Here is a 107,508-nt window from a genome sequence, read left to right on the forward strand (position 1 = left end):
GCCATATCAGAGTACTGATACCAGCAAAATAAGCGTGTAAAATATCAGAAGACAGCTATCCCCAGATATCTCAGACATACACTGACTTCTTTGCTCATCATAACAACATGTATCTGTTGTTACTGTTGCAGAGCAACCTTTTGCAACGCAGCAGTGCAAATAGCAGACTGCATCTAACGCACAGTCACGGGGAAAATGTAGCATACTCTCTATCAATACTGACAGTGCACTGATAACGTTTTGGTTGGGGTCCTACTCCACGCGGCAGTGCATTTTCACATTGTATTCAGCGTTAAAGAAAGTCTTCAGCTAGACCGGGGGCTGCTGCATGTCTACTGCCATTCCGCTGTTTCTTCATTTCCAAGTCCTATAAACTGATACTCTATAGCGGTCATGCCAGCCAAGGTCACTTTAATATGCTTTAGAAAAAATGGTTCAACAATGGCAAAAGGTGAAGAGACGTCCCAGTGCCTGATACCTGCGCCCCCTCCTGTTGCGGTGATATGAGGCAGGCCATCCAAGAAGGTGATTAGTGTCATCACTGTTCCATTCTCTCTTCCTCTACTACAGCAGGCATTGGCTCCGCACTATCTCCACCGTCCTCTGCGGCCGGTGGAATCACCTCATTATCGCCTGGAGGAGGAGGTGGATGGTGTTCCTCTCCTTCAATGGATGCAAGCTGGTTTGAAGAACAGTTATGGATCATAATCTTACAAATATGTGCTTTACAAATCAACTTAAATGTACTCAGTGATAGTTAGAAGGGGAAAAAATCTAATTTTAGGGACTGAGTGCAACCGCAATATTTACTCGGGTAATTAGCGCACCCATCCCCTGGTACCACAATCATTATCACATCGGGTGAAGTTCTCAACAACAGGGGACTGCTCACGCTTGGCTTATGGAGACTTTTGTTCTACCCAAGCTCCTATTGGAGACAGGGTAGAATAGCTTAGTGACAAATGGTAGAAAAGGTCTCGCCGATAAAGAAGTATTACGCTAACAGCCTAGAGGTATAAATGTAACACAAAACAGTAAGTATACAAATCACAAAAAAAACTTTAGAGCCGAAAGGATACGTATGGCGCAACATCGTCATCATCATAGATGGTGAAGTCCTTGCCCTTGCCAACAATAGCTATGGAAACATTTTTTGTTGAAAGCTCAACTTCGTTTGGAAGGCAGTCACGCAATGCTCTAAGGCCATGCTTCACCAATTCTTCAAGGTTACCTGTAAAGATAGTAGGATCATTGATCGCTTCATGTTTTGTCCATCATACATAAGTGCAGAACCGAAAGAACATTACTGTGAAAATCTAGAGTAGCAATTATATTCACTATGATGTGGTGCCCTGTGGAACATTATAGAAGAACAAAAAGTCATATGACTGTACCATAGAACTTGTTCAATGTGCTTATAAACTGCATGACAGGGTCACTCCATGCTCCACACTATTTCTCATCTGTAGTATGTCACTATCATTGTTCACAGCACGCTCCTGTGTACATCACAGTGCAATGTGATGATGTTTGTCACTGAAGGTCTCTATGTGGCCACAAAGCACTGACAACTTTTATTACTATCTTTACGTTTTCTCATTTTCTGCCATAATATCTCAAGTCATAACGAAGGTGCTGTATTGCTGCCTCTGCCAGAAAACAGTGCACCCCCACACCAGATGAAGAACAGCCCTTTTGCCCTTTTTGAGTCTTTTCTGCACAGCACAGGAAAGTGACAAGTCTTAAGATCAGCACAGACAGGTCTGCCTCTGTGAGACATCAGTGTTGAATTAATAAACATATATGGTTGGCCCTTGACTTTTGCTGGTATGGATTTGGTGAACTCGGTGATTCACAATTTTTGCCATTGCTGGCATTGTTTTGGAAATCCAAATAGGTATGATTGTAGCGCGTCAGGAGACACCCAAACAGGCGCGTGTAAAGCTGTTTCCAGTATCCCTTGTTTCTTGGAACCAAAGCGGCTGGTAATTATGGGTTCAAAGCGTGGTACTACTTCTGCTTTTGGAAGTGCTCCCAAAATGTAAAATAGAAGGCACAATTATTAAATATCCTGCGTACAGAGAAGTCAGCTTCTCACCCGCCATTATGACATCAATGAGTCAACAGTACAGTTGCACGTTACTTGTGCATTTTTACTTTTGCAGTCGTCTTCGCCTTCTCTCGTCATCGTGCTTTCAGGAAGCAGTTTTGTTGCAATTGTTTTGTTTGTATTAAAAGACAATTTCGATGTCACCTTTCCGCGAGCATGTGTCACAATCAGTGGCATAGCCAGACCTCCAACATGGGGGGTGGGGGGAGCTCCATATGAAGACCTAGAAACCCTATTTAGTGACTCTACAAAAATCTGCCCTGCTCTAGCCCCCCCTGCTCACCCTGAGTGTGCCAACACACACACACATATACACCTGTGCATACAGCAAGATGAGAGATGAAAATGTAGGGTATTGGAAGGTTCAAAACGTCGTTACATATCAGTTGCCATGCAAGAAATTTCTCAATCGTCACCCTGCACCTCCCCCCCATATACATCATTTTTTCTCCTCTGACTTGCACACTTTGCATGAGTCGGCCTGTGGCAAATAGAGGGGGCTTGAGCCCACCCTAGACCCACCACTGGTCGCAATAGATCTCTTGGTAGAGAGACCAAAATAGGGTAACCTCATACAGGAACAAAGAGGTTGATTTATTCGGAAGTCATCAAAACTTCAGCATACCTCGAAGCACAATCCTTCTGCATGCGACACTTATGGTACCCTCACATTTCAAATTGCAGAAGAATTACAATCTCTGTAATGAATAAAATGTGCACCTTGACTAAACGAATGATATCTGAGTTCAATATTGCTGCTTAGTAAATAAACCATAATTTCACGTTCACGATTTCACCTCACTCAACACGTACAGTAGCATGACCTTCATACAATTACAAACAGCATAACAAGAACTTACATGTCTTAAACTCATCCAAGTGCTTCTCAAGGTATGTTCGTGCAGATTGTGATCGGGCACCAATAGCCATGGCCTTGCAGTCAAAGTAGTTGGCAGACGGACAGGTCTGGTATACGTGTGCACCCATGTCCTTAAGAATCAAACAAACTTTGCTGTTACAAGTACAAAGGCAATTAAAAAGATCTAATGGAATACATCCAGAAAATGTCCCAAACATATTTCTGAATTCGGGTACCTACATCGTATCCAGCTACCAAAAGTCCTACACCGTAGGGCCTTCTGTCATATCTCTGTGTGCACACCTGCATTTCTAGCTTGCAGTCAAGGGTGTGTCAGTAGGAAGTATAGATGCGAACTAAGCAGTTTTCAGTTTTTTGACATCTCATTATGCCTTTCCTTCTAATACCGATAAAAAAAAGTTTTTACCAAGCAACTCTACCAACTAAAGGCAGTTTTTCCTTGATTTCCAAGCTGAGGATCACACTATGTTTCAATTTATACTGAAGTTATACCTGCATCAACGCTGCAAAATGCAGTATCTACCACCTATGATGTCAACCTGCTGCGCAGAGCAACATTACATTTTCAGCCTTGTGAATGTGTTTGCCACATCACATCGTAACATCATGCGAACGTGTTCATTAGTGACCATCAAGGATACTGTTGCCAAGCTGCGTTACCAATCGGCTGATGGGCAAGGGCGTGTCGTGAGCGTAACGGTTGTTCAGGCACTCCGTACGCATGAACTTGCTGAAAGTACAAGAGATTAAGTCACATTTACACAAGAAATATGACAACATGAAGTGACATGACAGTACCTGCACACACTAAACAAACCTTCTGCCACTCTGTGTTTCTAATTCATTTGCCCCAGTTTTCATTGAGAAAAGTACCCGCAAAAGCAAACTTCCTCACATATCCCATGCTAATTCAACCTTCGACCGGAGCAGTTTTAGCATTTACTTAAGAAGCTGACAGGTGCAACAATCAAACATTAAGCGAATTAGATCATCTTCTTTCTTTCTCGACAATCAAAACAAAAGTGCTCGACAATCTGACATCACAACAGAGCTGGGGATGATAGCTGTCGCTGCGCACGCACTTGTAAACTAATGTAAACCAACTAGTGAGAGTTCCTGAAGATAGTATGTTCATATTACATGCTAAAAAAATATGTTCGAGCTGCCTCCCACGCTCCTTTGAGGGCCAAGGTGCAGAGTACAAAACAAACCTCAGAAGACGAGCATCAGCAGTGAGTCCGGCAATGGCGACACCACAGTGGTTGTCGATTGGGATTATCTTTTTCTGATGAGCTGACAACTCAGACGACGCTCTCTGTGGGAAAAGGATTTCAGTTTACAAGGCGTACATGAGCTAGAGGCTCGTCATTCACGTGTAGTTCACTTTAAGAATGCTGGCCCGATACATCACCTTCAGGGCTAAAAGCACCGCATATTCTTGATTCTTCAAACCTATAGTAGCTGAACCTTGCTTCACAGCTTCCATTGCATACTCCACCTGATGGATCCTCCCTTGAGGGCTCCATACCGTAACGTCGTTGTCGTACTGGTTTCTATACTGCAGAAACAATGAAAGTTGGAGCGAAATTCAGAACACGCTATAGCACTGCACTCTATCTATCGTGTACTTGCAAGTCCGCGAGCTTTGTATTGCATCAGGTGCCGACGGCAAGCATATCAGGTAAGCATGACGTTCACCACTTTGGTTTATTTGGGTATTCGTAGCGTACAGTGGTGCAGTGCTACACCCCAGTGTTAGAATCAAATGACAAATCCAAATTCAGTCAGGTTTGTCAATCCTGTCACGAATGCGGCATTATGCTTATTAATACACGCAGGCGACAGTCAGTACGTTATTCTAGATGTCAGTGCTGATACTCGTTCGATTTTATTCTTTTGTGTGTGTGCATTAATGGAATTATATCAATAAATGTAATATTTAGAATAATGCACACTCACCATTGCCGGAAACTTTTGAGCACCGCAGCGACACCACCGCAGCAAATGAGCGGCTTGCGTTGAATTGGGTAATGAAAATGTGACGAATTAAGGGGAGAATACGTAGATTTTCTTTAGTATCCTACATTTAAAAGTTCCTTCTTCATATTAAAATGTCCATAATATATAAGTTTTGTATATAAACTATACAATGTAATTTCTGTAATAACGTAGGACCGGCGGTGGGTGGGGTTGGTTTTGTTCAGTTTCGATCTCAGCTTGTCTGGCTTTAGCGCGGGTGTTACGCGCGTAGGAAAATTATGTGGACAACAGTTTCACCGCGGTGTGTCACAAGCATTCTGAAGCATATTCGATCTCAGTATGCTGCATTACCTATCTCTCGGCGTACCTTGCATGTTCTGAGACCCACGCGAAAACTGTGCATTAGCGGGCTTGTAGCCTGTGGCGTATGTGCGGGTGCGCTTGCTGGATACTGTACAGTCCCACGTACTTGCTTAGCATCCTCAGTAGCACCCAGCAGCGCGATGTCTTTGGGGAGACCAATTACCACCCCGGACGGTGTTTCTAACAGCACGAACTTCAAGATGGAAGTAATTTCCATAAAGACACAAGCTGAAGTCGTACACGAACTTCAGCGACTTGAAGGGAGTTCGAAAAAATTTGTTGTGAATAGAAGCACGGACTCGGATAACAGTGGCAGTATAACCTGCGTTATCGAGGATGGTGAAGTATTCGAGAAGGCTTGCGTCAATGTCGCAGTTTCGTCGGGCGTTCTGCCTGCTGACGCAGCAAAACGAATGCGTATGTCGACACACAAAGATGGCCCCCTCGAGTACTCGGCCACGATTATCACTTCCACCATTCACCCGCGGAATCCAAACGCACCTTCGATACAGTTTTCTTACAGCTACTTCGAAGCAAGCGACTCCTCAGGAGTTGTTCACTGGTGGTTTGATGGAGGCTGCGAATTGACGCCTTACATATTGCACGAAGAGGACATCCGTCACTTTCATCGCACACTGAAGCAAACATGCGACCGGCACAACGTGTCCTATTACCGTGCTTTTAAGGAGCAGTGTGACAAACATTACTTCATCAAACACAGACAGGAGCACAGGGGTGTTGGGGGTATATATTTTGACCATCTCAATGATGGCTCCCAAATCAAATGCTTGGAATTCGTTTCCGATTGCCTTCGTGCAGTACTACCGAGCTACGTGCCTATTGTAGAGAAAAACAAAGACAAGGGCTACTCGTATTGTGACAGAGATTTGCAACTGGTTCGGCAAGCACGATTCGCAGAATTCACACTGCTATACGACAGCGATGAGTACAGTGACCTAATGTTGCCATTAAATGCTCGATGGCATTACCAGTCGGAGCACAAAGCAAGTTCAGGAGGAAACGATATCTTTGACATACTTAGAAATCCAAAAGATTGGGTTTGAGTGTACAGAACGTACAAAGAGGTGCTTCGAGCCCTCTATTAGAACAGCAAGACAAATATGTAAATACTTGCAGCATTTGTATCTACAGGGTGTTTGCTCTAACGTGTCCAGAAATTTTATTTAAAGCGAGCGATAAAAGAGAAACGAGCGCTACTTTTCAGCTACTTGACTAAGAAACAGGTGCTACTAGTGATGCAGTACCTGTTTCTTACTCAAGTAGCAGAAAAATACCACTTGCTTTTCTTTTATCGCTCGCTTTAAATACAATTTCTGTACACGTCAGAGCAAACACCCTGTATAGGTGTTGAGTGAACGCAGTAGGACATGAACTGAGCTGGAGTGAGGTGTAAGAGAATATAGTAGACAACCTGGGCACAGGTACAGACGTTTAGCGCATGTTGTGCACATCACTGTCTCCCTGTACGTGTCCCACATTCGGAAATATTTATGACTTATAAACCTATCTTCTGAAAGGTGGACAAATGTAAATAAGCTGTTGTGATATTTTGTCCCTCCTTTGCATGTTTTTTTAGTACAAAATACTGCAAATACTGGGATGTGCTATGTATGTTCAGTGTAAATAAAATGTACTATTCCTGGCACAAGATGTTGAAGTTACTGGAAATGAGTAAGGTTGAAAAACATTACATATATTGAAGTACCATTGTTTTGCAGTAGCATATTGCAAGATTCGAACAACAAACCTCATTGCAACCACGTTTCTCAACAAAACTTAACTCGGCCCACACCTAAGGCTCTCAACAACAATAAAGATGATGAATGGGGAGTTTCATCGTCAGGGGCAATACTCTACCCCGTTGCTGATGGTGATGTGGGGAATGAAATAATGAGCCCCTTCGCAATAAGGTTCGATGTCCTATGGTGTCCAAAAATGTCAAGAGAGCTTTGAGGGCACAGCATTGGTGGGCTAGATTTGGCCAGGGACCAAGCAATTTTGAGAGAGAGAAGGCGAGAGTCCAGCTGGTTAAGAGACCCTGAAAGTGTGGTTAGGGAAGGTTGGTAGTGTGGGCAGTAAAGCTTCCAAATAGTCATTCTGTTTGATGCACCTAGACACTTGGATGCTATCTCAAATAACTGTTGAGGATACCTTTATTTTCTGCTTGTGTAGTTTAATCACGTCGCATTGATATAAAAATCAATCAACATTCATATCGAACGCCTGCTTCGTTATGACAGAGTATCGTCGATACATAAGTGCCTTATCAGATGCAGCATGCGGTGTAGGTCGGGTTATCTCTTCCTGCACATTTGGACGGAGTGGCTCCGGTAAGGTGAGGACATCGTAGATGTCGTCGATATCTTGAGGTGTAGAGTGAGAACTCCCTTCGTCAAGTGCTGCCTCATGGTAACGTTTCCCCCGAAATTCTGTGTCCACGTTCTCCAGCTCCTGCCAAACATATACCATCAGCCACATGTCTGCATGGAGAATGTATATTCACAACAAACCTAACCCTTCTTGGACGTAGTATTTACGTCTTTCCGAGACTGTGTGTGGCTGACGCTTACAGAATTTCGTTTAACACTTTGGCGTTATGGTTTCACGTAGGGACACATTCATTAAATTAGTCTAATTTTAGTCGGCTCACTAATTTTACTGATAAAATCGATGCAATTAAATTGTGTCACGAAAGAAAATAAAGCTGATAATTAATGAAGTATTCACTTTATCGAGTTAATAAAATAAAAATAATTAGGCTGTTTCCAAATTAAATTCTGAGATCTCGTGGAGCCAATGAAGAGAACTCCCTCCAATATTTTAAGATTTATGCATGCAATGTAGTCATGTGCCCTTGCTCCAATGTGCACCTTGTTAGTGGGAGATACCATAAGCGTGCAGTTATTGGAAGTGACTTTGTTGAAGAGATGACAATTCAACACCTGTTGGAGCAGTGACACTCAAGTGTTTTGCAATGGCAAGCACGTGAGGTGGTGTAAACTTTTCATTAGAATCGAAAAGCGCACAAAATGACTATGCATCATAGGGAAAATTCAGAACACTGAAAACAGTGTGCACGGTGCATCTCGACAGCGTTGAGGCCTGATTCTACAGAAATACGTCCCGTACACAACAGCAAGCAATAGCTAATGCAGAAAAGGAGCCAATGGTATCGTAGCACCTTTTCTCCTATTTGAAGTGCTAGAGAAATACCTGAAATATGAAAGTAAATCGGCTCACCCTTTTATGCTCTACGTAGAGATTATATGTCAAGAAGCAGAATGAGGTTACAGAGAGCAACAAAAGGCTCATGCCAACAATTATGAATCGCACCGCAGACATTGGCATGACTGGAAAAAGGACAATGTGCTCTACATTTACTTCTACTTCTACTCTAGTTGTACTCCTACGGCAGTATTATGCACATCATATGCTCTTGCATTATTGTTATTGTTTTTATGCAATATGTATAAATAAGATAAAGGCAAAGTATCACACATACAGATTTTATATAAAAACGCTGCGAGAGCAACATAGATGTCGTTTCTGCAGTTGAGTTATACGGCCAGTTGGAGATCGCCTCGAAGAAGGTACGTAACTAGAAGATGACTAATTACCAAAATTCATTATTTAACTATTAACTTAGGGGATTTTTAGCAAAAGCGAGAGAGCAGAAGGGGTGGCGCTCCTCGTGGAAAACCATTCCATGTTTAAAAAATTCTGAAACACGCGTGTGCATTAAAATATCCATGCTGTATTTTGATATGCAAATGAGCCGAAACCGCGGTGACCAGGAGCGCAGGGAGGACAGCGCTGATCTCACGTTAGAGGGCCAAAAACGTGCTTTGGAGCGATGGAGAAGATCGGAGTAGGTGCCGGTCTGCTGGCCAGACCAACCTCCTTCCAGCCCAGATAAGCCTCTGTTGGCGAAGCTGATTCACTTCTGAAGTGCGCTGTTTTGGTTTCGGCTGATTTGCATAGCAAAGTTCAGCGATGGATATTTCACGGCGTGCACCCGTTTCAGGGTTTTTAAAAGGTAGAACGCCTTTCAACGAGGCTTTTCTCCCATTCTGCTATCTTGCTTCTGCATGAAATTCCCCCATTAGAGAGCTAATTAATGAATTTTAGGTAATTAGCCACCTTGTAGTTACATAATCTGTTCGAGAGGATTTCTGCCTGGCCGTATAGCTCAACTGCAAAAACAACATCTATGCTGTACTCCGAGCATTTTTAATAAAAAATGTAACAGATTTTTTAAAAATGTTCTGTATACCTCTAATTATCAAGCATTCATGCAGGATCACAAGTATCAAAACAGCACGCATCACAGTAATAAGTCAAAACCATTCATTTCCATTTTTCATGATGGTACAGACAATCTGGTCTTGGACTAACTAACAGATGTGGCATATAATGAGCACAAAAGTCTTCTTGAATGCACTTGTGCATCAGTACTATACGATACTGTGACTGCGCACAACGCTTACAATGCATCAGCACAGCTAATACAACATGACATCCTGGTCTGGTGCTGGCACCAAACATCTCTTTCTTATACGTATATGCTTTGTGAATTCTCACGTAGGACCTCCCTTTGCATACCCACTCAAACTACTATACTATTTCTGTGAATTATAAGATAAGCAAGCGTGATATGTCAGTAGTGCACATGGAGTAACGCTGCTATGCTCTTCAGGTACTGTGCTGTCGTTTGGACTCTGTGCTGTATTAACTATTATAGAAATGACTCATTCTGGCTCAGTTGTAACAGTTGCTACTTTGCTAATCCAGATATCCAGGACGTAACACGCATTACACATCCAGAATGTACTCATTTTGGAACACCAGTACATTGCACTCGCTTTGATATTTAAAAAAAAGTGCCCTAAATAAATTTTTGTACAAGCGAAAGATTCCTTCACTTCAATCAACTGCATCAAAATGAAACAAGTAGCAACTCCGGTTGCACTCACAGCAGGTACTTCCCTGGAACAGGTGCTCATCATCCCCTTGGGCACAGTTTCGAACACCATCGCAGAGGAAACCCTCCCAGACACACAAATCCATAGTGGCGCAATGAAAGGTGCCATTGGGACAGAGCTTTGATGTATCTGCATGTATGAAGCACGCACAATGTACACTTAGCATATTATGAATTTTTGGTTTACACAAGTTCATCGGGGTAATATTGGGTGTCATTTGTGTCCTTTACTTGGGTTGAAATAGGGCTTCTGGAAAGGCCAACAAAATTTCTGACCTTACTTTAGTTTCACGAAAATATGGAGTTTATATATTGAAGGTCCTCCAAAAGGTATCTCCGAAAATGTCAAAATATTCCAGAAGTTGAAAACTCTGGTGAACACCCCACGACCATTGCCAAATGAAGACACCGAAAAGTCGCAACCCTAATTATGACACTAGTTATCTGTTTTTTGCTTCAGTAGCTCACTTTACAGACAAATATACACAGTTTAGAATCGTTCAAAAATCAGAATTCGAATAAAAATATAAAACTACTCCTGTTTCCACATAAAGGATGAGTGGTATGCTTTTTGTAAGTGGTATGCAATAAATTTGCTTCTATAATTCGAGCATAGAAGTTGTTGTGAACCACTTTAAAACCAGGCACACCATGGCCCTAGTTGTCGACGCACCAATAAAACACGAATCATCACTTTAAAACCAGAGCAAAAGATAGGATCAGAGGCGTCCTTTTAATGCAGCACATATACTTACTCACGCGAAATGCTGCTGTGGCAACTATGGAAACATATTCCCCAGACACATCAAGTGACACCGTAGGATTCAAATGGACTGATATGTTCACGCTAGCCTGTTCAACGAGCAGCAGAGAAGAGTGACCACACACTAGCTGACTGTATCCTTTCATGTCTGTCACCTGCACGAAAAATGCTTAGAGATGCAAAAAGAGGTCATAGACATCTAGATATAAATCTACATAGACATGTAGAGGTGGGTATAAACGAAAGAAAGTGTCAGCCGAGACTTCTATACACATGCAGTGCCCTGTAAAGTTGTGAAGTAAAATGAGCCTTTTAGTGAAAGTTAGACATGCGTATGCCTTCCGGAAATGTGGGCAACGCCATGCAAGGGAGTTATGCAGCAATATTGGTTTACCTTTACATAATCGATGCATATATCTTCGAAAATAGCAGTGCGCAGATTTGTAGACTGAACGTACAATACAAGGCTCTGAATGGATTTGGCAACGTTGATGGTCCAGTGGCAGTCCAGTGGATTGTCCATCTCTACAGTGGACTTGATGATGCGCGATGAGTTGATGCCCATGGCATCCAGAAAAAGTTGTGTTCCGCAAAGTTCAGACGTTCTCGCTAGACCAATAAAATGTACAATTTATGACTATTGAAGAGATCCTAGACAGTAATTTCCAATTTTACACTGCAAAAACAAAAGAAAAACATGACAAGTAATCAGTAGCACTCCTTTGTCCAAAGGGTGGATGCATTTGCATATATTTTAGTTGACAGTATCCACGAAGCAACTTTTACATCAACCTGCATCCTCAACCCAAGATCCACGGCAGAGGGCGACACACTTGTCTAATTGCCATTTGTACCCAGTGAGTATAAAAGATCAGTGAGAGTTACATATGATCAATCTAGTTGTTGATACGTTATCGTGCCACATCGTGACTACCAACAGAAGCCTGCCTACCTACCCACTGTGTAATCATTAGGCTTTGACATAAGCCAGCGACTTTTACGGTCACAGTGAGCAAATGTTGGGCACATGGTTAGCAAAACAAGGACTGTTGGATTTATAACCCCTGAAAAGATCCGACCACACATTACTCTTCAGAGGCACTAGTAGGTTATAGCAGAGGAAGAACACTTCTTCTTCCACCTCAGACACTGGTGCACACTCTCACACAATGCTTCTTCTTCTTCTGCTGCTGCTGCTACTTCCTCATGCTGTGCATGCTTATGCTGTGCTCAGCTGTGCATGTGTAATGCTGGAAATTGCATTGGCCTGCTGCTGGTGACACAATAACACTTTACTACATCAGTATTTAATATATGAAGTCCAGGGATGTGGATAATGTAGCCAATTACTAATTTCACGCTACACAGCATTCAGTAATAAAAATAGATAGCATTTTATTGCATTCTAGGTATTTGTATTCAACAAGGAGGCATATCAGTAAGGGCTGCATAACAGCCAGTAACATGGTGAAATAGCTGTCGCTCGATGTCACCAAGAAGGCCGCTTGCACCAATACGGAACAGGCTAGGATACAGCCAGCTGTCTCCGAGTTCCTCCTTCATAAGAAATTGCCATGAAAGTGCATCTTTTGCTGTTCTGATACCCCCAGCTGGTTTGAATCCAACCTGATGCAAAAATGTGTATTTGTAAGAAAGACAGCCACAATGGTTCATACCCTTGTACCAACAGACAAGAATGTAAGATACAAATGTGTGACTAATGTTGCCATAAAATTATTGCTTTAGGATGGTCAGCTTTGCCACTCCCACATGAGCACATGGATGGAAGGAGAGTGTATATATTAAGGACTCTGATACTGATTTCAAGAAAAGTATGAAAAGCCAGTACTAAATGTCACATTTTGTGTCATTATAGCAAAGTGACATTCAGGTGACATGGTGCAGAAATATGAACCTATTGTGTAGTGCATTGCACACCATTTTTCGTAAATAGCGTGGTGGCACAAAGCTGACTTGCATCACTCGTGTGGACAGCTAGAAAATGACTGAAAACATTAACAATAACAACAAAAAAATAAGGTTTTGGTTTATGACAGCAATTATTTTTACTACTAAGGACACAACATGTTCACAAAAGGAAATATTTATTTCTTGATTTGTTTTTTGCCAGCCGTAATGGCACTGGAAGCGAGGAACACAAGCACACCACTCTACGTTGTGAAAGCTCTATTCTCTAAGCATTGCCCAAGAGGCTGGTGTTTGCATTTCGCATTCCCTATATATGGACCCAAAACCCAAAGTGCAGTTTGCATTTTGGGCATGTTAGTGGTGATGACACATATTTCTTTGCTGCCCCAAAGAGCTTGGGTTCTCTGTTCTAAGACTCACTACTCTATTTTACTCAAACAAATTTCAACAACAATATAGTCTCCATTAAATCACACTAGCAACAGCTATAAAAGGTCCTGAATTTGTCATCAAGCTTACCTTTATGCCGGTATCTGTATAGTAGTCCCATATGGCTCGTGCCATTACAATTCCTACTGGCAGTATAGCATTGACACTTTCTTTCCCTGTAGATGTCTTTATAAAGTCAGCCCCTGTAAAGGAGAACGTGATGTCTCTTTGTTACGACACTTTTGAATTCCTTGCTTCACTGATTCCCACCTGCCATCATGCACACCATGCTCGCCTTGTAGACGTTCCTTAGTGAACCAAGTTCGCCAGTTGCCAAGATGGTCTTGAGATGGGCTCTGCCACATTCTTTTTTCATCTCACAGACCTCATTGTATACAGCTAAATAAACAGAATGTGTACAAAGATGCTGATAAATAGACTTAAAGCAGGCTGATCTATCAGTGTTCTTGCACGGATTATAGACGCAATTAGGATTCACGCAAATGCTACTATCTACATTCAAAGCCATGTGCTGACCTCATGGTACACAGTGCACTTTAATAACAAGACGAAAAACTCTATACTCACTATCCCAGTCTCCGGTGAGTGCTGCTGTCCGGTTTATGACTACATCTATTTCACTTGCACCACTCTCAACGGCGTACTTGATTTCGTCCAGCCTTGTACGTAATGAGTACTGTCCTGTCGGAAAGCCAGTTGCCACAGCAGCAATAGGAACTTTTGAACCCAGTTCGTTAAATGTCTTCACGCAATCTGACACTCTTGCAGGGTAGACACAAACAGCGCCTGTCGTGATCCCTGAAAACAAAAGGAACCATTCAAGGACAAGTGTTCCTTAGAAAGCATTATACCCAGCACCTTCCTCGAGGGAAACACACAGGTACATACGACAAAAAGCAGATCAACAATGCTGTCTCTCTCGTTGATGTGGCGAGTCCAAGAACAAATCGAAGACAACATGTGTTCAGAATACAATGACAGGATGATTTCGGCCCTGCGGTGTGATTAAAAAGGAACTAAAATTGGGACACATACTTAAAGGAGCTCAGAAAGCCATCGAAAAGATTTTCTCTTTCTGGCGAGTTACAAAAGGATGTAACTTGACGTGACAACGAACCAGAGAGTTGGTACAGTATTTATGGTAGTGGTTATGATATTTAAATACTGTATTTATATTTTGTATTTAAATAATCACATTGAAAAGTATTTATGCAGAGCATTTCAATATCTCTTTCAACAAAGTATTTTGTATTTATATTTAAATACTCCAAAAATGCATTTATACACATCCCTGATTATACAGGATATCCACGATAACGGTAGAAATGATTTCTAACACATAGCAATGTTAAAGAAGAACTGACAGCTCTCCTATGACGTTTGTGTTACAGCCCGATCTTAGAATGCAGAACCTGCTTGTAACACAAACGTCATTGGAGAGTAGTCAGTTTTTCTTGGACAGCGCTATGTGTCCGCGATCATTTCTGCAGTTATGGTGGACACCATGTATAGCTCAGGTTGGTTAGTATATTATTATAATGTATGTCACTTCTTGAATGCTACCCAAAACTGTCGTTGATCCCTAATTCTTATATATATTCACGTGCATGTCTTTAGTAGACTTTAGTAGTCGTAACAGTTTTCACTCATAACTCCCCATTCATCATTTCAAAATAATGTTGTTATTTCGCCACTCCAGAAAATCCAGAGCATTCCAGCAGGGCAGGACTTTTTCGGCAAGCAAGAGGAAGGCTACGAAGCGAATAAAAGAAGAAAGAAAGATGAAAAAAGATTTTTATGTTCATGCACAACATGCAATGTTCCGCCCTTAGTTCCGTATGAACCGGTTACAGGTATTTTTTTAACGGTTAAGTTCCGGTTCAGCTCCAAAATGGCGTCGACTGTTTCGGTTCGGTTCAGTTCCGGTTCGGCCAAAAATAAAGGTTAAGAATGATTTTCGGTTCAGGTTCGGGTTCAGTTCGACTGTCTGCAACTAACACAAAAAAATTCTCTGCATGCAGTATTCTTCGTGGAATAAACCCTCCCGAACATAGACACGCGCGTTCCCGCTCGACTCGCTCTGCAGGCCGAAACGAAGAGGAGGAGGAGGATTGTGATGTCATCTGGGTTACAAGAAAGATCGTGCTCCAATCGGGGCCGGCGCTTTTCGCACTTTTTTTTTCTTTTTCGTTGCTACTCCCAGTTCTCTCTCTGTGTAGCAGACGACGCTTCTCCAAACAAGCAAACCAGTTAGCGAGTTGCACCGCAATGTCGGCAAAACGACTCTGGCGGCTAGTTACATACATACATATACATAAACATTTTATTTCCATCAGTAGATGGGAGGAGTCGAGGCTAAAAGCCAAAGGGCTTGAAGTTGCGGGCATTGCCACTGTTGCGTATGGTCGCGATTTTCAAAACTGAATTCCGCGATATGTATGCATCTGTCGAGCGAATCACTTCGCATGGTGCGTTTTAGCAGTCAGGTTAAGGGCTTCGTTTGAAAAAATGGTTGTGACTGAAGCGCTTTCTGCGCTCCTTTAAGGTGTTAAAACTACAGTGCAAATGCAAACCGAAGAAACCCGAGACATGGAGCAAAAAGGAACACAGCGCGACAAGTTTGGAAACGTGTTGTGTTGCGTTCCTTTTTGCTCCCTGTCCCAGGTTTCTTTGTTTTGCAATGTACCAGCTCGCCTGCACCCTAGCACTTTTGCTGTTGTGGTGCAAACCTTCCGCTACAAACACACAGGATGAACAACAGCCAAACAGCACATCAACATACCTTCAAGAAAATGCACAACAGTGCTAACAGCGCAGTGATAGCAATGCTGTACCGTGTGCTCGCCTTTCATCCCACATGTTTTTAGTGTAATGTTTGCTCTGAAGTTTTAAAGCTTTTAGCATGAACTGCTACCAACAAGCCCAAGTTACCACTTGATTCACTCACACTTAAACTGAGAACAAACTGTTCTTGCTTATTGTATCTTGTTGCATGCGCAACCTTAGTTACGTTACATAAAGCGTAAGCGAGTAGCTGTGGCCATGCTATTCCAGCAACATGGCAGTCCAGAGTGTGGCCGCTCAAGTGTCTGTGTCCATGTGCTGAATGCAGCATGTGCAAAGTCGTGATGCAAAACTCTGATGCGTCGTATGTTTTGCCGTACATGTGTCCCACCCATAAATGATGAGCCCCGTAAAATCTGTTACAGCAAGACTACACTGCTACGCTACCTTCGTTTTCAAGGCCAAGACCAGCGAGGATGCTCGGCTTGACAGGGTTGAGAGCTTTAGTGCACAAGCGATGCACATTGCTGTACGTATCATCTCCTGACAGCGTAGTTAGGTCAATGCACGTAATTGCTCGGGCAAGCCATGCAGCCTGTAATAATGATCATAGTTAGCTGCAAACAATCCAAGTACTGCAATTCCTGGTTAACTTATAATTGCCTGATTGATCTGAAGCAATCTAAAGATTCTATCTGTAATCTATTCAAACATCTCCATTTCCCCTTTTGACGTTTCCCCCGAAATTAATGTTAACGTGATGAAAGATCTAAACATCAGAATATCGACTGCACCGTTGTAATGTTATGCTTACGTTAGACAGCTGACTTTGCACTCTGTAAAAAAAAAAAGGAAGAAAAAAGGAAGAAGAAGCACTCATATGGATTTCAAATATGCTTGAGAACTTAGGCCACTATTGACTCCACCTGACAGCTGAAGTGATCTATAGCCCTTTCACGTGTCAATGTGCAGCTCTGCTAAAAAAAAAATCATCCACAAACTATTAAATGGGTACCGATGATGAAAGTGACATAATGGCAAGCTGCTCCATATATGAAACACTGCTGCCTCACTGCTGACAACGACAGCACTTTCACTGGTTATATACCTCACTAACTACACGACATAGAACAGTTCTTGCATTTTGCTCTGGCATGCAGCACAGCATGTATGTGGTGTATTTAACAGTCAATATCAAGGTGTCTCAACCACTTTAAAACTAACTTGTCCTCATATTTTGCAGCTAACTTTCCTAACCTGATAGTTCTTCTTCACTGCCCTCCTTGTTCCAAGTGATGCTGCCCGCTGTTTCACTGCAGGGAGGTTAACTTCTACATCAAGGTACAGCTCAGGATCTGGAAATGTTTGGGAGGCAAGAAAGACTTGCTCATTATCAACTGACGATAGTGGATCTGTAGAAACGTAAACATATCTGAACCTTTTATAACCTTCAGACATAAGTTGTACATGGTTCATAATAGAATATGGAACAGCCTGATCAGTATGCAGAAAAAATAAATTATTATGATGGCTGCAAAAAAGAAGCCTTCACAGTGGAAATATCCTTGCAAATTTTTTTCATGAGGATTTCTGATGGTCATTGTGCAACCTCTCCTGTGTTTAATCCTGTGCATCTTACAGCTGCAAAGTGCTGCTAAAGATGAATTTGTGTGCATAATATTCAGTTTGATTGTTGGACATAATGGTAGTTATCCGTGCCAGGGATTACACAGAGAGGTAATACTGCTGGCTACTCCCAGCAGCAGAACCAGGATTTCCCCTGAGTGGGAGGTCGAGTCTGGAACAGCGTGCTACATGCACCCCTCAAAACGTATCACACCACCTCTGCTGGGTGCGCTGTCCCAGAACTCAAAGAAAGCATTGCCAAACACACAAAAGGGAGATAGTGGTATTCATATTAACATAAAAAGAAAAGGGGGTGCTGCCCACGCACATTGGACCGGGTTTCCATATGGTCCACCGATCTACTGTGCTGACCACTGTGTGCAAAATGCAAAAAAGGCAATTGCAATCTTCACTAACTAATAGAAGGATAGACTAGATAGACCAATAGACTAGATAGACCAATAGACTAGATATAACATGAAGGGACAGTTCGGAGCTGTTGACTGACTTAGGGATTAGAGAAGAATGCAACATAGCAGTCAAGTTGTATTCATTTTTAAGCAGTTACATGCAGAAGACCAATGCAAAGTTTTCATCAAACAGAGTGTGCTAGCTCCTTTTTCTTTTTTACGCAGGAAAACACGAAGTGGAATAATTTACAACAGGTTCATGCAACAATAGCCCTCGCAAGCTACTTTGAAACCCAGCAAAACAGTTTTCAAAGTAGACAGCAAGCGGAAATTGCCTCCTAAACCATTTGATTCCACCTGATAACATTTTTCACCTGGGGTGGAACACCTCGCTTTGCTTTTAGCGCTATGGGTACAGCTTTGCAGCACGTTGATGTGGAAACTCCAAAGCCCGAGTCCCCGCACAACTAGAGTGACAGGACAAACACACGACTCATGTGTTTGTCCTGTCCCTCTAGTTGTGCCCAGGCTCATGCCTTTCACATTATGGAGTTTGTCAACCAGTTGGCCCGCATCTATGCCACACTCTTCATGTAGAAACCCCATTACTGCAGATAAGCAATACGGCGCCAGAAATCTGCATGCAGTTTTTACAGATAATCTTGTTTTCGAAATCGTGAGCAGAGAGTACAAATCACTCGGCTCTCGAGTGCAAAAAGTCAGTCATCACCATGCTTGCGTCCTGGGTTGCTTGAATCCATCTTTCATTTGTCAGTGAGATCAGACAACTGCTAACTGCCCTTGACGGCACAGAGGCACAGATATGAGAGAAACGAAAGATAAGAAAATCAAAAGTTGTCACACAGCCAGAAGCCAGAAGATCGACTATGGCCTATGGCTATGGCTGTGTTGTTGGCTTCTGATCGGCTTTGGCAGCTTCGGTTTAAAATCAAAATCAACAACACGTACACAACACGTGGTTTAAAAGTCGTGTTCTACAAAGACACGTGCCATTTTTGTGTACTGAGAGGTTTTGCATGTGAGTCACGTGTCATTCAGGAATTTCTTTGCTTGGCATAGTGCTTGATTGTCCCAACCCGTAATCTGTAGCCCACATTTTCAGCATCCTTCATGAAATTGACGAAAGCAAACGTCAAAATGTTTCATTTCTTAAATCGCAGCTCAAAGGGGCCGTTGTGGGAACTATGTTCCCGACCATTTTTGGCCAATTTAAGCGTGACAACATGCTCACAAATCGCTATTTCCTTTGCACAGAATGTGTCGATGTCCAGATGTCAGAGATATGCGGTGTATGTTGTGCGGGGCGACTGACTTTGTGTTATAGAACTTCTGTGGAATATCTTATTTATTGTGTATGTGATAAATTTCTGAGGTCAGTTAGCAAGATTAACCTGGTTGGTGTGCGACATATGAAAACTGCTGTGTCGCTAAAAACTTTTAAGAACATCCATTATCCTTCACAGCTTCCTTTGAAACATACCATGATAACCAGTATAACCAGTAATTGACAGTAATCTAAAGTGCAGTCTTCCAAATACATGTCACGCAGCTAAACGTCACATCGTTGTGATGGGTTCTGTTGTTTTTTGTCCTAGCTCGGGCTTCTTTTTCCCTCAGATCTTTATCAAAGGAAGTTGAGTTAGTTCATGTGCTGTAGCTAGTTAGAAAAAAATTATGTAATAACCCAATATGGACACCACCAATAACATTCAACTCCACTGTACACAATAAAACACCCACATGGGCATGTTTGCACCTAATGAAGGCATCAAGCTTTCGAGCTATAGAGGAATTGCAGTGGAAGAGCTGGCACAAGGAGATTTAAGAAAGAAAATGAGATGGGTGACTTGGAGCAGAGAGATCGCGCTGCACCCCAGTATACAGGAGTCATTCGAGGTTGACCTCGACTTTTATTGCTTTAAATATAATGGAAAATTTGGGAAGCACCAAACTACGTCAGTTTTTTAAACATATTCGCCGTGCACATCTAAGCACTGCTGCCATCGCAGTGGCAACTGTTTGATGCATTTGGTGTAGAAAGAAGTGGGCCACTGTCGTAGCCGCTGCAGGACATCTTTCTGGAAGGCTCTGTGGAACGTCTTTCCTCCAAGCTGCTCTTTAAAGAGGCCAAATAAATGGTAATCGCTTAGGGCTAAATCTGGTTGTAAAGGGCACGGGGCAAAACCTCCCAGCGCATTTCGGCCAGGGTTGCTGCTGTCAAATTCGCCACGTGAGACCGGGCGCTGTCACGAAGAAGTATGCCTCTTCCAAAAACGTCCCATGCCTTTTCTTGTGAATTGCATTTCGCACGCCACCCTTTATCAACGTGGAGTAGTGCTGGGCGTTAATCGTGACCCTTTGCTCCAAGAAGTCCACCATGGATGACACGCCGTATGTCCCAGAAGACAGTTCCCATGGACTTCAAAGCAGACTGATGTATCTTGCTTTTCGTTGGCGGGAGGGAAGCCTTATGTCGCCATTTCATGCTGCTGCTTTTTGTCTCTGGGGTGAAATTATGCATCCAGGCCTCACCACGTGTGATTATTGATTGCTAAATTCAGCCCCCTCGGATTAAAACCGGTTCAGCGGCTGCTCAGAGACTGCCACGTGAGCTCCCTTCTGGTCACAAGTGAGCTGTCGGGGAACCTATCTTGCACAGACTTTGTGTAACAGTAAGTGCTCGTTTGCTCGACGCTTACGATGTTCACTGGCGTGACTGCAGTCAGACGAACGTGTCCGTGTGGTTCATTCGTCACCATATGCCATCCTTTGCCAAACTGTCTGCACCATTCGTACACTTTTCCCCTTGACATCATTTGTTCTGCCCACTGTGTCTGTAATCTTTGCAAAATCGCAGATGGTTTGAGTTTGTCTTTCACAAGGAACTTGATTATGCATCGCTGTTCCACAGCTACAGACACACTGCTTGCCACTATGATAGCTGCCGCTGCTCCGTCCTCAGAAAGTTTAATTCAATAAACCTCTACCCGAGAAACGTCATCATGACGTTGGTAGACACACCGAAAACAAATACAGATCGGAAGGGGAGAGCTGGGTTCCACGAGTGGGCAATTGTTTGCTGCCCCCTATTAAAAGAAAAGTAGGACCGAAGGTCGCGTCCTTTTTCAGAGACCATCGTAATCCCCTCAAGACCGTTTCGGGTGCGACCTTGTTCGCCACTAGCATTGAACGTAGCTCAACTCTACCAAACTCGTGGCGCTGTCGAACACTATGACGTCATTTGTTTACAAACAGGTAGAGGTCTATTACGTTTACTCACCGATCTTTCTCGAGCAAAAGTCTCAGTCAACCCTGAACGACCCTCATAAAATGCACAGGTGTAATAATGGGCTCGGACACCATTATGGTCATACATGCGGAATTCATTTTAAAATGAACTCTTGATATCATTGAAAATTTTGTATTGTTGTATTCCAAACCATAGATGTCCTCTGCCCACTATTATTCGACACATATCCCTGCTACAACGAAACAATGTTTGCTTTCAGCATGCAAGATTCTTACGACAATGACGATGACTCCGACTGGGACGAGGCCGACGAAATGGAAGGGGAAGCGTCCACCGTTCTCTGCTTGTTCTGTACTTTGACATTTCCGTCCCCGGAGCACGTCTTCCAGCACTGTGCCTCGGAGCACAACTTCGATATTATATCACTGTCATGGAAATTCAAGTGCGACTGTTTATACTACATTGGGCTCATTAACTACATCAGGGAGCATGTAAGTACAGGATCTTTGTAGGTATACCCATGTGCATTACACCAATCTGTCCTTCAATTTCAGAGACCTGATCCGGAATACATACTTCGCTACGATGACACTGGTTCACCGTGGGATGAGGCACCGTGGAAGGATTCAAAATATCTAAGGCCGTTCTTACAGGATGACATGCTGCTTACATATGGTGAAGCTTACTTTATAAGTTGTGTCTGAATACCAATTTCACCTTTTCACCATAACAGACATAGAAGGCCTGAAGGATTGCAGTGATTTGTCAAACTCGGTCGTTGTGAGCCGGGAAGAATACCAGCAATTACAGAGTCGCCTCTTAAGTGCAGAGGAAACTATTAAAGATATGAGGTAATCGTTTGCACCCTCCTATCAGTGCGAGCTTTTTCGAAGGTTCTCCTCCCACGTGTCCTTCCTACGGTATTGTGCGCACGACAAGGATTTTCGTATGTAGGCATTATTGAAGTTGATAACTGACCTCTGTTGTACAGGAAAACAGCTGCTGTGTTCCTTCAAGACGGTCCTACGTCAACCAGCAGTTTTCCAACAGTTGGGAGTCTTAGAGTTGAAGAAGATGAACCCTACTTTGAATCATACGCTCACTTTGGAATCCATCACGAGATGTTAATGGATGCCCCTCGTACAGAAGCCTACAGAGATGCAATGAAAATGAATGCGAAGTCCTCCATAGAAGGGAAGATAGTTCTTGATGTCGGCTGTGGAACAGGAATACTGTCTATGTTTGCAGCTGAATGCGGAGCCAAGGAAGTGTTTGGCGTTGATCAATCAGAGATTGCTTACAGTGCCCTTGGTATAGTCAGGTATGAATACATACACTTTATTGAAGAATGTGATATTTGGGTAATTTTGACTTGTTTCATACTTATGTTTTCTGTGTATGTGTGATGTGGGGTTAGCTGCCTTTTGGAATAATTCAGTTTGTACAGCCAAATACATGCAGTAAGCAATACAATAAATTTTGTTACTGGAGCAGCAACACCTGTGTTGAACACCATGTGTTTGCGACACCACGGACAATTTTTGAAATACAGAGAGGTTACTTAAATCTGTCACAGTCTGCACGCCTTCAAATGTGTCCCATCTGGGCACTCTCCTGTTGTTGGCAACTTCCTATATCAACTTATATTAATTATGCAATGATAGTGATTTAGTTACTTTGTTGTTGTTGTTGTCTTAGAAACTGGGTTTTTGTGAATGTGACACGTGTGTTCTGTGAAGATTTTCATCTTAATTTAGTAGATATCATAAACGGTGTATGCAATACTATATGAACTGCTGGTTATATTCCAGAGAAAACAACCTGGAGAAAAAAGTGAGCATTTTGAAGGGAAGACTAGAGGATGTGGACCTTCCCCATGATGAAGTGGACATTATCGTCTCGGAATGGATGGGATACTTCCTTCTGTTTGAAGGCATGATGGACACTGTCCTATATGCCAGGGATAAATATCTCAAACCTGGAGGACTAATACTACCAGACATCTGCAACATGTTTCTTGTGGCACTTAATGACACAGGTACGGCTTTAATGAACAGTCTCGCATTTTAAGTCCCACTTCTAGCTTTACATACTAAAGTAAAAAAATGCAGCAAAAGGACGCGGACAAGCGGGTCGAGTCGTTTACTGTCTTAACGCGCTTGACCGCGTCCCTTTGCTGCAGTTGTTACTTTAGTGTGTACCCGCAAACAACTACCCCGCTTCAACCCAGCTCTAGCTTTACCTTCCACTTACAGTGTAGAAAGGAGACAAAATGACCATTTGAAAGCAAACTTCAGTTTTGCATTTTTGTGCTCACTACGTACGTATGCTTAGAGCCTGAAGTTTTCGGAAAATATTTATTTCTAAATTCGGGGGGTAAAAATCGGGTAAATAAACATGTGCTCTAAATTCATGCGAATTCGAGTGGAAAAACTTTCAGTATGCTAAATTCGGGGAGAAATCGGACTCAGTTACTCAAACTAACTGTACTGCTTTGGTGCAAACTGTGATGTAACTGCATTTGCTGACAAACAAGTTAGCGTGCATTCCTACAGACTTCTCAGTGAGGGCAATTTGCCGGGTAAAAATCCGGTTTCACCCTAAGGAGGCAACCTTCAATTCGGTGTGCAATTTCAGGGGAGAATCGGGTTAAATCCTAAAATTTCAGGCTCTATCTATGCTGAGTGGAAGAAATATCATCAATCGATGTGCCATAAGCTTGTACCAAGAATGCTTTTGAGACCGATTGTTTAGGTAACTTTAGCACTCAAGCCTAGTCAGGGAACTGCTGTCTTCATCACTTATAAATGCTCACTGTACTCACTGAAACACCTTACAGAACATTCATGTCAATGTTCCAGCTATACATGGCAAACTTGTCAAGTGCTGGGACAATATGTGGGGGTTCAAAATGAACTGCATGAAGCAGGAGGTGGTCACAGAGGCACAAGTAACATCTGTCCCACCCGAGGGGGTCTGCTCAAAGCCAGTGATAATCAAGGTTTGTGAACAAACATTCTATCCCAAAGAATGTCGTGATGGTGTCACTATAGTCGTGTCCAACTCAAGAAGGAAAAGAAGTCTAGTCCGTCAGCTACATACGTACTGTTGTATTTCCAGACATTGGACCTCAACACATGTAATCCAGCAGACTGCAACTTCTCGGCCGAGTTTGACCTTGAAATCACTGGGGCCGCTACAGAAATCACAGCATTGGCTGGATATTTCGATTGCCATTTCAGTTTGCCCTCACCTGTACGTAGCGTGAATACTGACAGTCAGCCAGATCTGTTGCTTGCCTTCTTGCTTGTGGTTTGGATGGACAAGTCTACCAAAAATTTATTTACTTATGCTTATTATGTTATACTCATACCCAAAATTGATTTTTGCCCAAACTCTGTTGGTCACATTCAGCAATATATGTCTGTTGCTTTTATTCTAGGTCATTCTCAGCACCTCTCCTCATGCAAAGCCAACACATTGGCAGCAGACGGTGTTTCTCTTTGAGAAACCAATAGCTGTCACAGCAGGTGAGTGGAATATTATGTCCTTTTCATATAACAAACCTTACACAATATTTTTTGTCTCAGGTGCTCTGATTCACGGAAGTATAGACTGTAGACGAGACCCCAGACGACGGCGGGAACTATCTGTCACTATATCAGTAAACGATCATCGGTACCCTAGCTATCACCTTCGGTGATTAGTTGTGATTTGCTTTCGGCATTCGGTGTTTGGTTACGCTAATTGGTCATCAAATTGCAGTGATGGCTTAATTTATATGCAAAATTAGTGGTCACGATGTTGCTCATATGATTTGAGATCTGGTATATCGATGCTGGTGATAAGGGCTAATTTCACAGGTGATTCTGTGCACCTAAAATGCCTAAAATTGCACCTACTTTGATGAGCACTAATCAATAGCCACCATTTGGTAGCTCTGGACATTTTCAGGAAAGTAGTCTCCTTATAGAAGGTATGCAGCATGGAGACAGCTGAAAAGAGAATGGACGAGTGCTTGCCTTTTCATAGTTTACCTCATCCTTAGGATGGTTAAGGTATCATACCTTTCTGTCCTTGTGACTTTACAATAAAACAATACATTGCAAACCAAACAATTTGCGTCCCTTGTATGCCTGCAACACAAGTAAATTTTGGTTTGAAGGGCTGCCGTTTGGAGCAATGGTGCCATTCAACCGAAATCCTCTCCAGTCACACAACCGAACTCTCGAATGCATTTTTCTTGCCTTAGGGCAGGTTGGTCAGTTTTGTTGTTTTCGCCAGTACAGTTGCCACTACCTCATGTGCACTGCCACCTCTAGAAAGAGCAGAATATAGCATTAACGCTTGAAGTATTGTATTTTTTCGCAATACCCTTTGCCAGCGTCTGTACAGCGTAGCTGCGTTACGGAAGTGTTACGGAAAAGGAGGCGTGTCTCCGCAACAATAGCAACGTGCGCAGTAAACTGTTCACGTTAGCATGGTGTCATCCCAGTTTCTGAGAACGTGTGTGGTGGCGCATGCGGTGAGACACGTACGCACCATGCGCGCACTTCCAATGCTGCTCGGCTGTCTCCTCTCGTGCCGTTGGCTGGCCGTTGCCAGCTGGCTAGTTTCGTGCTATTACCGAGCTGTCCGCCGACGAACATAAAATCGATCCTACGCCGAATTCGACTGGGTCTAGTTGGACGAGCAACAAAATCTGACTTCACCGTCTTGGCCGCCGCAAGGAGAGAGAAAGAAAAGCCGCTCCAGATCGACCAGTTGAATTCATTCAGTTGAATCAGCAATCAACCAGTTGAATCGACCGGATAAGAAAGGCTCCGTCGCGGAGCGAGTCGATCTCAAACTGCCAGTGGCACATATGAATCGAATCCTGATCAATTAGTGAAACACGCCTTCGCCACCGGAGAGAGAGGAAGAACGAAAAGACTCCAGATCGACCAATCGAATTCTGGATAACAAGGCCTCGTCGCGGAGCGAGTCGCGACGATCTCTAAACGACCAATGAAACATTCGAATCCAATCCGGATCATCCCGTGAAACACGCCTTCGCCGCCGGAGAGAGAGGACGAACGAAAAGCCACTCCAGATCGACCAGTTCAATTCGAGAAGGCTCCGTTGACGAGCGAGTCGAAAGTGAAACCGTGAAACGCCTCCGCAGAAAGCGAAAGCAAAAAGTTTCTCCAGATTGACCAATCGAATCGGCCATGTCAAAAACGATCTCGATCTCAAACGACCAGCGAAACATGTGAATCCATTTCGTATCAGCCAGTGAAGCAAGCCTGCGGCACAGAGAGCGAGAGAAGAAAATGTTGCTCCAGATTGGCTAGTCGAATTCAAAATAAGAATACCCCATCGGGGAGCGAGTCGATCTCAAACGGCTAGTGAAACACGAATCCAATCCTGATCAACCGATGAAACACGCCTTCGCCGCCACAAAGAAAGAAAAGCCGCTTCATATCGACCAGTTGAATCCGGGATCTCCGTCGCGATGCGAGTCGATCTCAAACGGCTAGTGAAACACGAATCCAATCCTGATCAACCGATGAAACACGCCTTCGCCGCCACAAGGAAAGAAAAGCCGTTCCATATCGACCAGTTGAATCCGGGATCTCCGTCGCGGAGCGAGTCGATCTCAAACGGCTAGTGAAACACGAATCCAATCCTGATCAACCAATGAAACACGCCTTCGCCGCCACAAGGAAAGAAAAGCCGTTCCATATCGACCAGTTGAATCCGGGATCTCCGTCGCGGAGCGAGTCCATCTCAAACGGCTAGTGAAACACGAGTCCAATCCTGATCAACCGATGAAACACGCCTTCGCCGCCACAAAGAAAGAAAAGCCGCTTCATATCGACCAGTGGAATCCGGGATCTCCGTCGCGATGCGAGTCGATCTCAAACGGCTAGTGAAACACGAATCCAATCCTGATCAACCGATGAAACACGCCTTCGCCGCCACAAGGAAAGAAAAGCCGTTCCATATCGACCAGTTGAATCCGGGATCTCCGTCGCGGAGCGAGTCGATCTCAAACGGCTAGTGAAACACGAATCCAATCCTGATCAACCAATGAAACACGCCTTCGCCGCCACAAGGAAAGAAAAGCCGTTCCATATCGACCAGTTGAATCCGGGATCTCCGTCGCGGAGCGAGTCCATCTCAAACGGCTAGTGAAACACGAGTCCAATCCTGATCAACCGATGAAACACGCCTTCGCCGCCACAAGGAAAGAAAAGCCGTTCCATATCGACCAGTTGAATCCGGGATCTCCGTCGCGGAGCGAGTCCATCTCAAACGGCTAGTGAAACACGAGTCCAATCCTGATCAACCGATGAAACACGCCTTCGCCGCCACAAGGAAAGAAAAGCCGTTCCATATCGACCAGTTGAATCCGGGATCTCCGTCGCGGAGCGAGTCCATCTCAAACGGCTAGTGAAACACGAATCCAATCCTGATCAACCAATGAAACACGCCTTCGCCGCCACAAGGAAAGAAAAGCCGTTCCATATCGACCAGTTGAATCCGGGATCTCCGTCGCGGAGCGAGTCCATCTCAAACGGCTAGTGAAACACGAGTCCAATCCTGATCAACCGATGAAACATGCCTTCGCCGCCACCCCAGAAAGAACACTATCTCCTGCGTAGATGGGTAGAAATCCAGCGAACCGGTAGAGATGTAGGAAGGGAGTTGCCTCAGGACAGAAGCCGCCGATATTTCGAACAGAGACTGTTCTTCTGTAGCCTGTCTGTAGCCGGTCTGTAGCCTAGATCACTACGTTCACATAATCCCCTCCACACTCTAACAAAGCAGCCATTCACTCCCGCCGTAAAAACCCGTACGGACCTTTCTTCCCTCCGGGCTGTTGACCCACAATTCGCATGAACCTGTAAACACGTCACACCTAACCCTTTAAATACAATGCCAATGATGAGGACGGTGCCCAGAAGAAGAACAGTCTCTGTTCGAAATATCGGCGGCTTCTGTCCTGAGGCAACTCCCTTCCTACTATCTCCTGCGGACGTCCGAAACAGATTCCAACGTCCATGTCCTGAAATGGATGTCAGGTGGATATCTCTGGGAGCTACTTGAATGGACGTCCCTAGGCGTACATCCGCAGGACGTGCCGTAACGGCCGTTTGAAGAATTGTCCGAATAGGGTCCCTGACGGGATGTTACATGGATCATTATCGTAGGAGAGAGAGAAACATGGCGAAGTGTGTCGTGGCGTGAGTTCGACTTTCAATGAACCAACTGAATGCCTCACAACAAAAGTAGTAAGAAACACAGATGTTACGTCATAGTGAGTTAATACACCAAGCAGTTCTTCAGTCCATTGTTATTGGTATACACAATCGCATTGAACTTAAGCACCTCACCCTTTAGTTTGACATGCAGGCAAACTGGACTCTCGAATTTGTGGAAGCTCCTGAGACAAGCAATATACCGTGGGTGATCCCTATAAGCACATGAGGCCCCGAAACGAAACACGGCACAACGGAATGAATGAAAAGCTGATGATCCACTGTCAAAGGTTTGTGAGACGCCAAACACCGTGAACTCCCAGCCAACCGGCCGTCATTTTTGCGCCCCCTCGGCGGACGTCTGGGGGGCCCTGATTCCCCGTAGACGCCGGCCTTGGATGAGGCCAAGCTACATTTGTGTCACCTGGAAAAACGTGGGAGAAAGGGGTAAAAATTCCAGTTATTCTAAGGAGCGGCAATAGTGAGGCATTGACCGGCGACAAACATGCGCGTTTTATTTCGTGACACTGTCGGCCCAGGACGCACATAGCAGATTGTCGTGACGTCGCCCGCCTGAGCGTGGCCGACTACGGCAAGAAGTTCCATCGCCACCACCACGTGACACGGTTTTCGAGTGTTGGAAGGGGGTCGCTATTCCGTATGAGTCGCAGCTCAGGTTGTTGGGGAGTGACGGGTAGGGTGTACGTTAGACGTCCATTTGGTACAGGAACAGCGCCAAGCACCAGGTTGAACAGTCTGAACTCAGGAGCCAGAGATGAGACTGGCCGCTTCATCGTAAGGGCGCGCACAAAACCCACGTTTTGCAACATTCTTCTCTCTCTCTTTTTTTTTTTTTGTGTGTGTGGTCACATTGACGGGGCAACGCCATGGTTTTTCCAAAGCTGTAAAACTTCGAACCCCAGTGACTGTTTTACATAATACTCTGCGGCGGTATTTGGGGGGCCGATCACCAGATAGTTCCCACTGTCGATTTAAAGATACAGAGAGTTCACAGTCACCAAGAGAGCGTTATAGGTCGGCACTTCTCTAGAAATTCATTCAACACCACGTCGTGGTGAGCCTTATTCACTGCCCATAACGCCACTTCAGCATCATTCATACCATAACCTATCATTACACCTCAACTTCAAAATACGTCATTCAACCTCAACATCACATCACATTCCAGTCCATTACTCAGATGTCAGAGAATAACAGGTACACGGTTTGGACATCGTTCAAGTTCGCCAGAAGATATCGTTTCGTCATTCGGCTCGACGGACTATGTGTGATGTTGAATGTTTCCTTTTCCTCTCATAGAACCATGTCAATTTCGTCGCCGTGATTTCTATTCTACTCCATTCCCGTTAATCATTATTTGTTATCATGCAGTAAATAACGCTGTAGGCAGTGGGCGAAACTGCGAGATGACTCTCCATTGGCTATCGGACAGCGTGATGTCACCGAGAGGGTCATGCCACGTGGAGTATCGGGGTGGGGACACGGGGCAGGAGACGCGCGCGAGGAAACCCCGGTCACAGCGCGCCGACACTTGTTGCGACAGCTACGTTCGAAGGACAAATGGCCCAAGTCCACATCCCACACTTAGCCGCTACCAATAGAGCCAAGTTTGCCATTAAGAGCTACAGCGTTGAGGTAAGGAACTCTGAGAATTCTGTCGCGAGAGTGCTATGCGAATGTAATTCACATAAATGTTTTGGCTAGATTGTATTTTGAAGCAATAAAAACTGAGCGAGGAAGCTCTCGGGGCAGAAGGTTTGTAGCTAAAGCTCTTTGGTGGTCTCGTACAACGGCCATAGTCGATGTAGAGGTCGGAATTATGAATTACAAAGCGAGTTTGGTGTCGAAATAACGTTCCCTTCGTCTACTCAGCATCAATGTAGACACAAATCAGTTGAAACGCATCCCCACTCTGGTAACCATTACATTTAAGTGAACTCCTCTCACCCCGCCCTATCGTGATGTGAACAATTTCTAAAAAAAAGTATATGGAACGTAATTTTTTACGTGTAGCTTTCTACAAGGATATTCTGGGTTCCGAATATCTGTAATCTTAAAGACGATCGTCTAGCTAGTCAAGTCTAGTCTAGTCTAGTCTAGTGATCTAGTAGGGCGTAGTCCGTTACGCATTATATTCTTTATTGTGGGGTCCAGTGAACGTTTCTGCTTATACAGGGTGTCCCAGAAAACGGGTCATTGAATTATAACTTTAAAAAAAAACTACGCCACCTAGAATCATGCGGTCAACGGCATTTGTTCTTACTATGTGTTTGCCACCTCCTGATGTGAATGTCAAGTAACGTAAGTTGAATTATCTCAATGTGTGCGGGGTGAACTCGGAACTTTGCCAAGTAAAGCTCATTTTTTTTACCCTTCCACTATGAAGAGCGTGCCGAATTTACTCAAATTCATGATAATTGACAGTGATATTTAGGAGCTATCCCATCGGAAAAATAGCCGAACATCATGCTTTTCTTAGCAGTCCAGCATAACGCGCGACGTCTTTTTGAGCGCAATCCGCCGATGCCGGTGAGTATACGGTGAGGATGCCCGTGTGGGCTGGGTTTCCGACCTCCTTCCGTCGGACTTGACAACGACCGTGCGCTGAAAAATTTGTCGCGCGCTATCCTCTGGGAGTTGCGTAGACGACGATGCTCGACTTTTTTTTTTTTTCTCGCTGGGATAGCTCCTCAATATCCCTGTCAATTATCATTATTTCAGTAAATTCGGCACGATCTTCACATTGGTGGGGTAAAAAAGTGACATTTGCTTGACAAATTTCCGAGTTCAGTTCGCAAAAATTTAAATAATTAAACTTACGTTACATGACATTCACATTCAGGAGGTGGCATAAACCTAGTAAGAACAAATGCCGTTGACCGCATGATTCAAGGAAGTGTAGTTTTTTAAATTATAATTCAATGACACGTTTTCTGGGACACCCTGTAAACCGCCCAAACTCAGCAAGCCCACACCGCAACTTTTGATTTTTATCTGTGTTTGCACCCTTTCCATCAACCTGTTACCCTCTCATGCCAGAACTCCCCCTTCAACTGTATATATGTGCCTGTACCATGTTCATATTTTTGTAACCTGAAGAAGTGCAGTCTCGTGCACGAAAGTCTTGTTTACCATGTGTAAATAAATAAGTTGTTCCTACCATTTAATACAACTCTTTGATTTACTCACCACCGGCAACTTGACATCGCCTATTTTTTCTGCCTTCGTAACACCCTGTATACATGACCTTCTTGGGTAAGCCCTCGCCACAACTTCCGGTGCCATGAAGACTTCCGGTCCTTCCGCGACTAAGGACGCTCGGAACCAGCCGCCATGCAGAATTATCTTTCGATTTCCTGATTTGTTAAAACGGGAGGCGTACGCCTTTCTGTGGCGATTCTGTGGACAAAAAGGCGTATACGACCCTCTCTCTCCCCAAATCAGTAGCGATAAGTGTATCAATCGGCACAGTGGGTGGCGCAGAGTGTGTTTGCTGTGAAACCGGATGTCGTTTTGACCAAACCGCAGCGGTGAAAACGACATGTACACTCTAAAAACAGAACTTCCCCGCATAGCACTCTGTGCGCCAACCATTGCCGCGGATGATAGGGTTATCGCTTTTGATTCGAGGAGAGAGGGAGGCGTACGCCTTTTTGTGGCAATTACCATATATCCAAATTGCCACAAAAAGGCGTACGCCCCCCTCTCTCCTCGAATCAGAAGCGATAACCCTATCATTCGTGGCAATGGCTGGCGCACAGCGTGCTATGCGGTGAAGTTCAGTTTTTAGAGTGTATAGGATGAAGCGCCTTTATATTTTTTTCTTTACAAGAGCACTTTTGAAATGCTTGTTATATTGTATAGAATCGGTTGCTACTTTTTGTTTTCTTAACTACGATAGTTAACTCTGCCGTCACTACAGCGTTACTGCACTGTTTTGTTTTAATTTGTGAATTTGTGGTTTTAGTAGTGGTTTTCCTGTTTCTCTCTTTTCCGCCCCAAAATACATACTACATTTACGTGCAGTCAGTATTCCGCAGAGCCAGATAACAAGAACGACCAGTAGTAGCAGACAATGGCGACCGATATACAATTTTAATTATTATTACGTATAGGAAGACATTCGGAAACCTCAACTTCGCCATATACCATTTCTTATAATGGTTCAATTGTTCTGGTGCAGCCGGTACCACGTTAGAGGGCGCTAAAGTGCAAAAAAATTTCTCGTCGAGGAATAAAAGATGCCGGTACCTTGACCGTTACCTTGAGAGTAATACAAAAGGAACGGGATTCATTCGTTGCATCGTTCGTGATTTATACACGAAGGAAAATCGAAGTTTCCACCTTCCCTCTTCCTCTCCTTCTCAACAAGAGCGACAATGCGGAGCGGTCTCCTATTGGTTTCCTCAAACGAACTCCCGCTATGATTGGACAAATTGGACGTTTGCGGAGACCACTAGGACGCCGCTCCGCATTGTCGGACTTCTTAAGAAGGAGAGGAAGAGAGAAAGCGTCATTTGCGTTTTTTTTTTCTTTCTTTCTATCGATCATAAATTACAAACGACGCAACGGATGAATCCCGTTCCTTTTGTATTGTTCTCAAGGTAACTGCATGTTTTATCCCCCGATTAGACTGTTCCCGTTAACATCGTTGTCATCATCACAATTTCACCTCCCACACTTGTTTTCTCTCCCTTTCTTCAAAGCCTCCAACTACGTAATGCAAAAAAACGTGTGATGGTGACGTCAACCTCACCTTATCAACCATAATGTTTATAACTCGACCGCGTTCACCTCAAGCTGACGCATAAATATAGTTGAATAAAACGTGTCGCATGACCTCGTTCGTTGAACCTGCATAGTCCTTAAACTTATAGCTTTTTTAAAAGAATATATGCGTGCAGCGCAACGTACGACAGCAGACACCGCCCTCCGGAGAAACTTTGTGATGGGAATGCTGTGTTTTGGTAAAAGCTTCCGTCGTATACCCTCTGGTGTTCTTTCATCTTTTGTCGCCGTTTTGCGACGCCAAGAGCGAGCGTGCTGTGGACGTGAACGACACTCACAGCATATACAAGCATACTGCCGTGGTCACTGATTCTGTACGGGATGCTCCTACAGAAGTTACGTACTGTAAAAGTAGTTACTTTCGCGGGACTTTAATTTCGCGAGGCACGTTCTATGCGGTTGTACCGTGGAGTTTATCTATTTTTTTCAGAATGTTGGACGTCTGAGGCTTCACAAAGAATTGTACTTGCGATGAAGCAATAAAGTCGCTGTTTCGGCTCGGTGTGCAATTGTGAAAACGTCGGTGTGCTCGGTGAACGTTGACGATCAAGCATACATGAGGGAGTTTTAGAGAGTCGTAAGAGTCCTCCTATTCCCGACTCCGTATCGCTGTCAACCAGTCAGAGCGCAGCCCGCTGGGTCAGAGGCTGATATGTTTTACGGGCCTACGACTTCCTAAGCTTAAAAGGGAACCCCCTTTCTGAATCCGTCACGCAAAATCAGTTGTGAACGAGGGTACATGGAATGACGAACTTATGTTGGTCACTGAGTGTGGAATTAATGTCCAGCAGTGTATGTTTTATTGTTGTTCGTATTATTTTCAAGGCACTAGTGGTTTCTCTTTCGAAGCCAAAGTAGGACTGTAGGAGTGTATACTTACAAGTATATCGCGTATGGAAGTGTTCTGGTACAAGAGAGCATAACCTTCGTGTTAAAAAAAACAAACAAACAAGAAATCAAAAAAAAAAACACAGAATAAGTTTATCAAACTGTTAATAAACTCATTACAGGTAGGAGCCCGCATCACTTCCTCTGGCAAATTGTTCCATCCTTGAATGATTCTGAAGAAAAAGGAATACTTCAAACAAAGCTTCTTGCTAGAACGTAGACTGTCGACTGTTCCTAAACCGGGTATCTCTATAATAGTGAAAGGGTGCAGACTAGCTGGTTCATACTGACGACGTGAAGACCCGAGACATGGAGAAATTCTTCAGGGAGAAAAACTTATGAGAAATTGTTGTCCGGTATTTCCTCCCTGCCTCGGGTCTTCACGTCGTCAAGTATCTCTAGCTGTGATATAGGTGTTACGTGGGATCCGGAAAAATCGTCCCTGGAAAAATCGTCCCCGGAGAAAACGTCCCCGGTGGGAACCTAGGTTAGCACCGGGTCTTTGGTTAGTTTTCAGAGGTTAGGTTAGTTTAGTTTTGTTTTTGACAGTTCACCATGCGGTTGGCTCCCCGCTGGGCTGGGCTGGGCTGGGCGCGCAACGCTACGCTATAGCGCCGTTTGACAAAAACTACTTTTCTTGCGGGGACGATTTCTCCGGGGGACATTTTTTCCGGGGACAATTTTTCCTACACCCGTGTTACGTAATTGTCGTCCTTATTTTCAAGTAATTGTTTACTTTAAAAAATACAGGACGGTTACGACTCGTGTAACGCGAAATTCAGCGTCAGCTTTGCGTGTGGTGAAATGAGGCCGGATGAAAGTGTGTAGACAAATTTATTTAAGCGTGATGAGTAGTGATTTGTGGTCGCTGAAATCGTTGGCGAGGTGAGTGGTGTTCTGAACGAGGGGGCTGTTCTGGAACACCAAGTCTATGCATGAGCTTTGTCTATAGCTGTGGGTTGGCGGATGTCGGTTCACAGCGTAAGGTTCAGTTGTTCGGACATATCACTTAGGAAAGTGGTGTTCTTGGCCAGTGAAACGTTCACGTTGAAGTCTCCGACGACGAGAAGCTTGTGCGTGCGGTAAGGCGTGAGTACATACTCGATAAAGTCGCGGATGCGTTCCGGCGCGGCGCCAGGCGAGAAGTAGCACACAGCCACCACGAGCCCTGTGGGAAGCTGCACAGCACAGCTGACGCTGTAAAACCGACGTACTATGGTTTTTATATCACTTTTTATCTAATTTTCCATCGATAGCGGTTGTAAACTGGCGGTATTCTCCTCCTTACTCCCAGCGCAAAGCGCACATGCGATAAATGGCGAAACGCATTGGACGTTTTCTCAGCGTCAAAACGTCGCGCGTACGCCATGACCTTGCACACGCGGCGAAGAAACGCCAGCGAGGCGACCACCCGAAACGCATGGGACACGTACGGAGCGAGTGGCGCACGCCACTTTTGCTATATTCGTCGACCACAAATATCTGTTAGAACGTACAGCTGCTCTTCTTTCCTGTGGTTCCTGCGTTCCTTCATTCCAGATACCATTAAAATGTTCACGTAAATTTAGTGTGATGGATAATGTCCCAAAAATTTATGCGAGCTCCTCATACGCCACCTTGTCTGCCGCATGACGGCCATGGTTCTGTCTACTTCTCAGAAAACGCGCCCAGACGCGCGCGAATATCTGTAGTCGACGGATTCCGGCGTACGCCCTCCGCGCGCGTTGAAAAACTGGTTTTTAAGAGGTCACACGCACGCCGAGCGCGCGCGCGTCCTGAAAACGTCGGAAAAACGCTCCATGCGTTTAGCCCTTTAATTTTTTTGCGGATACGCGAATGCCGACGACGCCAACGCGATCTCGGGAAAGTCTCCAATATGCAGCTGACGCTGTAAAAACAATCTGAGACGGTCTATTTTATGCCAACTACGGTACGACGAAATGTTTCCAAACGTGCAGTACTTGCGTACTAAAACAGTGTTACCATAATGTGCGCTCAGTGGATCAGTTCGACTTAAACTCATTCGTCGCAAGTTACGATTTTTCTATAGCATTCTGTCATCGTTTAACGAGACCTTAAATTCACAAGAAAATGCCGATCGCAAAATTTGCGGAAATTACAAATTTTACAGAAGGCGGAGCAAGAGCTCTCTGGACGTTGCGTTTTAACCCTTCCATTTCGGTTTTACTTACTGTTCCGCGACGTTTTTGCTTCGCAGTGCTTCCGAAAAGTCCGCGTTCATATCCACATTTTATTGTAGCTTTGTTCCTTCTGCAATCATATTTCCCGCATTCTGTTGTTAGTGTTTACCCTGCCAGGAAGGTATTTATTTTTCCCGTTCAGTTCTTTCAACAATCCTGAGCAATGGTCTTGACTTTTCTTATTTGTCACACTGCATATGGCTTTGTTTGCTGTTGGTGCGAGTATAACATTGTGCACAGCGTTGTCTCATACGACAGAGAAATGCAACAAGCTTGAGCGAGTATTTACTCAAGTTTCGTCCAACAAAAACTGGGGAACAGAGAGAGAGAGAGAGAATCTGATGAAGTCCTTTCTATCGGGTACAGTCAAAGAGCCCTTCGTTTGGGTATACTGCACATGCCGTTTTCAAAATGAAAAAGGATTACGCCCCGGCGGAAACGTTTCGCATGTAATTTACGGGAAGTGTCTCGGGGTGACACTTTTCAGGTCTGTGTATCAACAGTGGCCAGTATCCCACAATCAACCGAAATGTCGTCACGTGCAAAATCATCTACGGTGTAGAGAAACAGGGGAAATGTTCACGCATCAGGAAATTCTTACATTAATTAACGCAACGTCCTTTCATGCTTATTTCCCGTAACATTTTTAAGATCGTATTCGCTGCGAGATCGATCTATAGGGGGCGACACCTTCACCTTTCTAGCGTGGATAACACGCCGGCCGATGTTCGGAGTTGATGGTTCTTTTCCGTAATTCTTGTGTATGCTCGCGGGAGGATCACTTGTGCCGCGATGGTACGATACTCTTCGGTTCCTCAATGCTCCACCTACTGCACTGAACGCGGAATAAACGTGTAAAAGCAGACGACGCGAGGAAGCTGTTCACACTACTGTAGTTCATCGTTTCTCCGCAGCGCGCCGACACCATTCGATCTCGGAGCGAATAGCGTGGCAGGGGATTGTTCCATTTGCGTATATCTTGTTTGGTGGACTTCAGCGACCTCTAGTGCATAATGGGGCTAGATTTTTTGGCGAGGCCTTTTGAAACTTTCCTCGAACGCTTTGCCCAATCATCGTGGGAGATTGTTTGAGGAGACCAATAAGAGGCCCCTCCGCATTACCACCCTTCTTGAGGAGGAGAGAAGACGGAATGCGTCAGTTGCGTTTTTTTCTATCGATCATAAATCATCAACGACGCAACGGATTATCCCCGCACCTTTCGTATTGATCTCAAGGTAACAGCATCATTCCACGAGGAAAAACATTCGCACTTCAGAGCGCCCCTTCAAAATATGACCGCAGCACACCCGTCTTTCAGAAAGCGCAAAGTGCGGGTTGTCTTTGCTGATTTGAGATTTCCGAAGAACGGCTGCATGCATACTACAGCCTACCGAGCTATCCTACTGATAAATCCGAGACGTTCGAAAGACAACAGACGCGTAGAACGTATCAGAGAATATGATACGGTGCAACAGGTTTCATCCTGGTCTATCCTTTCTTCTGAGGAGAGTGAAGGCGATGGATGGTGGCTGGTGGAAGTAATGATCCTCGCTGCTCAACGTGGTAGAAAGCACCGGAAGCGGACCGAACTAGGGACTTCCTGTTGCGCCACTCTGAGCTTCCAGAGATGAACAAAAGGGAAAAGGACATTCGGATGTGGGAAGTCCTTCGTTTCCAACCCAGCCATGTTCTATTCTGGAGTTCACTTCCGCACATTCAGTATAGGTTACCTTGCGAGTTAGATGCCTGTACAACGGCAGCATGGATTGCCGATTAGATATAATATAGCAAAACTAAAAAGAGGGAAGATATACGCGTTTTGCGAAGCGTATCAGACAGTTGTATTATTTTTTGTACCATTCCTGAAGAAAATAAGAAGAAAATCCACCAAACCTCACCGGTCGACAGACGTAGCGGTCAGCCGTCGCCTTCACAATCATGCCGCTACAGGGAACCTTCCGCAAGGCGACGAATTCACACTATGAATAATTGATATTGATACGATTGATAATGATTGATAATAATATGAATAATTCACACTATCTGTAATTTAACAGTTAATACTCCAGTATTTGTATGAGTAATTTTAGCTAAAGGCGTGTCTATAGCTATAGCGACACGCATTGTTATCGAGCCAAATATTATAGTGCCGTTCGCCTCTGAATAAGCTCACATGTTTATTTAAATCAGCGGCTTCAAACATGCAAAACGAAAGGAACTATACTCTGCGGCACGCAGCCCTTTGACTAGGAAATACGAAGAAGCTTCTAAAAAAATAAAATAAAATAAAATAAATAAGTAAATAATAATAATAACAATAAATCAAACAAGATTTTCGATCATTTTATATAATTCGAGCTCCTAAACGGAAGTCGTACGCAAAAAACAGCGCATATCTGTCGAAGTCGTTTGTCTTTTTTTTTCTTTTTCAAAATCTCATTTAAGAAAGCAGTTTACTTAGTGCTTCTCTTGTCAAGTAGAGTTTTTCAGTACTATCCTGCCCCACAATAAGAATACCGCTCTCCTTGTTAATAACGCGGTCAGTTATGTTACGCTCACACTTGCGACATCTCCTAAAAAGAAAGAAAGAAACTCTACCCTCGTACTGGCCCACCGGATCAGCACTGGTAAGACCTGTTGAATGCCCACTTCCTCCTTTACAAAAAAAAAAAGCATCTTACTGCCCACACGTATAGTAAGTGTTTATGGATAGCCATCTAACGGTTGTTGGCGACGGGAGACCCCGGGATGACGTGAGAGAAACTTTTTCCAGAGTGTCTTGATAGATGGGAGGCGGTAGAGTAGATGGTCATTTCCTGCGGCCACTCGAGCGAACCAAAAAGCCAAAGTGTGCGGAGGAAGTGGCGCTGCTCGAGCGGAACCACGCCGGAGAGTGCGTTCACGTAGCTCCTATAACCACTGGCTCAGTATAGCATCGATGATGGCAGCCCTGGGTTGAGAGTAGACGAACCACGAATACGAAGATACATATGCGAAACGTCGTATACTCATACTCGTAAACGTACAAAGGATCGAAGTTGCTTTCTTCTTTTTTTTTCAGCAACGCGAAATACAGGACACAATCAGTGAAATGTGTACAACTTTTGTCCTAATGAAGTAAAAGGAGAGGATTAGCACGCCTCGTTTCGTCTGGCGACATTGCTTTTTGCAGCTGTCGCAAACACCTGTTTTGTTCGTGCTGCTGGATGCTTGGTGGCGCATACAGAAGTGTTTCTGTTGTCAAGTTTTCCCCTAATTGACCCATTTGGACTGGAAGTGTTGTGTAACTACGCTGGATTTCGCTGATCTTGAGGTAGAAATAAATGCGTGGCAAACAACAACAAATATATATATGACTATCTAAGACTCTGACATGGGGTGATTCACCGCTGGAGAGCAGTATATACACTATTCCATTACCACGTGTCCATTACACGCGAAACATCAGATGTGACATATGAGAATGAAGTTAAAGTTATGTACAAGCACAACAATTGAGCTCCACTTAATGATGTAGTCTTTGAAAGCAGCCAAATAATCTCACTTTAGTACATAATAAATACATATAATAATAGTACATAATAATAAATAACATGGATGTGAAGTGAAATGGGGGACAGTCGTCTGCCATCAGTGTAGTCAATAGAAAATATTAGCACGCTTCAATATTCAGATTTTTATAGTTGACATTCGCCTTACCAGGTAGTTCACGCTCGTGTCCAAGGCTTTCTCATACGAGGTTGAGACGTGCACATGATCATCAGAAAGCTTAGTAGTGATCGAGAGCAAACAGCGAACAGAGCGTGTCGCATGCGTGATAATCGCACATTAACCTTACCTTACCGTACCTCACGTCACCTTACATGTAAGTCTATCTCCAGTCAATTTATACATGAACCCAGTTGTCTTTTAGCCTTTCCAACTTTATCATCAGTTCATCACATATTACCATGACATAGAGTAGCATGCATGTGACCGTTCTCATGGGGTGAAGAGCAGAAGTGAAGATCACTGCGATTCTGTGCATGAACGATGGGCTGCGACTGGAGTGCCAGATGTGTTATCATCGGTTCACATACTACACTGGCACAAAATGTATTAGTTGGACGAGCTCATATCACGATACAATGTAATTTTTTGAAGCTCCATAAACACCTATAGACCCTTCGGATACCACAGATACTCGAAACGAAACACACCATCTTCACCCAAAGAGATCATCTTCCGTTACAATAAATCTTTATGAAAGACCGTGCAGATAACAGATTAATCGAGTCACCTAAATAACTTATATATAACCATTTAAACTACTTCGCTAGGGGCGAACATACACGAAAAACACAGGTGGAATGATTTCGGTTCAAGTGAAAAGAGCGCGACTCGCGGCATTGAATAACAGAGTGAAAGAGCGCAACAGTATTTCTACGGCATTAGCTGAGACGGTTAAGCTTAAAGTAACTGTCACCTTGGAGCCCTTTCCGCATTGTTGCCAACGGTCGAAACCTAATTATCGTTCCCGACAATGACGCAATTTCCGCGCTTTTTTACCCCCTTATGAAAAAGGTGGCCTTTCACTAGTGAAAGAGGCACTTCCTTTATCCCTATGTGGGAGGAGATCATGACCGAAAAGGCAGAAAGAAAGAATGAAAGAAAGAACCTTCATTATTGGTGCAACTAGGATTAGGCTTTTAATGCGAGAGGCTGCGGAGATATCACGCAGTGAATCAGAAGAAAAAAAGAGGCGGCCTTATGAAAAGGATGTAATGCCGAACGTTTGTGTTTGTTGTGCGCATACATTACCTTTTATGTCCTGCATTTTGACAGAGCTTCACTGCGTAACATACCCTCTGTGGCAACCATTGTGCAGAATGACACATTTATGGCTTCTGGCTTGAGGAGAATATGCTGGGCATACACCTTTTTTGTGACAATTAACATAACTGTATAAGTGTCACAAAAAAAGCGCACGCCTCCCAGTTTTAGCAAAGCAGGAAAGATAACTGCGTGGCAGTCGGTTCCGAGCGTGGTATGCGTGAAGCTCTGGTTTTAGAGTGTTTATTTGCTGTTGTGCACTTGAGAATTTCATTCTAGTTTAATTTTTTTATTTCTCGTCATCATCTTCGCATTCTCGGCAAAATGAAGTTGTTGTTGTTCACTTCGAAGCTGAATCTGGATGTTAGACATACGCACATACGCCGACAACGCGCTGCAATGCAGCATCAAACATTCTGATAAGAAGTCCTCATAGCGACTCGAAAGTGCGGTTTTACGTAGCATGGGATTAAGTGAAACTTCGTCAGACGGGGATATCTCTTACTCGCTTTCTCTTTCTTTCTCTCCTTTTTTTTTTTCTTCTTAATGATGCATACGACATGGCATTCTTCGTGAAACTGACCTTTATGAAACCGGCCCTAAGAGACGTTGCTCCTGAACTACGACGTATTATGTGTTATAAGAGTATACTGAACAAAGGCGATTTATTTCAGCATGGATACCCATCGAGAAGAAGGTCCTTGGTTGACGACGCCAAATTCGAGACCCAGAAGAATAAAGAAGCTCAAGAAGAATGGAAAAGGCAGACTAGTTCTCAAGACGGTGACATCATCAGCGAGGTGAGGTTGGAGGCAAATGTGCTTTCGCCAAATAGAAAAGCTTATCAAAGGCATACAGTCGCGCTCCGTGCAATAAAATTTTGGCAGGCGTATCTCTCTCTCTTTTTTTTTTCTTTAAATGAGAAAGTCAAATTGCAGAAATATCCAGTTTTCAAATAGAGCAGCCATTCACAGCCATCTGCGCAGGACTCTCTAGCTCACTGAGGTATCTGTACATCATGAGAGCCCGGTATTGTTTATGTCTTTGGGCAAGCGGTTTCAAGATTGTGCGACGCTAACACCAGTGGGATCACGGTTATCTTTGAAGAAAAACCAAAAAGCTAACCACTGTGCTCGAAAAAACAAAACCAAGGAATGTGCTATCTATTGAGCTTATCACCTCTATAGAGGTAACTGGCTTTTCATTATCAGTATGGGTGGAGAAGGGGGACGTCCTACCATAGAGTGAGATTTGGAGGGCGCAGCTTGGTCTGGCAGACTGTGGACCACGAACGTGGAGAAGTTACAAACGCGCGCTTCACTGTAAAGCGTGCTTTGTCTGTACAGCTCGGAGTCACTGCGGCGAAGCCAATAGCATCATATTTCGCCATCTCGATTTCCGAAGTTTGCTTCAGTGCAATAGCATATTCTTTTTTCAGGAACAACCCGTTGCCACCTTTGAAGGAAAGATCGTTCACACATACATTTCTCTGTGCTTTGCTCCTAGTTCTGACGTACAATACCTACGTTTTTCCCATGCACAGGCGCGGATGAACCAGCGAGACTTGAGCTTAAACCGTCCACGTAACCTAGCTCATTTGGTTTTCGTGGAAAAACATTCCGCTGCGCCAACCGGGATTCGAACCAGGGTCCCTCGGGGTTGGAAATCATGCGCTTACCACATTACTGTGAACGGGTAGTTGTGCGTATGTGATCACAGGAACAGTAGAATCGTGCACATGCGTATCCAGTCAGGCAACTGGGAAAAAGACTTTATCATGTGGCCCAAACGGTCACACGTGTTTCATTCTTTGGCATCGTCTTCGCCGAAGATGCCGAAGATATAGGGTTACTGGGCGTGGAACCAAGAAAAGCGCTGCGCCTCCACCAAACAAAACTTATGCCCAGCTCAGCCCAGTCATTCTCAGTCTTAACACTCATTGCCAAACTTAATTTTCTTGCCAACTTAAGAACGCACCCGACGTGTGGCGATTTTGACAGTGATGCCGGAAGCTAGATATCTTTATTTTGCTGAGTATGGATATTTGTACGAAAATTTGTACCTTTGTCTATTTATTTTACTCCTTAAACGCGCGTTACTTTATTTTCCATTGATAGGACACTAATACGTGATATTTTTGCAGGTTTTTGTCGAAGAAGTTGTGCCCGAAGAGAAACAAACTACAAACGTCGTATTCGGTCTCAAGCATGGCGTTGAAGCTCTTACAAGTATCTTGAAAGAGGTCGAAGTAAGAATGTCATTCCTAATAATAATAATAATAATAATAATAATAATAATAATAATAATAATAATAATAATAATAATAATAAGGAGTAGACATCATTCCTGTTCCTGCATGCGTCAGTCACATCATAACGAACGAAGTCAAATTCATTCGACAATGGCTCGAAGAAAATAAATAAGCACTGGGGCTGTTGTGAGGAAATGCATCTGCTGCATAAATATTGCTAATATCGCCGATTATAATAATGTGGTTGTTGACAATGTTAATAATCACGATTCGGAATAACAGCATGCAGCTCTGGGTATAGAGGAGTGTCTTCATTACCCATTTATTCATACGGAGATAAAAAGATGATTAGACGTAAAAAGAAGCTGGCATATAGTACGTGCATCAAGCGATATACTGGGCAAGATATCGCTTTGGCCAAATACCGTCTGACGTCACAAAGAAGGCTCGTATACGGAAGTGCTGCGCTTGTCCCCCATGTGAAGTGCCAGCCTCCGTTCATTTCATCCTCGCATCCAGCTCGACAAACTATTTCAATTGATCAATTTAAAATTTTATATGTAAGTGTTTTACAATACAGTAAAAGTTCGCTAACATGCATTGCCACCGTCACAAGTATCTCTCGTACACTCGCGCGTATTTATTTTCCCATGGAGCCAACTGCGTTCAAATAGATCTCTACCCGAGAAACGTCATCATGACGTTAGTAGACAGACTGAAACCGAACTGGAACTGAAACTGAAACAGCGAAAGAAATCGGAAGGGGAGGGCTGGGTTCCACGAATGAGCACTTGTTCGCTGCCTCCTATTGAAAGAAAAGTAAAACCGAAAGTCGCGTCCCTTTCAGCACGACCTACTAGATTATAACGACCATGTCATAATCGGCAACCCCTATGAGGAGCCCGTCCGCACGATCCGCTAGGGGCGCTACTCATCGGCCCACGAGATCTGCATCATGATTGGACAATGGAAATTTGAATTTTGAACGCGCAGAAGCGGACATACGACTACTGTAGCAGACGACAGCAACAGCTCCTATGAAAACGTGTAGAATGATGATGATCATCAACTTTAGAAAGAAGCATCTCGTGGGACATCCACCGCTTGTACAAAAATACTAAGGAAAGCTGAAGTACAAAGTATTGTTGAAATTTAGGAAGTATAGTAACCGGGCCGATGAGTAGCGCCACCGCTAGCTTCTAAATGCGGCGCTGCCTATGACATGGTCGTTATAATCTAGTAGGTCGTGCTTTCAGGGACCATCGTAATCCCCTGACCGTGGCTTTCGGGCCCGACCTTGTTCGCCTCTAGCTTCGAGCGTAGTTCAACTCTACCAAATAAATTGGTGGCGCTGTCGAACACTATGACGTCATTTGTTTACAAGCAGGGAGAGGTCTACAGCCTTAAAAAACATCACGATCTCAAAAAAGAGCGGAAACTCTGTCTGCAGGCCTGCGGTGGGAAAGTGAGCCACCTTGAGACCAGGAACTCACGGAACGAGAATCAGACGCACGAAGTCTTCGTATCGATGGAGATCACAAGGGAAAATCTCCTGAAGCTCATGAAGATCATGACCATCAGCAGCATGGCAGATATGCAGATCATCAAAGAAATATCGTCAGCCATAGCAGGAGGTTTTCCTTTTTAAACATCTTCTTAGCTGTTTCGCAAGTGTAACCAAAGTGCAAAAATTTCGCCTCGTGGAATGAAAGATGTCAAACATCTGTCGTTACTATATCGTTATTTTAAGAGCTGAGTCTTGCAGGTGCCTTTGTCGTCGATTGCCTTTGGCTGTTACTAGTTTATTGTCATATCAATATCGCAAACCGTAATCTCTCTGCAGATGTCTGGTTCCCGATGCACATTTCTGATCTGGATTTCTGCACGCACGTGCTTACCAAGTTTGAACCAGATCTCGACAGCGATCATCCAGTAAGATTTTTTTTTTAAATTCTCTGATTATCGCTAACTCCTATGTGATTCCCTCATGATATAAGGAGGTGTATTGGCATCAAAGTGGAAGGAAGTTCTACAGAAAAAGTTTCTTGCGTAAAAATCAGCTTGTGTTACATCCATTCTCACTGAATAAACACTGTTGTATATGCACCACTTTTCAGGGTTTCTCTGACCCAGTCTACCGTGCAAGAAGAAAAGAAATTGCGCAGATTGCATTCGACTACAAGTTGTACGTTAAGATTTTTCTTTTTTACTCTAAAATAAGGATTGTACTGAATGTACTCAATGTGGTGTAGCTTCTGTTTGCGATAAGCGTTCGTCTACCGCAGTGACAGGACGATGCTATAATAATATTCATTATACTGCATTATTTCATGAATCGTATTGACCGTATTGTGATTATATATTACTTTATATAATCGTATCGTAATTTGGGCGCAAAACTAATTATCCAAATCCGTCGTCGCCGTTCAGTGGCCAGCCCATTCCAAAGGTCGACTACACTCCAGAAGAAGTTCGCACCTGGTAACGAATGTCCGATTCACACATCTATGTTCGCGTGACTATGTTATTACTTCTCCTTCGCAGGGGCATCGTGTACCGTGAAATGAGGGAACTCGTCGACACTCACACCTGCAAGGAGTTTGCGACGGCCATCAGACTGCTCGAGAAGGAACTGGACTATGGACCAGATGCCGTACCACAACTGGAGGAGGTCTCCAACTTCTTGAAACGTAACACACCGTCGCAATACGTCGTCCGCTGTGAACGAGGCTTCCTCTCATGCCTTTCATTAATTTCATGCGTAGGCAGCAGTGGTTTCACGCTAAGACCAGCGTCTGGGCTTCTCACCGCCAGGGACTTCCTGGCTAGCCTCGCCTTTCGCGTGTTCCAGTGCACACAGTACGTGAGACATGCATCCGCGCCACAGCATTCTCCGGAGCCGTAAGTGCCTCAGTTAGCTTTCAGGTGTATATATTTGTTGTCTTGGTCAAGAGTTGGTTGCCGTATCATCAGTCTATACGATGTCTTCCTTATAGTGACTGCATTCACGAACTTCTCGGCCACATACCAATGTTTGCAGAGCCTACCTTCGCACAATTTTCTCAAGATATCGGTCTGGCTTCCTTGGGTATCTCGGACGAAAACATAGAAAAGCTGGCAACTGTAAGTACGAGGGTGCTGGAAGATAAATGTACGGGAGGGGGGGGGGGGGTCGATTGTTTATCATAAGCGAAACCGGAAGTCACTAAGGGTGACATCACAGCTGCGAGAGCACTGTCTAGAAACTTCAATTATAAATAATTGGCCTCGAATTTAATTGAAATGTTCTGCACGGTTACTCTGAGCATCATAAGAAAGCATGTGGCATCGCTTGAGCTGTGGCATGATTGACGCCAACAGGAAGTTCCAGGATTGGTTGGAAGCTGTCACGTGATGTACGCAGACCACAAAACCGAAAGAGAGAGAGAGAGAGAGAGAAAAAACACGACGTTCTGCCGGTGCCACTTGTACGTATCGCAGTAAAAGAAGCAAAATTTCCGTTCAACATTCAACTCCTTGGTACCACACTGAAGGCGCCCAATGTGTTGTTTGCAGTTCGTTCCATGCTATTGTTTGGCAGTTGTTGAAGTTCACGTAAACGTAAAAATAAATTGTATCTGCGGCAAGCGCCGTCGTGTGCTATATCAGCAGCACGAGTGTAATCCACGACGTTATCGGTTCCTCAACGTAATTTGGTGCTAATCAGCGCAAACGGTGATGTGTGGATCAGGATCATTTGTCACATCTCACGCAACAAGACAACGGCAAATTCCATTCGTACAATACAACGTTTGAGGGGCATTGTGAAGATTGTTCCCCAGAAAACCTACTGACTTTCTACTTTTCTTCCAGCTGTACTGGTTTACTGTCGAATTTGGACTTTGCAAACAAAATGGTGAAGTCCGGGCCTATGGGGCAGGTCTCCTCTCGTCCGTTGGCGAAATCAAAGTACGTCACAACTACGTCTATTTTTTAGCAAAGTTTAATGGTGTTGCTAGTGACGACGATGAGGAGGAAAGTAACAAGGGTACAACCCATTTGTGAACCACAGTTTGTCTGATTTATCACGTTGTTTATGAGCACAGCATGCTCTGTCGAGCAAGCCTCAAGTACTGCCATTCGAGCCCGAAGTCACCGCTGTGCAAAAGTATCAAGATCTAGAGTACCAGGACACATACTTCCTCGCAGAAAGCTTCAACGACGCCAAGGAGAAATTAAGGTACGTTGCTACGTTGGTACGCATTTAGTTTCTGTTTACTGTACCTAATGCTGATACCAAGCAACCGCGGAAAAGGGCACTATGGTGTCTAACGCAAAGTGATCAAGAGGGATGTACTTGGGAAGCAACTTAGTTACGAGTAATCACTTACTCAGCAATTAAGGAGTAACTGTAATTAATAACTCTTTCTCAGAAATAAACCTTCATGTTGAATACCAGTCGGCGACAGGAAGTGAACGAAGATGCGACTAGTTTCTGAAGCAAGAGAGAAAAACATGAAATTCGCTGCTCTCTAGTTACAGTTAAAGTTGCCTTAGAGTTTCCCGTTTGCTCTCGTTGCCGTGTGTCCAGACGCGTGACATCCCCACGGAATATTCTATAGTGGAAGAAAAAGCAAAAACTGCTCAAGGGGCAGAACGGTTCCGCCGCGTGTTATGTTGAACATTCTCACCGGTAATGATGTGCCGCGCCAGCGGCCGCGCACACAGCACACGACACTTAGCAGACGACACCGTCTGTCTTATCCTGTCGTCTGCTACGGATGCACGAAAAGACGTAACCTTGAGCGCTCGCACTTACGTGAGCAGAAAAACTGTCATTTTGGCATATTCCGCTGTAATATTATGAGGAACGTCGCTAGTGCCAATATACTGCTAATTTACAAATTTTGCTTCTAACAGGAGCTACGTATCCAGAAAAGGATTCAGACCATTTGAGGTGAGCTACGATGCGTACACCCAGTCTATCATCATATTGGATTCTCCCGTCAAGCTGCTGGGACTTGTTGACAACCTCAAGACTGATATCGCCTTCCTTACTAACGCCCTCCACAGAATTAAGTGGAAGTAGAAATGGCGAGGTACAATTTCGTATCTACACAATACAAACACGTGTCAATAAAGAAAAGTCTTTTGAGGGCATCTAGCTCATGCAAATTCCATGTGTATGTGTATATATGTATATCTGTGCATGTGAAATACGTAGGTGTACACGGACTTAAACATTGAACATTGTACGGTTGACATTGGTGGCGGCATTTGTGTCTTTATCTGTATCGGGCTTTAGTCTTATACGTGTTCCAAATGTATCGAATATGCTTCCTTACAATCTCGCGTCCTTGTTGCCTAATACACCCACATGAAATAAAATGCAATTTATTCGCTGAGGATGTCTTTCGTTTGCTGTCTACGGCAGCACCCGGCTACCTTTCGATGGGTGTGCTATTTGTCGGAATCGTGCTGAACCATCTGCACGCGCTGTCTCTAGCTGCCACAGCGGCAATGGTTGCCGCTATCCAAAACGTTACTGAAGCTGGTCCGAAACACACCTCACCGGTCTATGTCTTCCATCCCTGAGGAATCTTACGCTTGGGAACCCTAAATTGGGCATCTCAGATTCAATAATTATTCAAATTACTCAATAATTAATTCAAAAACATGGTCACTTAAGTGACCATGTTTTTCAATACAACTGGAGGAATCACACATGCAGTATCGTTAGTGATCAGCGGAGGTGGAAACCGTGATTTATCCAGAACCCCCCCCCCCCCATACCCCTCACCCTCTCCCCCATGTGTAGTTCCCGTCGAACCCTTTCCGAAATATTTTCCTGGCTACGTTACTGCTGCACGCTACTCAAACGCACAATTTTTCTAAGGTTTGGAGGGGGGGGGGGGGGGAGGGGCATGTAGTCCTGCCTTGGACACCATCCTGCTACACTACCTAAGGTCAATGGTAACTCTATGTAACGACATAAATTAAGGGGGTAGGACATCCGGAACCCCACTACATTCACCTCTGACGCTGCTGTATAGATTCGTATAGCAGCTCCAGGCGAACTTCATGCGCTAGACGCAAAGTCATAAGCCGATGATCGGCTCCAGCTGCCCTTCGATATCAGCGGTTTCTGAGAATTTTAGGAAGCGCCAGGGCGCCCACTGACAGCGACGCTGGCATCGTCGATGTCAAATCCTAATATAATTATTATGGATCACTTTGCTCTTACATACCGCATACATTATTGAGTGCAAGTTGATCAGGCGTTTTGGAGAAACGTATACAGCACATATTTTCGCACGCTTGAAGCAGATGGCTGATATAGAGGATGCTTCATACTTGCGTTCATCTGAGTAATCCTCCGGAATCCAGAAGAACCCGCGTCCGGTAGAGCGTTGCAGATGCCTGTCATGTGGACAATGCATTCATTTGGCCCGCCGCTCTTCGCATATAGTGAGGAGAATTGTCTAAGCACAATAGGAGACAAACAACTGAGGTATGGTGAGCTCGCCATAACCATAACTGAGGTAACGCCCACCAGCTGTGCACATGGTGCACACGCGTCTTCCTTGCGTCTTATACAGCAGTTTCAAATCGCGCGCTTTTGAGCTGAGCTTTCCTCTCTTTCCATTGGCTAACGATCAACCTTTTTTGCCTTCGGTATGAGGCATTATTGTTAGGAAAAAATCTTCCCAGGAACAGCACCGCGACCGTTTTAGGCCGCGTGGGGCGGGGCGTTATCAAGTGGCCCTTCTTCAATATAGGACTGGCTCCCCTTTGCCTCCCACCACGACGTACGCGGATTTGAAGGGAGACACATTATTGTGTGCTCTTTTAGAAAAGTATGGGGGGAAAGGGGGCTTAGCCTGCAAAATAGCTGAGAGCTGAAGCAGTTCGCTGCATGCAATGTACAGTTATGTTTTCATGTGTCTCTGCTACTTCTGCCATATGACGCGAAAGAAAATGTAGAAAAAGATTATTTCACCGTCAGCGGCGCGCCGTTCGGCGGTGCGACAGTGGGCACCTATCCGTAGCCCGTAGCCCATGCAAGCCGGCAAGAGCCCGTGCAATCCTTTCGTAGCGTTTTCGGCGTTTTTGATATCGTTTTACGGCCAGGTTATTTCAATGGAAGTGTGATTCCAACGTTTCATGTTGCGTGATCATTTCGGACACTTACATCTTGACCGATATTAGCGGCAGATGACACTGCACATGCAGACATGGAGGAAGACTTCTATTACTACATGGTCTTGGTACCAGTGACCATACCAGTGGCTTTATTTTTCTACTTTTGGGGTTGGATGGGATATCAGGCTGTTATAAATAATTGATGCGGCGTTATATGCGCAGAATCGTGTGCTTCAGCAACACTCAAACTATCCAACACAGAATTGCCAATATTGGTAAGTGTTGCGTTCATACACTAACATTTTTGGTGATGAATTGTAGCAATGACACGTGTGCTTTGGGAGTTAAATGTAACAAACGACATCGGATGACATTCCTCAGAAAAACCGAGAGACACGAAACAGAAGAGGGCACACACAGAACACTGCACAATTTCTCGAATACATTAACGTTTATTTGACTTGCGCCCTTTAAAAAACGACACGGCACAATTTCTCGAATACGTGAATGTTTATTTGACTTGCGCCCCTTAAAAAAACAACGGGTTGTGAGATAACTGCTGTGTCCATTTCTGTGTCAGTGGAATAATTATATTTCATATTCAGAACATGCAACACAGGGATTGATGTATTACAACTGGCACCATAGGAAACATCACAGCAGTTTGAAGCTCTTGTTGTAATGAAAGAGGACACAGTGGAAGGCAGGCTGTCGGATATAATCGAGGCACAAGAACTAATGTTGGAAAAGTTGTAGTGAAAGCAGAAATACATACCTTCATAACGGAAACATAGTGCTAACTTCAGTGACCCTACTCTCTGTCCAGTAGCCTTGTGTCATCATTGCTCTCATTGGTGAAATGCTGTCTGACTTAACTCGCATAATGAACCCCTGTGCATAAAGATGACTGCACTTGATCATCTCCTAATGTCACTGTTTTTTTGTATTTTAAAGATTGCAAATGTATTTGTCTCAATTCAAGCATGTTGGAAAAAAATACAAGTTGCGAGGCATATAAATATGAGACATGGATAAATTTCCCCACATAGGTATTGACACATTTTTTGCTGTTAGAGGCCCCTTAAATGTTGCAGTTTAGTGACACACGCGAGAAAAATGCCGTCCAATCTCGCCAAAAGAAATCTTGACATCTTCGACCATATTAGTTACAAGCTCCTAAATTTTGCATAGAAAATCAGCAGCACCATATCACATTTGGTGTACACTGTCAATTTGGTATATAGAAGTATACTGGTGAATTCATTTGTAAGTGACTCGTACAAAATCAAGCTAACAAATATATTTAATGACTTGCGCTGGTGGAATACATACAGTGAACAGTAACATCAAATTCTCTTTGTACAGTGAACAATTTTATAAATAGGAAAATACAAAGTCTGTACAACTTGACCATCGTATGTACACTTTGTACTTTTGGGTTGTTACATTGCCCTTTCATATCACCAAGAATACAACCTTCTATGTACAGAATGTCAGATGTTCAGAGCGATGTTCAGGGTGAGGCTGGAACTCTCATTGTCAAAGATCTTGCCGTGTATACACATGTGGTACGTGTAACGAATATTCATGTCTGGATATAACTGACTAGAGCAACGCAGAGCATGAAACTAGTATTGTTTAATGTGGGCAACAATTCAAAATGAATATGTGATAAGAAAATTGCCCACACAAGAAACAACACACTAGAAACTAACAAGAATCGGGCCTCACATGCGATAAACATCAGACTTTCGGGCTATTTCATGACATGTATCAGGCTGAATATCTCATTTAATGTACAGCTTTCAAATGAACAATCATATCATTCATCACCATGTTCAACACGTGTGTGAAAAAACAGCGACGCATGTACGTTATGTATGGTGCACCTATGCACCCAGTAAAATGTGACTATAGTAACACATGCCAGACACATACGATAGCCAGCCTCTTGTGCCTAGCTGATATAATGGCGGAATAATCCAAGCGAATGAGCATGGAATGGCAAGTATTAGGACTTAAACTCATTATTAAATTTCAAAAAAGAGCAACTAGACAATGTCCTCCCGGTGTCTGTTATTGATGACTTTTGAAGTTTTTCTCAGCTTTTAATGACGATGTTTAGTTGAGGATGAACCCATCAATTCCGTTTTGAGCTACGAGAGTCACATTGTTCTCCCTCTGGAGGTCTGTCTCGAGAACTGCTTCTTGAATTGTAATTTCACTAGCTTCCACCATTGAAGATTCTTCTTCGCCTTCTTTCGAAGTCTGCATACCTAATGCTTCTTCGGAGACGTAGGTTATCTGTTGAATGTAAGGCGTATTTGTTGGTAAGAGGTGAAACTGAAAAGGCGCATGGGCATGCTCGGATACACACAAGGTCCAAGTTTAGGTTGTGCTTTCAGGCAGGGAAAGGTAATAGATATGGTAACACAAACGGAAATGGTATTATACTGGAAATATAGCAAGTAACGGTAACAGAAACGCAGATATTGCACACTCAGAACACCTGAAACAGAAACGGGTACGAAAATGATTTACGGTAATAATTTGGGTACTGGAAAACCTGAATTATTAGAATCCTTCGCCATATCATTTAGATAAATTGATGAAATGACGTTGAATGAAGTAAGCCTAAAATTAACTGAGGAACTAAAGCTAAAATGAAGCATATATGTACAGTACACAGAAGAAACGTAGTTCTTATACGTTTGTGGTGACTTGCAAGTTGCAAGCATGAGTAACATTCGTGAACACCATGTTCATATATAACACGTTCAACCACGTACCATATTTTCGAATAAATGTCTGTTGTGTGCACGTATTTCCTAAAGTGATCAAAATAGATTTCAGAATATACAGGGTGTTTGCTTTAACGTGTCCAGAAATTATATTTAAAGGGAGCGACAAAAGAAAAGCAAGTGGTACTTTTCTGCTACTTGAGTAAGAAACAGGTACTGCTTCACTAGTAGCACAGTTTCTTAGTCAAGTATAGCTGAAAAGTAGCGCTCGTTTCTCCTTTATCGCTCGCTTTAAATAAAATTTCTGGACACGTTAGAGCAAACACCCTGTATACGTAGAGGTAGTATTAAGTTTTGTCACGGTCTCAAAGCTTACAAAAAGAAAGAAAAAGGACGAAAACAGCAAACAGTGATGGGGCTGTACCAAAACAGAAACGTAACAGAAACGAAAACAACAATAGTGGTAATGGAAACTGAAAAAGAAACAAATACGGGCCAGTAAAGGAGATGGTAATGGAAACGAAAAATATTCTGTTACCTTTCCCTGCTTACAAGATCAGTGGGCAACATTGAAAATTTGCCTGTGGTACAGATCATGGGACTCCCATAACACCTAGAACCCAAGATGGCAAAGAGGGACATCTCAACAACAGGGCTGCCATGATGGATACGGCAGCCCCAACGTGTTAGGAACAGTATCGGCTAATGAACTACCTCCTGAAAGCTCCATTGTAATGGTTGAAGGTTTGCACGGTACAATACCCCTTCCTAACGGAATAGGTAGCGGCACATGCGCACTTTATGATAGCTGACAGACCGCCCACAGATCCCAAGGTTGCGAGTTCGAACCCGGCCGAAGATGCCAGCATCTTTGTGGCAGGGTAAAAAGCTGATTTGACACACAGTCTTCCGCGAGGGATGTCAAATACGGTGTGGCATGTATCGAGATTTCAGTGAACGTTAAATAACTCTCAATTGGGCAAAATTAATGCACAGACCGACCACTGTGGCATCACCCATGATCAAAGTTGCCTCGTGATGTAAAGGCACAAATTATTATTATTATTATTACTATTATGATAGCAGACGTGACGAACACACATTACACACGGAGATAAGACAGAAAACATGACTTAGATTTGATTTGATTGGATTTGAGGAATGCCAAGGCAGAGTTGCGTTCACACGTGGAAGGGTCGTTGCCATCTCTATCGTGGCAGCCCTCGCACCTAGACATTGAGAGAGGGCACAGCATCCTTACAGATCTTTTGCTTTTTCCCACTTCTCCCTCTCCCAGTTTTCCTTCTGCCTCTCTCCTTATGATTTCTATGGTACAGCTACTGCTGGTGTGCAAATTTAGAAAGCACAACGAGGACCTCATGTAGCAGTACAAAAATTTTGTTTTTGATTAGCGTATACACTTGCCTCTTGTTCTCCATTCTCCTTTGTTGTGACAATGGCATACTGCCCTTCGATTCCGTCCACTTTGCGAATGAAGAGCTGCTGGCCTTCACCTATGCCAGTAAGTCCCCCAGTAAGTGTGGCTAACGATTCGTCCGTCAACTCGATCGTGGCGACCTCCTGGTCTTCTGCAGGAGGAAAACGATTTGTTTACCGGGGCACTGACCTCAGCTTGATTCACGCGCAAATATGGAAAACGTGCTGTAACCTGCATCACTTGCAGCAGGCTGGCTGTCTGCACCTTCCTCTGCAGGTTCTGTTAGCTGGATGATAGATGGGTCGTACTCTGTCAGTTCCTGCTCAATCATGTAGACCTCGCACTGTGCACTCATTTGGTGTTCCTGCAATGATACAGTACAAGAGTTACGACTCCGCAAGTGATGTACGTAATTTTGCTTTCGAGCTTTGCAAAACTGGCGGCCGATGGCTCTACACATTTTCTTGGTTTTCTTCTTCTTTTTTTTGTTACTCTGGCATGACATCAAAGATGAGGCATGCCAGAGGGTGATCTTGAAATGCCTAACTCCTTTTATTAGCTTTATTGGCTCTTGTATGGGCAAGAGCTCCTACTCATTAGGCAGTGATTAAATCTCGTACGTATTTCTTTCCACGTGTGTATAGGAAGTTGGCTTTTTTTAATGCATTAATTAAAATGGATTAAAGCACTAAAGCGATACATTATCTAGGAACCCAGAAACATTATTTAGCTCTTTACAATGTTCTCTGGCAACATTACCAACAAAATGGATGCATGTGTTGTTCTGCAACCACAGAATTGCAAACAATGCACGTTTACTAACATCTAGGTTATAGAAGCGTCATTGTAACGATATCAAAAGAAGCCCGAGTGAATAAAGGATAACCTTCATAAGTGCTTGAGTCTTGAAAGCCTGTCCACAGCGATCACAGAGGATTGTGCGTGGGTCCGAGTGCTTGCGCTCAATGTGCTTCCTGATGTCTGTGAAGGTGTAGCCATAAAACTCGCAAACCCCGCATTTGTAGTCTTTCTGTCCTTTATGCCTGTCAAGGTAAAAGAAGTGTCACCAGCAGGCCATCACGGAGATGAGGACGCGCCATCCAGAGTTGTACATAACGCGTTACTAGTAATTGCGTTAGTAGTAATCAATTACTTTTTTCAGTAATTTTTTAACGTAATCAATTAATTTTGTGAGCCAGTAATTTTCCAAGTAATCTGATTACAATTTTCGGTTATCAATTAATGAGTAATCGATTACTTTTTTAACCTTCTGTCAACAATGGCAACCCCTTTTCAGCGAACCAATCTGTTCTTCTGTTCCACCACGATTTCGACTGAAGCAATGACGCAGACCTCACTATGACGGCCGTCTCTAGTCCACACGTGTTCCATGCACACCGCAGTAACGTAAAGTAATATAAACGTAAGTAATATAAAAGTAACAAGAAAAGTAACGCATTACATTTTTAATCAGTAACGTATTACATTTTTAATGAAGTAATTTGTAATGGTAAAGAATTACTTTTTGCTCAGTAGTAACAGTAATTGTAATCAATTACTTTTTTCGAGTAACATGTACAACTCTGGCGCCATCTAAGAACTTACCTTTTGAGGTGAAGCTCTTTGTTCTTTATGTGACGGAAAGAGCGTCCACAAATGTCACACGAGTGTTTTGGGTCCTCGTGGATTAACATGTGTTTGGTAATGTCTGATCGCTCACAACCCCTACAAGATAAAAAGAAAAAGAAAGTAAACTCTATGCACAAAACAAAGGATTCATTTCAACAGAATGTTATGTAGACAGCAACCTACGGACTTTTCCTACTTGGTCATAAGATTGGTCTGAATTATTGAGTGGTCAGAATTTTTAATCAAGGGGAAAAGGTCACATCTTATCACAGTCTTTATTCAAAAGAGATGAGAGGCTTCCAATGCCATCAACGTGCTGTTATTTGTTTGAACATAGGTCAACCCCACTACATGGAAACTGCAGAGAATTTTGGAAAGTACACGTATTTTGAATATAGGTCGACCCACATATTTAAGCGAAGAGACAAACATTTTTACAATGTCGGCTTTTACAGACCTACTACATACCCCGCTAAATTTGTCATTGTCCAGAACTTCAGAGAGATCACAGTCATCAAACCAGTTCATTTGGTCAGCTACATAGGAAAGATTGAGCCAAAATCCATAGAAAAAAATCGAGCCGTTCTTTGAAGAAGCGATTGTCAGGTACATGAAAATACACTTGTTCTCTAAGAAATGGACGGTGCCAATAGTGTGTGCGAAAAAGAAAAAAAGGCCAAATTTTTTGGAGTCCGAAGAATTGGTCAGCGACTATATAGGGAGTTGTCACCTACGTGACGTTGTGACGTGGCATGCTCGTAAGCTCCTCCCACTGGTGGTCACTTTTCGTGCTAGCGGCATTGAAAGATGACAAACAGTGCTATTTTTCAATCGACAACCATAGTTTTTCATAAAACAAAAATTTGAGAATGACAGTGAAGAAGTGTCTTCGGGATAAAAGAAGGGTAAGGACGTGACCGGGTTTCAAAACACCATTCAAGGCTTCATTTTCGAGCAAGTGCTAGATAATCTCGGCAGCTGTGCCGAAAAAATGACCACTACCGTGGCGGCGAAACACGCTCGTTTGACGTCATGTGAAAACACCCTATACAGTCAACCCTCGATTTATGAACCTCCGATTTATGAATTCCCTCGTTTTATGAACAGGAGCGCGAGGAACCAAACTTTTTACATGGGTTTTTTCCTCGTTTTATGAACCTCGATATCCGAATAATGAACGGAATTTCTGGGAACGAACTAGGAGTTGCCCAGCCTTTTTGCTCTCAATTTATGAACGGATCGTTCCGAGGTCAACAGAAACCTTCAAAGGAATTATGAATGATGCCGGAACGGACTAAACTTTTTCCAGGTATTGCACCCTTGGTTTTTAAACCCTCCAAATCCGAACAAGAAACGGGTTTCCCAGGGACGCATTAAGGGGACGAAGTGTTCCTGACCTCAATTTATGAATAAGGTGGCCGTAGTCGGCAGGGAAACTATGGGGTCAGAAGGGTTTCAGAGAATACTAGTGACGTGGTCCCCGTCCATGTCAGCTATTGTGCGAATTATATGTTGCATTATAAACGCAACCCAACTCTCAAATACTGTTCCATCTGCTCGACAGTACTCACCTAACGGAATTTTCGATTTATGAGTCCCTCGATTTATGAACGATTTTTCAGGAAACCGAGGGTGTTCATAAATCGAGGATTGACTGTATACAGGTAGCAGAAGTGGTTACCTGTAATTACAAAGATGGCACTTGAATGGCTTGTCCGGATTGTGTGTCCTGACATGACGTTTGAGATGCGCCTTGCGAGTGAACTTCTTGTTGCAAACGGTGCATCCAAAAAGCACGTCGGCTGGCATGTGCACCATTTTGACGTGCATCTTGAGAATGTATTGGTCCTGGAGAAAAAACAAAAAATGTGCATGTTCTGAACACTGAAGAACTTAAGCCACATTTGGGATTACAGTTTACTACTACTTTACAGTGCATTGTTAAAATTTACAAAAAAAAAACAGGGTTGGTTACCGGAAACTTTAAATACCCGAATTCCACAGGAAACGAAAATAGAAACAGAAACAAAAATAAATTTGTTACCTTTACCGGAAACTGAAACAGAAACAAAATTCAAGCCTGGAAACGTTAACGGAATTCACGTAACGGAATTCCCCTACCTTCACTTTTGATGTGCATGTAATAGTATCTTTAATTCCTTCATACCTAAAGAACAAGCGTGGAGTAGAACCATCCCCCATCCTCACTGTTTTGTATGAATGCTGATATGTTCTATTGAATTATGACTAACCACCATTCCCTCTCTGTAGTGCTTTGCCTTCAGGGTATTAATAAATAAATAAATATGCATATATTAGTATTCTCTCATTCACATCTCGTCAGTCATCAGATTGATTTAATGGCGAAATAGATGTAAACGATGCAAATGATTCATGCAGGTTCTAGCGGGGACTCTCAAACTTCTCGGGATACAATACTACAATAGTCTGATTCAATCCAATCCAGACGAAAACCACAACGCCATTAGCACGCAGCTAAGCTAACTATTGGCTTGCTTGAGTTTATACCGAAGTTTTGCCCAGTTGGTGCCTAAATCTGTGCCAAGTTAAGTGGTCGGGGAATTCCACATAAGACTTCTGTGTTTTCCTATTTCAAGCAAAAAATGGGAGAAGTCTAGCACTCGCAAGTGAATAAGATAAGTATTTAAAGAGATTGAACATTTATTTTACTGAAAAACAAGCTTTCAGACAGAGTTCGTCCTTCATCAGGTATTGCACCTGAAGAAGGACGGACTCCGTCCGAAAGCTTGTTTTTCAGTAAAATAAATGTTTCAATCTCTTTAAATACGTATCTTTTCCTATTTCAAATATGACATAGTAAACAGGGTTTGTACCAGAAACATTAAATACCCAAATTCTGCAGGGAACTGAAACTGAAACGTAAACGAAAATCCACTAAATAAACAGAAAAGGGAATAGCTGCCGAAAATCGTCTGGAAGCAGTAACGGAAAGGAAAAATTGAGTTGCTTCGGTACCAGAAACAGAAAAATTATTATTTTCAGTAACCAACCCTGAACGAAACTTTCTGATGGATAACTTCGGATATCAAAGTAGGATATCTCATGCACATCCCAAGCACACATGGTAAACATTTTCTTGGGACACCCCTAGTGCAAAAAGTAGACCTGAGATGTGGCAACAAGGGAACCTAATGATGTTTTCTGTTGCTCGTCGTCTGCTGTCTATGATAGGAAGTGCTGGCCATAGCTATGAAACGAATATCAGGCAGATACGGGGAAAAGATAATGGTATTAGTTCGCAATAGGTTATTCAAATTATTCATGGAAGGGGTGAAATTGTTATTGCATGTTCAGATTCACATGTACATGGCAACACAGTGTGAACAAAAATTAGAAGGAAACCTTATGCTTACCAAGGCTAGAGCCTAGTAAGATATAATCTTCCTTAAGCTATCGAATGTCTATGGGCAATCAACTTTGCAGGAAAGCTGAGGTAAACTATGCTCCACACAAAGAAAACCACAAATGTCCATGACTCAATGCTCAAGAAACATTTCCTTTATCAAGCTGTATGCTCTAGTGGACCTAATGTAAGTTCCAATTGTAACATTACCTTGTATTTTTTGCCACATATGTCACATTTGCATCCAGATTCCATGTGGCGAAACATGTGCCTCTTTATTATGTAAGTCTGTTCGGCGGTGTGGTTGCAGTAAGGGCATATGCATCGCGGATGCTGCTCCTGTGTGCAAAATGAATCAATGTTACATTCTGCCATAACATGTAAAAAGGACAGTGCAAGAGACAGAATGATGGTTAAAAATGATGAACATGAAAGGGATACGATAGGGCATATATAGAAAATTCAGATATTAAATCAAACTGTCACTAGTCCCGAGGCACATTGTTAAAAGTTTCAAGGCACATATGTTAAAAAAGAACTGAGTGCCTTGCTTCAGTTGGATACATGATCCCTGATGCCTGAAATTACTGAAACTGAAACTGAAACTGGAATTAACACAGTACTTAAAAAAAAGCAACTGCTGGCAATAACAAACCCTTATGAACAAAGCATTACCTTGTAATGAGCATATAGTTCCTCCTCTTCCAGGCAAACAAAGTTACAGCACTTGCACTTCTGCACAGCATCTTCATGTGTACTGATATGGTCCTTGTATTGTTTAGGATAATATGCCTGGAACTCACAGATACGGCACTGGAGTTTTTGCAAGTCCGCATCGGTGGATTTGAGACCTAGTGGAATAAGAAACGTAATTTACACATTTGCTGTAGTTGAAATAACTTAGTTATAGCTGCACACACCTATTTTTGGCAGAGGCATCAGCAGTGACACCAACTTGTTGGGAACTGGTATAACTGTAGCCGGCCCTGCTGGAGGTTTGCATGCCGTCCTTGTAGCTTCTGGCATGGCATCTTGGGACTCTGAGACCTACAAGATGTAAAAATTATGTTTTATGTTCTTTGTGTGTCTCAGTAGTAATGCACTCGAAGTATCTACAGCGAACATCATACTTGCATGCAGTGCACAAGCTATGACCTCTGATGAGGTCCGAGCACCTTGTGACGAGATATGAAGCAGGTCGGACAAACCGCCGTCTGCTTGTTAGGGGGGACATAAACATGCACAAAAGCAGATCTCATTTTCGTTCCACGGCAACACCGGTTTCTTATCGCATGTGTTTGGCAATGACCATTGTCGCTTGTTCCGGCTGCATACGCACTCCCCTACAAACGAACAGTGCTTTGTTCAGCCAGCTTGATATCTCATCATCAGGTGCACAAATTGTTGAAGCAGCCACAGCTTGTGCACTGCACATATGTATGCAGTATGCTTTCAGTTAGTGGCAGAGATTTTCACAGAAAGGTGGGATTTGAGAACAGGAAGGGAAACTAAAAGGACATAGTTGGTAAGCAGAATACTAATACTGATGCCATTTTACCCGTAATCACTCCTAGCAGAAATGTGCACACCAAACAAAAGTGCGAGAAGATGTAGATCGTGTCGGTTAAGAAACATTGTGATAAACGCAAAGAAAACATGGCCTTCTGTGCGTCTGTGTTTTCTTCGCGTTTATCACCATGACACCATATAGAATTTCACCCATAGGTAAAAATATTCCACGTAATTAAAATAAGAAAACTTCCTTTTCTTTCTGGGTGTTTATACTTTCACTTTGTTATAATACGATAAAAGCTGTGGCTCTCCATCCAAACTACTAGTTTCCCTGAATACTGCAATGAGAGTCTGAGTAGCAGCCTACACTATGGGAATGAAGTACTGTATTTACTATGGGCTGTATTTCCTTGTACAATTGTGCACTCTTTTGCCCAAAACATAGCACCATAGAAAGGGTGTGTTAATTATGCAAGGAGAGAGTAAGATTGCATTGGAGTCCGCGTACCTGGAACCATGTCCAATAAATATACTATGCGGGCATAAAGGGTACTAAGTTTCGGGCACTCGTGTCGAGAATGCATTAATTATGCATGCACATTAGGCTCACATTTAAGAGCGGCTTGCCTTGCAAGCCGCTCATCATTGTTTCGCAGGGACTCAAAACGAAAAACATTTTGGTGGTTACCTCAGTGCTACTTTAAGGGAGGCACCAGCACTCTCTCTACAATACGTGACACTTGTCAAACGGAGTGTATTTTTACATACAAGTGTGCCTTAATGTCAACAGACACACGAGTAGTGGAATACATAAACTGCAGTATGGAAACTATGGTTCATGACACAAATGCAAATTACCTGCATGTCAGCCTGATTTTCTATTGGAGCTTCTGCATTTTCTTGTACAGCTTCTGTTGCTGAATCAACGGCCATGGCAGGCAAGCCTTCAGTAGCAACATCATCCCCAGTGACTGCTACGTGTTCCTCATGAGGCCCGTCATCTTCATCAGGACCAAGGACTTGGGCTACAGCATCGGCAAGCGTGCTTGGAACTAAGGACCTCGAAGATTCCAGAGGACTGTCTGTATTTCCTACTGTACACAAAAATGGTACGTTAAAATAAAAGGACACCAGTGTTCTTTGCACATAGAAAGTGTGTTTGACCCTAGCCTCTAGAGCGAATGATGTAAGTTGGAAGTTCCTGTCCACACCGAAGCTCACCAGGCAACTCAACATCCGTAGGGCCAGCAGGTGTCTCCTGGACATCAGTGGTCTTGGAGAGACTCTGGTCTGACAACTGCAAGTTTTGGTGCACATCAGTGCTGTCATTTGTGGGATCTGTATCTGAAGGCAGTATAGGCACTAGTGGTTGAGGCTGCAGTGGTGTCTTTCGTGGCCTGCCCGGCCTGCGCTTCACAGGAGCATCCGCAGTGCCTCCTGCTACGTCAGGTACAGCAGCGGCACCAAGTTGGGAGGTAAAAAGAAGGTTGCCAACTGTGCTGTTGTCCATCGAGAGGATAACAGACTGCGGTGGCAAGATCGAGTCCAGCTGAAGAAGTTGCTGCTGTGTACACTGCGGCATGCCTGCTTGCAAACACACAGAATAATAGGTCACAGCACACACAGTAAAAAAGTAACATTATTATATAACAGGTTAAGAAAGCAGTGATGCGAATGACTTATGTAAACCAGGCCGAGAAGCATAATGTAAAAAATACTAGTAGAAGTAAGTATCATGTAACCTGTGGCAAGGCCCTGAGAGAATAATTTTGCTCAAATTTTCTTTCCCCAGCAAGCCTCAACGAACGTTGCTCATCAGTGAAAGGATGGGCTCCGCAACCTTAGCTCGAGGGCTTTATCTTCCGGCATCCCTGTGCCCACTTGCTTAACCACGTGTACACATCTTACTCTTTGTGCTGGTATTCTCTCGGGGCTCTGTGATATTACTTTATAATGATATACCACACGACACAAACAAATGAGAATGACATAAAAGGAACCTAAAATGCAGATTAAATGCAGACTAAAATGCAGAGCTTCACCTGGTAGAGTTGTCTGAACTTCCTTTTGAGGCAGTTGCTGGTCTGTGGAGCTGGCCTCTGCTGCACTGGAAACATCCAGTGTTGTAGTGTCTCCCTCCACGGCAGGAATGGTAGGTTCCTGTTAAACAGGACAACGACAGACGTATGTCACACAGCTACCAGTATGTGTGTGTGAATAAAATTATGCGTGAAAATCTGCGTACTTCGGCCTGTACATTAGGTGCGGCTGTAGCGTTGAGTGTGCCAGCAATGCTCTGGGCCACGTCACGCAGGTCAACCCCTGATGGAAGACTGGCCGTAGGGATCTGCATCATCAATGTCTGCCCATCTGCCATCTGTACCAAGAATGCTTGCATTGTTGGACGCTGTGGGGTATCCCTTCGTGGTCGACCACGCTTGCGTCGCACACCACCAGTGTTTTCTGCATTGCCACAAAAGGTTACTCAGCCTGCTTGCAGCTTAAGGACGTGCGATGCTGGTTTCTAGGACTATGCGAATATGTGTGAAGTTTAAAGCCGGAGCAGACACGAAGCAAATAGTTGTGCACTTAAAGCCAATTCAAAGCGAATAGTTATAAAGTTGAACTGAACACATACAGGGTGTCCCAGATGTTCTATTCTCGGCCAGAAAACATGTCAATGACTTATAATTAAAAAACTATGCCACCTAGAATCGTGCGGTCAATGGCATTTGTTCTTACTATGTTTTTGCCACCTCCTGGTATGAATGTCATGTAACGTAAGTTTTATTATGTAAATTTTTGCGAACTGAACTCGGAAATTTGCCAACTAAAGGTCACTTTTTTACCCCACCATTGTGAAGAGCATGCCGAATCAACTCAAATTCATAATACTTGACAGGGATATTGAGAAGCCATCCCAGCAGAAAAAGTAAAGCCGTAAAGCATGGCTATTTTTTCCGATGGCATAGCTCCTTAATATCCCTGTCAAGCATCATGAATTTGACTTAAATTGGCACACTCTTCACATTCGGCAAAACAGTGACCTTTGCTTAGCAAATTCCCCCCCCCCCCCCCCCCCCGAGTTCATTTCACAAAAATTTACATAATAAAGCTTAACGTTACGTGAATTTCACATCAGGAGGTGTCAAAAACATAGTAAGAACAAATGCCGTTGACCGCATGATTCTAGGTGGCGTAGTCTTTTAATTTATAAATCAAAGACACGTTTTCTGGAACACCCTGTATATGGCATACATATGCTGGATATGTACGATATACAACGTATACTACATGATAAATGCATGAGTATCTTCATATGCAGCGCAACTCACTTTGGTTTACACCCCCCTCTTCTGCTGTTTTTGGGCGTAACAGTGCAGCTTCAAAACTATTCAATTTGGAATATATATTTGAGTAAATATTCTCTTTGGAATTTGAAGTAAATGTGCAATCATTCATTTCAGTATTTCAAAAATCCAAAATTCGCATAGCCCTAATGGTTCCCTTTTTTGACGTCGTTGTCTACGCATAGTGATTGTCTTACTAGAGAAAGGGTTGAAGAGATCTGAACCCTGGTGACCTCCTCGACGTGGTGGACGTCCCCTTCCTCGTTTCCGTGGTATGGAGTCCAGTACCGCCTCTTCATCAAGGTCTTCCTCTTCTTCCAGTGCATCGTCACTCTCGTCATTTAACTTCAGATTGGTCTCGTAATCTGGACGACAAATAAATGTGAAAACACATTAAATACAGGCCTACCTGTGCTGTGCATAATCCTGCTAATATCTTTCTACAGGACCAACAGTACATACTGTTTTGTTTTGGTTTTGTTTTTGGTTTTGTTTGTTTTGTTTTTTGGTTTTGGTTTTGGTTTGGTTTGGTTTTGTTTTGTTTTATTTTGTGTGTGTGGGGGGGGGGCAAAACAAACCAACCTTTCATAGTCCTCGCCTTTTTTCTTCTCCGACAACTTCTTCGTACAAGTGCGCCATCTGTTGGAAAACAGATGGTTAAAACATATGTTCATGCCTGGTTGCACACAGAGTGGAGTAATGCGGACCTTCAGTAACAACTTCCACCATTCCATTGCCTAATTTGTGGAGTGCATCTTCTTCCTCTTCTTCCTGTGCTTCATCTTCTGGTGGTTTAGGTGCTTCCAGAGATTCGGACGTGCCACCTTCTTCTGTCCCCTGTGGCGGAGCTTTCCTTTGGGAAAAAAGAATTATGGCTAAAGGAACGGTGCTGGAAACAGAAGCTCACGTAATGTCTCATTTAAAATTACCTGGGTCGTCCCCTCCTTCGTTTCGGCTTCTCTGGCTCTTTAACGGGGTAAGCGACAACCTGACCTGTTCCAGGATCCTGTTGCAGTACGCATTTCTGGCCATTCACTACAATGAGTGAGTTTTGTGACAGCTGGATGGGATTGGTCACATCAATGACGACAACATTCTGCTGTTCTTCCTGTGAAGGTGGCTCTAGCTCTGAAAAGGAAATATGAAATGCAGATGTGGTGCTACAAACAACACAGACCACACATACTGATTTCACATACTTTCAGAAATGTTTGTTTCTGTATTCCTTTCGTGAGCTATAAAACCTTAACCTCAATTAAGGATAGTGCTGTGTGAGTACTCAGATTTATCAAATTCCGAATTGAACTTGAAACTATATTTGAATTTTTCAAATCGAAGCTGGGCTCTTGCAAACAAACCGAATATATTCAAATAGTTTCGAAGCTGCCCTTGCAAGCCCAAAGATGCCAAAAGGGGGAGTATAAAACAAAGGGAGTACTGCTTCACACAAATACCTTAACCATCTATCACATACAGGCTGTCTCAGTTAAATCCCCGGGCTAAATAATTCGCACACGGATGCACCAATCGACAAACTTTCTTTTGTACAATTTTCTTTTGATGTCAATTATCTGTTTGGGACCTTCAGTGGACACCTTTTAGAGAAAAATCTGCCACTGAAGCGGGTTATTTGTTGCAGTTATTAATTGGTTTCGGTTTACATATTGTTGTTGCGGCTGGTAGCGGCGAAGTGCAAAAGGACGTAATTCATTGGTGGACATGAGAGTGGAAGAGCGTCCTTTTGCGCTTCACCGCGACCAGCCGCGACAAAGATATGTAAACTGAAACCAATTAATTACTGCAACAAATGACCCGCTTCGGTGGCAGATTTTTCTCTAAAAGGTGTCCACTGAAGGTCCCAAAAGGGGTAGTACCCATTTTAATGCCAACGGCGCCCTGCTTTAGAAGTTGTGTTTTTTTACAAAACTCATTTGAATTTTTATTTAAATAATGAGCAGCTCCAACTCATTCACACGGTGCGCAGGTTGTAGGCGGTATCGGACAGATACTTGTAAAAAAGAAAGTTCTTCGAATGGTTCGTGAATTATTTAGCCCAGGGATTTAACTGAAACAGTCGGTGTAGATGACAAGAATTCCTGACTAGGTTAACAGAATACGAACGGGTTAAAACTGATTGCTCCCCAAATTTTAATCACATATTATGTTGTGTCATGCATCACGTACATGGTTTAGCAGCAATCTGTGTGCATGTGAAAAAAATATAATTTGAGTGCAACAATAAACTATACAAAGCACATTTTCGTGTTACATGATGTGCTATTTGTGACTATAAATTGTGAGGAATGCACGTTTGACCAATATATACACCTTTAACTATGGGCCGCTTGCTGGACAGAAAGCAAAAAAGTAACCTGGTAACACCAGACAGTAACGCCCGATAACATGGCCTTGGTAGCTCAGTCGGTAACGGCTTGCTGAGCTCAAGATTGCGGGTACGACCCCGGCCGAGGACGGTAGCAGTGTGGGGGAGGTCAACATTGCTCCCAGCACTGTGTGTCAGAGCTTTCCGGCGCACAGCAAAAGAACCCAAGGTGGACCAAATTATCTGCAGTCCTATCCTGCAGCACGTGCACCATGTCGACACACAAATAGACGTAAATAGGCTGACTCACCTCACATGTGACCCCCAATTAGGGGAAGAGTTTTGCTGGAATTTAACCCGAAAAAGTCAGACCCTACATACAGGGTGTTTCACCTAAAGGTGACTCCGACTTAACGTAACAAATAACAACTTTAAGCAGACGTTTCGCCTGTCATACGACGGGCATCATCAGTGCAAGACTGAGCGGGAGAGCCAACAACCAGTCGCTACTTAAGGAGATGACAGTATTGTTCGGGAAGGGGGCCACGGTTTTTGTTACAATGCAAGGGATCAGCGCGTATGTGCCACGATTCCAGGAGCTTCCTCGGTCCCCATCTTTGCTCGCGTGCCAAGGTCACCGCGTTATCGTAGTCGAAACAATGCCCAGTGTTCCAAGAATGCTCGCTGAGTTCGGTCTTAAGTCGCGTGGCATGTGTGGCGTTCCGGACGTCGCTCTTGTGTTAAAGATAAAAGAACACATAAAAGAACACAAGAGCGACGTCCGGAACGCCACACATGCCACGCGACTTAAGACCGAACTCAGCGAGCATTCTTGGAACACTGGGCATTGTTTCGACTACGATAACGCGGTGACCTTGGCACGCGAGCAAAGATGGGGACCGAGGAAGCTCCTGGAATCGTGGCACATACGCGCTGATCCCTTGCATTGTAACAAAAACCGTGGCCCCCTTCCCGAACAATACTGTCATCTCCTTAAGTAGCGACTGGTTGTTGGCTCTCCCGCTCAGTCTTGCACTGATGATGCCCGTCGTATGACAGGCGAAACGTCTGCTTAAAGTTGTTATTTGTTACGTTAAGTCGGAGTCCTCTCTTTCTTTCGTTATGTCATCTCCCGGCTTTTGGAGTATTTTCGCACCTAAAGGTGATAAAAAATGATAACTGGCGACGTACTCGCCGGAGGATTGTCAGACTTTCGGCATTTAACTTCTGCAAACATTTGCCATCATTGAGGAAGGCTTTGGACAATTTTTGATTGCGGCAAATTTACTTTTTTCAATTGAACTTTGAACATTGCCTCCACGGATAACCGCAGACCCAACAAAAACTATGCACAGTATCGCAACAGAAATAGTAAAAAAAAATTAGTAAAAATTATGCTTTAGCCCCGCCTGCTTGATTTTCGCAGGGAAGCGTGCCAAATCTGCGTCCAGACGAGAAAGTGTCCCCGTCTTCATTTGTCTTGGCTTCTTTGTGATAAGTCGGTTGTCACCAGCATCAAGGTCAACGCGGTGCAAAGAAAGGTAAAACAAGAGGCGGGAACACTTCCTCCTCTCCCCGCAAATACTGTGCGCTTTTCTTTGCGACAATCAAGCAGGCGGGGCTAAAGCCGAATTTTTACTAATTTTTTTACACTATTTCTGTTGCGATACTGTGCATAGTTTTGGTTGGGTGTGTGGTTATCCGTGGAGGACTTCATATTTCTGTTAAAAAAAAGTTTGGGTTGCTTGGCAATTTGGCAAGTTCAACTGAAAAAAATAAATTTCCCGCAATTAAAAATTGTCCAAAGCCTTCCTCAATGGTGGCAAAAGTTTCCAGAAGGTAATTGCCGAAAGTTTGACAATCCTCCGGCGAGTACGTAGCCCGTTATCATTTTTTATCACCTTAGGTGATGCACGTACCCTGTATATACATGCTGTATGTCTGGTTACATAACTATTCGCTTCTAATTGATTCGGTCACACAGCCATTTGCTTCATACTTGCTTTGTGGGTATAACTATTTGCTCTGGGTACATAGCTATTTGCTTTGTACTTGCTTCACATACATAACTATTCGTTTCGTATTATCTTTGGTTTTAAAAGTACTATTCGCACAGTCCTACCTGGCAGAAAAGGTTTCGATATCCACATTGGAATCTGCAACGAAAACTGCAACAAAAAAAATTATGTACTCACGCGTCTCATTCGTATGCTGTACCATGTGATGATCACCCTCGTCTGCAAGTATATGCTGGGTAGCTGCCTCTGAGTGACTGCTGTTCTGGTCAAGTGTCGTGTTTTCATCCTCATCAACATCGGCCAGTAGTGCCTTCTGGATCACATCAGTAACCCCTTGATCAGGCATACTCATGACTTCCAAACCTTGCCTGAGAATAACAGTTTCGTTGTCGGCTTCTTGGTTGTCCTGTGGGAGCTTTTCACTTGGCTGCTCCTCCTCCATGCCAAGATGTTCTTGCTGAGCAGATGGTTCAGATACGGAAACAATAGCCGACGTGCCACTGACTTCGTTGTCACACAGGAATGTTTTGAAGTCAACGTCGCTCATGTTTTCCGCTGCAAGTTAGATGAGGAAGGTAATGTGAAAGTAGGACCAGGAACAGAAAGAAGAAAGAGGCACGTTATGTTCTGACTACAAATTCACAGCAGCTGCACAAGTCATCTAACAAAGTACTCAGTGGAGTTCATCTCTTTACACAGGGAGTTCAGTGTGACTTTGTGTTGGAGGGACAGTACTATCTTAATTTTTGGACAACAAGTAACCAAACCATTTAAGTTGTACACTGCACAAAATTTTCTGAAAATGAAAGTTAGGAACCAGACCAGTTTTATTTTATGAGAGTCTGTTATGATCATATAGAAACTACACATTATGTGTGCTGCTTGGTCCATTTGTGGACAGAGTTACAGACAAGCACAACACACATATTTTATGTTAATTTGTTTGTTGCGAATCACGTGCTGCAGAAAGCAGCCAGTCATGCATTGTTCCTGTGGCATCACGAGTATGCTTCTGCTTGGCTCTGTTTCGGTTCAGTATTTCCTCTTGTGCTTTGCAGAGCAGTGCAGGGTGGTTATAAAGCAAGGGCTAGCCCTCCTTTGTCAAAAGATGACTTTGCGCAATGAAAGTTCAGCATTCTGTAAGACACTGCATTACAGAGAAGCAGTCTCTTCACAAAAATACCAGATTTTTTTTTCTCTTGTTGGTACTTCTGTGCACACAAGAATAAAAAAGGTAAATAGATTAATTGTATATTCACATCACCCTCGGCATGCAGGCAGCCGTGGACTCCGTGATGTGAACCTTCACAATTGAAAGTTTGATAGCCGAATGATTTAAACTCGACAACTTACACGCAATCTGAATTCCAACTGTCACTGCCGTTCCTTCAACAAGTTGCTGTTCTGCTGCAGATGTAGCCTCAATGTTTTCCTCAACAACTGCATCTGTGTCATCTGTGACACCTTCTTCAGATGGCAGAATAATAGAAGGGGACTCCATTACCATTCCTTCTTCTGTTTGTCCGTTATCCACAGCAGCCACAGCCAAAATCGTGTTGGGGCTAATCTGGAGCAGAGTTCCTGAAGATTATGGAAACAAAACAGAGGAAAAGCATTTGTGTACTTGGTGTATGAACATATCAAAGCTCTCACATGCATCAACCAGTGCCAGATTTACAACGGTGGGAGTCCCTGGGGAACTGCGTTGTAACATATCATATATCGTGTTGCTGCACAAAATAAATTGCAATATGTACTTGATTGCTGTACTTAACTTAGCTCACTGTTGCAAAAAATGCAGGAACACTTATTTCAATTTATCGCAACAAAATATCAAACAACAGCCACAACGCAGAGATACTCGTCAGAGTACCAGGATCATTTATTATGTGCTACTATTTCTGTTTTTAGCTCGCTGTAGTACAAATGTACAGTAAGTACAGTACAGTACTGTACTGTATAAAAATTTGACTTGAGTATAAGTGACTTCTATGAGGACTTTATAAATATTTATTATAACCATATCAGCTTCATAAACTTTATTATAAACTTATAAATTTAATATTTATTAAAACGTGGCTTTGCAAAGATGGGGCCCTGAGGCCCTGCACCCTAAATGCGGCACTGGCATCAGTGGTAGAGTAATCTTATCAAGTGTTACCACACCGTGTTACCTGGCTGTATGCTGTCATCTCCCTGTATAGTGTAGGAACCACCAGCCCTTGCAAGGAACTCCAAAAGGGATTTGTGGTCCAAAACCATTTCGTTCTCAACCATCTCCACCACTGTGGGTATCCCATCATCAGAGAACTGCAGTCGGGCGACCCCGAGCTCTTGCCCCGAGTAGTCAGCCACGCCATCAGCCATAGAGAAAGCGTGGGATACAAAGCACTGAAACAAGCAAATTTAACATTCTACTACGGAAGGTCGTTCTGTTTAGTGGTTTCCATTTCACTGCTCTCTGGTATGCCGTCACTGGACTCTGTTTGCACTTGTATTAAGATGGATAGCATCTGACACCAGGCGCGTCTCAAGGAGGGGGGGGGGGGGGGGGGGGGACACAGGTGGCAGCCGCCCCCCTCCCTTAATCTCAGGTTGTGGGGGCCTCGTCAGTTTCAGACATGGAAATCGGGCAGCGCTGCTATTTTTACATGCAGATTTTTATGAGATTTGCATGTTCACTTGTATGAACTTTGCTTGCATTTTTTGCTAACATTTTTTTTAACACAGCAAGGAAATTCTGTTGCTTCACAGAGACAATCAACTGGTACCATGGGTACCCCTTTGACACGAAAAATGTATGTGTTCCTGTTATTCACATAGAGGTGGTCTAGGCATATCTTAATTAACTGAATATAATAATATTAATAATAGTTATTATTATTATTATTATTATTAATTTACTGAATGCCACAAGTTTATACTGTAAAACACATTTAGATTCACACTTTGTGTAGCATGTGTCACTTATTACGCCAGCTTTCAGAGCACAGAAAGTTATTGGTGTACCAATTCTTCGAACTTCAGCTTGCTGAATTATTTTCCTTGTACTTGCTGATAACTTCCAAACTAACCAGAAAGCTATTCAAATACTGGTAGGAGCAGACTGCTACTAAGATGTACAGGTCCCGTCAAAGTTAATAATAACACTGGAAAAAAAATCTGTCTAATTTCCGAGCGTGATAACAGCCACCCTGGGGGCAAGGGGGGGAATGGAAGTGAACAAAATCCTTGCGTTAAACTAACAGAATAATTTTGTTCAATTAAGATTTCCTCACGGCCCCAAGGGGTGCTGTAATCGCGCTCGGGAACGAGACCTTTTTTCCCCCCGGTGTTACTATTAACTTTGATGGGAGCTGTACAGATAGCAGAGGCAGTACCAATTTGCATTATCTGTAGTGGTCAGTGGTATAGCAATGGGAGGGATTTTTAAAGTTATCTTGGAATCACTTCCGAAATATTATTCTGACACGTTTCTGGTAGTGGTTACAGTTACAAGTTTTCACCATACTGTGCAAAACAAAGCTGAAAGTAACCCTGACACCTGATAGGTGTCAGAGAGGAAAATTTTCCAGCCCTATCGAAACTCATAGACCTTTGAAACATTCTTAAAATGTCATACACCCTATGATGATGCACAATCTTTGGAGAATGAGAAATACCTTTATCTTGGCAGTAATATAAAAGGAACAGGGTTCATGCAATGCATCATTCAGGATTAAAGTACTAAGAGAACTTCAAACTGCGCTTTCCCTCTCCTTAAGAGACGCGACACGGCGGTGCAGATAGGGTGTCAAATCTGCTGTGGAGACCAATGGGAGGCTGCTCCACATTGTCGCACCTCTTGAGCAGGAGAGAAGGAAGCACGTATTGGAGTTTACACGAATGGCAATGAATCCCATTCCTCTTATATCGCTATCAAGGTAACAGTGCCTTCATTCCCAGAGTAAAAATGTTGCATTTTGGTGTCTCTTTAAAAAGGAGAGGGAAAGCTTGGGGGTGTGAGAGAATGTTTGAATAGTGAAGCTTGGAGTAAGCTCCACAAGAAATGGCGTGGCCAATAAGTTTATTGCACCCATCAGTGGTTCAAAAATAAAATCCATCCTCTACTCTACACCATTGGCTGTCAGCACTGAGCAACGTCCAAAGGGAGGTGTGCAACAGACGGTGATGGGAAGTGTCTGAATCATTGAAGCACTCCACAGTGGTTGCTACCTTTGTATTCATTTATTTGCTTTGACTTGACATCAAGGCTGATACATAAGTAGGCTCTGGCTCTTTTGGGGTTAAATGCCAATACCAGATTTGGGAACGAAAGGTCGGGTGTTATTGATAAAAGCAAGCAATTGATACACTCGGGTGTTAACGGGTTACTTTTTGATTTCCATCCAGAAAGCAGCCCACAGTTAAAGTGCATGCGTTGATCAAACATATATACACTACGAGCACCACATGTTTTAAGATCACATGTGCTTCGCATACTTTATTGTTGCACTCAAGTAATATTTACATCATATATGTTTACAAATCACTACTAAACAGTGCACATGATACTGAGTACGTCACACGGAGGAGAGCGTCACGGGAGAGTGTCAAAGGAGGGTGGAGTGTCGCGAGAGGTTGGCATGAGGCCAAAATTCACTGTGTACAGTGTAGCTACGTGTTTAATTCAGTCTTAGACCCTCAAAGCAACTGCGGCTATGAGAGGTGTACAGACGTGGACAGATCGAGAGAGGACGACAGGAAGAAGTTGATGGACAGGGGGTTTAGTATGCGTCCTGGGCCGACTTCAGGGGGAACTGTGCCAACATTTGTATGGAAAGCCTTCGGAAAACTCAGGGAAAGCCTCAGAAAACACAGCCGGTGCCGGGATTCGAACCTGTGTTACCTCCCAGTCTCGGCGTGAAAAACGATCATCCTAACCATTATGCCACGGGAGCTCGGGTGTTCAACCCGATACGCGAGCAGAATTCCGAGGTCCTAATCTGATTCGGGAGGGAATAATCGGGCTTAATCCGAAAAAGTCAGATCCTATACAGCAAACTCCTTTATAGCAAACACCTTTTTAACGAAAATACCACTACAGCAAATTTGTTTGCGGTCCTGCTGGAGCCCTATAGGTCCAATAATAGACACCCTTTTTAACGAAAATACCTTTACTGCAAATTTTTTTTGCTGTCCCCTGAGTTTTGTTGTAAAGGAGTTTGACTGTACATAAGTAAGTGGTGCACAAAAGATTGGAAGGAGGACTCCAAAATGAGGCACTCCGAACATCACTGGTAAAAGACTGAAATGTGCGAAAAAGCTTTTCATGTGTCCATATTCACGTATAGGAGACCCAGAACATGGAGTGTTTTATCAAATCCCCATCTACAGTTCCTACCTGTGATGGCTATGCCTGCTTTAGTTACATTTTATATTGAAAAACTGAATGCTGTGTGCTGGCTAGGACTGTTGTTTGTTGACATTTCTAACAGCATTTTCTCAGGATAAGTTTTTAGGGACACTTTTTCTTCCTTGAACCTGTCACCAGGGCTTCCTATGCATATGCATCTGAAGGTCACTAAACATAAGATATTTCTGTTCTGTACTGGTGTAGGAGATTATTAATGCAGCTCAAGCAGGCATCTTTCTTTGAAATGTGAGTCAACTGTAAGAATTTCTGTGTGCCGAAGACTTTGAACTACACTCCGAAGCACTCAAGAGCTGCTGTTACAGAAGTGTATCTACACCAGCAGATAACGCAGTCTGCACATTAAGAGCGGGCCATAGCACACAGGGAAGCGAATTCACGTCTTGTTAAGGCAAATATTTTACGTGTTTGTTTTAAACGCATGTGCTCAAAGTGCGCTGTCTACAATGAGTGTTTTTACACTGTCATCAGTGTACAAGAAACAGTTTGAGGCATACAGGCACACTACATCATGGCTTGGAAGCTTCATTCGCCTACCTAATCAAATTACAGACTTTAGAATTGTGGGAAGAGTTGACCTGTAGAAGACGGCTTGTTTCGAAGTATAGCAGCTACATTTCACGCAAGTCACCACCCCTCAAATGACAACTTCTCATGTGAATACAGGCGAAGTCACAGTGAAACCCTTCTAAACAAGGTCATGGTGAAGCCCTTCCAACTGCCGAACAAAACTGTTCAATCCAATAATAATGTGGGGCATGGAACGATGAAAGCAAGCATAATGACTGTGTTCGAATTTACACTTAAATATATTGTATGAAATATGCTACCGGCACTGAAAGGTGATGTGGCAAAACAGGTTGCACAAGTACTGACTGTGGTAATATACGCGTTAGTCTATAACTGTATCGTGTGCGTCTCCAGGGAGGGTGAGATTCAACAGCAATTCGGAAACGTTCCTGTCGACACTTAGGGCCCAGCATAGTCAGTACAAGTAACGTTTCCAGCAGAGGGTTGGCACATAATAGTTACGTGAATCCAGAAACGCTTCGGCCTTTAAAAGCACATTGTACAGGGACACAGTCGCATCAGAATGGTGTGACGACTGCCAAGCATTTGTCATGCAGAGTTCTGCACACAGTTACGTAAACTTTCGTTCCAATCCATCAGGTTAACTAAAGACGAACGTTCAAGATTGGAAATCTCATCCCTAGGAAATTTTGCACATTCGTAGCAAACGTGCTTGGAAGTGTACGATCTGCCAATTCTCTTCCCGTCCTCAAGGGGCATCCGACACAAATAATCATGCAACATAATTCCAGCGAGCACAAAATCAGCTCAATCGCTCCCTACAAAACAAAATGCTCATAAAACAAATATGGCGTCGAACAGCTCCGCGCGTTACGAACTACATGAAATCTTATTTTTTGGAGCGAGTACAGTCTCATTTGAGCTGACATTGAACACATATATTTATTATAATACGTTTTAATTTTTTGGGCCGATGTCATGCCACAACACCGACTTACCTTATTCTTTGAACAGATTTCGCTCCATGAAGCGGGAATTCACCTCGGGATAAGAAGTGATACCATTTTTGCAGCGGCGGCGCGCCATACTAAAATGGATTCGAACGAGAGCAGAATATTATCTGCGGCTTATACTAGAGGGTGATGAGTGCTGCGAAACCAATAGGACCGTGCTAACAGCAAGTAAACGAAAAGCATGACCCATGAATTCCGGAGCCAAACGTGCCATTTCAGTCTGTTACTCGCGTAAGTGTATATGATGAAAAAGTGGTTTCGAGAAATTCCACAAAGATTCGTAAATCGTGGACAATCGCCGAGACATATTTCACGGCACTAGTCAGGGGCAAAGTTTGGAACCGGAACTTAGTCACAGACCCTGAATTACCTGATGTTTTTGCCGAACTCATACTCGCATTGTTCCCTCGATTGAACTGAACAAACCGAATAACTAGCTATTTGAGAAACGATCCAGATCGGCGTCCCCAGTATATGCAGTATTCTCTTCGATTTCGACTAGCTATTTCAAAATAATTGTACAAAAGCGCTTTTATCATGCTTCTTTGCAAAGCGCACACTTATTAGTAAGATACCGGGTAGTTCTAAACCTGCTGTAGATTTGGGTGGTGTGTCTTCTGGAGATCCAATTCCACACGTTCCTCTGCCTCGAAGGCTTACACAGACGACGCAGTTTCAGACGGGACGTGCACACACGGAAGAGCTCATGTGACCATTTCCTTGGAAGGGCGAAAGGGGACTAGCCGCCATGAATAATGGATGGATGAATGTTGCGGATAGAGAGAGAAAGAAAAAAGCAAAGTTCTTCCAGATTGAGATATCTGCTATTCATATATGTAAAACCAGCCTCCCTGTCTCTTTCATTAACTCGTACACGCACAAGGTGTCTAAACAAATAATGGGGCATACGAGCCTAAATAAAGAAAATCACACCGATACTGTTTCACCTGCTGGAAGCCGTTTCTTGAAGGGTATAGACGCCTACTCGAGAAACGTCATCATGACTTGGGTGGGCAGACTGAAACCAAAACAAATCGGAAGGTGATTGCTGGGCTCCACGAAGGGGCACTTATTCGCTGCCTCCTGTACATCTCTAACCGAGAAACGTCATCATGACGTTGGTAGACAGCCTGAAACCGAAACAAATCGGAGGGGAAGGGCTGGGTTCCACGAATGGGAACTTGTTCGCTGCCTCCTATTGAAAGAAAAGTAAGATCGAAGGTCGCGTCCCTTTCAGCGAACATCGAGACCGTGGCTTTCGTGCGCGCCTTGTTCGCCCCTATCTTCCAGCGTAGTTCAACTCTACCAAATTGATGGCGTTGTCGAACACTATGACGTCATTTGTTTACAAACAGGAAGAGGTCTATTGACGCAAACGGAAAAGCACTTCGCAATGTGTAAAGCAACTATGAAACGGTTTTCTAGTATTTTTATTTGGCAGAATATGTGTTTCTGAGCACAAGATTGAAGTTTCATCTTCCGCAAAAGAACGGTTTTCTCACGAATTTAGCACAAAGGTAGCACGCCCTACGCCGCACCACGGCATGTGGCAGAAGGATATATCATCCGTGACATCAGATGCTTCCAGGAGTGCGCGTCACGTGACATGACTCTGCGAGTCGCGTGCAGACCGAAAGAAAGGAGGCCCCTGGTTCCAAGAAGCAGGAACGTGGAGCAGAGGTCTGGAGGCGATTTCAACCGCGCGTGGTCACAAAATGGCGCACTTTAATCGGGAAAAATTTCTACGGGTGTCTCGACAGGAAGTGTGAAGGTAGACATACATCACATTTCAATACATGCAAGGTGCGACTCAACGTCATATAGCCATTACAAAACTAGGACAATAAGTACGCCTGTAGTGTTCTACCAGTTTCCCCAAATGCGATTAAGTTGCGGCTTTGGAGTGCCTCTACTGATATTTGAAGGGGTCGTCAGTAACCTTGACGACAACGCACGACGTGTAGCAGATGGCGTTTGTTTCCACAACCACTCTGCGGCTCCTCGACAACCACGTTTTCGGTTTACTTAGGGAAGCGCTGAATTGCTTGTCAGGAACAATGATTAATTCCACGTATTATGTGATAAGAGCTGCCCAGCATTGGCTCCAGATATCGTTGTATATAAGGATTGAATATAGGCACATCAGTTTTCTGCTCACTACATTTTAGCATTTCCTAGAGGATGCATGCAGGGATGTATGCAGCGGTTTATCCGGGAGGGGGGTGGGGTTCCATGGAAAGGAAGAGAGGGGGTGTCGCCAAACGTTTGGGGGGTGGGGGTGGGGGCTGTGTGTGTGTGTGTGTAGGGAATGGTCTGGATAAACCACTGGATGGATGTCGTGGGTGGATACTGCGCCTTTGCCCTTTGCAGCGGGTCATGCAGCATCTGCAGCCTTCTACCTGGGAAGCTTTTTTTTTTTTTTTTTTTTTGGAAAGGCAGAATTTGTCGCTATTTTCGCGGACTGGATTTCTAAAAGCCCACACGAAACTGTTTTGTTGTGAACGTAACATGGATATGCTATGTAGACTGAAAGCCTTGTCATGATTCCTTTCATTTAGGCTGATTTTGGTTGTGCTGCACAGTGGGCAAACGTAAGTGTAATTCCTTTTTTTACATGGTGATGACAAGATTCGCCAGTTGTTCGGAGGTTCTTGGGCATTAAACACTTGTGGATAGTTCTATTCAAGACTGGAGGATGGGACCAGGCGCAGGTGCCTGATCATGTCGTGGTTCAAGAGTGCAAGCGGCATAATGCAGAAACGAGCTTGTAGTCGTTACTGCATGTTCTGTGAACAACATGGCAACGAGTGGACAAAAATTAAACTGTTCAATTGAAACGCCATACAAAGACACTTGAAGCACACGTGAAAGTTATTCCTTCACTGTGGCGCGACATAGTAAGCAGAGCTGTATAAGCTACTCAGAAGAGTAATTTATAAGTCCCAATTACATGACTCAGAAAGTGGTTTAGTTAGAGGAAAAGGTACTGAAATCAAAATGAAATTCAATTGTTACAGTTACTCATCAAATGTAATTAAGTTACTACTCTTGAGTTACCTCTAGCGGTGTCCGCTAGCGGCCAGTCATTACAACGCCTTTCACAACATCAATAATGTTGTTCACGCCAGAAGCTCATAATCTACACCATAAACTAGACGACACAAATATTTATGTAAACAACGAAACTTGTATGCAGAAAGCAGAACGCGTGAATAGAAGCAAGAAATAAAAGGAAACTTATGAAAAAGAGAGGTTACAAATAATACACATTGCTGTACACAGTCGTCACGAGAAAAAATGAAAAATCTGATCGCAGTAGAAAAGACTTACAAAGAGACGATAGCACAGACAGAAATTTACAACAGGATCGTTTGTTAAACCACAGTGGAAAGTAACTGTCTGTTGAGTACAAGTTACACGCAAAATGTAATTAAATTACAGTTACTCATTTTTTGAAAGTATTCAGGCACAGTATTACTCTAAAAGTAATCAGTTACAGGAACTTAGTTACTTGTCATTAATTACTTCGCAGCTCTGATATACTAAGTATGTACACGCAGTGTATGCTACCTGAAAATTGTTAGTCATGAGCGGATAGACACCGAGCTCTTTCTTTCTTTCTTTCCCGCTCTCCCATTGCTTTTAAATGATGTAGGCTATAGGAAATCGCCCTCTAGATAAGAAGCGATAACGAGGGACGTGCGTAATCGCACTTTATATATGAGTGCTATAAACCTCCGTCACTGCTGGGAAAGTGCTCGGGTTCAGTGCGACAGTTTGCGCCTTCTTCCTTTCACAGGTATCGGACGAAATTATTTAAAATCAATTGCAGCCTGCTTACCTATCGCCTCGCGTTTCCTTGCCGTGGGATCCGTGTGCATAACCGCAGAGTACATCGTGACTTTGGACCAAACGGGGGGACATAAGATGGCTGCTGTTGGTGTCTTCTGGTGACTTCGCTGAATTGACCACGAAAGTCCTCAAGTGCAACTTATAGTGTGGGGACTACAAATACATGGACGAGAGCTACACATCGTGTCAAGTAGTGCCTTTCGCGTTTTCTTGAACTGTGCTCATGCATTTGAGAGGTTCCTGCGCATTACTTTGCAAGGAATACGAAGAAATAGGCTGACGCGACGTCATAGTCCAACTCGGATTGCGCATTGAATGTCCCTCTTGAGCGGTTCTTCTGACTGAAGCGATGAAAAGCGTGGAACGCAGGATTGTGTGTATTGTTATCCTGTGTTCGTCCCTGTGGAAAGCGGAGGGCCGGCACATCCGTCAAAGACAGAGGCTACTCACACCAGGTACGCAACAATAACATATACATGGGAGGTCTAGTGCAATCTGCTGACACAGGTTGTTACTTTCGCGTCCTCATAAATAGATTTAAATGTACCGTATGACATACTGATGCATTATATTTTGCGACCGTGAAGGGAAGCTCTTTTTTTCCCACCGTAGACCAATAATGTGTATAGGGTGGTTGTAAATGCCTGCAATATTTGATAGCTCGTACAATGAACGATGTGCAGTTTTCGACAGCTTTATACATAAATAATATGTAAGTAAGGATATTACTCACTTATGTGTTTACTTCGTCGTAAATGTTCTATTGCTACCTGGAGAATGGGATAAGTCGCAATGCTTGACCGCATCGCGTTGCAAAAATATTACCGTCCTCGCCCAGCAAACGTGACCTGACCTGGTAAAGTAATGGATAACATGATGTCTCCATTTTGTATTCTTTCTACCTTTTGATCCTATGTTTAATCATACTGCCTACATTCGGGCAATTGTGAGCTCAGCAGCTATTTTTCCAAGTTATCGTACTAATAGGTTTATGGATCCCTCCCCCCCACTGAAGAGTTCTTTAATGACCCCTGAAATAGCGAGATACGAAACAACCACTTGAACGTGCTTCGCAGCTCAAAAGCAATGTTCAAAATGTTGCAGTTGTCGGAAAAGCAAGACACAGTACTGGTAGTACGAAAAATGAGTAACAGCTTTAAAAAAAAAGAAAACAAACATCGTCTCTGCAAATGTACCGGCTTTCATTACACAGACGAAGAAGCTATGGCACGGCGTTTCTGGCGCTGCTGTCACCACCAGCATCGAAGCCTGACTTGCTCAGAAAACTCGTGCTACTTCTTCCTGGAAGGAGACATGACTTGGCGCGAAGCACGAAGACAATGCCAAGACACTTACGGGCGCTCTGATCTGTCCTTGTTTAATATTCTTGACCAGAACACCGTAACTAAGATGATCGCAGCGAATGCCCCTGGCAAGTATTATTCCTCTTTTTAAGTAAGGAGTAGCATTACCGTGGAGGCAGGTGCAAGAGAAATGGAGGTATATTTGCTACAGATCATCCCGAGAAGAAGCGGTACGAGGACTGGAGAGCCTGGGTTGGCTTCATGAACCCAGGCATGATTGCAGGCAACAGCACAGACTTCTTCACTGTAGGGGAGCCCGTATTTTATAACGGGAGCTCAGGATCGCCACAGCAACCAGCGTCAGGAGCTGGGCCCTTCTTCGGCTGGGTACATTTCCTCCAGAAGGGGCTGGAGTATGGCCTTGCAGGGCGGAAGGGCCGCGCGCCCGCTGCTTGCAACTTCACCATTCCAGTTGATCTGTATCGTCGCTGCTTCAGTGATGGCTATGGCTTCGCGTGGTAAGCTGTGCCTGAAATATTTTAAGAAGTGTCCGTCACTGTGGCCTCGAAGGAAGCGCTCAGAACGAAGCTTTGTTCCCCGGTAAGTGTGCTCAAGAGGGATCATATTCCTGTTTCTTTGTCTCAGTCACAGTGGAGGGAAGGATACCTGCTCGAGCACTACCTGGAACGGTCGAAGCCTCGGTTCATCACCCGTCGGTGTCGTGCAGAGGGTCGTTTGCCCGGGATCACGATTTGGTACGCTTGACGCCTTCGCCTTTATTCGCGTCGCAAACTATTGCGTCTAGCCAACTCGGTGCATGTATATCAGTGGGCAGTGTAATTGAAACTCTGGGTATAAGTAAAAGGATAATTATATAAAATATACGCACAAAAGGTAAAACTGCGGTTCGCGAACACTGCACGCCAACATGAGTCCACACGATTACACAGTTTAGGGAGTGACTTTTTCGGGTTAAACCCGATTCCGCCCGGTTATCCCCCCCCCCCCCCGAACTGACTTCCGACCAATTCGGGTTAAACCCGATTTCTCCCCGAATTCTAGTCACTATGAAATCCTCAAGCGATGTTTCCACTGAAGACGAACAAAGGTCGCCACGTGTAACACATGTAAGAACGGGTCACTTACGTTCCCAGCAGTACACCCACGTGTGTCAACACTGTCCATGCCTTCGGGGATTACCGCTGGTAGGTCACGATCCCGCAAACAAAAAACAAAAAACAGAGATTAGGGAAGGACTTAATAGACAAGAGGAGAAACAAAAACACCAGATAACACCTGAAGGCACAATTATCGCACGACTTCTCCCCGAATTACATATTTAAAAATAGCGCCCGATTTTTACCCCCCGAATCTGAGGAAGGCATTCAACCCGAAAAAGTCACTCCCTAATTACATTGTGTTAGCTTTGAATAATCCCAGTGAAACTTGTCCGGCGGTCGGGCGTTTATCTACATAATAAGCGTTCACATTTTGAGAGCAGCTGCTTGGGGAGCGTGGCTTGGTAAGAGAAAGAAAACTATTTTTGAGAATGAAAGTTATCCTCTTTTCTAAAAGACTCCACGTTATGGAGGTATACTCGGGAAAAGCATCTTGTCTGCTCAAGAAATAACTTTCTTCATCATTCTCTCATAATGCTATAGTCATATTTTAGTCAGACATGTCTCATGGAGCGGAGACCTTGGCTCAATGGACTGTATATAACGGGGACTTTCTGAAAAAGCAAATAAAATAACAGCGGGAAACCAGCATCGAGGCCAATATGTTTGTGCTGGAATGTGCAACAATGTCCACGTGTCTTCCTATAACGTGCGCTGAAGAATTTAACTGTGCGGGGGAGAGGGGAGACACACTCCCTTTCACTTCCCCCAACATGGTAACTTCCGTGGCGTCATTGCAAAAACTGAAGCAAAAACAAGTATCTAAACGCGGGCATGCCCAGTTATCCTTTATTGCACGCAGACATTCAATTAGCCAGACTTATAGAATTGACGTCATGCAACGAATGTTTTGTTTTCTCAAGAGGATACCTGTTATACACCGTACGAGATAAGATTTGACACGTGAACGCCGATTTGCATGTAGGTAGCATTCTTCTGTGTTACCGGGGTAATAAATGCCTTCCCGTCTGCCAGAATGTATGTTTCGGTTTGCCGTTCTTTGCAGCAATCGAGAGACCATCTTCGCTACGCTCGCCTGTTTCATGACTTTCATGACTTCATTCACGACTTTATTCGTGACTTCGCGACGATCGGAGAAAAAATTGCTGCACAGCACATCGTAGTTGGTGCATGACATCCACCGTATACCTGCCAGAAACTTTGTTTCTTCCTCTTGTGACGAATTATGCCCCAAAGGAGAGAGAGATCAAACCGAAGCAGGACCGTGGAAAGGAGGTAGCAGAAATTTCTCCCTCCCAAGTCCACCACGGTGACGTCACTCTGCTTGGAGCCGGACAAGCAGGAAACCACACCGGTCGCAGCCGCTGTGTTACATTCCCGAAACAACATTATTTACCTACTATTGACACAAGATTCGGTATCAGAATACTCAGACACAGACGAAAGGAACAGCGGTCATCCGCTTTCCTGAGAGTTTGATCTCCATATTTTTGCATTTATCGGATAGGTGCCATTAAACATACTAGAAAATACCGTGACTGGTAATGTACACCTCATTGCTTTGTCGTTTGACGTACGCGAGACGTTTAGTCGGCTTCGGAGAGTCAGGAAACAGTGCAGGAATTGTGTGATTAATGCACGGTGACGTTAGCCGAGCAGAGAAAGAAAGAAGAAGCACTTCCGTGGACGCTGGCTGATCGCAGAGCCAGGCTTTCTCAAATTTCAAAAAATCGTTTTTATGATTCCCGCTTTGTTTTCAACTGAGATATTTCACAACTATGTTCTGTTCCTGTAAATGACTGTAGGAGTACCACAAGCATGATATCCATCTGGTCTCGAAGTTTCCCACGTGGCGCCTTTTCGCGGCGTCAAAACGCTTACTTTCTTACGGAAGCAGCAAAACGAAGGAAAATACTGCGGACATAGGGCGACCATTAACACGAAATTGTGTCACGTATTTAGTGAATACATACATAAATGACGTACGAAAAGAAAAGAGAAAAAGACATGGATAGAAAAAATAGAAAGGTAGAAGAAAACACAGAGAAAAAGAGATGAGAAACTTACATCAATTTAATTTGTACCTATCGTTCTGTACTCAGAGGAATATTATGAGTGCTACCCCGATAATACCTGGAGAAGACTAAATGGGTCCTGCTACGAAGAGTGGGCCGCAGACATTCTGGATGATGTGAGTTATTTCACATTGTTCTTCACGGAGGTACTACAAGCAACTCCGCGGTTTGCTGACAGAATCGTGCTACCCTTCTTTTAATGTTGATGGGACATATTGACAGCTGTTCCTTTTTCCTGTGCTGTACTGCAGTTGTACGACGATTCAGGCGACGTTCTGTCGCTGGCGTCGGACATGTACGATTACGTTGCTGCAACACGCGAAACCTACAGGAAACGCGAGACCCCTGGCCAAGGACCAAAAGACGTGCCATTCTCGCTGGGAAAAGTCATCGACATCGTCCACAGCATCGTAGACCTGGGAGACAAGCAGGCCGCCAATCACACGCCTGTGGAGAGTTTCAACTTCACACAGCACGTGATTTCCACGCTGAGTTTGATGGTCGACAGTGATCAAAACTGGGAATGGCAGAATGTTACTAAGGTACAGACATTAGACAAGGCAGGTACTCACAAATCAAGTCCTTGCTATTCTCAAGTCGATGTCTCATTGTGCTATAGGACGAACAGTCGTATCTCGCCAGTAAAATCATTGTAGAAGCTGAGAAGACAGGCCGACTGCTGGCATGCAGTCAGGTGGACGATTCAATGAACAACGCAACCAGAACGCTTATTCGGCGAGAAAATATTGGTGAGTAAGAAATTTCCTGTTTGCTTCGGCACGCATATGGACGTCCTGAAGCTCACGCAGAGCCGTTCATGTCTTCATTCACAGAACTCCAGGTATTTCCTCTCACGAAGGCGGAGACTGTCGTCTGTTTTCCATCTTGCGATTCAGATGAATCCAGCTCTATCCGAATTAACGGTGAGCGTACTGTTGCTAGCACAGTCTCCTCTGGGCTCATTAAGCGTTACTTCTCGTTGTTGTCTGTGGTTGTACGATGTCACGAATCCTTTTTTTGTGTCCTCGAAGGTGAACTGCCAATGGAAGATCTTCCAGAAGTATGCAACAAGCCAGCGTATGTTGGCGTCGCTCTTCTGTACAGGAATCTGGGCAATCGCCTCCTCCGAAGCCGTTACTCGGAGCAAGAATTACTTGAAGACAGGTATATCGGGACGATGTTCGAAAATCGGAGTCGTGACGGGAATACCTGTCACTGTGCAGGAAAGAGCACGATCTGAGCCACGCTGTAGTCAACTCTGAAGTAGCTGGCTTCTCTCTCGGGGCGTTTAACACGTCTATTCCGTTCGAGGACAAAGTGGTGGTGGTCACGTTGAAGCACATAAACGCTACCACTAAAAGCCCTACGTGTGCTTTTTGGAATTTTAGCAAGTAAGTTTGTGCCGCGTACGGCACGCGTGCTATCGGTTCCAAACGTTGCCTTTCTGAAACGGTACCAAGGCTCGGAGGAATGGGTCAATGGGACACCAGTGGATGCGAAGTGGATGCCGCGACTTCGACTCCTCTACAGACGACGTGCAGATGCGATCATCTCACGAACTTCGCTGTTCTAGTTGATATGACGGGCGAAGTAAGTCATAGGTCTTCCGAATATCAGGATACAGGTCATTGCTGTGTTTACACAATGGATTCACTTCTTTCTCAGGTGGAAGACACTCCAGTCATGACAGTACTGACTGTAGTCTGCTGTGTCCTCTCCATAGTGTGTTTGACCATTACAATGGCGTGCCTAATATGTGTCAGGTATCAGTTCTGTCGTTTTTTTTAAACTTGGTTTTATTAAATTGAGTGCTCGTTATTACTTGCAGAGCGTTACGATGTCGACGGAGCGTTATCGCGTGCAACGTGAGCTTCTGTCTAATTGTGTCGAACTTCATCATACTCACGGGATTCAAGATGACGCAGACTTTTGGTGTAAGGCCCACTTTCTGGCTGGTGTCGATGCACATTATCTTTTACGATTATTACGCCGGGTCCTTATACAGTGTGTCAAACCGACGCAAAATAATAGGAAGTTTTAGTAGGCGAGAATCACTCTACGAAAGTTGTATGACTGTCATATGAAATGCCGATAAACCTGCCAGTTCAAAGGAATAGGACGATTGGCTTATCATCTTTTCGGAAGTGTTATTGTGAGCACCTTTACTAAGACTCGATACGGAAGTATCTAGCTTTCTAGCTTCTCTCTTCCTCCCCCATCGTATACTGTGGTAAGGGAAAAAAACTTCAAGTTATTATAAAAGCAACTCAGTCCAGTGTGATTTATTGTCTGGACTTAAATATACAAACAAACAAAAGTCCTGGAGGCATTATCAGAAGTAAAGACATGACCAAAGCACCAGATTCAAGCCTGGGACCGAAAGCTTTGGAAACCCACAAACTTAATTTATGAAATGCGTTACAATGGAGTGAGTTTTTATCTGTGATTTTAAGGTGAAGCGTAGTTCCTGTGGGTATTTTTTGGGCACACCGATTTCTATGTTTGGCTCGGTTCTCGAGCTGGCTCCCGCAGATCCCGTACACGGTGCCCAGAATCGTATTTCATAAAGCGCTACTTCACACCACGTGTATATCCGCCAACACGCCTACTTTTTCTTCTTGTTAAATGAACACAAGACAAATTGCGTGTTTAAATCATGCGTGCAGATTGAATGTCTTGTCACCCGAAGCGTCCTACTGTACGCCCTGTTAGCGGCCTTCATGTGGATGCTTTTGGAAGGTTACCATCTTTACCGCATGCTTGTGATCGTCTTCAACCACAACAGCATTTCTCTTCGATGGTTCTACGCATTCGGCTACGGTATGCTTTTACTTCTTTTGCCACTTTCACTCACTCGTCCATTGACTCAGGGTTTCAGTGGTCCGGATATTGCGAAAAAATGAGTAACGACTACTACACGTTACACGTGTCGTCTCCCACAGGAATTCCCGTAGCAATCACGGCGGCTGCTGCTTGCTTGACACGAAACCGTTTCAGAGATAACTTGTAAGGCAAATACACTATAACCAAGACTTTGTCACGACTTCGCGTATTTCGAACTCATGTATTCTCTGGCACACGCAGCTGCTGGTTCGCTTCGGAAGACATCTTCTACTTTTGCGGGCCGATGATCGCTGTCATCGTTGTAAGTTCTGTTGTGCTATGAGTGTTCATTTGGTGCCTCCTATATCGTACTTTATTGCGGTCTTCGTTTCAGGTAAACATAGTTGTCCTGACTGTAGCCCTGTCTACGGCGTCCAGCGTAAAGGTGAAAAAGAAACTACGAAGATCAGAAAGCATCGCGTAAGTGTTGCCTATCACGGTATCGTTGCAATAGACCTCTCTCCATGTTTGTTAACAAATGACGTCATAGTGTTCGACAGCGCCACCAATTTGGTAGAGTTGAACTACACCCGAAGCTAGGGGCGAACAAGGTCGCGCCCGAAAGCCACGGTCTAGAGGGGATTACGATGGTCCCTGAAAGGGACGCCGCCTTCAGTCCTACTTTTCCTTTAATAGGAGGCAGCGAATAATTGAGTGCCCATTCGTGGAACCCAGTAGTTCCAGTGGGTATTTTTTGGGCACATCGATTTCTATGTTTGGCTCGGTTCTCGAGCTGGCTCCCGCAGATCCCGAACACGGTGCCCAGAATCGTTCCGCTCTTCCGTTCGAAAGCTCTTTCGATTTGTTTCGGTGTCAGCCAACGTCATGATGACGTTTCTCGGGTATAGAGGCCTATTGAACGTGAAAAAAAAGAAAAGAAAAGAAACGCTAGCTTTCTTTTGGTATTCATCCGCAGGTATATATGTTAGCATGAATTAGCTAACCGCGGCAAAGTTACAGAAACCAGAGGCATGGCCAAGCGTGTAATAGCATCCGCTCGTTGAAGTCGTGCTGAAGACTGGGAGGTGGTGGGTTCGAATCCCACCACCGGCTGTGCTGTCTGAGGTTTTCCCTGGGTTTTCCGGTAGGCTTTCAAGATGAATGTCGGCACAGTTTCCCGTGAAGCCGGTTCAGGACGCATACTAATCCCCCTGTCCCCCGCTCCTTCCTGCTGTCCTCTCTCTGTCTCTACATCTGACCACGTTTTTACGCCGCTCACAGACACGGTCGCTTCGCGGCGCTATCACGGATTTTAAAATAGTTACATAATCAATTGATTGAATTAGTCATAACAACCTACTTGCTGGTTTGCTGACCTTGCATATTCTTGAAGAAACATTCTCAACTGCGTAATAGAGAGGGATTCCTCCGGCGCAGCAACATACGTTGAGTTGTATGGAACACACTTTGCTCTGCCTTCCAGCAAGCACTTGACCGAATTTCTCCATACTGGTCTCTTTTGATAGCTTATCAAATTCCACATCGAACGTACGTAATGCCTTACGTTTTACCTGATTTATATTCCTAGACGCGTTATGGAAGCAAAGAAAAATTACCATGTCTTCAACTCAAGTTGAGAAGCACCGAGAAAACGACGGCAAGCTGGTAAACATTCATGCTTGAAAACAACCTTGAGCCTGAGGAGGCAAAAAAAGGGGCAACACGACACACGGGCTCAATCTCTGATTTGCTGTTTAGCAACACAAGATTGATCAACCACCTGTCATAGATTATCGCTTTCATTCAAAGTTCATTCTTTTTCCGGGTTTATACAATTACAAAGATAGGTAACTAACAGGCAAGTATGGGAAAAGTCTAGCACACGCAAGTGAATAAGAAAAGTATTTAAAGAGATTGAAACATTTAAATAATTTATTATACTAAAGAGCAAGCTTTCGGACGGAGTCCGTCCTTCATCAGGTGCGATACATTGAGCACTTGGCAGAGATATTTATACTAATGTGCATCAGAGTATAAATAAATAGTTAGTATAAATATGTCTACCAAGTGGGGGTGTGGGGGTATGTTTATTAAGAACAAAAAGGAAAGGTCAGCCAGACGGAGGTCGGCTTGCTATTCCAAAAAAAGAGGGAAAGAAGAGAAAATGAGAAGAAAAAGAAGAAAAGAACAACCAAGTGTTCAATGTATAGCACCCGATGAAGGACGGACTCTGTCAGAAAGCTCGTTCTTTAGTATAACAAATTATTTAAATGTTTCAATATCTTTCAATACTTTTCTTACAAAGGTAGGTACGTGAGTAGGAGGGACATCTTATTAGGGGTTGTTGGAGGTCCATAAATGGTATGGGTCGTGTACATTCGTATAAAACCATATCAGATTTTGGGTGGTATTTTAAAGTCTGTTGGGGGTGTGCGGAGACCTGGAAAAGCCTTTGTGAAGCTAAGAATGTGACGCAAGACGGACAGCTGAGCGCAGTCTTCTGCTGGCACCCTGTTGAGTTTTTGCCTGCTCGAAACAAAGCATGTCGCCTATGCAAATAATATCCCTGCATGAATAAGAATTTGTATGTTTATTGAATTCCAGTTGTTGTGTCCGAACGTACAGGTCTCTTGGTGCTATACGTTAATGATACGATCCGTTGTCCCATGACCTCGATGTACTGCTACATGTTCACGGGCGTCGCCATCAGTACTGTCAGGTGGATGGAACACGTATAGTCTCTTTGTCTCTTTTATTTAGAACAATTTTATTATAGTAACTGGTACTGGTCTGATGCTGTACAGAATGTGAGCTCTACGAAACGGAGAGGCGGCAACTCTGTGCTCACTTGAGAACTGCTAACAGACATACATTCAACCTGCTGTCAGAAAACGTGCAACACCGTCGATGTCTTCTAATGTCCTTGGAGTCCATCTTGTCTACCAGTTCGCTCCAGACGCTGTAGTGTCATGCTCTATATCCCATTGGTGCTTCTTTCGTGTGTGTGTTTCCTTCATCTTCCTTTTGAGGGGCGTAGCGCAGCCAGGGGAGGACAGGGGGAGGGGGATATATTTATTATGAAAAAAAAAATAAAGAAAAGACCAGTGCCAGTGGAGGAGAGCTCAATTGTTGTGCTTGTACATAACTTCAACTTCATTCTCATATCTCTACATCTAATGTTTCGCGTATAATGGGGTAGTGCTCTCCGGCGGTGAATCACCCCATGCCCTAGTCAACATTAATGTGTTGTTGATGCTGTATCACCCTTATTGTAGCACGTGGCTGAAGGGATCAGCGTCCCTTGTCTTCCTGTTGGGCATCACGTGGGTGCTTGGTCTTCCGTTATTAGCAGGAAGGGCGGTTCCTTACATGGAGTATGTTTTCACTGTCGTCAACGGATCACAGGTGAGATACGCTGTATCTCGACAGCGTGAAAGTATCATATAATCACCCTTGAAGTATCAGTGCTGTTAACTTATACATACCTTTCCGGTTTTCCGGTATATGCACAGAACTAGAACTAGTCCGTGCACCGTACGTAGTCTGCAGAACGCAGTCCGTGTCCGCCCGTCACCTTGTGTTGTAAATTTTTTGCACTCGTTTTTCCTCCGAAGTGTAGGCCTTTTGCGGCAAATGACTCATGAGTGGAGGACCCTTCAGGAAATTCTGATTTTCAAGCAATGCAAGGTGCCTATTGTTTCTAGACAATAGAATCGCTATATGGGATTATTTTGCGAGGTAGTTATTTACATAGTTACATGTAGTTACCGCATTACCATATAGTTACCATAAGTTAACGCCCATGGCGGAGGAAGGTCAACCTCAGAAATACTGCGAATCTTACGCTAATCGCATTTGTGCACATGGCGCATCTGTGCTTGCTGGCGGTTCAGAAGACCGCGAAGCGGGAACACGCGGTTCAACAAGATAATAACCGACGACCAGACATGCGCACGACCGTGAGGCCATCTCGCGAGTCGAATGCTCGTGAAGACATAAGGCCTCGAAGCGTTCGAAGGCTGTGATGCCACGCCATGATTAGAAGTAGAAGGCATGTAAGGATTAGAGGAACTGCGAAGCTCTGAAGCCATGCATGAGTTGAAGGCGCGTAAATGGCAGTGAGCGTCGACGGATTGCAGGGTGGAACAAGTGTTCGGAATGGTGGTGGTGGTGGCGGTGCTAATGAAAGAGCTCGTCGTTGTCGATCTCACAATGGTGGGACCTGTCAAGGCAATGTCGTAAGGGCCAATGAAGGGCCGCGTGTCGTGTTCCGTGGCTACATGGTCAGGATGTAGCGGAGTTCACCAGGTACATGCCTATCTTTCTTTTTTTTTCAGGGTGTTACAATGTTCCTCTTCCACATTGCGTGCAATGAGAAAGCGCGTGTTACCATCCTGAAGGCTCTGCGCAACCACGCTTTCTGTGGAACGCTCGTTCAGGTAGGTACCAAATGTGCCTCAGTAAATAACGCTGTATGCCTAATGCTATATAATCGCTCCTAACGTTCGACTTAACGTTACAGATGAAGAAGGGAGCCCAGAAGCGTGGCTTCAAGGGCTCTCTGAGCTTTGGAAGTCAATCGTCTACCAATTCAACGCAGCTGAACAGCGTCCTCTCCGAAACTGCGGACGTGCCGCTGCGGGAAGTTGCCGCTGACACAACCTGTACGCGCTACTCTGAACGTTTCGGCAAGAAGAAAGGGGGTTTAGCTCCCACAGATCGACACTGAACTGACAGCCTTTACGGTTAATCGCTTCAGCTTTCGACAGACTTTCTTTTCAAGGGACATGTGCCCCACGACCCATGAGACATATATGTACATGATCTGCTTGTCTCCCTTCTACGGCTCTGTACGAGGATATCTACAGGCATCTGGTCGCCTCGTACATCACCAGATTTATGTGTACTTGACAGTGTGCAGGAATGGTGCAGATGTATTGGCGGCGTATAGTTAACAACTTATTGCTTGTAAACCCAGTACAACAAGTTATACGTGTGACAGAGAGCGCTAAATATTTTTGATTTGCAACTCAAATTGGGCTATAAGACAGAGGACAGAGACGGCTAGGGGAAACGTCTGGTGGGAAATAATCCCCGATTTGTCACGAAACAGAGACCTATGTTAAAACGGCGATAAAACCTGAGACAAGGAACAGAAAATAACACGACACGTTCTCGTGTTGTAACACCCTGCCTCACGTCGTGTCATGTTTTTATTTTCTGTTCCTTGTCTCAGGTTTTATCTTCGTTTTACAATGTACCAGCTCGCCTGCATCCTTGCACATCTACCAGAGATCTATGTTCCCGACTGGCTTGCTGCTCATGATTGCTACGTAAACGACACGTCGCCGACTTTTAGACCCAGTGTTATGCGCCTGCAATGTAGTTTTGCCACCACACTTGACGCGCAATGTGCAGTTGGTGGCGACATCGACACAGTGTTGCCCGTAATTTTCCATTTTAAACTATAAGCGCAATTGGGACGTAAGAGTAGGGCTCAGGCTATCGAATAAATAAGAGCAGCTACTGCTTTATTAATTACCTATAATGAATTATGTATTGAGGACCTCTTTGTATTAATAATGTAATATTCGTATTGCCCAGAAGGATAGAGAATGCAGCAAGCACACTGGCACTCTTGAAGACTGTTCTGTGTCCCCTAGGTTTTATTAATCATATGAATGTTATTGTAGTGCATGTTTTTAATTTTAGCAGTGCTCTGCACAGCCAATTACGTCAGCCAATTACAATTTTTTATCAGATACGGCCCTAGTACCATTAATTACAGACATCATTAATTAGTAATATGAGATTTACACCATCAGAAACGAGTGAAAATAAAAACCCTGAAGTCCTTACTGCACGAGATGACTTGTCGCAACACGATCCCTATATATAAGCTCTACTAGAAGTCACTCCCTTCACCAAAATGAATACAGAGAAGCGTGTCACGATGAGAATAATTAGCACATTTATTACACTGTAGCAAAATAAATTAGAAATATACACCGAGCGTTCAGAAATTACATACACGACAATTCGACTTTCCACGAGAAAGTCAGATTACACTGCGCATGGCACCTGGCTGTAACGTAGGCTGAACCCTCCAGCCCTGCATCCAATGTCCGGAATAACGTCATCAACCTGCCTAAATTCAGCACGGAGCTGAGGTTCATCTTCAATGACGTTAACGGCGGGTTCGTCAGTGACGACTTCGGCATCCACTGCGTTTGCGGTATCTGGGGCGGCGGGACCTGTGGCGTCGGCTCCAAGAGGGATGGCGGTTACCGCCGGTGCCTGTGGACCGGGCGCGAAAAGCCCACCATCGTCCCTACGACAAGGGCAGTCCTGAAAGCCGATCCTGGACGAGGTGATGAAAGACACATGGAAGGGCCCGAGGTCCGCTAAAAGAAACCGCGAAATATTTACATGTGCATCCAACACAAGGCGCAAAAAAGTAATAATGGCGAAAAGCTACTAACAGGCAATAGTGCCCAGCCTGGTGCCACAGAAACGATCGCCCACGTTGCCAGACGCAACAGGGCCACTGGATCCAGTGGGGACGAGCAGGTAAGCATCGCGGCACTGGCGATCTAACATTGGGCTCAGGGAGAAGCCGGCGGCGGCGTCTTCACGGTACTGGGAATGAAGATGGTAGAATTAGTGAGACCATGGATGAAATGAATGAGTGAAACATGAATTGGTCGTAAATGTGAAAACTCGAATGCTGCCTACCACAACAGAGCAGAAACCTAGTTGCCTCCTGATACATATGGTGTAGTGTAGATTGGCGAAGTAGTGGAATCCTGTAGGACGACGTACGAAGTTGAAGCTTGTAATGACGTCAGAGGCCTTGGTATGGTACTGCAGGCAGCCATCGGGCGCTGCAAAGTCATTGTGAAGTGCAGATTAGTGTCGTTCACATTAGCCTGATAGGTTGACCGACTAATACGGTTAATGAGTGTCTGATATGATCGCTTTCCATCGGCTGCGCTATCTGGGGTTACCCTTTACCCTTCCCCTTACGGCAAATGGCGGCATAGTTCCCTGTGAAGTCGGCCCAGGACGTACGAACCCAGAGCAACATGCCACTACACTGGCATTAGCCCCAACGCCAACGAACATTAGCGCTACAGAAAAACGCACCAAGAGTTGGGCTCCAGCAGGAGATCTGTGTGATGCGAATGCTCCAGCGGCGGCTGAACTGCTTCTGCGGCGACATTTGAATGGCGAGAAGAGCTTGAGCAGTCAAGGAAACGTCCACGTACACTGGATTTCGAAGATTAGAAAGATTAGTACTGAAATACAAAGCAATGGGGGGGGGGGGGGGGCATTAAAAGAAAAGGAAATTACTCACTATGTTGTCCAGCATTGTGGCCGCACAGCACGGGCATCGACGCTCCTCCAACACCTGAGGTAACGGTAAAGGCATCGTCGAGACAGTAGCCCGCCTTGGGTCCACAGGTTTGGGGCGGCCCAAGAATGAAGTCCTGGAAGTCGATTCTCAGCTGGCAGACTTCTGGCTTGGCCTTGATGGTAATCTGGCACTGGCCGAACTGCACTCGATCGTTGGGGTACTCTGCGTTCTGAAATACGACGTCGTCCTCGCCTACAGTAGCACCACAGGTGACAACCGTACGTTTCGGTGTTCCTGCGAAAACAAAATAAGGAGATTAATAATAAAATACGTACACGCAGTATTTCAACAAAGCACGTTTAGCAAAGTTTGCAGTTGATGTTTTAGGAATCGTTCTGTGGCATTTTGTTTACGTTAGTCCCGAGCGCTCGGGGGGATTTATTGGCAGAAAAAAAAAAAGGCATGAAAGATAAAAGGGAAATGCCAGCCATGCAGCACGCCGGCTTGCTATTCCCTAAAAAATTAAAAACAATAAGAAATAAATAAAAATAAAGTAATAAATAAATATAACTTGTGTTGGTACTTGGGCTTGTTATGTTGTGTATGGGTCAACAAAGAAACCACATTCTTGGGACGTAAACCAGCAGACATACTCCTCGCCGGTTTTCCCACCACGAGTAAAACAACTAAGTCCGCCAACTAACATTTTCCCTATTTTTAGGAGTGGAACAGTCTACTGTCGACATTGATAAATGAAGGAAATACTTTAACAAAGCAAAAACGGAGTCATATCTAGTCTACATGAAAACTGCACACTGAATGATTGAAATTTAGTGATAATTTGAACGAGTGGAAGCTTACGAATGCAGCACACTGAGACTTGGTCAGAGCAGGCGCCGAAAGAAATTCCGGCTTCACGATCACAGGTCTCGCTGCGAACGCAGACGCCGCGTTCTCCGGTCGATGTCACGCAGACGGGCCTGCTCCCCGTGGCTGTTTGCAAAGTTTGGGCCACATTGTTCAGGACAAGCTGTGGCAGGGCCAGCGAGGAGCCGAACACTGTAATACGAACAGGAAAGGAACTGTGTGTCAGAGCAGGTACACTGAAGGCGACAAACAACATGTCCGTGTCGCATCTCCAGGGACATTATAAATATTGATCCGAATCTCTTGTTGAAAAACTTACAGTTGATGGCTGGCTGTTGACGAAGCATCGCTGTCTCATTGCCTCTTGGTGGCATCGCAAAGGCAGCGTTCAAGAACAGGAAAAAAGCAGAAACCGCGATGGACGTCTGCATCTGAGAAAAAATAACGAAGGAACTTGTTAATCTAGGAGTATCAAAGTAAAGCCGAAGTTACTCTTGCCAATTGCAAAAATCACAGCATCACGAAACACGTAGTGCAGAAATGACAGTCCTACCTTGCTCTGGTACCAACTTGCTGCTGTGGTCGCGCTGACAATGTCTTTCGCTGGCATCTGCTAGCTGCCTAAATAGCAACCGCTATGCGGGAATGGGCGCTGCAGTCGCTACCATTGGGGACAATAGTCTTTTCACAGAATAAGGGTTTGGTTTGAAAAAAAGGAAGGGAAGCATGGTGAACGGAATAAGGAGAGTAATAACCCCTTCTGAGCTCTGCACTCGTCAACCTCAATATCCTAGTGGACCTCGCGCTCCTATCTTCCCTTCTTTCTTCTATTTTTCATTGTTCACGTGTTGCTTTTGGAAGAGGGGATTTTCAGTTTGACGTGCATGAATAGCCATATGGCGTTAGCAATGGGTCACGCTCCTGTTCGCGATATCAAAAATGGAACAGGGATTATGTTTTCAGCTTGCAGTGTAACATATGGAAAAAACCTTTGACTAAACATTATTCTGTGAAACTTCAGTCCATGCGGGAATTTTCTTACTGGACTACGATGGCAAAAACAAGTGTTTCACTAAAACGACAAAAATAAATAAGGGTTCGCCCATTTAATAAAACACCGTTTGATCGAACTCCGCATTGCATATAAAAAGGGGAGAATCCAGCGATCCGGTGAAGGTATCAGAACAGGCTGTCCCCACCTTCCCCCTACAATAACCCCCCTCTCCCCGGTGAAGCTCTTGAAACAAAGTCACCTAGACATCCTTCCCAGCTTGCGGTGCTCACTTTTTCATTAATTTTGAATTATAAAAATTGACTGGCTGGTCAAAATTGTGAAACGTGGTGTACACCTCGTGAACAAACTGGAGCAGTTTTTGCTTTGAAACAACTGCACACCAGAACAGCACAGCAGAACAGGCATCGCAATAGGGTATCCGAAAAGAATGTACCCGGGGGTATGCTAGAGACGTGAAATAACTAAGGTTTGGCTGACGTAATGGTTGGTCAACTCAAAGGGGAAAAAAAAAAACGTGGTGAGGTTGATTCGTGTTAAATGTCTTGCAAGCTCGGCGGTAAAATCATGTGCTATTTATGCATTTACGCGTTATCGGGTTAATATAAAGAGTTTTTAGTTTTTAAAAGTTTTTAGGGAATCGGACATTTCAGTGCAGCACGTTGGGCTGCGCGGAAGGTTAGGTGAGGTCTAGGACATTTCGGTGCAGGACATTTCGATGAGAACGTTTCGGTGCACGGACATTTCGGAGCACGGACATTCTGGTGCAAAACGTTGCTGAGGGGTCCGGCAAAAATGGTCCCGGGAATGGTTGTCACAATGTCGACATATCGTAATAAAACAAAGGGAAGAGGGCGGTTGGCATCGGAAGTAGTGTTGTCAAGAAATTCGGTCTACATAGAGAAGAACGTGCTTTATGTATTTTTTGCGCACTCTTAAAGATTTAAGACCTGATCTGCATGTGTTCGTGGTCTGGGGATCCGGACAAAATGTCCCCGGACGAAATGTCCCCGGACAAAATGTCCCCAGATGCCGTCCGGTTGCACAGCCGTTGATACCTAAAATGTGACAAATGTTATTCATGCTATCATGTGCAGGGTTGATTGATTTAAATCAGCCAGATTTAAATCACCGATTTTAATCGCGATTTAAGTCATGAATATTAATCAAGATTTAAATCACCTCCCTTATGTTATGTTTGAATTCGAATAGTAAATTAAAACTGGAGACGCTGGGGAAGATGAGACTGAGCCTGGAAATGAACCACAGCCTGAAATATATTATACTTCAGTGACTTTTAGCGCAAACAGCGTCACGGCACACTGGCAAACTGGCACACTGGCAAACAATTTGGTTACACATGGCGGGTGGTCATTCCACGAGCGTAGAACTTTTCCAGTTATTTCTTTTTCCTATTACTATTCGGTGTAATTCATAATATATAGTTTTCAAATAGATCTCCATTTGCATTAGCTAGTAACTGTTAGCCGCACTGTTAGAAGTCTAGGCGCCCTTCTTTGTATGTGCTCAAAAAGTGATTTCGCTATTACGAGGTGGCACACGGAAGCCATGAGGTGAAGATCTGTCTTAGAAGACAAAAATCAACTCAGTGATTTAGTCAATATTCATCATATTTAAATGAAAAAAAAATGAATAATTTGATTTTTTAATCCGCCGAACAAGAACGCAGTTGAGGACTGGCAGACGGCTGAGTGACGGCAGCTGGGGACATTTTGTCCGGGGCCTTTTCGGGGGACATTTTGTCCGGGGACGTTTCGTCCGGGGACATTTTATCCGGGGACATTTTGTCCATTTTGCGCCACATGTTCTGGTCGGTGCTGTACCGATACTCATTTCTTTTTTTCAAGAGTAGATGAATTTCTTTTTAATTTTGTAGTGAGTATTATCTCGAAGGGGGCATCTTCAAGGTACGGATATTATGCAATTTGAATTTCATTTGTTGAGGCCGGTTACATCTTTGCTGGAAGCATTTGATTAGACGTTATTCCCCTTGTATTGCAACATAATTGTTTCTCGGTGATGGCCGCGTAGTTTGAAGGCCTAACAACCATATAATATTACCGTGGTGCCCCTCCAAAAGCTGTTAGACTCGCTAGCCATAAACTGGTCGTCTTTTCAACAGTAAAAGCAATGCTTTCACGGGTTATGCACTTATGCTTCATAGGTATGTCGAAGAGACGGTTGTGGAAAGTATTGCTAAAGTAAGATGCGATAGTCATAAATTTAATTTTAATAATCAACAATTTTTTGCTCGTTTATTTTTAAAATAGTTCATCACAATGAATCACTCACGGGATACCCTAATGCGAAAAACGGCTTATTTCACGCTTGAAGACTTTTGTTCCATTTATGCAAACTTGAAGAGTCACGGGAAGGTGCAGAGCTTTTATCCAAACGGGAACACAGGAACTGCTATATTCCCTTCTGAACACCGGGATATGGTAACTTGGTAACTTTTTGGAATACAAATGAAATAACGTCTAATCATATGCTTCCGCCAAAGATGTAACCGGCACGTCCTCAACAAATGGTATTCAAATTGCATAATATCCGTACTTTGAAGATACCCTCCTAGAGATAATACTCACTACAAAATGACAAAGCAATTCTTCATCTACTCCTCAAAAAGGAAATTTAAAAAAATGAATATCTGTACAGCACCGACTAGAACGTGGTGCGCAAAATATTAAAGAAGGAAATGCCCCAAAAGTTTAAAAGCCATGACAGACCACGATCACATGCAGATTATGTCTTAAATCTATAATAGTGCACAAAAAATGCATAAAGCACGTTCTTCTCTTTGTAAACCAAATTTTCTGACAACACTACTTTTGATGCCAAGCCGCCCTCGACATCGTGACAGTCATTCCCGGGACTATATTTTTCCCGGAACCCACGTTGCAGAGATCCCCCGCCGCTGTAACGCTTTGCACCGAAATGCCCATGCACCCCCGGAAAGAATGTCCCCGGAAGAAATGCCCCCGGAAAAAATGTCCCCAGAAGAAATGTTCCCTGGAAGAAACGTCCCCGGAAAAAATGTCCCCTGAGGAAAATTCACTTTTGGTACGCGTGGACTGGTTGACTTCGGACGTGACTTTTTACTATATAGGCCTGTACGGCTGGCCAGAGGGCGCGAGTGCGCATTGCTTTCAGAGACGCCTGTGGCAGTTTTGTGCAACTCTGCTAAGTACACGGTGTGCTGTTTGGCATAGCCACACAGTACTTCGTACGGCTGGGATATGCTTCGGCTCTCTTACTCGTTCTCTGAAGTGCGCGGGATTGACGTTTTTTTCTAGTTTTTTTTCTCTAGTGAACATGTGGATAGTGAATGGCGAACTTGCGAGTAGAGCACCTGAGAAGTAGTTTTTGGGGGTGGGGTGGGGTGAGAATTTTGTTAGGAGTAGCAGAACAAATCGGGAGAAGAGTTCAATTTCTCCTTGTTTTTTGTTTTTTTTTCTTACAGACAAACAAACAAACAAAACGTTTTTTTTTCTCTCTCTCCAGCAAATGTCAAGAAAGGGACGCTACTCGTCAAGCAATACGCAACATAGGAAGGGTTTTGTAATGTGAATATGCAGGATGCAGCGGGATTAGCGGCATGATAGCAGTCTTGCCCCGCTGGTAGTTTTATAGGCTTAGCGCCGTATAGGCAATAGGAAATGTTAAAAGAGCCGCGGTTTTTCCTTTTTTCGAATTATCCACGGCAAATTAAACAAAAGCAAGGCTATGAGATGAAATTCTAGAGCATTATTCATCCTCTGATATGCGATTTGGCTTTGAGTGTCCCGCATAATTCATTTTATCAGCACTACAAACCCGGGAGTTTATCTTGGCGGACCCTGTATATGTCACAAGTCAGTATGTTCTCAATGTTTTATTTCACGTCTCTCGGCACCCCACTTCCATGGAAGTTTAGCAGGCCTTGGTAACATTTGCAGAGCAGTAGGACATTTAACATAGGTACGATTTTATGATCGGTGCCTGGAGGTTGACAAGGGCCCCACACACTTTCATTACTTTACCCATGTGGGGAATTAGGGCAAGCGGTGCGCCGTTGTTCAAGACATTATACAGTTTCAACCTCTGAATTACACGCTCTACATGGATTCTTGTGCTATGACAAGTGTAGAGTTCATGTCCTCTACAGAAAGCTGACCTCCCCCAGTGTTGAATGGTGGCATCAGGAGAACAGCTCCCTGTTCCCCCATTATAGTTTTTATCGCGGGGAAACCCTTGTCGCTCATTACCAGGCAGAACATGTGTGAGAAAACCAGACTGCCTTGTTGTGAGGGAATCTGAGTGCCGTCCCCCATAGGGCTCAGAAACAAACGCAATCACGCCATTGGGAATGATACCCACAAGCTACTTAAGAGTGTATCCCCCCTTATAGTGAGAATAAAGGTACTAATGTTGTTCCTACGAACGCTTGTGGCACGAACGGTAGTGATTAAGCGAAAAACTTGAACCAACACGTGCGACTGTAGCCGAAGCGAATACAGTAGCACCCCGATTCGTCCAAATGTTTATTTCGTCCAAGTATTCACAACGCCCAAGTACTCAGCACGTCCGGAAAAAAATTGGACATAGTGGGCATTGGATGAACTGAACCAAAGGGGGGGGGGGGAAACTTGACCAACCCGTCCAAATAACCGTCCCGTCCAAACGCTTGTTTCGTCCGAAAAGGGAGGGGGATCTCCGAATGCGAGTGAACAATTGCTTCGTTTACGATTGAAGGTAGAATTTAAACATTCACACCGAAAGATGCCATGCCATACACCAAGTAAAACGAAAAACAAGTGCTCAGCCTGCTCTGTTTATTTATTTTTCTTTCTTTATTTTTTTCATTCCAACAACTGACTTATCAGTGAAGGTAAGATTTAAACATTCCCACTGAAAGATGTTATACACCGAGTAAAACGAGAAACAAATGCTCAGCCTGCTCCGTTTATTTGTTCTTTTTTTTTCATTTTTTCATTTAAACAACTAACTTATTGGTTAGCATGGCCCAGCAAGTGGGACATGCACTGCAGGTATGCCTTGATGACATGAGCAAACTGCTCTGTTACGTCTGTGAAGTTTGCTTCGTTTCCCAGCATCATTTCCCCTGAGCTGTATTTTCCGTACGCCCATGAGAAGGAAGAGCGAGCCTCTTGTATCGTCTCCTGCTTGGCGAAGCCCCGTTCAACAGCAGCCGAATGCGTACCTGCAAATGGCGGTAAGAAGCATGAATACAAAGAGAGCAAGCGAGGAAGTATATATGCTATATTCTATTAATTAGCATGATGATGTTCCCTGATTATGCGAATTTGTTTCTTACCTGGTTGTGCTTACATTGTGTATGGTTGACTCAAATTCGACGAGGAACTTCGAAAACGTCATGTGGGGTTGGCTCTTGAATTTCATGCGCAGCGAATTATGCCACCCTTCGGCGTGATCGTTTGTGCGGAGATCGTCCTCATCCGCAAACTAATTCCAGAGATGAACGTTGGTAAGCCACTGCCGCTCGAAGTAGTCTACGTAAAGGCAAAGGGCCGCAAGTTTCCTTTCAGATCCCTAGATGTCTCCAAGAAAGATCACTGACATTGGGAAACGCGGTACGTAGCGAGAACACAGCTATAGAAAACAACACATCGTTAACTGGACGGTCACTGTAGGTCAGCGGTCCTGTGAACGGGTTTGTGTTTTCTGTGATTCCCCGTTTGATCGATAATCCATTTGCTTTCATGAATACAGTCACCTGCCATTCACCCAGTGTCAAAATGGCCTGTGCTTTCATGAATGTAGCCAGGCAGTCGCCTGCCGAAAGGAGCAGATCCTTTGGGAATCCCCCATTTGGACGAAACGGGCTATTGGACGCGCTGGGCAAGTTTCTCCTCGCCTGTTCATTTCGTCCAAGTGTTCAGTACGTCCGATTTTTTCGGACGAATTAAATATTTGGACGTTGTGAGCACTTGGACGAAATAAACGTTTGGACGAAATGGGGCGTAACCAGCGAATACGAGTGTACTTAGCAGAGTTGCGAGACTGGCCCACCAGGGGAGAAAAGCAGCGCTGCTGTCGCCCCCCGAAACTCCAGCCGAACATGCCTATAGGACGGTGTGAATGTTTGGATTTTTGAGCACCGAAGCGAGTAATCGTATACCCTATTCCATTTCCTAATCAAATATGGAATTCAATGTTCGAATTCCAAATCGAATTGATGCTTCTACTAAACTGAATATATTTTAAAGAGACCGGGCACTTGGAGAAAAAAAAAAAAAAAGAGTAAGCGCTATACTTACGCATACACGTACGTACCGTACATGTTTGTAATACAATATACGTTGTATATGTATCCAATTACGGTTATTCAACGAGTCACTTAATTTATTCGTATTCAATTCCATTTTAAAATGACTATTCACACATAGCATTTCTTTGCCTAGGTAGTCGCTGTGCCTCAGTTTTGGTGAATTTACTTCATTGTGTCTTGCAACAATGCGGCCTGTACAGTCATGGGGCTCCCGAGATGTGATACAGCTAGACATATTTTTGTCTGTCAATTTTGTTGCTTTCCCACCGCATTTTATTTTCCTCTTTAGACATCACCGTGCACGTCAAAAGAACTTGACATGCTCCTGGTCAATCCGAATGATGTCTTCTCTCCTGATTTGTTGAAACTGGATGGCGTACTACTTTCTGTGACACTTCACATCTGTGCTAATTAGCAGAGAAAATGTTTTTCCGTGTTAGCGCTGCGAAGCAACTATTGCTGTACACGGTGTACAGGCGTGGACAGAGGACAGCAGGAGGGAGGGCGACAGGCCTTTTGCCAGTGGGACACTTCTTTCCGGGACCCTTTCTTCCGGGACCGTTTTTCCGGGACCATTTAAACCCTTAGTAAGTGGTTAGGAATTTTAGTATTTATTTTGAGCCGGAGGACTTCAAGACCTGCAATATCGCAACCGGGGATTTCGCAAAAATTCCACGCGTACGAAGAGTGGATGTTTCTCGAGGGAACATTTTTTCCGGGGGACATATTTTCCAGGGGACATTTTTCCGGGAACATGTTTTCTGGTTTCCGTTGATATCAGTGGCAATAGATGCAATCACCAGATGCACGAACGGAGTAATCTCTTCGACGTGGATGACGGTAAATAATATCATTTATTACCAAATAACCTGCTTCAATTATCCCTTCCATATTTTTCTTTTATGTATCTAATTTAATCTACTCGTTTCGTTAACTCGACCCATCTGAAAACAATTAGATGCTGCTGACGAATGAAGAAACGACCCGGGGATGAAACGGTTTTCGATAAAATGTTCCGGAATGTTCTATGATGTTACAGACTTGTTATACTGCTTTGTTTGCGACCAGCCAGGGAAGAACCAAACAACAGAGCGCAGACGTCCTTGCATCGGTTGAATTTTTTGTCACAAACATAGTGATAATCGCAATGCTTGCAGAAGTATTTTAAAAATAATTTGCTGTTAGCATGGCATAAATTTCACAACAGCAATTTCAGTTCTCTAACCACTCGAGGAACTATCGACCTCGTAGTGTTGATATCAGTGGCAATAGATGCAGTCACCAGATGCACGAACGGAGTAATCTCTTCAACGTGGATGACGGTAAATGATATCATTTATCACCAAATAACCTGCTTCAATTGTCCCTTCCATATTTTTCTTTTATATATCTAATTTAATCTACTCGTTTCGTTAACTCGACCCATCCGTAAAAAAAATAGATAGTTTTCGATAAAATGTTCCAGAATGTTCTGTGGCGTTACAGACTACTGATACTCCTTTTTGAACTGTCAGGCAAGGTCCAATCCCTACTTGTGGATATGCAGAAACTTATTTGATATTTGGAAGAAACTTGACAAAACACATCGCGTCTCTGGCAAGAAGATGGGACTAAAAAAAATTTGAAAAAAAAGAGAGAGAAGCTGTAGATATTCCATCCTTTGAACACGCTGTTCATTACAAGATGATCACACAAAAAGCTCTCCGTGGCAGGACAAAGGCCTTTGACAGATTATATTGGAAGTCGGGCGGCCATTCTCCTCATGACCTTCTCGTTTGGGGAAGCGGGGGAAAAACCAGTGGACACGTGCTCTCGGAGAGAACTATGCTGTCGATGACCCCGCGATAATCCAGAAACTTCCTTCTTTAGTTACAATAACAGAATCTTATTGAGGTTGAGCCCATTAGGCTTGCAATGTACGAGGCAATTGTGTGGGGCACTCCAGAGTTTTTGAATGTGGAACAAGTGTGCCAGTGAACTGTACGATAGTCTCGGCCAGGGTACCAATACTCTCCAACTGGAGTGAAGTCACTTGATTGGACGAAAGCTAACAGAAAAGTCACGTGACTACCCGTAGCTCTTACTAAAAAGTCGAGCACCCGCGAATTTAGTTAACATATCGTATTCCGGCTTCGAGCGAGTTGGCCTACGATCATGGTAAGAGTCGAGAGACATCAGTTTGCGCGTCGTGTTGGACTTCCAATGTTTCGAATAACGCTAATTTCGTGTTCCTTATGCTTGTCTATTTCAGGATACGGTATCCAGATGCGTTCTTTTCGTGGTTGTGCTCTCTTCGACTAAGGCAGCAAGTGAGTTTCTTCGAGTTATGTTCATGACTGATGTTGCGCCGCCTATACTGTTACGTCGATATCGTTAGGAAAACATGTGCAGCCACCAAATTACATAACAGTCGAATATTTTAAAATGTCAATATTGTCAATATGTCCCGTATCTTCGAAGTCTGTGTTTCATTTTGGCTATATATACCGGGTGTTTGCTCTAACGTGTCCAGAAATTTTATTTAAAGCGAGCGATAAAAGAGAAACGTTCGCTGCTTTTCAGCTACTTAACTAAGAAACAGGTGCTAATCGTGAAGCGGTACCTGTTTCTTACTTAAGTACCAGAAAAGTCACACTTTTATCGCTGGCTTTAAATATAATTTCTGGACACGTTAGAGCAAACACCCTGTATACAATATAGAGGGAGAGAGCGTGGGCTATACTTCCTTTGTATATATAGCTCAAATATAACATGTAATATACTGTAATGCATTTTATTATCCCTAGTATGTTGGTAAATTTAATATTTCGTAATTCGTGCCATGGCTAACGTTACGAACTCTTTTCTCCAGATTTGGATGCCCTGTCAAACCTTCAAACGAGCATCCAGGCCCTTCAATCTGGCGTTCAAAGTGCTCCACCCCTTCAGGCTGTGCCCAGTGTTCCCCATGCTCCCCAACAAGTTCAAATTGAGAATGTGCAACAGGTTGCAACGGGGCCTCTGGGTGGCGGTCTAGTTCCCGACTGGGCAAGGCCATCGGCGCTACTACAGTCCATCATCGATCGCATCCGCGGGGACACTTCAGTGTCTTGTGACGGCCCAGGCGGGAGCCACGGCGTTTGCCTCACTCGCATCAACTGTCTCACGAAGGAGGGAGCCGTAATCAGCACGTCCTCCTGCGCTACAGCCAACAAAGTCTGCTGTGCCTGTAAGTTTCACCTCAACTTATGATAGTGAGTGGCTAACGTTATCTGGCGAGGGGCAAATGACATATTAACTTTACATGCATGAGGTCCTGCCGTTAGGCTTTCAGCTCTCAAGTTTTAACACTTGTAGTTCCCAGTAGTTCCCAGTAGTGCTGCTTCTAGTAGTCTAATACATGCGGTAAAACGTATTGGTTATAGTGCTCATCCCTGTCGGAGTACTGAGTACTCCTTGCGTTTTGCATTTCCCTTCTTTTACTACGACGTACGATCGAACGTTCGCAATGGTTTCAATATTCGTTGTTCTCCACGGGCACCAGTTGCAACTGTTACGTTATTGTCACTGTTCGAATCGTTACTTCACCATCTTGGCTATTCCAACTTTTAAATTCCCAGATAACAAAATCAATAATTCTAAAATCAAAAATTGCAGAATCAAATATTATATCTGCGAGGTCTGAGAATGGCCGTGTTTCAAAGTAGGATATCTCTGAGCAACGTACCAGCCTCGCGTGTTTTCGATGTTCACCGAAGTTGTTTTTTGCGAAGCAACGCAAAACGGAGCGACATTGTGGTCATGCGATGGAGTTTGTTTGTTTGTAAAGAAAGAAAGAGGAGTTTATGGTCTAAGATCTATATAGTGATTCAGTGAGATTCACGCGAGTTCTAGGCGGTGCCAGCATTACGCTTGCCGTTTGGGGATTTTGAAAGTGTCGATTCATAACTATGGGATATCGGGATACCCCCTCTGACTTCACTATCAATGCAGTAGCACGTCTTATAGATCTTGTTTTGCTGTTCCAGTGCCAGCGGAGGCTCAGCCAGTGGTCTCTTGCGGAGCTACAATCGCCGCCAACAACAGCCTCTTCAAGAATCCAGACTTTCCAGGAGCTTTTCGTCGTGGTGGCACATGCAGCGTCGAAGTGACTTTCAAGCGTGAAGTTTGTCAGCTGCGCCTGGACTTTCAGCACTTCAACATCGCTGGGCCAAAAGCATCTGGACCACGAGCTGGCTTGTGTGACACTGATGTCTTTACTGTGGCCACGGGAATCGGCAGTGTCCCCTACCCACCAATTTGCGGATTCAACAATGGACAGCACAGTAAGTGATTTGCGGATTTAACAATAGCCAGTGCAGTAGAAGCTTATCAGTTGTCAGTGAGCTTGAAGTCCCCGAAGGTAGTTGAGAACGCGATGCAGAACATGGGCGACATGGCACTTGCTGACTAGGAGCAAACTCAGGCCAGTAAAGAAAAAGAAATGTGGGGGGGAACGGTGAAGTAACTTTCAGGCGTCGTTGCGTTGTCGATTATTGT

General features: G+C 43.9%; 9 protein-coding genes and 1 long non-coding RNA gene across 19 annotated transcripts; 5 read left to right on the forward strand and 5 right to left on the reverse strand.

Moving 5' to 3' along the window:
• Positions 1 to 394: 394 nt before the first annotated feature.
• Positions 395 to 5,050, reverse strand: LOC135400887 (proteasome subunit alpha type-1-like). 2 transcript variants are annotated; one of them, XM_064632875.1, is made up of 8 exons: positions 4,950 to 5,050; positions 4,402 to 4,548; positions 4,202 to 4,305; positions 3,632 to 3,720; positions 3,210 to 3,280; positions 2,971 to 3,100; positions 1,080 to 1,231; positions 395 to 679 (listed from the first exon to the last, which is right to left on the reverse strand). In XM_064632875.1, the coding sequence occupies exons 1-8, from the start codon at positions 4,950 to 4,952 to the stop codon at positions 539 to 541; spliced, it is 837 nt and encodes a 278-aa protein (XP_064488945.1). In that variant the 5' UTR covers positions 4,953 to 5,050; the 3' UTR covers positions 395 to 538. The 2 variants fall into 2 exon arrangements, with proteins under 2 accessions (XP_064488945.1, XP_064488947.1); XM_064632877.1 differs by lacking the exon at positions 4,950 to 5,050 and adding an exon at positions 4,619 to 4,731.
• Positions 5,051 to 5,177: 127 nt separating this feature from the next.
• On the forward strand, positions 5,178 to 7,002 carry LOC135400886 (oxygen-dependent coproporphyrinogen-III oxidase-like). The gene has a single exon (XM_064632874.1). The coding sequence runs from the start codon at positions 5,249 to 5,251 to the stop codon at positions 6,395 to 6,397; it is 1,149 nt and encodes a 382-aa protein (XP_064488944.1). The 5' UTR covers positions 5,178 to 5,248; the 3' UTR covers positions 6,398 to 7,002.
• Positions 7,003 to 7,477: 475 nt separating this feature from the next.
• LOC135400890 (uncharacterized) lies at positions 7,478 to 50,496 on the reverse strand. Of its 3 annotated transcripts, none has more exons than XM_064632884.1 (6): positions 50,107 to 50,496; positions 11,493 to 11,707; positions 11,091 to 11,253; positions 10,328 to 10,465; positions 8,595 to 8,704; positions 7,478 to 7,805 (listed from the first exon to the last, which is right to left on the reverse strand). In XM_064632884.1, the coding sequence occupies exons 1-6, from the start codon at positions 50,285 to 50,287 to the stop codon at positions 7,554 to 7,556; spliced, it is 1,059 nt and encodes a 352-aa protein (XP_064488954.1). In that variant the 5' UTR covers positions 50,288 to 50,496; the 3' UTR covers positions 7,478 to 7,553. The 3 variants fall into 3 exon arrangements, with proteins under 3 accessions (XP_064488954.1, XP_064488956.1, XP_064488955.1); XM_064632886.1 differs by lacking the exon at positions 50,107 to 50,496 and adding an exon at positions 12,188 to 12,413; XM_064632885.1 differs by lacking the exon at positions 50,107 to 50,496 and adding an exon at positions 12,055 to 12,413.
• Positions 12,469 to 19,156, reverse strand: LOC135400892 (deoxyribose-phosphate aldolase-like). Its single transcript, XM_064632887.1, has 7 exons — positions 19,028 to 19,156; positions 17,519 to 17,616; positions 16,709 to 16,856; positions 14,045 to 14,275; positions 13,727 to 13,855; positions 13,547 to 13,659; positions 12,469 to 12,724 (listed from the first exon to the last, which is right to left on the reverse strand). The coding sequence occupies exons 1-7, from the start codon at positions 19,056 to 19,058 to the stop codon at positions 12,518 to 12,520; spliced, it is 957 nt and encodes a 318-aa protein (XP_064488957.1). The 5' UTR covers positions 19,059 to 19,156; the 3' UTR covers positions 12,469 to 12,517.
• LOC135400889 (protein arginine N-methyltransferase 3-like) lies at positions 19,247 to 25,696 on the forward strand. Of its 6 annotated transcripts, none has more exons than XM_064632881.1 (11): positions 19,247 to 19,336; positions 20,356 to 20,456; positions 21,828 to 22,059; positions 22,123 to 22,243; positions 22,302 to 22,419; positions 22,560 to 22,889; positions 23,380 to 23,606; positions 24,430 to 24,569; positions 24,689 to 24,823; positions 25,011 to 25,098; positions 25,159 to 25,696. In XM_064632881.1, the coding sequence occupies exons 3-11, from the start codon at positions 21,829 to 21,831 to the stop codon at positions 25,269 to 25,271; spliced, it is 1,503 nt and encodes a 500-aa protein (XP_064488951.1). In that variant the 5' UTR covers positions 19,247 to 19,336; positions 20,356 to 20,456; position 21,828; the 3' UTR covers positions 25,272 to 25,696. The 6 variants fall into 6 exon arrangements, with proteins under 6 accessions (XP_064488951.1, XP_064488950.1, XP_064488948.1 ...); XM_064632878.1 differs by lacking the exon at positions 19,247 to 19,336 and adding an exon at positions 19,410 to 19,670; XM_064632880.1 differs by lacking the exon at positions 20,356 to 20,456.
• LOC135399809 (tyrosine 3-monooxygenase-like) lies at positions 30,376 to 49,114 on the forward strand. The gene is made up of 13 exons (XM_064631548.1): positions 30,376 to 30,468; positions 42,197 to 42,322; positions 43,666 to 43,770; positions 45,224 to 45,407; positions 45,617 to 45,705; positions 45,891 to 45,958; positions 46,204 to 46,254; positions 46,318 to 46,463; positions 46,539 to 46,674; positions 46,770 to 46,896; positions 47,626 to 47,721; positions 47,859 to 47,992; positions 48,673 to 49,114. Exons 1-13 carry the CDS (start codon positions 30,394 to 30,396, stop codon positions 48,839 to 48,841), a joined length of 1,506 nt encoding a protein of 501 aa, XP_064487618.1. The 5' UTR covers positions 30,376 to 30,393; the 3' UTR covers positions 48,842 to 49,114.
• Positions 50,497 to 50,772: 276 nt separating the features above from the next.
• On the forward strand, positions 50,773 to 63,633 carry LOC135400894 (uncharacterized). Of its 2 annotated transcripts, XR_010424672.1 has the most exons (3): positions 50,789 to 51,170; positions 62,509 to 62,709; positions 62,843 to 63,633. It is a non-coding gene; the product is annotated as an uncharacterized LOC135400894 (long non-coding RNA). The 2 variants fall into 2 exon arrangements; XR_010424670.1 differs by lacking the exon at positions 62,843 to 63,633 and having other exon boundaries at positions 50,773 to 51,170; positions 62,509 to 62,745.
• LOC135400893 (uncharacterized) lies at positions 52,181 to 76,299 on the reverse strand. Its single transcript, XM_064632888.1, has 21 exons — positions 76,234 to 76,299; positions 71,466 to 71,682; positions 70,645 to 70,872; positions 69,469 to 69,846; positions 65,880 to 66,078; positions 65,658 to 65,803; positions 65,533 to 65,589; positions 65,148 to 65,315; positions 63,846 to 64,063; positions 63,643 to 63,760; positions 62,822 to 63,184; positions 62,459 to 62,694; positions 61,009 to 61,135; positions 60,764 to 60,939; positions 60,299 to 60,427; positions 58,385 to 58,551; positions 56,680 to 56,799; positions 55,961 to 56,117; positions 55,306 to 55,438; positions 55,062 to 55,225; positions 52,181 to 53,199 (listed from the first exon to the last, which is right to left on the reverse strand). Exons 2-21 carry the CDS (start codon positions 71,656 to 71,658, stop codon positions 53,017 to 53,019), a joined length of 3,660 nt encoding a protein of 1,219 aa, XP_064488958.1. The 5' UTR covers positions 71,659 to 71,682; positions 76,234 to 76,299; the 3' UTR covers positions 52,181 to 53,016.
• Positions 76,300 to 79,981: 3,682 nt separating this feature from the next.
• LOC135400895 (adhesion G protein-coupled receptor L1-like) lies at positions 79,982 to 93,449 on the forward strand. The gene is made up of 20 exons (XM_064632889.1): positions 79,982 to 80,555; positions 81,314 to 81,532; positions 81,616 to 81,922; positions 82,050 to 82,159; positions 84,646 to 84,734; positions 84,870 to 85,160; positions 85,238 to 85,367; positions 85,452 to 85,541; positions 85,650 to 85,782; positions 85,842 to 86,009; positions 86,079 to 86,208; positions 86,284 to 86,381; positions 86,447 to 86,552; positions 87,285 to 87,438; positions 87,561 to 87,624; positions 87,703 to 87,763; positions 87,836 to 87,921; positions 90,717 to 90,846; positions 91,779 to 91,880; positions 91,964 to 93,449. Exons 1-20 carry the CDS (start codon positions 80,450 to 80,452, stop codon positions 92,168 to 92,170), a joined length of 2,781 nt encoding a protein of 926 aa, XP_064488959.1. The 5' UTR covers positions 79,982 to 80,449; the 3' UTR covers positions 92,171 to 93,449.
• A 55-nt stretch (positions 93,450 to 93,504) lies between these two features.
• On the reverse strand, positions 93,505 to 95,921 carry LOC135400576 (uncharacterized). Its single transcript, XM_064632412.1, has 6 exons — positions 95,660 to 95,921; positions 94,799 to 95,092; positions 94,588 to 94,710; positions 94,177 to 94,325; positions 93,924 to 94,080; positions 93,505 to 93,845 (listed from the first exon to the last, which is right to left on the reverse strand). The coding sequence occupies exons 1-6, from the start codon at positions 95,919 to 95,921 to the stop codon at positions 93,505 to 93,507; spliced, it is 1,326 nt and encodes a 441-aa protein (XP_064488482.1).
• Positions 95,922 to 107,508: the final 11,587 nt, after the last annotated feature.

Source organism: Ornithodoros turicata, chromosome 7, assembly GCF_037126465.1.
Source record: "Ornithodoros turicata isolate Travis chromosome 7, ASM3712646v1, whole genome shotgun sequence".
Lineage (NCBI taxonomy): Eukaryota > Metazoa > Arthropoda > Arachnida > Ixodida > Argasidae > Ornithodoros > Ornithodoros turicata.

Coding starts and splice junctions, on each gene's coding strand:
- LOC135400887 (XM_064632875.1), bottom strand. Junction 1,232..2,970: donor CTTGGATGAGTTTAAGACAT/GTAAGTTCTTGT, acceptor CTATCTTTACAG/GTAACCTTGAAGAATTGGTG. Junction 680..1,079: donor ATGACGATGTTGCGCCATAC/GTATCCTTTCGG, acceptor TCTTCAAACCAG/CTTGCATCCATTGAAGGAGA.
- LOC135400886 (XM_064632874.1), top strand. CDS start 5,249: ATGTGGACAACAGTTTCACCGCGGTGTGTCACAAGCATTCTGAAGCAT.
- LOC135400892 (XM_064632887.1), bottom strand. CDS start 19,058: ATGGATTCAAGCAACCCAGGACGCAAGCATG. Junction 13,660..13,726: donor CATGGTGTGCATGATGGCAG/GTGGGAATCAGT, acceptor TCTCCTTTACAG/GGGCTGACTTTATAAAGACA. Junction 12,725..13,546: donor ATACAGATACCGGCATAAAG/GTAAGCTTGATG, acceptor TTTTTGCATCAG/GTTGGATTCAAACCAGCTGG.
- LOC135400889 (XM_064632878.1), top strand. CDS start 19,503: ATGTTCCCGACCATTTTTGGCCAATTTAAGCGTGACAACATGCTCACA. Junction 22,060..22,122: donor TTAACTACATCAGGGAGCAT/GTAAGTACAGGA, acceptor CTTCAATTTCAG/AGACCTGATCCGGAATACAT. Junction 22,890..23,379: donor AGTGCCCTTGGTATAGTCAG/GTATGAATACAT, acceptor GTTATATTCCAG/AGAAAACAACCTGGAGAAAA.
- LOC135399809 (XM_064631548.1), top strand. CDS start 30,394: ATGGCCCAAGTCCACATCCCACACTTAGCCGCTACCAATAGAGCCAAG. Junction 45,408..45,616: donor ATCGTCAGCCATAGCAGGAG/GTTTTCCTTTTT, acceptor ATCTCTCTGCAG/ATGTCTGGTTCCCGATGCAC. Junction 45,706..45,890: donor ATCTCGACAGCGATCATCCA/GTAAGATTTTTT, acceptor ACCACTTTTCAG/GGTTTCTCTGACCCAGTCTA.
- LOC135400890 (XM_064632884.1), bottom strand. CDS start 50,287: ATGGTTATGGCGAGCTCACCATACCTCAGTTGTTTGTCTCCTATTGTG. Junction 11,708..50,106: donor GATTACTCAGATGAACGCAA/GTATGAAGCATC, acceptor TTATTGGTCTAG/CGAGAACGTCTGAACTTTGC. Junction 7,806..8,594: donor TCTACGTAGAGCATAAAAGG/GTGAGCCGATTT, acceptor TATGTTTGGCAG/GAGCTGGAGAACGTGGACAC.
- LOC135400893 (XM_064632888.1), bottom strand. CDS start 71,658: ATGGCTGATGGCGTGGCTGACTACTCGGGGCAAGAGCTCGGGGTCGCC. Junction 65,804..65,879: donor CGAAGGAGGGGACGACCCAG/GTAATTTTAAAT, acceptor TTTTTCCCAAAG/GAAAGCTCCGCCACAGGGGA. Junction 56,800..58,384: donor TGCCATCTTTGTAATTACAG/GTAACCACTTCT, acceptor TTTATCTTGTAG/GGGTTGTGAGCGATCAGACA.
- LOC135400895 (XM_064632889.1), top strand. CDS start 80,450: ATGAAAAGCGTGGAACGCAGGATTGTGTGTATTGTTATCCTGTGTTCG. Junction 80,556..81,313: donor ACAGAGGCTACTCACACCAG/GTACGCAACAAT, acceptor TTCATTACACAG/ACGAAGAAGCTATGGCACGG. Junction 86,010..86,078: donor GCTTTTTGGAATTTTAGCAA/GTAAGTTTGTGC, acceptor AACGGTACCAAG/GCTCGGAGGAATGGGTCAAT.
- LOC135400576 (XM_064632412.1), bottom strand. CDS start 95,921: ATGTTGTTTGTCGCCTTCAGTGTACCTGCTCTGACACACAGTTCCTTT. Junction 95,093..95,659: donor AGTCTCAGTGTGCTGCATTC/GTAAGCTTCCAC, acceptor TTGTTTTCGCAG/GAACACCGAAACGTACGGTT. Junction 94,711..94,798: donor CCACAATGCTGGACAACATA/GTGAGTAATTTC, acceptor TTCGAAATCCAG/TGTACGTGGACGTTTCCTTG.